Consider the following 128,578-nt stretch of genomic DNA (forward strand, 5'->3'; position numbering starts at 1 on the left):
AAGTCGAGGTCTTCTCATTTAGGTGAGTCTGGCTTCCACCTCCCACTTGTTGATAAAGGATGGTTGTAGGGGGTTTCTCCTGATATGTCTTTGCCTCGGCGGAGGCATGGTTATAAGCCTGCGCCATCACCTCAGAGTAAGTCTTCCAAGTATTGGCATTGATCACGTATTTAAAGAAACAATCACGTAGGCCTGCCGTGAAGGCTTTGAGGGCAGTCTTGTCGTCTGCCTCGGCACACCGGGAGTATTCATGGCTGAAGCGGCCAGCATACATACGTAATGACTCGTCTGGCTTCTGGCGGATAGTGTACAAGTCATCTGCAGAGTGCAAGCGATCGGTTTGGAAAATGTGTTGGGAAACAAATAGTTTCCTCAATTCCTCAAATGAGTCTACCGTCTCAGGTGTAAGACGACAATACCAATTTAGAGCTCCACCAGAGAGGGTGGAGGGGAAGAGAAGACATCGCTCTTCGTCGGTGTGCATCCGGTATGCCATGGTGGACTCAAAGAGGTTAAGGTGCTCAATCAGGTCCTCTTTTCCAGTATAAAGTTGCAAGCCAAGCTTTTGCTTTGTCTTTGCTTGAAGGGGGGTGTTGAGGATCCTCCTTGTAAGAGGGCCAGGCCTGGGTTGGTTCCAGTCAGGTATTTCAGCCTGACGTTCAGCCTTCAACTTGTTTACTTCCTCAAGAAGTTGTAGGACAAGGGGGTCCTGAGCGGAGTTATGTGTCACTGGAGCTTTCTTTCGTAAATCTCCATCTCCTCTTGGAATTAGGAAGGTTTGATCAAGGGCATGTGATTTTTCCCTGGACTCGCTGTACTGGCTTCCAGGGTATGTCTGTCAGAACACCTCTGAGTCCCCTGTACCCTCATGTCTCTCTAGGACTTGTTGCCTCTTCCCCAAATTGGTGGCCGGCTTGGGCCGTGGCAGGGGACCGAGTCTCTCAGAAATCCTTGGGTCATTAATCTTTGAGCTTATATGGATGGAATTCTCTCGACGTTGCTTCAGGAAATCCCGACAATCGCGAAAGACGGCTTTCGATCCTTCTGCCCCTTCAGCAAAGAGGTGTCTCCCTCCACTTCTCATGGTTCGGGTCGAAGCAACTGGGTTAAGAGAAGCCTCATGTTGATTATCAAGTCGAGGGGTAATCTGTTCCCTATCAGGGATATCTATGTCGAATGCATGTGACCCTCCATGTTGGAGGGCACCCAGTTGATGGTTGACTTCCACGGGGGCAACAAGCTCGCGTGTCTGAGCTTGCCTAGCTTCGTGGAGTGTCTCGAAGAGCTTCTCATATTGCTCCTGGAGGACCTCATTCCTCATTGCTATCTTGTTGTTCTGAGCTTCCAACTCATCGACTTTAGCTTGAAGAAGAACTCGTTTTCCTTCATTCTTTCGTTGTTTCGCACTATGTGCAAGGGGGGTGTCATTCTGTGTGCTGTGGCTTCCTTCGCTTCCCATGTTGGAGAGGGATGCCTGATCAAAAGAAAGTGTACGAATGATAGAAACCAGCTTGACACAGCTAAAGAGAGTAGGAATAAGTGTCGTTTCCCACAGACGGCGCCAAATGTTGATGCACAAAATCAGCGAAGACTTTGGTACAACAGAAAGTGTCAGGTTTTATGACCTTCGCTTGGTTGCTTCGGTCACTAGTGAGGATAAGTACGTAAATGAATAGAGACATAGAAGCAAACACAGGATGTACGTGGTTCACCCAGATTGGCTACGTCCACGGAGTAGAGGAGTTCTTATTAGTAGTGAAGGGCTTACACAAGTACAAAGGATCAAGCTCTCAATTTAGTGAGTTCTTGTGAATGATTTAACACAAATGGCATTTGGCAATATTGTGGGGGAATGACCCCTATTTATAGAAAAACTTGTAGCTTTGTCACATTGACATGTGTCATGTTATGATTGGTTCTTGATGTCGACACGTGCTGCGCTCTGATTGGCTTCTAATCTTGACACGTGTCGAGTAGTGATTGGCCTCCTGGTCGGAGGGGAACTCTTCTGGGTCCTTGACAGTATAGCGTTGGCCGGTGCTCGGTAGTTTCGGGATTGGTCAAGTATGGTACAAACAAAATTCAAACATTTTGATTGAATAAATGGATAAAAACTATGTAAAAATAAGAAATAATAAATGGCAAAAGAATGTATCCATAGTGTTATAAAAATTGGTACATTTCACATATAACAAAGTGGTACATTAATAAAGAAGAATGGGTACATTATAAATAAATTATGGTACAGATAAAAGATTAAAAAACTATGAGTACAAATGAATTTTTAAAAAATATAGGCGCTAAAAGAAATTAATACATGGGTACAAAATAAAATACTACAAATTTAAAAAAAATGTTGCACATGGGTACAAACACAAAAAAAAACTTTAAAAAAATATGGGCACAAAAAGAAACTAATATATGGGTACAAATTAAAAATAGGTACAAACTAAAAATAAAAATATATGATAAAACATTTAGCCATAAATATAAATATACTAATTGTAACATTTTTAACCCTAAAGGAATATATTTAAAAATAAAAATATTTTATTATTAAATAATTAATGATGTTATTAATACCAAAGGACCTTAATAAAAAATTGAAAATGAATAGGATTTTAATTAATGGAGTAGCAAAAAAGAAGGATGTGAACCTAATTTCTTTTTTTTTTTAATAATCTTTGTTTTTTTTTAATTTTTACCAATAGAATATTCTTAGCCGTTGATTTTCAAAATTATAATCGTTAGAAAGTCAGGATTCTCTCACGTGGTAAACAAAAGGATAACCTTCTTTCCCGTTGGAAAACCAATGGTCCAGATGAAATGACCTTTAGAAATCCAATGATGGTGTCTTCCCCATAAAAGAGCTGTTTGGATTTAGGGTGCATCACGTGGGGAGAGAGAGCATGTTTATCTTAGCAACGCTCATGAGCTTTTTAACCAGACACACAAATGCTCAAATTTGGCTCGAATATTTAACGAGCCAAACATTGAATCTAACCAGTTGCAACCTCGAAGTATTTCGAGCCAATTTACAGCCCTACCTCACTACCACCCCTAAATTTCCTCTTCTTTGTTTTTGTCAAAACCATCCCTAAAATTCTTACCATTATTCAACGATAATTATCCCTAAAGTCAAACATTAATATGATTATATATCGTTAGGTGAAGGTGACCCACATAAAACCCCCCCGCTCCATTTTGAAAGGTTGGAACCTCCCTCGACCAATAAGCGACCAAATACGAATAAGACACCGTGTCGTTGTAAGCCCCTCCATCCTCCTGCCAATGATATCGCACCACCTCAGCATTGGACCCTAGAGCCACACTAGGATACGTTACTGTCGACGGTTCAACTTTCTTGTCGTGGTCCCCATCGAATGGCAAAAACGCACTAACCTCCTCGTCGTTTTCCTTTTCCCATCAAATAAAGACGATACACTTCGCACCCCACTCTCCCTCAGCACACAGCTTTACCGAAGCTCCGACATCGGCGCGTCTCGGCCGATACGATGGCTGATTACTCGCCGCTGCTAACCGCATACGACGGTCCCGGGACCGCCAGTCCGAAGCCTCCACGCGTCGCCTCTCTTGATGTGTTCCGCGGCCTCTGCGTCTTCGTAAGCTCTCTTCTACTTCTGATTTTTTAGCTTCAGGTTCTGAAAATTTAATCTTTTAATTAAACGCGTTGACTTTTTTTTACCATAAACTGTTTGGTTGCCTAGAAAATGCGGGAAAACGAGTAGTGCAGAGAGTGATACTCCTTAACTCTTACTAATCACATGTTTATTCTTTCGTTTTTTTTTTTCGTAAATTTTGATCGGAAACATATTATCTCAACTCTGCTGAGCTACTGAAAGTTTTCGATTTCAATTTTTTTTTTCTGGTCAATTTTCTTTCTGGAATAATCTCAGGAACCAACACTTGATTGAAGTTAGTTTCTTTTGGTTACGAATTTTGAATTTATACTACATTGCTTGAATTTCAGCTGATGATGCTAGTTGATTACGGCGGCTCAATTCTTCCGATTATCGCTCACTCCCCATGGAACGGGCTCCATTTGGCTGACTTTGTTATGCCTTTCTTTTTATTCATCGCCGGCGTTTCTCTTGCTCTTGTATACAAGGTACTTATAGAGTTAATGGAGGTTTAGTTTTTTCTACATTGGAATCGCCAACTTCTTTTTTTGAATTTCAAGTTTAGATTGTGAATGGAATAGAAAGTTTAGATTATGAATTTATAGAATTTGAAAGGTTTACTTTTGATTGGCAATAACAGAGAGTGACAAACAGAGTAGAAGCTACATGGAAGGCGGTGTTTAAGGCTGTAAAACTTTTTCTTCTAGGCGTCCTGCTTCAAGGTAATGTTTTCTATAAATCCGTTTAAGCTCTGCTATGAGCATGCCGTGCATAACCGAAGATATGCTCTATGAAAATGATGGGGTTTAGCATAACTGGAAACACTTTGGAGCATCATCTACCCAATTACATAACTTTTAACCGAGATAAACTGTTTTCATTTCCCAAATTTCTTATATTGAGTTTTATCTCCTACGTCATTTTTCATCCTGCAGTTGGAGTTCTTTGTGGTATTCTTGGTCTTAGTGGTCATGTAAAATTTAGTGCTACTGGAATAACAAGCGTGCATGGTCCATGTCATTTCAGGTGGTTATTTCCATGGAGTAGCATCTTTGACTTATGGAGTTGACATTGAAAGAATACGGTGGTTTGGCATTTTGCAGGTGCATAAGTTTTTCATTCCAATATGTTTGAACTACTTTTCATGTTAGAATTAGAATAATTGGGGATATATACATCACCAAGTGAAAAGTGTTAAGGATGTGAGTCGTGTAATTGGGTGGCCAATTCCCATATGTAATACATTGGAAAAATCTGTATTTAACATTTCATAAAGTAATGATTCATAGTCTTCTCAAAATAAAAAATAAAAATAAATAAAGTAATGATTCATATGTCTACTGCTCTCCTTAACTTTCCATTTGATGATTGAGTCAATTACACAGGGTGATCACATTAGATAGCTGCCTCCTTTAGTAGTATGAATTTAGTAATTATTATAGTTGAAATTCTAACCGGATATATTTTTTACTCCTAATTATTAACTATATTGTAGTTAACTTTCAGTTCTATTTTGACTTTTATCCAGAGGATAGCTATTGGATATATTGCAGCAGCTTTATGCGAGATCTGGCTTTCACGCCAGACATTGGGGGAGGTGGGATTTTTCAGGACTTATTACTGGCACTGGTAGGTTTCAACAAAAGGAATGAGTAACTGTGCATATAATATGTATTTTCTGTAAGATTTTTACCTAAGAAAACCCCAAGTGTTTTCTCCAAGAAATTTGGGGAACATGAAGGTCGATGGTTGTGTGAATGTATGTCTGTGAGCATTATCTGATTTCCTTGGTTGTTCATCTGTAAACACTTCAAGTAGATGATTTACATTCTTGCATGCTATAGGTTTACCATAGAGCTTTATTTGGAGTCATCAGCATCATCACCATGATCACTAGGACATCATCAACATGAAATCACTAGGACATCCATTGTGATTTATGGTGTGGTTTATAATAACATAGATGGTCAGTGATGTTATACCTGTTCCCCAATTACATACTCCAAAAAGTTAAATGTTCAACTTAGCTTTGCACTACTGTCTTATCTAAAATGAAAAGCAACTGCAGTAATGTCCAAGAAATATTTGGATCATGTAATCTTCTTCTCATACATTTCTTTTTCTTTGTAAACTTTATTCTCATCTAATGTAGTGTCAATTTATGTTTTCTACTTTTTAGGTGTGTCATCTTTTCATTATCAGCAATATATGCTGGGTTACTGTATGGTTTGTATGTTCCAGATTGGGAATTCAAAGCATCAACACCATCCTCTTTGCCTCCCTCTAATGCTACTACTACTTATGTGGTGAGAGACCATGCTTAGAACTTCTTTCCTTCTTTTTAATGTGTTATTTCTTGCTATGACTGATAACTTTCTTTCTCTTCTATTAATCAATAACCTTTTTTTTAGAGAGGTTAATAAATAACTTTAAAGTGGTAAATTAATCAATGCTTAGAGTATGGAAATGAGCTAATGTTTACATCATGGAATCTTCATCACTTTGATTCTTCCTAAACTTTTTTCCCCTGTTGCCTTCTGCTGATTTCTCTATTTGATTATGAACTATGGAGCGGAGAAGGCGTTTAACTATAGAATCTTCAAAACTGCTTTCTTCCTATAACCCTTTATTGCCCTGCTGTCTTTCAAGGATTTTTCTGGCTGATCTCATGCTTAAAGCACAGAAATAACAGTATGGTTACATTTCCACACTTGCATGCACATGTATTTATGCATAGGGAGAACATATACAACATGTTATTTTTCTCAGAAGTTATTATCTCCATACCAAGATACCCATATTCCAGTTGAATGTTTTCATTGTCAAGTTGAGATTGGTATAGATTTTATGGTAAAAGTCATAGTAAGGGATCCATATCCACCTTGTTCCAGTAAACATTTCTTTAGTTGAAAAGCATGACTTACTTTAGTCCAATCATTCCATTCTAATTACGTTAATGTAGGTGAAATGTTCTGTAAGAGGAGATCTTGGACCTGCCTGTAACTCTGCTAGGATGATTGATCGTTATATTCTGGGTTTTGATCATCTATATTTGAAACCTGTTTACAGGAACCTGAAGGTAGCTTAGCCTTGCGCACTTATTATTTACTCTTCATGTGAGTGACTAGTGCCTTATGAGAAATTATGATTTACAGGAATGCAATGTCTCTGCTGATGGTCGGGTTCCAGAGAGTTCACCTTCATGGTGTCATACTCCTTTTGATCCTGAAGGTATTTTAAGGTGGCCTATCTAACTCTATTCTACCATATTCACAGTTTTATTTAGTGATTAGTGCTAACTTCAGAACAATTCAAAGCGAAGCTTTTGTAAAGCCAAGGAAAATTATCCAATTCATCGTGTACACATAAGTAGTGGGTCATGACTAAATGATCAGTATATATATCAGCCTTCAGGGACATCGTGAACATTTAGTCAATAGAATGACTTGGCTGTGTAACCAATATACTTAGATAAGGTAGCATCACCAATATGTTCAGCTGGGATGATGTTTTTGAATTTATGCAAGTAATAAAATTATACAGTTGTCATATAGTGTTTTAGACCACTTACATTAACTTTCATATTCTCTTCTAATCATTGCTTTCTATTTTGATTGAACCTGCAGTTGGTGCTACCTCCAAATTCTTAAAAACCCTTTGATATATTGTAACCTATAGCTTCACTCGTCCATGTCAACATCTTGTTTCGTTTACGGCCACTCCATATACTATTGGATAGAGTCCATGACAATAGTTCTCAATTCATATCAAAAGCATAACTGCAAATCTTCTTAAAAGATTGAAATAACAAAGACAATGGTAGATGTGGGAAGTGTGTCCCAATTATTGGCTCAACCTATAAAAACATCATCTTCAGCCTACTTTGTGACTTGTAGGCAGTCACTGTCATCCATTGCTCATTCGGCTCCTCTTCTTTGATATTGATATTTTTTCGTGCTGCAGTATTTCATCTCAGCTAAATAACAAATAGGTTCTGTTGACATTCTTACCATGTTCTCACAGCTCCCTAACAGCTGCAGTGACATGCATAATTGGACTTCAATATGGTCACATACTTGCACACATACAGGTATACCCCTGTTCACATATTGAATAAATTTCATTATTCACCTAAGAAAAATAGGAACTTTCTTATGTTGACACAATATGAATAAAAACCTTAGAACGGTCTTAAAATTGTGTTGAACTCCATTCTGTGGTATTTGTAACATATGAGAAGTACTGATTCACGATTTCCACGCTATCTTGTCTACATCTCTAAACTCCATGCAAGCTTTTATTGTTTTGGCCATTTACTTGGCAGTTCTGTTTGACATTGTCAGGACCACAAAGAGCGCCTGAACATTTGGTTCTTCTCTTCAGTTTTAATGTTTGTTCTTGGTTTGTTTCTTGCATTCATAGGTATGTAGTCTAACTATTATTCTTTCCTTGAACTCTACTGGTGCTACAATTAAATTGTTCTGCTAAGATGATTTCAGAAAAAACATACATTTCAGAGCTGAATTTCAGCCTTTTAGTATGTGGTTTTGATTTGAGGTAGCTCTGATGCGCTCTAGCACTAACTTTTCTGCACTTCTTTCATTTCTGATTTTCAGGCATTCCTGTAAATAAATCTCTGTATACTATCAGTTATATGCTAATTACTTCTGCATCTGCGGGAATCACATTTTGCACTCTGTATCTGCTGGTCAGTATTCAAAGAGTTTGTAATGCTTCTTGCTTTAAATTGCCGTCTTTGGTTAGTAAACTTGAATATAATGCTCACCTTCCCTAACTGAGATTTGGTATTTCCTTTTTAAATTTCCGGTTATAATACTAAATGTAGCAAATTTACATAAAAGTAAATAATTTAAGCTTGGACTCCTAGTTAAACAGTATAAATTTTGGGTGTTGTTATTGGCACTCCAAAAATCTAATTGTGCACTCATAAGTGTATTTTTCTTTCTAGATATAAAAAGTTTGCGGTGCACAATGAGATTTTTGGAGTGCCAAAAATAGCACCCTTAATTTTTATACAGATAATTCTTGGAGGATGGTAAGAGCTTAAAACAAATTTCATGGTGGGCAACCTTGTTTTGTTCTTGCATAGCTTAGAATGAATTTCAGATTTTAATTTCTCACACAATATTCAAATGCCCATGATTCTTATAAATGAATCTTGGCACCAAACTAGTTATTTTTTCTCATCTTTCTTCACTGTTCAATTAAGGTATAACAAGTTCCATCATTCCAAATTTTTAGCTAAGAGCGTTCATTAATAACAACCTGATTGATAAGCATACTACTACCTGCTTTCTCTTGCAGGTAGATGTTTACGGTTATAGATGCATGACATATGTGTTGGAATGGATGGGAATACATTCTTTGACTATTTTTGTTGTGGTAACTTCCAACCTAGCTGTTATTGCGATTCAAGGATTCTACTTGGCCGATCCTCAAAATAACATTGTAAGTATCCATAGGTAGCTTATTTCGCTGAAATGCACATTATACACAACCACACCATTAATTTATGCTTACACTTTTCTTGTTTGAACAGGTTCATTGGATCATAACACGGTTTGTGCACAATTGAAACGGTTATTTGGCACCATCCATGCATAAAAACCTTCCTGATCCTTGTCCTCGATTTGAAAACTTGATTGGGTATCTACATTGTAGTTGTTCTTCACATTATCTTCATGCATGGTTTGCTCAGGATGTGGACACCGGACTCTAACTTAATACTGTTTCGAGAATGGAGCAGATTCTGTTTCATGGTTAGAGAGTTACGTTTTTCGCAGCCACATTCATTGCAGGCGTTGTTGCTGTATACTTCACAACCGAGATTGATGCTTGACATATCCCCTGCCCGGCTAAAGTTCACGCAGTCGCTTAACCGCACAAGAACTATTGCTCCATATCGTGTGCTGCTTAACATATGCAGGAAATTTTGGAACAACTAAATCAAGTTAAGTAATGTCTTCTGTGTGTTATCTAAATCTTACACAAGAAATTTTGGAGTTGGTTGGGTTAAACCTTTTTTGGGCGGCCAAACTTTTTAGATATGATTCTAGGTTACTGTATCTGAAATTCTGAATGTTATCCAATCTTGTAGATTATAGGGGTGTGCTATCCACACCCCTTTTTACTTCTCACACATCTCTTGTTAATTTATGTCTGTTGATCTTCTTCAATTCATCCGATCTGACGGCCGAAAACCAAAAAGGTGTGGGAGAAGTAAAAAGGGGTGTGTGGATATCACACCCCTAGATTATATGGTAATATACTTATGGATCATATTATATATTGATTTGCTTTATGCGGAAGTTGTTTTCACACAACATTTTTAGCTTCTCACGCACCCTTTTTTATTTATGGCCATTGGATTGAAAAGTTTAAACGCAACCAACAGTAAGAATTAAATGGAATGTGTTCGAAGCTTAAAATGGGTGTGAAAATCACGTCCCGTTTTATATTGGGGTTTGTATCTAGAAGGATGTCTGCGATGAGTCTGCCGTGTGTTCTAAGCATCATGATTAAAGGGTCCACATATGTCTAATTATCCAACTTCTATTTATTAATCGACATCTGTATGTTAATCAAACAGAAGGGTGTGGATGGGAATATCCGATTCCTTCATAGATTATCCTACCCTAAATTAAAATCAAACTGTTAGCAATGATCATTATTCATGAAGCCTCTTGTATCAAACCAAGAGACGTTAAAGTGCTAATATCTCAACTCAATTATTTGATATTCAATACGTAATTTAAATTTATGTCGACACATAATGTTCTGTTTCATATAAGTGTACCTGCACGATGAAGGAGAAAGAAGAGGTAAATGTAACTTTGTGCCTTAACCTTGAGTAACTAAAACCAAAATCCTCAACTTAGATTTGGGCAGTTTTGTGTTACCTGTTGGTTGGCACAATCTCCGATTTTTGTTTCCTCCCTCTTACAAGCTTCCACCAAGATCAGATCAAAACAATGGGGGGGGGGGGGCCTGAACCTGTAATTTTCCTAATGCCAACAAAATGTCCCTATATAAATTCATGATTTGACAACATTTCAAGTTGGGTGTCCCTTTCTCAAAACTTCGCTACATATATTCAAATCGTCTGTTCAGATTCCATCAAATTAAGGAATGTACGTACCTAGTCAAGAGCCACTGGAGTTTGGTGTGTTCAAATTTTAAGTGGCTTTTTATAAAAACTTAGTTACACTACATCAACAAGCTCAGTTTGAGAAGAGTGATTTAAGTGAAACGATTCATAATTATTGTAGCGTTCCGGTTTAATAAAACAATAATATTTTTAAATCTCTAATACATGTCATTCTATTATCGAAATCAAACATTATTTGATGATGAATTTTTTGCATGTAGATTGTTCTCCGGCTTTTGACTTTTTTTCGCATGAAGCACTTGTACACGATGCAAGAAAACAACAGAGTGCTGCATGCTGTGATGTACTGTGTTGGTGTTTTTATTTATTTGCTAATTTCGTATAAGCAGCTGCACTTACAGAGTGATGCTAATTTCCTACAGCCACACGATGCCATCTTTTAACCTTTTTACTTTAATCGATTTATTCCTTTTCATCATCAGAAAAGCTGAAAAAACATGCTCTCCTATATGCATTACCTTTGGACTTTCCTTAGATATTTTATCGTGCTGATTGTAATTTTACACTTTGTTTAGCCAAATTAAATTGTTTAATGAAGTTGCTTGGGTGCCGTGCAGTTGCATAAGTGAACCCATTCCTCCTCGTTTGAGTGTCTCTTTGCCGACGAAGTATCTGTAAATTGGTGTTTTTTCAAAGGCAGTATTATACTATAGTTCTGCACTTGTGCTTGTGTTGTTTGTCTGACATGCCATGTTTAACTTAATTATTTTATCATTATTTTACGAGTATAAACTGTGGAATGTACATGCTTGTGATTTTATCTGCTCATTATTAAATGTATGCACAGTGTCACCCTTAGTTGTACTGTCCGATGAAGGACCAGCTTTACATGTATGTTCACATACACCATTTACGCCCATTTCGGATCCAGAGTAAGTGCAAACATGTCCCTAGTTTTCATTAGGCTATTAGGACTCATATGTGAACGTGTAGCATGTCCTACTAGAACGTAAATTAGCGAGTTCTTGAATTAGGACCCCTCCCCACACCACGTCCTCTTACTATAGTTACTTTAGGTTTTAATTTATTCATATTTTTTCCACATCATCTTACTTTATGGCTTTGTCACCTTTCAGGTGTCTGCCAAAATAGTTCGATTCAGGTATCCAAGTGTGCATTCCGGATTGGGGTGTTTCATGAACGAGTTAAAAAAAATAAAGATAAAATCTGGCTACATGATCCACAACAACGACCAAGCTTTATGGAAATCGTTTAAAAACCGCACAAACTCTAGTTGCATGGGATCTACAAATAAGAAAGTGTGACATCAATTATAAGAAGCTAAATCTGAGTTAAGTATGAATAATTGCACTTTTCCCTTTTTTTTCGTTTTTCTTTTTGGCTCTAAGGTAATATGATTATTTAACCATTTAAAACTATAATCTAGTATTATTATTCTTTACTTGTAAGAAAGAAGTTTTAAGTTCATTTCTTGTTAAAGAAGAATTTAAACTACATTATTACTAACTCATTGTGAAACATAACTTACTTTTTATTTTAATGTAGATAATATCGTTTATTAATAAATTTATAATCAATGAAATAATCGAACATTTGGGAAATTAGCAAGGGAGTTGGACATTTTCGTAAAACGGAAGGAAGAATGATGATCAAAGCATCGAAACGAGACACAGCTTCCTCTCTCTGTCAATCACTCAATCTCATCTCTTCGGAAAATAGCAGGAACCTTTGTAAAGGGCGTGGGTCCTAACCTCTACGGGGCCCACAGATTCACTGGCAGCCACCAACACTGAAAAATCTGACCGGTTTGCGTTCCGTTCCCCATGTAACGGTTGAGTAAAGAATGCTCTGGAGGTGTCTAGCCGTTATAGTTACAAACCACGTGGCATTTTGTCCACCGGTGTTTTTTTTGTAGTTTTAAATTATTTTCTCGTTAAAAACAAAATTAAATCATATTATTCTTAATTTGGTGAGATTTAACTTACTTTCCATCATTTTAGTGTTGAACTATTTTCTTGGTTAAATCTGATGTAAGCGAACGAAAACAATTCCACTAACTCTATCATAACCACCCCCCCCCCCTATCTTACTAGTGACCATGGGAGCATGAAGAATAAGGATATAATTTCTTTTTGTTTTTTCTTTTCTTTTTGAGAACATTGATATTTTACATTAAGGAGAGAAATAGTTCGGTTAAGCCACATAATAGGTAGTGTAATTTGATATCGAATTCGTCATCTGTGAGATTCGAACTTAAGACCTCTCACTTTCAAGTAAGAAGGAATACCACCAGATCATAGTATTGAGTGGCTGATATAATTTTTTTTTTTTAACAAAACTGTATTTTTACTCACCATTTTAAGGTGATAATAATGTTCGCCACTCTCAAACAATGAGAATGCTCACCTCTCTATTTTTGTTAGATGAGTGAAATTTTTAAAATTTATGTATATACATTACACAAATTTCAAAATATGAATTTATTTAATAATAAATAAAATAATGAGCGTCACCATTCTTTAAGAGGGTGAGCAAACGTATTCTCTTAGAACAAACTGTAGCAAAACAACAATCTAAGTGACACATGACCATGGCACGAACAACTGAAAATACCCACAATTGAACCACAGTTCCATTTAAAGAAATATTTCCTTGTTAAATAATCATAGCAGATAAATTTATTGAACTATATGTTATTTCGAAAATTAGGCAAAGAATATCTTGAAACACTCGTATGGTTTTCATTTAGAAAATTTTAACGAAAAGTTATCGATACTGTTCATTTTAATGAAAAATCATATTTTTACACTAAAAAATAAATTTTGATACTATTCACTTTATCCTTTATTTTGTCCTTATCGTTAAAACTCAAAGTTTTCAAGCCTTTTTCATTAGCTACTAAGCTCTTTTCATTAGTTTTCCTTTTCATTTATACATGCATAAAGTCTCTGAAGGGAGGGATTCTAATTTTTTTTTATAAATAAAGATTGGTTGTGGGCTCACATTACGTTGAACTTCAACGATTCTTTTCGTTTGTTTTAAAGTTGCACGTCATAGATCGTTCTTGCAAAATATTTGTCAACTCAGAAATATTTGAGATATCTAATTGAATTTAAAAAAATTGACGAACACCATATTGTAAGAAACATTAAAATTTCATCATAACAATTAAATAGACCAAGGTTTCAGATTGAATTGAATTTTTACAAGAATGACCTATGAATCATTACTTATAAAATAGAATATTCGAATCATTAAAGTTCGATGTAAAGTGGAACCTCCAACTAATTCTCATTTTAGTCAAAAAATTAAGATCCCTTCTCTTAAAAAGCTTGTATATATGCAAATCAAACTATCTTCTCTTTCTTGTTACACTAAAATTTACAAGAGAAAAAATAATGATCACTGCAGTTTTGTGGGAACGACTTTTAAACAATTACAAGATGGCTGGGAAGATTGTTCACATCTCAAAATAATGTTCATTTTATTATAACTCATAAAGGGTACTTTGGGTATAAAAAAAGAGGGCCATGCATGTTCCACGATGTAATGATCAAGTACCTTCCAAACAGACATCATCGACGATGCTCGTGAGTGCACCAAATCACTACCTGCAACTTAAATGGATGGGATGACATGACCGATGAAGGCCAGGCTACACGACATCTCGATCCTTGCACATGAATTCTTATCAAATAAAAGAAAATTATACTTTCTTTTGTTTTTCTGCATAAGGTCCACAACATTTCAACTCAAGTCCTCGTCGGCCAAAAAATAATTAATTCAAAAGAGAATGCATGTCCAGCTCAAATCTTCTGTGTTGATTAAACACATGTTCCATGGGAGACACATGTTCCGTGGTGAACCCACATGAACTTAATCTCACTTGTGAATGTTCTTCTGATCCACTCAAATTAGGTCTTAAATATTCTTCCAACTAATTTAAGCAAACTCAATCCGATGTTTAATAAATGTTCAATGCGCAAGACAATAGCTAACTAGTTTTGCATGTCCTCGATTTGGATATATTTTCCTTGTACGTCCACCACGAAAAAAGATCAAGAAAGGAGTTATACACTCGTGAAATGAAAGTTCTTCTCGTCTTGTTTAGTCGACGGGCCTACGAAGCTTGATGCACTGCAAGCAAAAATAATCCTAAAATTTTCACGCATTTATCATATTTTTAGTCATCATTTGGATGTGTTCTTAATCTCAAGTAACCAAAATAAAGTATGTATTGGACCCATAAACATGGTTCAATATTTAGTTAGCTAATTCAAGTTTTAGCCATTGAATTGAAGCATTGAAACCAATATAAGTAAAAACATAAACCACATTCTCTTGAGCTGAATGATTGGTTCAAGGAAGAATGCTGCATGCCTGCTCCCAACTCTTAAAGCAAACCCTAAACCCACCAGTATAAAAAAAAAAAAAAAAAAAAGTAATGTTAGGAAGATTAAATTTTCAGACAAAGTTTTGAAAACTAAAAAATATAAAAATTGATGATTGATTTCTTATTTATACGTTAATAAATGTACTTATTCTTACTGATGATATGTTGTTTAATTTATAAATCTAATTTTCAAATTTAATTTGCTTATCATTACCCATACAAAAATGGTCCCATCCCAAACCAAATGCTCTCTTCCTCCATCAGATAAATTAAGAAAACCCCACAACCTTTTAGAGAGAGAAAGAGAAATGGGAGAGAGTGGGCAACATATGACCGTTGTAGGGCGTGACCTAGTTGGATGCCAGGCTGACTTCTTTCTTTGGCCCTACCCAATACCCACCCATCAGCGTAACCTCCCCAAACCCCTTCCCTCCGTCACTCCCCCACACAGTCACATGGTCTTGCTGTACCCCCTGGGTCCCACCTTCCCCTTCACACTTTCTCTCTCCAAAAACCCTAGACCTTATCCATTAATGTACCGTTTCCCTCCCCTGCTCTTTAAAAGACACCCCCAAGCACCTCGCTCTCCCAAAACCTCCAGAGCTTTCTTCTCTCCGTCAAAAACCCCAAGCGCTTTCTGAGTTCTCCACCTCTCTGTGAAAATGTCCAAGGAAGTGAGCGAGGAGGGACGAGCCCACCACCATGGGAAGGACTACACCGACCCACCGCCAGCTCCCCTCATCGACTTCGACGAGCTCAGGCGGTGGTCCTTCTACAGGGCCCTCATCGCCGAGTTCGTCGCCACCCTACTCTTCCTCTACATCACCGTAGCCACCGTCATCGGCCACAAGAACTCACTCGGGGACTGCGGCGGCGTTGGCCTTCTTGGCATCGCCTGGGCCTTCGGCGGCATGATCTTCGTACTTGTCTACTGCACCGCCGGAATCTCTGGTAAACTTACCAACAACCCACCTGCTTTTCAGCTTAATCTTCAAAACCCATGGCGATTTTTGTCCTTTTGGTGCTTGATTCCTGATGGGGTTTGCCGTTTTGGTGTTTTCCAGGTGGTCATATTAACCCAGCTGTGACTTTTGGCCTTTTCTTGGCCCGCAAGGTCTCGCTCATCAGAGCCGTGGCTTACATGGTGGCCCAGTGCTTGGGAGCTATCGTCGGCGTTGGGCTGGTCAAGGCCTTCCAGAAGCACAAGTACAACTCCGTCGGCGGCGGCGCCAACTCTGTGGCTAGTGGCTACAGCAAGGGCACGGCTCTGGGAGCTGAGATCATCGGCACCTTCGTCCTCGTCTACACCGTCTTCTCGGCCACCGACCCCAAGAGGAGCGCACGCGACTCCCACGTGCCTGTAAGTCTCTCAGCAACCTCCATATATTTATGGTTTCTGGTTTTTGGGCCTTAGAGATTTAGCTGATGTATGGTCGGTTTGTGCTGGGTTTGCAGGTTTTGGCTCCACTGCCCATTGGGTTTGCTGTGTTTATTGTGCACCTCGCAACAATCCCCATTACTGGAACTGGAATCAACCCAGCAAGGAGTTTCGGCGCTGCTGTGATCTACAACAACGATAAAATCTGGGATGACCACGTAAGAATAAAAACTTAACGCCGTTTTTGAGGTGTTTCTGATGATATTTTGAGTTTTCAACTGATTTGAGTTTTTATTTTTTTTACTTTTTATTTTTGCGTGTAGTGGATCTTCTGGGTCGGACCATTTGTGGGAGCACTGGCTGCGGCGGCGTACCACCAGTACATTCTGAGGGCGGCGGCGCTCAAGGCGTTGGGATCCTTCCGCAGCAACCCAACCAACTAAAACAAAGATTGAAGAAAAGAAAGCTACATTAATGTTCTGTTGATATTTTGTTCTCTGTTTGTTAGTGTGTGTATTGAGAGGATGGATGATGATCTTTCAATCTTTCTGGGTTCTCTATTTATAATCTAATTACTTAACTTTAATTATGTTCATTAATTTTTGTTCATGAGTAGTGGTGTTTTCTTTTTATGATTACAATGTCTTCTCTCCTCTCTCTACCTTAAATCTACCTTTTTACGCTATCTATTTAGTGTTCCTCGCAAGTAAATTATTACTCAAAACTCCATTTCATAGTTAAAAAACACTCGCAAACTACCGATTCAAAGGGAACATAAACCCTCGTTTTGTTAGTATGAGAAATGCTAAAAAGATTATCTCAAGGTGAAATTCTCTATTAGTTCTATCACTTTACATATTAATATCAATTTTTGTTTCTCATCTCGTTTGATTGATATAAAAATTATCGTTAAATTGTTGAGTGACGGTTTTCAAAGTCTCATTTTGAAAGAGAGACTTAGCATTTTTCTTGTTAGGGTATACAAACCCTCATTTTGTTTTCTTAGTATAAAAACACTAAAGAGTAAATAAAAGAGTAAATTGTAGTTATGATTTTTTAATTTTACTTAATTAGAGCAATAGTTTTTCAATTAAAAATTTATTATTATTGATTTTTTAACTCATCAAAACGTGCAGATTACCATTGATCCTCAATTTTAATTCAATTGGATAAATTGTTTCTTAATTTTAATTCAATTGTAGCAATGATCCTTCCAACATAACTCGTTTTGACAAAAATTTTGATATAGTTGACAAAAATGATAATAATTACACACTTTGATGAGTTGAGGACTCTAATTATATAAATGGGTATTCTAACATAACTTATTTTGATAAAATTTTGACGAAATTAATGAAAAAAGATTATAGTTACACATTTTAATAAGTTGAGGGATCAATAATAATGGATTTTTAGCTGAAGGGTTATTGCTTTAATTTGATTAAGGTTGAGGAACTATTGCTACAATTTACTTAAACGTTAACAACACTTGAAACCCTAACCAGGCTTCTTTCTCTAAACGCTTATTGTCGTTATAGGGGGACTAAGATACTTAATTAAGTAATCTAATTAGGTCTTGGAATCACTAAAAGTAGAAAAAGCAAGGACTTTGTTTACTTAATGACAAAACCAAATGGGTGCGCTGTTCCCACTAAGCCAAAAGTTTAGTCCAAATTGCTCTCATTAGGCAAGCCTAAAAAATTGAGAAGACTAGCTTAGTAGCCCTCTAATCTCTCTTTTATATCTCTACAAGGTTCCCCCTTTGTGAGCGTGGGATTCTTGTGTTGCTGGCCTTGGATTCCAGTGAGTTAGTGCCACGTGTCCCTTTCAGGAACAGTGCCCCGAAACCGAAGGGTATGCAGGGTTCCAGTTAGTGGGAAATTTTTTAATTGTGATGGGAACATGGATGGTACACCACGTATGTAAGTGGTGGAAATTTAAAAATTTTAAGTTATTAAACTTTTAACACACACAATTCACCATTTATATAGGGATACGTATTGTATCATTTCATGTGACGGGAACATTGAAAAATCTCGTTTGGTACTGAGGTGATTCTGAAAAAAGTGGGTATAAAAAAAGTTGGGAGTTTTTTTGTGTTTCGTAAATATTTAGCTTCGGCCTTTTTTTCACAGTTTTGGGTGAAAAAAGCCAAAACACAAAGCTGCAAAATCCAACTTTGAAAAATCGGCTTTTTCACATCTGTTTTACATAAAAATGTATCAAACACTATAATTTTTTTTCAAAGCACAGCAATACCAAATCAACTCTTATTGAGGGGGCCGCTGCTCTACCCGGTGGTTTCTTTCATTTTAGCTTTGTGCCTCTCTGGAAAAGTCTGACACGCAAGTGTTGGTCCCAATTTTGGGAGCAGGGTCCAACCAGTAGGACTAATCCAACGCAAAGTTGGAAAGCGAAAGCAGCATGGGATAATTTTCCAGGGAAAGAGATATTCTTCGAATATTTTCCATCAAAGTCATTTGATCAAGTAATCTAAATTTTTTAAATTTCATTCAACGGTAAAAAATTATTACAGTTTTTAAGAAGTTAAAATAGACGAGTCATTAGATGAAATTTAAAAAATTCGAATCATTTAATCCAATGATCTTGACGAAAGAAATACAGAGAAGATCTCTTTTCATTTTTCAGAACCACAGACTCCGGACTGGACTGAATAGGACGAGACTATTACGAGTGATGCCGTATGGGACTTGCATGAGAAGCCATGTCATAATCCGCTATGTCTCAAATCAATTTGAGGTATATCAACTAAACAATCTCTTAACAAAATTCTTTTCCTCAATCAAAAAGATATTGAATATATCAAATTAACCCTATCAACAAAATAAAATAAAATAAATAAACAAAATAAAAATTATGAACAGTATAATAAATTAAGCACAAAATAATTTTACTGTTTTTCTTCACCAAGTTTGACAATCAAGTACGCATATCAATTGCTCCTACTTTCCCTTTAACATTTCTCTTCCAAATAAAATACATTTTTAGTGACAAAATAATTATTCAGAAACAATCACTAAAGATATGAATAACTTCTTTAGCACGAAAAATTGTTTAAAGGTCATCACCAAAAAGTTTTAGTGACCATTTTATGTTTTCTCTTAATACTTATTTTAAAATTTTAATAAGCACATGCATAGCATAGCATGTGTACAATTGCTAGTATTACTTATGAGAATTAAGAGATATTTTTTCTTTTTTTCTAGTTAAGAATACAAATGAATGGGGCGCTTAGTATTATGGTGTAGTGGTATTCCTCTTTATTTGTAAGTAAGAAGTATTAGGTTCGAATTTCGCCAAAGGCGAATTTGAACCATATTATTCCTAGTCCATTATGATGTTAAGCCCACCCCTCTCTCCCTTAGTGAGATAATATTGTTTGTTAAGAAAAAAAAAACGAATGAATGGTACAAATTTTAAGATATCTAATATGACACACCCCGACCCGGGATGTCCATTAGGACTCCGAATCGAGTTGTGCTGGCCGACACCTGGAAGGTGACGAAGCCATAAAGTGTGATAATGTATAAAATGTGAATAAATTAAAACATAAAAGTCTCTAAGTACACGAGTGCGCGGTGAGCGGATCTGGACTCATTTCACGCGTGATACAGAGCATAGGTATAATGCAGTAAGGTGAGACAATGATCATACCATCACAAGAAAACATATGTACCGAAAAGTGCCACGAATCCTCGTAGATACGGAACTCTGCTGCTAGAACCTAAAGGGGTACAAAAATAGAAAATGTGCATGAGTGAAACAAAACTTTTCAAACCAATTCCAACTACTAAAAGCAGTAGCCCTCACCATAATATCTGTATAATTTCCCGGAAAATAACAGGCGTGACTATAAATCAATACCATAACCAAAATAATAGTCTCACAATTATACCGTGTCAAATATCTCAATAAGAACAAGTACTCAGGTGAAACAAATCAATATGAAATGACATATTAGCCGGATCCACCTATAGTGCCCTGTACAGTTGAATTAATAGCTCGTCAATATGCTAGCCAAAGTCACCTCACGTGACCTATACGACTTATCCATATCTCATCAATCAAGGCTAGCTTATAAGTCGGAGTCACCTCTAGTGACCTGTATGACTTATTCATATCTCATCCATCACATATGCTAGCTCATCACATATCTCATCATATATGCTAGCTCATCACATATCTTATCAAATATGCTAGCTTATAAGTCGGAGTCACCTTTAGTGACCTGTACGAATTATCCATAGCTCAATAAGTATACCTGCACACGAGTTGGAACCACCTAAAGTGGTTTGTACGACAAGATTGGGTGTAAATAAATACGCTCAAATGTTACGATCATGTGAAAACTGTGCGAATAATTACGGGTCACCTATGAGTTGGAACCACCTAAAGTGGTATGTACGACAGGACTGTGCACCTACCTTGGATCCAAGGTGAGCGTAAGGTGCGGGAGGTGAACATCACGTGAAGCACTGTGTCCTGGCCACGGACGGGAGCACTAACACCGGGGTGCAAGTTTATGAGCTCTAACTGTATCTATTGTCACATATACGATTCGTGGGCAACCTGTATGATAGTGTCGGAGTTGCCTAAACATACATGTAGTCATACCATAATCCCCATCATTTCAACTAATACTATAAACTCACCTGAACTTACCTGGGTGTCCTGTGTTCACCTTTGCACTTCAAAGCGTTCATAATAATTGTGTGCAGGTAATATACATATAGATAACCCACGATGAAATCTGATACTCAACCACGTTATAACATTTCCAATTATATACATACATATATATATATATATATATATATATATATATAATGTGGCATAAAAATACATAAACTATAACGCCCTACTCTCGAATTATTTATTTTCGAGAATAATTATCGGTGACAAGCCCAACTAGACACTAGTTTGATTAATTATCATTACTTACGCTTCCTTACTTCAAATTCTGTTGCATGAATGTATACATTCGTCTCTTTTACAACTTGATGCCCTCACAATTAAATCTTATGGCATGTTTACATATGGGGAAATGATATGGCGGAATGGGAATCATACCCCATTCCTGATTATTCCTCCGTTTACCAAAAATGAACAGTTTTGCAGGCCTTTGATTATTTACACATTGATTTATGACCAACATTTAACCGCCAAATTATAAGATTAAATCTCATATTTTCTATCAATGTCTTTCACACTGCTTAATTCCCTATTCTGACCACGTCCAACATGAAATGAACTTACAATCATGAAATTTGACTCGAGTCACTCGACCATCAGATTATAGATCATAATATCAATTGTTGTGTTACATGACAAAATGCTTATTTCATATAACAAATAATTTTATGTTTAGCAATTCATTATTTCACCTTGGATTATTCAATTCAAAAACAAACAAAAAAAAGTGCACAAGAGCATCTCCAAAGGAATGGTCAAATTCATAACATCACATTTAAATTTCATGGCTGACTTGACAATTTGACATATTATCAATATTTTCCTTCCACCCAATATGCCAAAATTTATTGCTTCATTTAATTTTTTTTTTAAACAAAAATAATAAAAGTTGAGTTATTGGTTTAAAAATAATCAAATAATACTTAAATATACTAGCATTTAAGATAAGACAAATGAAATGCCTTTGGAAATAGCAAAAAATCAAATTTGACATCTCTTTGTCCATATCAAGTTAGCCTTCTTTTCCATGTGACATTTGACATCTCGATTGGAGTAAATAGTACGTTATTTGTTACCGTTATATGTCTTTGTGACATTTTTTACATCTCTTTTGGAGGAGAAAAGGAAATTGCGAATGCGAAACCATTACTAGACGTATAGTTCCACATGGATTTTACCCTTGAGGTGAACCCAAAAGAAGTCTTTCACATGTCGTAGCTACAATTCAACCACCCAAGATCAAATTTTGGTGGTTTCACAATGCGACCGGGTGGTACCAATTTCAACTACCCTCTATATTGCTTTTGTTAATTTCTTTTTCCTTAAAAACAAGCAAAAGAGAAAAAGAAAAGTAAAGGTAAAAGCCTTATCCTTGTAATCAATCAAAGGGAAAACACGTCTGAGAGAAAATAATGATAATTTCCTTTTCACTTTCTCGGTGAAGGAAAGAAAAGGGCCAATAATCTGAGACGCCCAACAAAATAAAAGCACTGCAGAATCATGAAAACATGTAGCTAGAACATGTGAGAGTTTAAGGGGTTCCATCACAGAAAATTCCTGGGTGTTCCAGAATATACGGTACTCCGGGTGTTTTAATTGTTGAATTTTGATTTTTTTTGTATTTTTGAACAAAAATCTAACGGTTAAAACACATAAAGTACCAAGTACTCCGGAGCACCCAAGAAAGTCCCGGTCCATTATATTCACCTTATGGAAAGGGTAGTGTTATTTACTCCCTTTACCTCCCACACACACTCATTAAGTTTTATCCATGGATCGTTTTCAATTCATTCGATCCAACAGCCAAAAATTAAAATAAATGTGTGAGGTAAAATAGATGTGTAGATAGTACCGTCCTTTGGAAAATGCTAATTATTCATGAATTTTAAAGCCTTTTTAAACAGGACTCAATAAAGAAAGTTTTAGTTACCCATCACATGGAACCAATCTCCCTCAGGTCTCCAACTGATATGACTTGTTTAATTCAAGCGCTTAAGAGTTAAGATAATGCTGATAACAGCAATTCCGTATATTCTAAAACTTTCCATGGAACTGTCTAAATTCCAACCACAATCAGACGGACACGAATTGACAGTCAACTCCAACTCCAATGCAGATGAGTAGATAAGAAAAATCTGTTTCCACATGAAAACTTGGTATGCCACTTCAACTAGAACAAAATCTGAATATCACAAACCATTTCACCTTTGTTCCAACATGTATTCTATTATTACAATTCATCGGCACTGAAGCTGCCGCAGCACTAAGCCGAGGGAATCATAAGTTCCTGTCAGCCAGTTGACTTTCACAATTAGACAAACATCAAAAGGCAGTGCATTTTGCTACGTTTACCTTAGTCGGGCAATGCAGTTCCGCGCTCAAGATTGTTTTTGATTTCCAACGTGTATTTACCAAAGGCTCGCTCAATCTTCTTGTTGAAATGCTCATTGCGGTCATTGATCGAGTCAATATCTTTCTCATCGTGGAACCTCCTCCTCCTGCTGAAGGAAGCCTTCTTCTCTTCCCGATCCTTGAGTTCCTTCACCATCTTGTCAAGTTTATCCTCTGATATCTTTGGAGCCTGCACCATAAAAAATAAATTTTAGGGGTTTGAGTCCAATTTCAGCCGGAGTACGAGGAACCATCAGATTTCCTCAAAAGAAAAATACCTTCCCATATTGGAGGCTGGAAGCTTCACGATAGAACTCCGGATCAGCTTCTTTCATCCTATTGTATTCTTCCAAGTCAATATCAATGTTCTTTGTCCGCTTTTTGTATGCATTGTACAGAGTTTTCTGATTGAAAACTGTTCAAACAACATGTCAGCTCACATTTTGGATTTACATATCTATAAAACTACAAGAGCAAAATTGGATATCAAGTTCATCTTTCTATCTACAATGTTTAGTCTTAATGCACCACAACTGGGCAATAGAGAATTGTGATGTGCGTGCAAGCGTGCATAAAAGTGAACAGTTGACAATACAATATGTACATACCCCAATTAGTATTCAGTCAAGTTGCATACCCGAAACTTTTGGAGGGGAAGTATACATACCCTAATTAACTAGAGCATATGTATAGCATAGAATCGAACAAATAGTTAATAAATTTAGGCTTCTCTAGCTCTTGCTCTTGCTTAACCCTTGGTTGCGCAGGTATTTCCTTTCCCCATACACCCTAAATATTCTTATCTATTGCTCATTAATGTTAACCTAAGCCATTCCAGGTTCCATCAACAAACTTTCTCTAAAATCCTATGACATCAAAAGCAGATTGAACTTGATAAAATACACCTAGAAGTATGTTTTGTAACAAAGGAACATGAAGAGCACATGTATTAACAAGAAACTGAGGAGAAAAGCCAAAATTTTAACCAAAAAACAAAGAACAATAAATTACTGAGCAGAAATTGTAGAGCATACCATCCCAGCCAGCTGGGGCAGGATCCTTTTCCCATTTCTTATATTTTTCCTCTGCCATCTCTTGCGTATCTAGCATGTATGCACTTTTCATATCCAAACCATTGGCATCTAGAAGTTTGCCAATTCTTTTCTTCCTCTCTTCAACCCATTTTTGTTTCGAAATACCCCTGGATTCTTGTCGGGGTTCCAGTCTTTTCTTTTCGGCCGTAATCTCCGTTTGATTGTGCTTCTTTGCCTCACCCTATGTAAAGTTAGAGTTAAATAAATAGACGAAAGAATGGAACAGCTTTCTATTTAAATATCTGATCAACTTTGCGACAATGCCATCTACTTTATAAAGTTTCAGAAAACCTTACCAATTTCTTCCTCAATTCCGCCAATTTTCTCTTCCTCCCTGTTAAGTTTTGGAAGTCTCCTTCCATATTCTCCTCGAGAGGATGGGCATCATCATCATCAGCATGTTCTTGAGGATAGGCATCGCCATCATCAGCAAGTTCTTCAGGATCTGATTGGATTTGAGGCATTCGAGCCTTGGCTTCGGCGATAACTGTAAAGCAATACTCGCTGCATTCATGGTATGGATTGGATGCATTTCTGCAATCCGGGTGAACTCTTTGCTCATCAGACATATTTTCCGCCTTTCGAACCTTCTATATCTTTGCAGCTACCTGAAATCAATACTCCACCAATTAAACCTAGCTCCTGAAGTTCCTTTCTAGTACCCAACAAAATCCCAAAAATCCGGTGCTTTGTGCAAGACCGACAAACACAAAATCAGAAAATCGTAACCATCACTATGTTCGGCAGCCGAGAAAATTGAAAAGGATACAAGAACGAATAAATACTACAAGTTCTAGAAAACTAAGATACAATCAACAAAAAGTAAAAGGACTAGATGGAATTACAAAATTAAGCTTACTAATTTACTTAATTCGAAAAGAAAAAAAAAAACGAAAAAATTTGAACAATTTTAATGTCATTGTTTTATTTTGCTTAAACATTCATCGGATTATCGGCAACCAAACCAAATCTGACTCAACCCAACAACATACAGAACAATGGAAAATCGAATCTGAAAGAAATTGCGAAGATAAAGGGACGAACCTGCGCGACGAATTGATTCGATTGGCGAGCTCACTGCTTCTAGGTTTAGGTTTTGATTGGGGAAAGAGGATGAAGAACAAAGGGCTTAGGACTAACGCGCGAATTGGACGAATGCGATTCGAAGAAAAAGAAAACTCCTTTTTGCTTTTTTATATATTTGGACGGCGGTGCGGTTGTTTTTATGAGTGGCCCAACAAGAAGAAAATAGAAAGGCTTTGATTACTAGCCCAATCAGCCCATACTCCAGCAGCATGAGAAATTTTTAGGTACGGCTGCTCGTGCCACGCCGCACGTCTAAAATGAGAAATTCTGTCATCCGATAATTGGACCACGTGTTCGTGCGGACCCAGACAAAAAATAACCTAACCGCCCCCTAATTTGTCCTACTCCCTCTAACAATCTCTAATCCGGCATTCGTGGAGAAGGTCTTCTGCTTTAAGTCACACAAGGAGGCTACGCATTTTGATCGACCAAAATGGGTCAATTCGGAATCTGAATGTAGGAATTTCTCTTTGTGTATGTCAGCAATTGACATAAAATGAGTGTCTGCATGTAAGAATCTTTCCATCGGTGCACAAATTTTCTACCAAAAATTTATCAAAATTTCAATTCAACGTCCTAAAATCAAATCTCACCTATAATAAATTTGACAATATTGCTACAAGTATGATCTGATCAGATTTCTCCCCCAAAATTTCATCAGACCCCCCTCCAACGGCCTAAAATCCCACGGGATGAAAATGCTACAAGTATGGTCTTCAGTTGACAAATATGGCACAAACAAGAACCCTACGAGTTTATAGGGCATTATGCTAACAACGGCTCCTTTCTATTTGTACAACTATTTAAAGCGGTTGAAGTGGTTGAGACCATTTAACTCTCATTGGAAATCCTGTATTCGTTTATCTCTCCTCCCAGTATTATCCACATAAAAAGACAGGTGAAGTTTAAGACTATCTCTAAATAATAAGTCAAATTTTAAAAATAAAAATTTATTTTAAAGGCTTATGTGGCACTTTGACTTTTAAAAAAAAATTATTTTCCACTCAATATGTTAAACGTAAACTATTATTTATTACATTATTTATTTTTCATAATTGTAATAAGTATTTTTAAAATAAAAAATCACAATACAAATAATGAAAAGCACATTAATTACTAAAAATAGATTTGAAATTGCTGTCAAATTTTACACCAACAACCTTTGCTGTCAATCCACATCATGCCACATAGGATTGGCATTTCGGTTGAAAAACACTAATGATGTCTTCTTTTACTGTTATTGCTGATGTGGATTGTTTGACTCCTCCTTTGGAGATGTTCTAATCAAGACGATATAACCGGTAAACATCATGCACAAGGACAAGAACTACGTAAACTTTAAATCATTTATTTTTCAACTACTTCCTTCTAGCTTTCTTGTGTTCATATATATGAAGCAGAAAAAAATATATAAAATATATAAAAGTGACATGATTCTCAAATCACCAAGTCAGTAGGGTTCTACAGTCCCAGAATCCTCAAATAATTTTTAGTATAAGTACCAGATAGCGAAACCGACACGATACATCCTACATTTACTTCATAGCTACAAATATAGAAAGGATGTACCAGACTATAGTTTCAACCTTCAGAACATTTTATATATGACCTACATATTACAGGTCTTACAGTGTTTGCAGTTGCTTGCTTCACAAGACTTTGTCCAACAACGGTTTACTAGGAAGATTTTCGACCTTGGACTTCATGTTACTAACACTGTCGCTCAAGACGGAAGATTTAAGCTCGAGCTCCCGCAGGTGGGCTTTCATTTCAGCAACTTGCTTCTTGGCATTGGCAACCTCCTTTTCTTTCAGAACCAGAGCCTCAATTTGCGGTTCAAGTTCTTTCCTTGTGGATTCTAAATCACGGTCGCAGTTTTCCTTTGCTACTTCGAATGCTCGATGCTGAGTGACGAGTTCAATGGATTCTTCATATTTGTTGATCAGACAGCGGAGCCAACCAACATCCATTCCCGAAGATTCTACATCCTTAAGCATAGATAACATTTGTTTGACTCTAGGCTTTGTCAGCTCCTTAATCGAAGTTCGCTTCAACTCTTGGACTATATAACATACACACTCGAGATAATAAGAGCGCATGGCAACTGATTCCAATTGACAGCTTGCGGCTATATCACCATATTTTTCCATGATTGACTGGAGAATGGAAGAGAAACTTCCTTTCACACGGTATTTTCCCACAGAGACACTGGCATCAGAAATAACAGATCGTGTATCGTCATCATCACTATCTTCAAAAGCATGGACAGTACCTGAGAAACTAAATCTTGAGTCGAAAGCTGATCCAGTAGAGCCTTCTCCTACATTGCTGACGGTATGATTTGAATCAACTCCAGGTGAATGATTAATATTTTCCTTGTCTTCCCCATTACTGGGTGGTTCACTAGCGATGTAAGTAGCACCATTCTCTCGAGGGTGTTTGGGATTTTCAGGCTGTCAGAGGGAGAGATAGCATAAGAAAGGAGTCAAAGCGATACACAAAAAAGAGAAAAAAAAACACAGAATTAGTAAAGAAATTGTGTGAGAGAGGGGGTGGAGAAAGAGCACACCATTGTGATAATTCCAGATGGTGGCACTAACAGAGAAGACGGAACTGGATCCTTGTTGAATGAAGCATCTTTTACTTCAGCAGACGGTGGAGAATAAGATTTATGCTCACCATTCCCTATTTTAACCTCTTCCTTAATTTCACCGGATGCATTGTCAAGCTCTTCAGGGCGCATTGGTCTGGAACCAGGCCTTTGTCTGCCAAATATAGGATCATCAAGCACGGAGCCTGCAATTAAAGCGGACCAGATGTTATGAAATAATAGCATGAATACGTCACCATCCATGTGTACGTGTACATGGGAGGTGGAAGAGGACTGAATAAATAAATCCATAATCTCAGGTAGAAGAAGATTTATGCTCACCATTTTCTACTTGCACTATTTCTTCAGATCGAGAATCAGAGGGATAAATTACACCTCGACCAGTTGCATTCTTAAACTCTTCAGAGGGCTTTGGCTGAGTTCCCTGCTTCCTTCTGCCGAATATAGGATCATCAAGGACAGAGCCTGCAGTTAAAACGCACCATAAATTAGGAAAAAGAAGTGTGATTACATCTGCACCCATGGGCAGGGGAAAGAGGATATGAATAAACACATTCACTATCGGTCAGGTGAAGGGAGATTTACGCTTACCGTTCTCTAATTTCACATTTTCCTTAGATGGAGATGACTGAGCATCTAAATGAGAAATCACACTTCGGACAACCTCCTGAGGGGTCCTTGGTCGGGATCCCTCCCTTTGTTTGCCCAATATAGGAATATCAACTATTGAACCTGCCATTCAAACAGACCATTAAAAAGGTGAACCGGGATTACAGTCCATGAGTATCATGTGCATGGCCAGTGCAAGGGGAATGAATAAATTCACATTCCGGTTATCCGCTGCACAACCACAAAAGAGCTTCTCTTGCCCAGGATCTCATAGAAACTCAAATGAAACATTTGTATTCCAGTGCAGAACCTCGGGCATTCTTAAGGCAAGCGTGAAAGCAAATTATGCTTATAGCATTGCGGATTGGCTATGAATTGATGGCATTCCTAGGACAGGGGAATGAAATGCTGTCGGTTTTCCGTACCATTAAGAATGGCAATGCCATGAAAGGATAAATAAAGCGATGGTGAAACAAAAATATGTTACTTGGGAAGAGCATCTAATTGTTGTCAAATGGAAAACATTGGTTTGACAGATGGAATCATTTGCAGCTTGCTACTCTATCTAGCTTTTCTATTGTTGCAGTTCAGAAAAGGGAAAATGTACATATAACTTAACACGGTCTATTGAGAAGTCACCACACGAAAGCAGGGAAAAACCTGATTCTTTTTTGCCCCCACGAGGTTCGGCACCAACGGCTCTTTGGCGGAAGAATTCAGGGTCGTGGTAAGGATTGGATGCTCTTTTCTCTTCAGCCCCCCTTTTTTTGTACTCACCACCTTTAAAACTGCTGCCAATATCTTTGGAAAAGAAACAAAATGAGAAAAAAATCTAAAATTTCCAACTTGTACTCAGAAAATGCTCAAAAGAAAAGATCCTTGAAGAAGAAACTTCTCAGAACCATTAATCCAAGGCAAGAAAACAATCTCGAACCAATAATTCACTACACCTCGTAAGGCCATGCTATTTTCTAATCAATCAAGACAGTAAGACACATCTTCACGGATAGATTTTGAAAGAGAGCCGCAAGCAATTCAAATTTAATAGAATTATATGACTGAACAATTGCCAATCACTTAACACAAAACACAGACCAGATAATCCAAGCGGTAAAGATATGAGCAATAAGCAATAACATGAAATGCGTGCGAAAACACGGGCGTTCACATTTGGCAACAAACCAGTCAGAATTCATATTGAAAACAAATGCTTTGATTTTTTAAAGTACGAAAGCATTTTTTAATTGCGGTTAAATAAAAGTAAAACTAAAGTGCTCAAATAATTCCTGAACCAGATTAGCAATCAGTTTGGTGATGTTTTTTGGGCAGGGGACTAAGAGAATACATGTTGTTTAAGAACAGAACAATAACACAAACCTGATTTCTTTTTCGTAACCTTTCGGCCTTTCCCTTCAGCAATCTTTCTCAGGCAAATTTCAGTGCATTCATGGTAGGGATTGACTACATTAACACATTCGGGGTGTATTTTTCCGATCAGAGACATCTCTCTATTGAGATCACCTACAACCCTGCAAATCATAACTCCATTAAACAATTTTGAATTTTTAATAACCAGAGACATAGAAGGTTCTGAAATTTATTTTTTTTTCAAATTAACAAACTTTCCTCAAGAACTGGGAATAATCAGCTGAGCATAAAACTGATATCCAATAATTCAAACCAATAAAAAAAGTTTTTTTTTTTTTTTTAATAAAACCATGAAAATGAACTCTCAGAAACTCTTGCAACTTCAATAAATTTTCATTTCGTTGATGATAAAACATAGAAAAAGAAAACTAAAAAGCTGAACCTTTCACAATCCGGCAAATAGCAAATAAAGCAAACAAGAATATCAACGTGCACCATGCAATTCAGTTCAATTCAATTCAACCAGTTAGCTAAGCTGCAATGGTAATCTTTTCACATGATAAGAAAACCCAAAAAACTGAAATCACAGCAGAAACTCAATCCCACTGGACTTTCCCACCTTTTCTCAGCAACCAAACAGAGTATGAAAAGCAGTCTTCAAAAAACAAGAACATGCACGCATCATTTCCCAAACTTTCTCATCACCAACCATAACATCATTCATAAGCATAAAAATTTCAACCTTTTTAACAGACTCCCATGAACACAAACATCAAAAAACCACCAAAACCAACAAAAACAACAAACAAAATTTTAAGGGCCAGATTGAGAGAAAGACCTTGAATTCAATTGGGTTTTCTGGGTTTTCTGCTTTTGACCCTCTGGCGATTCAACAAGATAAAAGGAGGCGATTTATGTGTGAAGCGCAGAAAAAAGGACTAAAGTTGGGGGAAGAGCTCTCTTGTTTTGACCATGGCGACGACTAATAAGCTTTTTTTTTTCTTGAAAGCAAAAAAATAAATAAATAGTCGAAAAAAATTCACAGCTCTCCCAATGTCAAAACGTTTGGGATTTCCACGTTGATTAGTAGGCAGTCGTCACGAGACAAACGCATGTGCCACCTTTTCTTTCACAAAGGCACTTTTGGTGACGATCTGGCTGACGATCTTGTGGATCCTATTACTATAATTAATTAATTATAGCCCACCATTTTTGTTGAGGAAAATGAGGATTTTAGATTTAGGTTTATGTAAAGGGTTGTGACATCTACATACTATTTTTTATTTGTCACATATTTTTTTAATTTTCAACCGTCAGATCAGATAAATTGAAAAATATTAAACGATAGAAATTAATAAGGAATGTATAAGAAGTAAGGGTATGCTTATGTAAAATCAATGACCAAAATACGGGCCTTAAAAGGATTTTCCTTTTTAAGCCTTGGTAGGCAATGCTTTTTTTTTTATATTTACATTTTAGGTAATTTTCTAAATAACTAAAAATTAAATTTTAATCGCCAAACGAATAAGACACTCACTCGTCATATCACATTAATAGACACATGTACATAGTTGTAAACCCGCATTTTTCTTAGGTCGAATAGTTCAGCACTTAGATGTTGTAAAATTATTAAAACAATCAATTATCCTTATTTCTTTGGAAATACTTTTGTAATGTATCAATATAATTTTATAAGTTATACATCCACATCGTATATACAAATTTTTGTATTACAATTTTTTAATTTTGTTTTGGAACTTTTTCAATTCACCAAAGTGTTTAAAATGTATATATGTGCAACACATAATGAGTTTGATAAAATTTATAATGATCAGAGGCAATACGTACAAACTGAATTTGGGTCATAAAATTTTAATTTGAGTAAGGTATTTGTTTCCATCCCTAATAATTCAGGTAAAGTTTGTGTAGAGTCCCATTAGATTTATTTTATTTTATTTTATTAAGATACTATTAGATTTTGGTTCTCTAATTCAAATACCAAAATGACACTCCAAAAGAAAAATTCAAAGACAATTAAATATTTCAAGTACGGTATTTTTTATTTTTTTATTTTTTTTGTATTTGTATATTTTGGCATACTTGTCAGGTTCTCATGTTTCACATCACATGTGCAACTTTGTTCTAGATATTTTGGTCAATATAGAAGTTTTGTTATTTACCAACTGTTTAAAACATGTATACGCTTGTATTATATTTTTTTTTCATTTTTTAATGTTCGATGACTTCGTTTCTTAAAAAAAGTCGTGCAGTGGAAATTTTAAAATTGAGTCTTTCTACAACAAAAAATTCTCCTAAACGCAGGTAGAAGTGGTTTCAAGTTATCTTAAGTTTTTCATTAATAAAAAACGAATACGCCTAGAAGCATCGGCTTAGATCATATCAATTCGATTTGACGGAGTCATCAACATCAACGCACATTAACATAAGCCCCTGTATTTTATTTTCAGACCTTTTACGTAAAGGGATCTTATTTTATGGTAAAGTTGGAGAACAGTTGTGAGCTCAATTTACATCGAATTTTAATAATTTGAACCGTTTAATTTTTAAGTTGTATTTTATAGATAATTCTTGTAAAATATTAGTCAAATAAAAAATATTTGAGACATCTAATTGAGTTTAAAGAGATTGACGAACACTATAATTTAAGAAACATTGGAATTTTACCGTGATAATCAAATGAGTAAATGGTTTCAGATTGAATTGATTTTTTGTAAAGTTGATCCATGCATGAAGATTTAAAAAAAGAAAATTCAGATCGTTAAATTTTGATGTACAATGAACCCTGTAACTAGTCCCTTTTTTTTATCGAAAAAATGGAAATCCCTTTATAGCTCTGTCATTCTAAAATTGATACAAGGTCAAGTTGCGTATGTCGTCCTCTGGTCATTAGAATTCAATTTCGTTTAATTACGACATAAATTAGAGTACACAAACTAGTTCTAGAAGCTCAATTTAGTTGGTTGTATTTTGTACACAATACACCTCGCCTCTAGAAGCTCAATTTTGTCAACGTTGTTCTACATCATCTAATCTACCTCTCGCTCAATTAATTTGCAGTAAAGTCATCATTTTACCAACCCTTTTTTCTTAGCTCCACAGAAATGGTAGGAATACGTGGTTAATTATAAAAACTTCTAACTTATTTTTCTTGCATTTTAATGTCGAGAAGTAGAATATTGGACCGCTATACTTAGGTGAGGAAATAAATAATAAGGTCCCAATTGATTTTGCCAACACTGTTACATGATCGCGCCTCTGCCAATAAACAGAAGAACAGAAAATTAATGTCACGGTCAATAATTCAGTTTCTCCCCGGAACATCTCCAATTTAAGGATTCAAATCTTATATTTGAGTTCAAATAGAAAATAAAACATCTCTAATGCACGTGAGACTTAAAACTCAAAGACAAAGTAAGACCCATATTTGGGTTTCAGTATGAGATTTGAGTTCAAGGTGGGGTCTATGTCAACAAAAAAAAAAAATTATGTTAGGGAGATTAAATTTGTAGACTAAATTTGCAAACTAAATGATGTGTTACCAATAAGAAATGAACATGTTTATTAACGTTTAAGTAATAATCTAATTATCAACTTTCATGTTATTTAGTTTATAAAATTTAATCTATCTAGCATTACTAAAAAAAATGTTATTCAACCAAGAAAAATGATATTTGAGAGTTGTCCAATGTACATAACCAAAATATTAAACCTCAAAAATGAATTTTGAGTCTTTGTTTTCTTTTTCAAACTCGAATCTTAAGACTCTAAATGAGCCCTATTAAATCGTCTCAACAAACTATGTGCCTTGAATTCCTTTATTACTTTCTTGTTTTGCTTTTCAGTGCCACGAAGAGGCTTGAGTGAAAGAGGATTGTGGTTTACCACTGTTGGATATGATGTCAACCGACAGAGTATGTGTTAGCGTGAGTTCAAAGTATCATTAAGAGATTGCTAATACTAACAACCGACACTCAGGCTATCATTAAGAGCTTGCTAATACTAACAACCGACAGGGTATGTGTGCCACTGTTGGGTATGCTGTTCAATTTTTACTTCACGTACATAATGTAAGGTATACAAACTATTTTATCTCACACACATTCTAACATATTGTTAAACAATTAAAATAGTACGTAAGAGGTAAAATGGGTTGTGTAAAAATTATCATCCAGGTCGATAGAAGATACGAAAACAAATTTCTATTCACTTTGGGAAAAAAAATCCACTTAAAGAGTAAGTAGTTAAAGTATCAATAAGAGCTTGCTAATACTAACAAAACTGGTGACATCCTAGTGTGATTTCAACATACATCTATATCCCATGAAATAAAGGGCATGTACCGTGCATAATTATATAGTTATCAAATTAATGATGCAGTATACCTTTTAAGTAACTTTCGTTTAATTTTTTTAATAATCTATATGTGATGGGCTGTTAGCCGGATATTTCATCTAAACGGGTGACAAGTCACGAGCCCTAATCTTACACCAGATGGCACTTCCTTGTGATATTGCTTGTTTCTGTTTTCAGTTGAAACTTCCAAGTAAAAGTAGTTGAAACACGAAACAATATGCTGAAACCAAACGAATAAAAGACTAGGTGAGGTAGTTAGGGTTCTAAACGCCAAATCAGGTCATGCGATTTGCCTTTCCCATCATTTCCAACTCAAATATAATATTTTTAGATATTTTCTTCTTTTCCTATCTAAAATATCTCACTACGTCATTTTATTATAAAAGAACTCGTTTGAGATTTCTTTTGAAAGATTAAAATGCTTATAAAAAGGGATAAAAAAAGTTCACAAAAAAAGTTTTAAAATATTTCTAAATTATAATTAAACAATTTTTAGTGCTTTGTGAATAAGCACCTTCAAGTAAATTTCTAGAAAACGCTTAAATTTTCTGTAAAATCACTTATATACATCTTTCCAAGCGACTCCAATATTAGGTAAATTAGAATTTTTAAAGAAATTAGTTATTTTACTACATTTTGAAACAAATGATACTTGTGTGTGTGTGTGTGTGTATTAGTACCGATTGATCATGATCATTTATATAAAATGAACTCACTTGTATCATAATACGGTTTTATTTATGCAATTGAGAAATGTGGTCTCTGTAGCATTGTTGAATTAAAATATATATTTTCTTGATTGGCAATAAGGAAATAAAAACAATTTTCTCTCCTTCATGCATGGGCTGCAGTTCACCAACCAAGGTAGCTAGCCAAGCCCTAAACACGTATATATAAAAAGAAACATTTGTGAGATGGGGAGGGTTCAACTGTTTTTGAATTCTTGGTTCTCTCTCACTGGAACGCAAATAGAATATATATTGACAATTTTGTTTCTTCTCAGCTTGTTGATATGGATATCTTTCTGGGATACTGAGGTGGATGCTGTACTGTCTGAGCTTAATTTTTGTATGACGAGTGTGAGAAGTTGTTAACGATTGCTATCGAGTAGTAAATTTTGCATGGACCCTTCTAGCTACCTTTTTACCTTTTCTGATTAATATATTTTCTTTCCTGTTTATTCTTCTTTTAGTAATTTTCTTCCTTTTCCCAGTGAAAACAGTCGGCCGCTGCAATAGTCTTGGAAGCAAGAAGCACTAATTGTCATCTGACAGGTAGGGTTTGCATGTTCTTCTGTTGGGTGCATGTTAGTGGACTAAACTTGTTGCATAATAATACACGAAAAAGTTTAGAGCATTGTGAAGAATTCCCAAATTATGACAAATTTTAGCTGGTTCTGCAAAATTAATTCCCTGTTTGAACAATTTGAAATTAATTCCATGTTTCGATTATTGGCTAACGGAAGACTTGATGCAAAACCAAGCGCAATGACATTACATGATTCATACAGTTGACCACACTTAGTAGCATAAATTTTTGTTGTTGTTGCTGTTGTTTCGATTATTGGCTTTCCACAGTTAATCATATTATTTTGCAGGTGGCATGAAAATCATTATGCAAAATCTGATTGATAGGCTTAGACCCCTTGTGGGTTTGAAAGGCTGGGATTATTGTGTTCTATGGAAATTGAGTGAAGACCAAAGGTTAATTAAGAGAGGAACTACTTATTGTTCTGTTGCTAATTGAAATTAACTAAATATTACCCTCCTTATCTCTTCTTTGTGTGACAAATTTAAAGATTTTTTATATTTTTATTAGGTTTATTGAATGGATGGACTGTTGTTGTTCTGGGACTGATGGAAACACTCAGACAAATGGAGGACAAGAGCTTCTTTTTCCAGTTTATCCTGTCCTTCCATGCCGGGATATAATGCACCACTCACGAACTAATTCTTGTGATCTTCTTGCCCAGCTTCCTTCTTCCCTGCCCTTAGAATCTGGGTACCTATAAATATTATTTAGCTTTCATTTTTTGTATTTTTTAATCATTCAATTATAATTAGTACTAAAAGTAAAAACTAAATTGTGTTTGCACAGGATTTATGCACAGGCATTAATTTCAAACCAGATCATTTGGTTGAACTCTACCAATAGAGATTTAAGTCATATGGTATAGTCGTTGTCCAATTCTTTTAGATATTTTTAAGAGAAAAAAAAATACCCTCTTTGTTGAGCATATAATTAAATCTAACTCTATACTCATCATCACTTATTTTGCAGGAAAGAGATGAGACCAGGGTTTTGGTTCCAAGTGGTGGAGGGCTGATTGAGCTGTTTGTCTCTAGAGATGTATGATATATATGATGCTTCACTTTTAAACAGCTTCCTTTCAATTTGTTATTTTAGATCTTTCATGTGGAGAAATTCTTACAAACGCACATGCATATGTGCCACCTCTCACACAAAAGTTGAGCCTAAGCTAGACCCAAATACAAAGGCTCACCTTTTGTATGAGAGTTGCCGCACGCAAACGTCTATATGCTAGTAGTTCTCGTGTACATGATATGAACCAACTATTTGAAACATTTGTGTCCTACATAAATTTTGTGAGAGATGGGGTATGTAAGGGTCACAATTTATAGTTTTGCCTGCAACTAACAAATTCACACATTACAATTTTTAAGTATTTGCATTTTTTTCCACTTTGACAGGTCTCTGAAGACCAACAAGTGATTGACTTTATCACTGCCCAATGCAACATTTCACATGAGCAAGATATCCTGCTTAGTGCAAGCTGCAATGCAAGCTTCACCGTGGATATAAACAACATGAGCAATGACATACGACCAAAGGCATTTCTTGTAGATGATAATGGGGGAAATGATCATCTAAACAACAATCATAGTTTCCAGCAGCAACCTGTTTTACCGGCAATGGCATTGGATCACAATTCGAATTTGCCATGCGATATCTCAGTTGACCAAATCCGCCTATGCAGCACTTCCCCAATGAATTTCCTCCAAAATAGTAACAATAATAATGTCTATAATTTTGATCAGGGTTCACATGAGTCTTTGGGAGAGATGGGGCTTCAAGCTGATACTAATGCACAAAACTTGCATAATAATATTCAAGTTAATGAGGGAATAGAAAACATTGAGCAGCAGGTTGTGGATGATCAAGACTCAATTAAACACGAGGGTGGAAGAACTGCTGATCATTCAGCTTCAGATTGCAGTGATCAGTTTGATGATGATGGTGGCACGAATTATAGGAGAAGAACAGGAAAAAAGCCTCAGTCAAAAAACCTTGTGGCGGAGAGGAAGAGAAGGAAGAAACTTAATGAGAGGCTCTATCACCTCCGCTCATTGGTTCCCAACATTTCTAAGGTGATGACCATGGCATTATTATTATTTTTTCAATTGTACTAGATGGACTTTACACTTTCCTATGTGATAGTTGATAATTAATTAACAGTTGACAGTAGTAACTAGTGTGACAAGTATGTTGTCACATCATGTGGTCGGGCTAATGTTATATAAAATACGTGACATCTTTAGCAGAATCTAATGCCTACTCATTTTGATTCACAGATGGACAAGGCTTCCATACTCGGGGACGCGATTGAGTTCGTGAAGGAGTTGCAGAGGCAAGAAAAAGAACTCCAAGAGGAGCTTGAACAGCATTCAGATGATGGAGGATCTAAGAAAAGGAAATCCAATAATATCTGTGGAAACCACACCAATTTCCAGCCAGAAACTCTGAGTCAAAACGGAAATACCACTGCAAATAAACAAGAAAATGATGAGCTTCCAAATGGGTTTCGTGTGGGAACAGCAGGAGACATTGGCAATATCTCTAAACAAAAAAACCAAGACTCAGATATTACTAAGGACAGGGGACAAGAGATGGAGGTATAACTTAATCTTATATATGTTTTTTAAATTTGAAATTTCAGATAACAAAAGATTAATGGAATAATATGGTTGCAGCCACAAGTAGGGGTTACTCAGTTGGATGGAAATGAATTCTTTGTGACTGTATTCTGTGAGCACAAGCCAGGAGGGTTTGTGAGATTGATGGAGGCATTGGATTCTTTAGGCTTGGAAGTGACCAATGCAAATGTGACTAGCTTCAGAAGCCTTGTCTCTAACGTCTTCAAAGTAGAGGTAACCAATTATCTCCTAATTCTTACCTAATTATGTAGCTCATGACAACTGTTAATGTTAATGTTAGTGAGAAATATTTCAAGAATCTTACTATAAAAGACAAAATTCCTCATTTATAAACTAAGTGTCAGATAAACTAATTGACAGGTCCAAGAACAGTTGGATCAATGAGTTTTTATTTTCTTTCTTTTTCTTCAAACCGGTGCTTTGAGTGTTTTTGACATAACCAAGAGTTTTTATTTGTGAAAAGCACTTAATTTTTTATTATATGTTAATTACGCAGAAAAAGGACACTGAAATAGTTCAAGCTGATCATGTGAGGGACTCATTGCTCGAGATAACAAGGAATCCATCATCAAAAGGGTGGCCTGAGATGATTGCTAAAGCATCAGGGAATGTCAGTCCATTGGATCATTTTCAGCATGATCATCACCAACAACACCAGCTCCACGATTACCATGCTTCTTCATACCACCTACAACACCTTTATAGTTAATTTAGCATAATCTACTAATTAATTATGTATTAAGCATTCTGATGAGAACAACTAGCGAGACAGATTATGGACATGCTCGACATTCGTTATGCGGTGATTTATGGTCTTTTGGGCCAAATACATGTTTGCTAGATCAAAACTACGTTTGAAGAGTTGAGATAATTTTTGTAATTTCCTGTTTCTCTTTGTTTCGAAGCTACGATTTGGTAAGAGTTTTTAAACACCCAAACAAGTTGTATTCAGACTATCATGTCATATTATCAAATATAATTTGATAGAGTTTGTTAATGTTGAGAGGGAGAGATCGAGAGAGAAGATCAGAATTTCAAGAACTAGAGAGAGAAAGGTTTTAGAGAGAGAAACTGCAGAACTGTTATATTGGTTTTGTTAACCTTCAAGCTATTATTAACTAACTAAGGCTTACAATCTTGTGACAAGTGGCACAATCCTAGCCACTATCTATATCTTTACAAAGTTCTCATATCAAAAATACTTAAAATATCGTTTTTAATATAGTTAAAACACTATTTTGAAGAAAAAAAACATTATTTCTAGAAATTTTAAGTATTTTCAAAACGGTGTTTTGAGGAGTTTTTTGTTTTTTTCTTTTCCCCTAGAAACATCGTTCCTAGAAAATTCTTGTTTCTAGGACTTAACCCTAGATTAACCCTGTGCTCTTTTCTTTTGTTATTATTTATTATAAGGAAAACTAATGAAAAGGACTTGAAAACCTTGAGTTTTAATGATAAGGACAAAATAAAGGGTAAAGTAAATAGTACCAGGATTGACTTTTTAGTGTAAAAATGTGGTTTTTCGTTAAAGTGAACAGTACCGGGTGCTTTTCGTTAAAGTTCCCTTTATTATATCCTCCTTTTTCACCCAATAACTAAGAGCCTGTAGACTATTCAATATGATGCAACTTCATTATGCTTGTATATGTACTTGGAAATTGGCTTATAATGATTGGGCCATGGGTTACTCTTGGAAATTCGCTACATATATGTGAGGGAGCATTTAAGAGTTTGAATTCCTTGTTTATGAAAGAAAAGACTTTGCATATACTTGTAAGGAATTTTGAATTACTCTCCATATTGCTTATTGATGCTAAAAAACCTCAACTTCCTTCACACAAAACATGATTAATTTTAAGAGCTGAGAGGCTTCTTGGAAGATCTTACACATGCCTAGCACCATCCACATTTAACTTAAAGGTCATAGATGGAGTGAAAGTGGAGGATTAATTAAAGATTGACATGGTAACTGGATCATTGGTTTTATTGCTAAAAAAGGAGTTGGGGAAGTTCTCCATGCTGAGCTTTGGGCTTTGTTTTATGAGTTGAAGATAGCTAAAGCTAGAAATTTCTCTCATCTTATTGTGGAGGTTGATTCTGCTCTGGTGGTCTCATTTGTTATTCGCCTAGCCTTAATCATCATCTCTATGGTCTTATCTCGGAATGGAGAAGTTTGATAATAGATAACTGGAGCTGTAATTTGCAGAATGTTCATAGAAAGCGTAGTTTTGCAGCTGAAGGGTTAGCCAAATTAGGTTTAAATAGCAAGATGGATTTTCAAGAGCTTCCTCAGTCTCCTCCTTGTTTAGTTCAAACTCTTTCCGATGACTGCTCTGGAGTTGCTAGTTAAAATAGTTGTTCTTTAGGTGTTTCATTTTTTTCTTCTTCCATGTTACCCCAAAAAAGAAAAGAAAAAAAAGATCTTACACATGAGAATATATCACAATTAATAGAATACATAAGACAGGAGCCTAACTAATCACTAGCTAATCTGAAGTAAACAATAATAGTTTTACAGGAAGATGACGTGTGATTAACAAACTTCAGTAACAATTTTACAAGTACATGGCATGTGATAACAAACTTTTGACTAAGAGGTGACTTGATGAGATTATTGTGTTTTGGCAATGAGTTGGCATCTAATGTGTGGAAGATACCATACCTCTATCCTTTCTTATTGCCTGTGCGATATAGGTTTGAACACAACCAAATCCAAAAGTAGGCAATTTGTGTTCACGGGTTGCCATTTCAGTTTTTTTAGCCAATTGCCCCTTCGGTTTAGGTTTCTTAGCCAATTGTCCATTCAATTTAGATTTTTTTAGTCAATTGCCGCTTCGGTTTAGTTTTTTTAGCTTTATGGAGTAGTTGAAACATGAGCAAATGCATATACCAAACCTAAGTGAATGAAAAACTTTAGAAAAGTTTCAGCTCATTCATGCAATATGCTCTCATATTTACCAAGCCATCCTCTTTAATTACCGACAGAGAAGGGAACAAAAAAACACAAAAAGAAATTAATTAGTTTGTGTAGTTTTTTATTAAGTTCTCTCTCACGCTACACTCATGCATGGACTTCAGTTCACCTACCAAACTCTCTCCATAAAAAAGGAAACACTTTTGTCAAATGCAAGAGTCCCCAATTGTTTTACTTGATTTGATCAATTGACTGAAGTTATGGATCTCTACCTTTGCTTTATCTGCTTCCTCGTTTCTTCTTTCGCCCTCGTCGCGTTTTTCTTACCGACATGTGCAGGCAAAAGAGGTAGCTATATATTTTTCTTCTCTCAGTTCTTGTTATGTACTCAACTAATTCGGTGAGGTTTAGGAATCTGAAATTAATGTTTTATCAATCGTTTACAGGTGGCATGAACATGATGATGACCCTGCCAAGCCTCAGACAGATGCGTGGATCTCTAGTGCGTTTGAAAAGTTGGAAACCGAGTGAAGACCAAAGGTTATAATTAGCTAGCTACTCTCCATTTCTTCCTTTTCCCAGTGACTTTTTCAGTTTTTTTTAACGTTTACTGATGAACTGATTGTTGCTGTAGGAATGAAAAAGTACCTCAATCAAACTTTGAAGCTGAAATGAAGAGAAGGAATAAGATTAACGACATATACCATATCCTTCGCACTTTGCTTCCCAACAATACTGGGGTGATGATCAATTGCATTAAGAGTTTATTTTTATTTTCAGATTAGTATTATCAGCGTTTTCAGTTAGACATATACAGAATAATGGGAAAGTGCGCTGACAGTTGATATGTTAATGAACAATTGATGTGATTAGTACGCTGTCACGTCTTGTATTCAGCTAATGTGATTACAATCTTTAGGAGAAGCTCTAATATATATAATGCCTAATCATCTTGATTCTTAGATGGACAGAGCTTCCGTCATCGGGGACACAATTGCATACGTGTCGAAGTTGCAGAGGCAAGTAAAAGAACTTCAAAAAGAGCTTGAATGTAACTCAAATGGTGGAGGAAAGGAAACTAGTTATATTTGTGGAAACAATGGCAATTTACAATCAGAGTTTCTCCGTCAAATTGAAACTATCATTGCAAACACACCAGAAAATGAAAAGATGGAGGTATAGACTAAACTAAAATCTTATACTTTTTAAATTTGGATGTATATTTGGAGTTCTATCTCTTTAGGTGATCAAAAGAATGTGAAACTAATTGCAGCCACAAGTGGAAGTAACTGAGTTGGATGTTAATGAATTCTCTGTGACTGTATTATGTGAGCACAAGCCAGGAGGGTTTGTAAGACTGATGGAGGCATTGGATACTTTAGGCTTGGAAGTAACCTATGCAAATGCGACTAGCTTCAAAACCCTGATCTTTAATGTCTTTAAAGTACAGGTAATTAACGTTATCTAAATTATCTTTAATACCCCAAGGCATTTTATTATATTTTATTAATATTAACTGAGAACCATTATGTTTGGTTGTGCAGAAAAATGACAGTACCAGTAAAATAGTTCAAGCTGATCATGTTAAGGACTCTTTGCTGGAGATAACTCAGAAACTGTCAATGGAATCCATCATAAGGGTGGCCTGAGAATCTGAGATGATGGCTAAAGCATTATATATATGGAATGGCAGATCAGTGGATCATCACTTTTATCATGATCATTACCAATAACACCATCTCTACAGTTATTTCGTCATGCCACTTACAACATCTTTATCATTGGTTGATCATAATCTACTCAGTTCATGTATGAGTTAAGTAGGAGCATTCGGTTTCTTTCACTTCATGTCGCACGAACTTAGTTATAATGGTTATTTTAAATATACTTCATGTTTTTTCTTTTATTGGTGGAGGTGGGTTTTGAACATACGAGCATCAATGAGTTCAGAACTTCTTTAAAATAATACGAAAATATGTTTTGTGATTTTGAACTTCGCAAGACGCACGCATATAAAGAGCTCATAGTTTAGTATAAAATGAATATTTTTAATTTTTGTAATACTCCATTAAATTTAAAAAATGATGTTATTTATCTCTCTAAATATTTTTCCTTAAGTAGCCGTTACCACCTATCACTACAATTACTAATCTTACATCACCATCATCATCACCACCACCATCGTTGCCACCGTTGCTGCCCCCACGATTGTCACTGTAAAAAGTGACTTTCCTCGTATAGCATAGAACAATTGTACACATATTTTGACAAGCTATGGAGTTAGTGTGTTCTACAGTTACAACGGGAAAGAATACAACATAAATATAGAGTTAGAGCCTAATAACAACATAACGAAAATACATAGAGTTACAGCCTGATAACAACATCGGAAAGATCCCTTTATACGACCATAGTACTCCCTAAATAATGTTGAATTAATGCTTATAACTCCCTTAAGACTCGGCCACAAACTTGACTCGGAGTAGGAGACAAGTTTGGAAACGAGAAGCTCAAAACAGTCTGTATCTAAGCCTTTTGTAAAGACATCGGCAAGTTGATGTGTGGGGGGAATGGACTAAACGCGGTGACTGCCTAATGCAACTCTCTCACAAAGTGATAATCAATGGCTATATGTTTGGTCCAGGCATGAAAAACTGCATTGGCAGCTAAATATGTTGCTGAGAGATTATCACAGTTGATAAGAACCGGACGAGTGAGTGGACAACGAAGCTCTTGCAAGAGACCTTGGATCCATATTGTATCCACAAAAGCATAAGCAAGAGCTTGATACTCTGCTTCCGCAAGAGAGCGGTAGCAACAAAGGTGTGGTAATAGTAATGGTGGTGTAAGGTTAGTGTTTGTCCTCTAAAACTCAAATTTCTTCACTTTACATCCCGAAACTCTATTTTCGATTCACGATGATTTTTCGTCAACTCTGTCAATAAAATTGATAATACTCAACGTGGCATACTCCGTCAATAAAACTAAAAATACTCAACGTGGCATGAGTGAGACCCACTTACCTACTAATATAATTGTTTAAGAAAGTTGAGGTTTCACCATAAAACCAATTGGCAATATTGAGAGTAGTCAACTATTTATAAGCACATGCAAGGTCACTCCTCTCATCAATGTGGGATTCGTTCTCAACACTCCCCTCACGTGTGATGAATTTTCAAGCCTAACACGTGAACAACACAATATCAGTGACATGTGACGTGGAGCACGTGTGGTCGTTGGGCTTCACACGTGGGACGACAACCTACTATGATACCAAGAAGAAAGTTGAGGTTCCACCATAAAACTAATTGGCAATATGGGGAGTAGTCCAACTACTTATAAATACGTGCAACATTTCTCCTCTTATCAATATGAAATTCATTCACAATAACTTCCACATCACAATTTTCTAACATAAAAAATTCGACCAAACCCAGACGGGAACCTACTAGTCCCTCTCTCTCCCCACGGTACATGGATTTTTATCATGTAGTAAGATTGAGCAAATTTCCTACATGGATTCAAATTTTGGTCACCTTCTTATCTAATAGTCATGGATATTTTTCCAAACTTGATAAACAAATATCAAATTTTGCATAAGATGAATGCATAGAAGTTGGAGTTATAAACAATTGTCAAATGAGAAATGATAAGCACACATTTTTTTAGCTTCTTATACATTCTTATGTAATTCTGGTTGGTGGTTCTGTTTGACCTATTCAAGGATAGTTGGGAGTGCTGTGATTTTTTTTTTCAAAACTGCTTATGCTTTTTTTGTGAAAATAAACAGCTGTAAAAAAAAAAAAAAAGGTAAGTGTTTGGTAAACTGTAGTGCTAAAAGTGCTTTGAGCAACCACTTAGATACTACGGTTTAGTGGTATTCCTCTTCACTTGTAAGTGAGAGGTCTTGGGTTTGATTTTTGCCAAAAGCGAATTTGAACCACGTTATTGCCACCACCTCCCCGTAGAAAATATCGTTTGTTATAAAAATAAAATAAAAACAACAACGCATTAGGTTTAGGGGAAAGAGTCAATGGTTGTCAATATGAAAGTTGCATTAAGTCGGGGGTAGGATTGTCAATATGAAAGTTGCATCAATGGTAGGATTGTCAATATGAAAGTTGCATTAATTGGTATTGTTCACCCACCTAGGTTTAGGAGAAAGAATCGGACGTGGAATTGTCAATACACCCAAGTCCAAACCCAAGGTTCAAGCCCAATTTTGTTCTCCAATGTCCATCTCTTCAATCACTTTGAGAGAGAGAGAGAGACAAATTCTTACAAAGTGTGAGAAACTTTTGGTGGTTATCAATGTGAGACAATGAGATTTCTAAAAAAAAACTACAACAAAATAAAGTAAAACCACTAGCAAGGCCCTTCAAGAGCTAGAACATTTCTGGAATGTCCCGGATGATTTTTTTTTTTTTATAAACTTATATTGCGGAAAAATAACATGAAATAAGTCTTATGATGATTTTGTATAAAAATTTATTGAACTTTGCAAATATGATTATAAACCGCGAGTTATAGCTCATAGTTTTTGTGAGGCCACTATAGGGGGTGCATGAAGGGCTTTTAATCCTTAATTAGGTTGAACTGCGTAGCTTTGCTGACTGTTGGGCATTTCATCTAAAAGGCGGACAATCATCCGAGCTAGCTTGCATTTCCTTCACCAACTGTTTGAATGGAATGCTCACGTATATATGGTTTCCGTTTTTGGTTTAAAGCATTTGGAGAATTGTAGTAGTTGAAACATGAGCAAATACATATACCAAACCAAAATGAATGAAAAACTTTAACAATGTCAGTTACCACTTTGCACGCTATATTAGCTCATGCATTATGCTCCTCCCATCATTACCCAGCCATCCTCCTTAGTTATCCAAAAAAAAAAAGGAGAAAAAAGAAACACAAAAAATAATTAAACTTATTAATTGAGCTCTCTCTCTCTCTCTCTCTCTCTCATGCATGGACTGCAGTTTACCTACCAAGTTCTTGCCATATAAAAAGTGTTTTCTTCTTGATTTTATTGAAAGCTACAAAATTCTTCTGAGTTTGCTGAGGTTTTAAATATGATGATGGTGCAGTTAACTATTGCTGCCAACTGAACTGATACTCTTAAGATTCTGTGTTGGAATTCGAAATCAGTTTACTCTGCGTTTTCCCCGTATTTTCAATCGTTATAGGCGGCAATGATGATCATGCCATACCTCATCCATAGGCTTAGATCTCTTGTGGGTTTGAAAGGCTGGGACTGTTGTGTTCTCTGGAAACTAAGTGAAGACCAAAGGTTATCAAACCATAACTACATTATCAATCTTTCAATTTCTTCATGTCCCAATATATATGTATATGTGCGCGTGCGTGTATGTGACTTTCTTGTGGTTTATTTTTAGGTTTATTGAGTTGATTGATTGTTGCTGTGCTGGGACTGAGATCACCCAAACTGATGCTGGACAAAATCTTCCTTTCCCTCCTCCAGTGCTTGCATGTAGGGATACAATCTTACAGCATCCAAGAACCACATCTTGTGATCTTCTAGCCCAAATACCTTCTTCCATGCCCCTACACTCCGGGTATAACCTATTTATTTGTTTATCAGTTTTCTCCTTCATCCCTCCATTTTTTTTTTCCCGTATAAACAAAGTGTTCTCCTTCAAGGCGGCCTGACACGTTATGATGTGCGATCCAAATTGACGACATAGAAAAATGAAAGAGTGTATCACACTTTCTTTTGTGTACTTTGATTAATTTGTTAACCATTTGGCCTGGCCTCATTTAAATGTGTGATTATTGACAGGATTTATGCAGAGACCTTGATTTCAAACCAAACCAGTTGGTTAAACTTCTCTAACAACACATTTTTAAGTACATTAGAGGTATGTACCACTAGCTCCCTTTCTCCTATTTCCAGAAGGCACAGCCCCTTTGATATCGAGCTCATACTTTTCTTGATTACACTTGCAGGAAACTATTGGGACCAGGGTTGTGATTCCAATACCAGGAGGAATAATCGAGCTTCTTGTTACCAAACAAGTAATGTTTCCAGTATCTTTAACTTTTATTTGTATATTTAACGGCATTCATGCACATTTCGTATGAGCCATAAAGTAAACCGTTTTCCTTCACTATCCGGAAAAAAATGATCTTTAGCATGGCAGTTTTTTTATTCTTCTGTTTTCTGTGACTGCAGGTATTTGAAGATCAGCATGTTATTGATTTTGTCACAGCCCAATACAACCTCTCACTAGAGGAGGAGGCCCTGACTAGCATAACTGGTACGCGCAAAATGAGTGAAGTCGGATCAAAGCGATTTTTAGACCATCTTTCATTCAGAACTTCTTTAGAGAATTTGAATCTGCATCCATATGATGTATCCATGGAGAGAACAAGCAATTCTCCAATGAACTTCTCGCAGCAATTTACTAATTACAACTCGGGAAACCTAACCAAGAATAATATTGATATTTCTTCAGCAGAAAATGGGTTTCAAGAGATGGAGGCGATGCAGATGTCTATCACTAGTGAGAGACAACGGCACATGGATATGCAACAATATATGGAGGCATTAGTACCAAACATTGATCAGCAAGAGGGTAACGAGAAGCGGGACTCAAATACACATGAGGCAGAGGGACAAGCTGGGGATTTTATGTCGGATTGCAGCGATCAGATTGATGAGGAGGCGGATACAAAATATCAAAGGAGGACAGGGAAACGGCCTCAAGCCAAAAACCTTATAGCTGAGAGAAAGAGAAGGAAGAAGCTTAATGACAGACTTTATGCTCTTAGGTCTTTGGTTCCCATTATTTCTAAGGTACCCATCGCATTTCATCATCTTGCATCTTTTCTTTTGAAACCTCATTTGATTTGTGTCATGTCTTGCTTCGTTAATGTGTTGAATCAATTCAGGCTTTATAAACGATATGAAAAGAAAGAACTCACTAGTAACCTCACATAATAGGCTCATAAGAAGACCTATTCATAGTCAAGTTAGCTAGGGCAATGTATCCACCTCTCTTCTACACCCAAGTTCGAATCTCCCTCCCTGCAGTTTAGATTAAATTCGAATATCGCTCGACTATAAAAGAAATTGGCTCATTGAAAATGCTATCTTTTATCTAATTCCAACTCCCTTTTAATTCACAGTTGGACAGGGCCTCCATTCTTGGGGATGCAATTGAATATGTGAAGCAGCTGCAGAAGCAAGCTAAACAGCTTCAAGATGAGCTTGATGATCATGCAGAGGATGATGCTGCTAAGAACAATGTCAAATCAGAAATTCAGAGCCGAAGTGGAGTTGATCACATTAGGCCTAAAACTGATGATCATCAAGATGATCATAAAGCTTCAAATGGAATTCATTTTGGAACACCGGGAGACTGCAGCGTCTTCAAACAAAGCCGAGATTATTCATATGATGTCCATGATCACAAGACAGAACAGATGGAGGTACATATCTTGTGTTCTTCTCTTCTTGAAGTTTTTCTTTTTTCGGGAACTTCACCTACATTCCTTCCTCTTTTTAGCCATTGGATTGAATAAAGGGAGTTTCAATGAAAAGTCCGCGGTACTATTCACTTTAACGAAAAACCACATTTTTACACTAAAAAGTCAAACCTGGTACTATTCATTTTACTCTTTATCTTGTCCTTATCGTTAAAGCTCAAAAGTTTTCAAGTCATTTTCATTTGTTTTCCTTTGAATAAATCCATGTAAAAACAATGGGAGGAAAGCATAAGGAGAAAACGGGATTGTGAAAACGACTACCCTTCTCTATTTGGGATTAATTATTTCTTAGGTATTAATCAAAGAAATGGAAAATGTTGCAGCCCCAAGTGGAAGTGGCTCAATTGGACGGAAACCAGTTCTTTGTGAAAGTGTTCTGTGAGCAAAAGCCTGGTGGATTTGAGAGGTTGATGGAGGCTTTGAGTTCACTGTGCCTGGAAGTTACTAATGCAAATGTGACTACCTTCAGATGCCTTGTGTCCAATGTTTTCATTGTAGAGGTTAGTTGCTTTTCTAGCTCAAAACTCTAAATTTTTTCCAACTGTTGCACATAGTTAGGACATTTTTTCGGTATACAAGGAGTGTACACAATCCCTCGTCTCACAACTATTTGGCACATAATCAGTATGTGAGGGTGGTTTTTTGTGAGTGCAACATTGTGTGTACTTGTTGTATGGAAGGAATTTTCCTTAGTAAGATGAGGCAAGCTCGTGTACACCTTCGCCTTATCTGTGTGAGAGAGTTGAGAAAACATATTGGGAGAAAAGTTAGAGGGTTGTAACATCTACCGTACAATTTAAAGCAGCATTAATCTTACATTAAGTGATTTTGTTCATTTTTTTTTGTTCCCAGAAAAAGAATACTGATATGGTTGAAGCTGATGATGTGAGAGAAAACATATTGGGAGAAAAGTTAGAGGGTTGTAACATCTATTGTACAATTTAAAGTAGCATTAATCTTACATTAAGTGATTTTGTTCATTTTTTTTCGTTGCCAGAAAAAGGATACTGATATGGTTGAAGCTGATGATGTGAGAGACTCCTTGCTAGAGCTAATAAGGAACCCGTTAAGACCGCGCAACGAGACAGCTAAAACGGAGGAAAATGGCGTTGGCTTGGACAACCATCATGACCACCACCACCACCAACACCTCCACAATCACCATTTTAGTCCCCTCCACTTGCACCATCTTCCTAATGAAGCATAAAGCAGCAGTGTTCCAAATGGGAAAAGCACTTTTCAGTACTTTAATTTTTGGTTAATTTTCACCTTGATACAAGTTTTTGCACAATCTCAAAGGACAGATTCTACATATCTTAAACTAACAGAAACATTGCTCTCTTTATATATGTCAACCCTAAATCACTATGACTATCCAATTAATTGCTTAGTCTTTGATATATTATTATTCACCCATTTTCGCCAATTGTCGAAAATTTACATTATAATGATATATGTATGTCCGACATTGGGATTTCACACATAGAAAGCGTGAGTGTCGCCATGAACAATGAATCTCACACTCTTTCCATTGATGTGAAATCTATCAAGTTTTTTTAGAGTCGCTTGATAACTTTGTTTTCAGTTTTTTTATTTTTTATTTTAGCAAAAAGTTCTTTTTTTTAAAATAAAAATACAAATTGAAAACTGAAAACCAAAAGGTTAAATCTTTTTTTTTTTTTTTTGAGGGAGCCATTAGAAAACCAATTTATTTGCAGTTTTTGTTTTCACGTTTTTTGAAAATTAAAAACTCATTTGATAAATACTTTTAGTTTTTAGTCTCCCTTGTTACACCTAACATTTGTAAACCAGAAGCTTAATTAAGTCGGCTAGAACGATGTACTTTTGTCTTTACACCCAAATTCAATTTTTTTTATAATTTAGATTAGATCAACTATATCCCTCGAATAATAAAAACCAAATTTACTAAGGATGGGTTATTAAGTAAGTTACGGCCCAAAAAACAAAAGGACCAAGGGACATTACCAATTGGGCCAACGAAGGCAGAGTGAGGCCCATAACCAACACTTGGCAGCTCCAATATCGAGACTTTCCCCATCACCAAGTAATCCCACGAAACCCAGTAACACAGTCTACGTGCAAAAGTCCACAAGAACCCTAGACTCGACTCGACCCTCCCTCTCCAAAAACCTCACTGACATCCCAAAAAAAATCCCATCTTTTTTGGTCCATCAATGGCCTCCGTCGCCACCGGCGGTCGATTCAAAGAGCTCCTGAAGAAGTACGGCAAGGTCGCACTGGGCGTCCATTTCTCAGTCTCAGCTGCCTCGATCACAGGCCTCTATGTCGCCATCAAGAACAACGTCGACGTCGAATCGCTGCTCGCCAAGCTTCACATGGGGAGTGTGTCCTCCAAAGACGAAACCCCCCAAAACCCACCTGTAATCTCCGATGGATCGGTGTTTCGGGACGGACCCACATCGGGAAACGGGCAATCGACGGCTGTGGTTGTGGAGAAGGAGAGGAATCGGACGGCTGAGCTCGCGGCTTCGACTGGTGGGGCTCTGGCATTGGCTTTGCTCTGCAACAAGGCTCTGTTTCCGATTCGGGTTCCGATCACTCTGGCGCTTACTCCTCCTGTGTCTAGGTTTTTGGCGCGAAGAAGGTTCATCAAGACCGGCGGTCTATGAAACATCTTTGCCTGGTACTTGTTTACCCTTGCTTTTTATATATCTTTTCTTTTTAAATTCTAATGTTGGGTTGGGTTTCTTGATGTTTATTGAGATGAAGGTGAACATAAAAATGGCAATTGAATGTTGAATTTTTTATTTAGCAATGGGATGTATGACTGGTAGTGTTTGGGTGAGAATTGAAGTTGAACAACTGATTTCTGGGTGCCCTAATTGGAATGGAAAAAAGGCGGTATTTTGAAAAGGCAAGAGCTTGATCGAATAGTGGTGTGATTCTGGAATGTTGAAGCCTTGAACTATAAATTTTGTTGCCGGAAAAATTCGGATATTAGATGAACAATTTGAAGTTTAAGACGGAGTATTAGATTTTAAGTAGCTGTGAATGATGATGATGATAGTGATGATACTTTCTGATTAATTGAAGTTTAACTTCTCGTAGATCGAAATGAGTTGAGTGACATGAAATTGTTAATATTGAACTGCGTAGTGTTCAAGAGCGATTATTCCATTAGAGGATCAACTGGTGTAGCATCTTATTGTTAAGTAATTCGTATCTGTTGTAAACTTGTAATTGCCGGAGATCTTTAAATGCCTGAACTTCTAACTCAAATTTATATAATCCGTAATTCTCAGTCACTTAATTCTAGGACACATTCCACATTATATGGCACGGTATAAATTGGGAAGAAGCTGCATTTCCCGCTGTGAATTTTCATTTGTTTCAGTGATTTGACGTTCCGGCAAGCTATTGTCTTCGGATAAGCCTTCATGGTTTTAAAATGTGAAACCACAAAGCCTAACCTTGTAATTAGCTAGCATAGCAATGTAGATCATCTTTCCTGCCGGGGAACTCACGTATCTTTCTTGTGGCATATCAGGGGAAGGAGCAAAGGAGCTATAATAATCGTGGAAGTTATAGTAATTACCAACAACAGTATCACTTGGAATCCTAAAGTTTGCACAAAGTAGTGAAAGTGGATTCGGTTTAAGCATTGCAGGAGAGCGGTGATCGCTCCCGTAGCAAATCGGTGAGAGGAGAATTTTAGTAGTGTTACTGTTATTTTTATCAATCAGATGGGTTCTCCAATCCCCCTCCTCTATTCAGATCTGGATCTGTGATCTTATACTTTTCTTTTTCTTACTAATAATGTAAGTGTTGCATTGATGGATTTTATGCAAATCTCATCATTTAAGTTATTTTGATTAGCTTGAACAGGATTGTTCGGTTCATTCGGATCTCAATTATTTATGTTACAGAAATTTATGATTTCGTTTGGACATAATCCTTGTGTTTTTAACAGATTGGTGAATGACCAGCTCGATGTTTACTCGAAAATGATAGGGTTTAGAGGAGTTCTGTAGAAATCAAATCAACATAACGTTCATTACATTATGTTTGGATGAAGAAATTTAAGATTACTAAAGAATTTTAAAATGGCGGGACTTTATTTTCTAGAATTTGTGAATTTTCTTGTTTGGTTAACTTAAAAGAACATTGGAATTGAATACAGAATTTGTTATTTTTAAACTCTCAATCATAGAAATTGAAAAATGACATTTATTTACATTGAATTTAAACTTAGGAAATTGAGGTTTCAAATTCCAAGTTTTCTTTCACTCAGAAATTCTAAATTTGTATGTTTATGAATCCAAACAAGAGAATTAATACATATCAATTTATAAATTCTAACTTTTACCCAAATTTCAAATTCCAGGTTTGGTTTTCCATTCTATTTTTGCAATGGGGTGTGCTATCCACACACCCCTTGTTGATTTATGTTCCTTGATCTTCCTCAATTTATTCAATCCGACAGTCGAAAATTATAAGGGTGTGCGAGAAGTAAGAAAGGGTGTGTAAATGTCACACCCCTTTCGCAATATGGAAGCAGTCCATGGTAAAAGATGCATCTCAATGGATCAAATTGACCGAAAACAAAATAGCTAAATCGAACGGATACCCAGCCATCAGCATTCTAAAAACTGAAAAAAAATTGTTTAAAAATCTTGGATTTCGAATTAAATCTTGATTACAATGCTGTAAGTGTATAGAACAAATGAGGCAAGAATTGAGTGAATTGTGAGAAGCCAATCCACACAGTAAATCCGAAGAGGGAGCAACCGAAAAGTGAATGCAAATCTATGGTTGCTTTTGCAGCTGCAGAAAGCACCTGCCAAAAGCTACCAGAAGATATGTCAACATAAGCTAGCAACCAGATGCCGAAAGTCACTCCCAATCAGGGGAGTGCCAGCAACTTTGCTTCGACAAACCCCCAGTATGCCAAAAACGGGAGATAGTATGCCTAATGACAAGGTGTATACGCCTGGGGATAGCCTGAAGTCTCAACTAAAATGGGTCAGGCTTTCAATTTTCTATTGAGTTTGAAAAAATGAATTCAAATCGAATGTGAAAACCCTTTGACAAGTATCCGAAATCTTCAGAAAATAACAACGAAACAAAACAGATTGACCTTTTTGGCTTGATGGATCCGAGATCTTGACAAATAGAATCTTCAAACCTATGCTACGATTGTTGCAGATGCTTAAATTCTTGACAATTAGCTCCAACCTCACTCAGGGCCGAGAAAAGCTTTGGCACAATCTTAGCTAACATCAACTTGAAACCAACCGAAGTTGAATTTACATCACTCTTATCACTAAGAGAGGCATCTTTAGTGAGAGAACCAATCGAATAGCCTTTCATGTATGCATCGCAGGCCTTCAAGATATAAAAACCACGCCTCCGGAAATGGTCATTGACGAGCTCTTCAAAGTCCTAGACATGCCAACAATACTATTACTAAACTTTATTGAGTCAAAGATAAAAACAACATATAGGACTTTCTTTGTAAAATTACCAGACAACATAAAACGTGAAGAGCATTCCCCAAGTATTTAGCAAATGTAAACAAAACATCAAGTAGATTCAATATTTTCATGGTGCCATGTAATGCATACAGTTCACTTTTTTATCCTACCATGTACGGATATTGCTCATATACTTCAAGGGGTACACCCAACTCAAACGGAAAAGATTATATGAACAGATTGAGTAATATCCAACTAATATAGAACCCCTATCACCAAAATTTTTTTTTTTAATGAGTCATAGATATGAGGAAACGATCATTTATGATGCACACAATGAAATAGAATCTTATAACGGAACAAGATAAAAATTGAATATTCGATATCTGATACATCACCTTTGGTGGCCTCCGAATAAGATACATCATTGTCTTGCAGTTCAGTAAGAAAGTATTCTCATTGTAGGACAATGAATTTTTCTCTCCTTCAGCCGTCCCAACCTGCTTATCGTAGCCCGCTTCATTAAAATATGGCTTAGAATTTAGCACCAACCCTTGGAGCGAAACAAGAACTTGAAGGATGCTAGAAGACTTTGGATCCCATACTTCATTCCCTCTGCCAGTCCAAGTATTCAAAAGACTAAGACACACTTTGCCTTCTTCATATAGATTTGGATTTATCCGCCAGCCACCAGAATGATAGTATGCTGTCTGTAACACAGAAATCCATTCAGAAAACAACAGATAAAGGCTCTCTTTTTTTTCTCTTTTTTTTTTTGCATCAAATCCAAAAAACATATGTTGTGAAAAAAAAATGATAATATAGCCAAAGATTAATAAATAATAAAAAGTAGTTCTAACCAGAGGAACATCAGGGTACTCTGGAGGGAGGTGAAAATCAAAAAAGAAGAGGCCATCTTGGTAAGGTGTCCCATAAGCCCCAACTATAACTGCCCTCAAGAGATCCATTCGATCTTCATAAACTCGTACACAAATCCCATCTGTTTAAAGATTTAGTGTTAAAATCAAGTGTTTCTAAAATGGGACAGATAGTGATCGTCAAAATAAGAAACTGAACCCTTACCAGGAAGGTTATTTTGAAGGATGTTCCAATCTTGCTGAACCTTCTTAAACCACTTTCTTCCACTGGTATTCTGTAAGTATCATTTAATGTGAAAAACAGGTTAGAAGTATGAGGACAGTTGACCTATTAATAAGGCCAGAATAGAATGACAGGCTTTAGTCGTCGCGGCAAACCAATTTTAGAAAATTAATATAAAGCCCATTGCAAGAAAAATAATTATTCAAATACTCTTAGACAACTTCTTTATCATTAAGGGCACCTCTTTTATTATTAAGGACATTTGTTTAATTCAAAACCCTCATGAAGTGTGACTCCTTTTTTGTTTTTTGTCCTTAAATAATAAGAAAAATGGTCTTAAGTGTTTTTTGATTAAAAAAAAAAAGTTTTGTGAGACTTTTTATTAGTTCTCCGTAACAATTTCCAGTTCATTAGTCCTCATATGTCAAACAAAATATAAAGCAGGAACAGAAACTGGAAAATCAAATAGACAAATATATCTAACCACTTTATTTTCATTTCTTCTTTCTCGTCTTTAAAGGAAAAATATGTATCCTTGACTAGCCTATTATACCTAATCTATAAAAGGTCCATGCTACAGAACGAGGATCTTCAAGAATACAAAGCAATATTGGGGTTGAAACTAATATAGAAACAATACCTGCCCGGCTGCACAAAGGAAATGATGGTCCAAAGGATCTTTGGCAATATCAAAGCGTTTGAAACTGCAAGCGTCATCCTTACTGCATTCTATAGAATCTGATTCTTCAGTCTTTAAGTTGCATAGAATTTCTGCTGCATCTAACATTTCTGTAGCCTGTGGGGTAACATGTTTCTCTTCTTCCTTATTTATTTCTAGACCATAAGGATCCACCACATTAGATTTCTGAGAGCTGGAATCTTCACCATGATCTCTTCCCTGAGCAATTTCCACTTCCCGAGGCTCAACTTCACCTTCGCCCTCACCTTCAGTATCCAAAGAATTTGAATCCAAATTCCTTTGTCCTCTTGAGAATATACCATGTGCCAGTCTGGTAACGAACTTAAGTGCAGCCAAGGGAACAGCCAATGCCGGGTTCCTCCCAGAATTATTCTCTCCACTCTCTTCAGCTTCAAAATTCATCCCAATGGCATTTTGTAGCTGAACTTCCTGAACATCAACAACTTTCTCATCTTATTCAACAATAAGAATCAAACCAAATAAAGTATATTTAAGGTCTTCTCTATACAAATATACTCTAAGAAAAGAATAAATTCATCTTAAAGAAGAATCAGTTTCCCAATATGATGAATTCAAGTAACCAGAATCGGTTTCCCAATACAAGTACCCAGTCTGTCACTTTAATATTACTTTAAAAGCCAATAAACTCAAAAACTCATGTCCTTAAAGAGGGAGGATTACAATTAGGCCTAGTGGCCCAAAGCTCCTCTTTTCCAGATGAAATAACCATGTAATTATTTTTTGGGTAGGTATATGATTGTACATATGGTTAAACATACAGCTATTTCAAACAGAAACAAACCTCTTCTGTACTCGCAGGGGCAAATAGTGCAGGCATCTCATCATCATTAACCGTTTCCCAACTAGCAGCATCACTAACATCACTTCCAGCACCGATGGAGTCATCATCATCAGCTCGGCCAACAACATAAATTGCTTGAGGTCCAACCTAATAACAAATCAAAGAAACGAGAAATACATTGGAACACTTCCATAAAATTTGACGTACGATTGTATTTTGAAAAACAAGCACAAATTTAGTTGTCTTTATGCCAGAGCAAGGTAAAACAACCAAGAACAAAAAATATCTTGTGATCAAACAATAATCCAAACTAATATCTTCGAAAAAGATCCCAATTTTGTTTTACACCCACCATTCTCCGAGCAGCTGCTTACCATAAGAAGCTTCCCATAAGTTTCTACTCTTTTCTCTCATACTCTATTGAATCGAAGATTTATATGACATGGTTTACATCCCTCCCTTTGACTAGATTCTTTCATCCTAATCAATATAACTAACAATTCCACTACAAGATAAACCACTCTTAAAGTCTTTTTTGATTTCATTTCTGAGGCGCAGAATGGGCTGGATGCCCATCAGGAGTGGAGCCCTCGGGTAAAAGGACTTCCGAGAACTAGAATTTTTAAGTGGACTTCAAAAAGTAAACCGAACCATTTTATGGGGAGGAGAGGTTAGAACTAAGAAGTAATAGTGATGATGTTATCAATTTAATAATTCTAAGTTATTGATACAAAGTTTTATGTTGATTGACAGCCAAAGCGTGAACAAGAAAACAAGAGTGACAATATGAAATTAGGCAAATGAACATACCGTAGAAACCATCCCGTCAGCCCATGTAACTTCAATATCCCCATTCTTAAGACCAGTTATATTTCCAACCCAAGAAAGATCAGAGAAGTCCAAACAAGCTTCATCACTGGATAGATCTTCCTTTTTTGTAGAAGTGGAACTAAGATCACTTGGTCCGTTTTGTTGCTTTGGTTCCTCATCTAAGTCTGTCCCTGAAGCAGTTTGTGCAGAGACAAAAACTGGCAACAATCTGACAACAACATCCCCATAACAGTAATCATAATCCGGATGCCCCTCAAGCTCATAGACACTCACAACTTCCTCCTTCTCAAACTCTCTAGGATCTTCCGGTCTGGAAACTGGCTTTAACCACCTCACACAAGCTGTTCTCTCCTTGGCATTGACACTTTTCACAAGCCCAACACGCCTAGCTTCATAAGCATCATCACCATCATCAGACGCCTTCTCCACCACATACTGTTCAGCAACAAATTCGTGATCACCCGGACTATCAAGCGGAATTAAATCTTTTGAGTCCAGTTTCAGTTCTGTTGTACCATCCTGCCATGCCACATCAACTGTCGTCTTGGTATTGACAATCAAAAAGGATCTTTCAAAATTTTCTTCCTTCCGTGCCTTCTTGTCTCTCCTAACCACAACTTTGCGGATCTTTTTGCGATGAAGAGGCCAGGTTTCATGAACAGGCTCCTTTGAAACAGACAATAAACTATTACACAAACTAGATTCAACAGATGTATTCCTTCCAGTATTTCCATTGTTTCCATCTAATACAGATACTGGATCGATATCCATGGATTCGTGATTGCCATTTGGTTCATCTAGCGCACTCTCTTCTGAATCACACTTACTACCCATTTGAGTAGGTTCTAAGTCACTGCTTACAGAATCATGAAGTTCTAAATTTGATGATCCCTTGTCTAACGGAATGGAAGATGATGACACTGATGAGGGAAGAAGACACCAATCACCCAATTGCCAAGTTGCATGTGTAAAACAAGACAATAATTTCAAGTTCTTGGGAATCTGCTCTTTAGCAGGTGCAGTAGAAGAATCTGGCCCACAGCCAGCAGAAGCTATCCAATAAATTAATACTGAAGCAACTGTAACCTTAGTAACAGTACCTTCCACACGATTAGGTTTCCACAAGCCAGATAGCCACCTAGCATTCTTGAAAACTGACGATCTTGCCTTCACACGCTGCCCTGGGTAGTAAGGGAAATGCACATCCTCAAGGATATTCTTGGCAACAGGTTTCAGATCCATTGGCTCTGCTTTCATGATTTTACACACAGAACCATCATCAAACAAAACTGTCACATTATCATAAACATCATCAATCCTACCTAGCCAGGGACCAAGGACCACATAATCACCCACGGTGAACTCCCTCACACGTTTTAATTCGTTGGATGAAAGGTCTTTTATGACTGACCCGTCAGGAGCTAATAGATCAACAGAGATATTGACATCCACCACAACACCAACTTGCCCGGTTGGGTCAGAAGCAGCAGCAACAAAATCCCCATGTAAGAACCCTCGATCAACAACTGTTAAATCATTAATGTTTTGGGTTGACTCAGTCTCATCCGTCCAAAGTACTCGAACCTGGTCAGCCGGAAGGGGACCAGTCTTATCATTACTACCATTTTTGTTCTTGTCACCATTCCCATGAGTGGTATTATTGTTATTACCACCTTCTTCCTCATTCTCATCATCGTCGTAGTCATCATCTTCATCGTCATCCTCGTCATCAGTGATGCTACTATCAGAATCTGAATCACCAGCTACCTCAGTCACAATCCCAGTCATACCACTCTTGCTCCTGACGACATCTTGTCTATAAATATATGGGGTATTGTTAATGTTACTGACAGTCTCACTTAACTTTTTAACTTCATTACTTTCAGTATTTACATTTGAATCGCAAAGAACTGTGCTTGTTGAAGAATCAACCCGGCTCAACGAAATATTATCGTGGTCAATAGCAGTAGGCTCGTCATCTTTAAAAACAGTGTCATGCTCCTTGGTTCCCATCCAAAATCTGACAACAGGCGATAAATGTGGTACCTAACGTCAAGCTGAAATCATATACAACCCAAACGAATAGCAAAATTTTGAGATTTATCATCTTCTTAAGAGAAAGGAAACACATTTTTATCATTGATAATTTATCAACTTAATCATAAAGCTAGACTCATATGTTTCAACCTTTAAAACAGCTTCTGGGCAACCATAGAGTTCTACGTATTACTACTTTTTTAACCAAAAAAGTGAGTTACTTAAAAAAGTTCCTGTTATAAAAAGAGTCTAATAACATCAGATTAACACATAATCCATGTGACTACCTACTTCTCAGATGGAAAACCAATACTAAACTACAAGTCTACACCGAAAAGTTTCAACCCGGAAAAACTAGTTCAACAAGAAGACACATGTCCAAATACATGATATTCATCCAACATAAGAAACTTAATAATTAACATCAGAATCCAATCACAACAAGCTAAGAAATATTCACAAGCACAAACCAAGGCGCGAATCCGATAATAACGTGGAACCCAATATTCCAATCGGATTCAACAACATAGAGGATGATTTGGGTGCACAAAAAAACCAATTTTATCAATGAAATTGCAGCTTAGAAAGCCGAGAGCAGCTCACATTTAGCAGACAAACCCAACAATCAAACAATACAAATGGCAAAAGCATAATAGAAAAAACCAATATAAAATATCATCTCTATTAGATTGTGTGTTTAATCATGGATTTCAATCCAACCCATTTGAAATCGGAAGTAAATGAGAAAAACGATGAAAATTAATCAAAATAATAATTTTAAAATGGAGCTTGGAGCTACATGTAATTAGATGATTGCAGGAGGGGTTATGTGAGAATATACCTGAAGAAATCTGGGTGCTCGATGAGAGAGAGAGAGAGAGAGAGAGAGACTCTGATGGAGGAGGAAGACGACGGAGAGAGAGAATGGGAAGAGCCTTTAGATTTTTTGAACGGAGGGTATAAAGCTGTGAGCTGGAAGGGAAGCAGCATAAGGGGTATTCTCGTAATTCGGATGATGTTGATTTGAGAGAGGCTTCTATTTAAGAAAAAGATAATAATGACATTTTAAATTCTGTTTCACCTCCAGATTTTGGACAAGGATTGTCTGAACTTCCACTTCCTCTTCTGTACTCTCCTGTTTGTGTGGTTACAGTTAAACCACGTCAACATTTTCTATTACTTTTTATTTTTGTCTTATTATCTTTATAAAAATATATATATAAAATGTTAACGTGGCTTAACCGTGACCACATAAAACAGGAGAGCACGGGAGGGCACCAGAAGTGGGAAGGCAGACAATCCTTGTCCCCAGATTTTTTTTCCCCTCTTAATTAATTGGGGAGGTGAACCTGTTATTTTCTATTTTTATTAATTTGTAACCAGAAAAACTTCACAACTCACCCTAGAATAAACAAAAATATATATTTTTTTAAGAAACTAAGAGTATATGACGTTTTACTGCAGTGACGGAAAACTATAATATTTATGCACTTTGGTTTAGGTACGATTTCCATCGATCCATCTACCCTTAACATTTAACAATTTAATCTACTAACCTTATCGTTTGTCAAAAAAAGAGTTAAGATGGAAATAAAAAATTCAATTACGATTGTTGTTCACCCATATATACGGTCAACGTAATAAGAGAAGACAAGAAAGAGAAAGAAATACCATTTCTAGATTTTTAAAACCAAATACTTGGTCAAGCAATGGTAAGGGAAATAGAACATAAGACATCAAATGCACGATAGATGTTTTAATCTACAAGTTAAGAAGTTATATACTTAAATTGGGTGTTAGGGTTTGTAAATTATAATATACAAATATACTTTCAAGGCTTCACCCCCTATCATCATATATCAACTGAGAAAACTCTCATTTACTAGTTTGATGTGAAAATGTCATCTTGTATTCAAATTACAATTTATGCCATTTATTATGTATTTTTTATTGCATATTTTCTTTATAAAATTACAACAAAACTAAGATCCAAGAATGTGATGACCAAGGTTACCAAAAATTGTATTGAAAATGGGGGTATAGATGGTATATGCCTTTTGAGAAAAGACCATTAAATTAATTTCAATTTTTTTTGTTGGAAAATTAATCAAATATTAATTATGATTTGAATACTTGAAGACTTGAAGCAAAGAAAATTGATTATGCTTTGTTTGGACAATGGGAGAATAGTGAGGGATTGAAGGACAAGGCAAGGTAGCCTTTTCTTGCAAGGGAGGATTGATTCAAGGTCTACAAATCATCCTTTAGGACAAGCAAATTACCATTCTATTTTTTATAAATGTTTAAGCCTATTGAATTTTTTTTTTCTCTTCTAACAATTATGGTTTATAAAACTTGAACTTAAAGTTTTTCTTAGAAAAGTGATAACGGATAACCCTGTAAATCAAATGATCATATTTTCGTAAGAAATTAATCATAGATTAAAATCTTCATTTTTCACCACTATTAAACACAACATTTGCTAGAAAAAGAGGTTTATTGCCAATTATGTGATAACCTCAAGGCAATGGACAACCCTAATACGGTCATAGTTTTATTTTTTTTCATTCCAGTATCGTACTTAAAATCTTCAGCTTTATTTTTCTTTCTAAACTTTCTGTATGGGCCTGAGGCCCAAAACAATGCGCTGTAAATGTAGTTAAACCCGGGGAGATGTAGACGGTCTAGATCCACCAACCCGTATATAGCAAACGACGTCGTAGCTAACTCCCGGGACCGTGGAAACGCGGCATCATATCGCTCTCATCTCACCACTGAAGCAAAACAAACGGGGAAGCCGAGCCGGAGAAGATGATCGTCTGCGTTGCCGTCGTCGGCCACCAGAACAACCCACTTTACATTCAAAGCTTCACCGACGCCGATGACGCCCTCAAGCTCCACCACATCGTCCACTGCTCCCTCGACGTCGTCGACGAGCGAGGTAAACAAAATTCAAGATTCGGATATGGGTCTGGGTCTACGTTACTTTTGAAATTCTTACTTCTGGGTTCTGCTAAATAGTTTTGATTTTGCTGTTCGATCGAATTAGAAATGCACTAAACACTGAAATCATTTTTGGGTCTGCTTTATTTAGCTGAAAAATTAGACCTTTGAATGTTGGGTTTGTGTATTTTAGTTAGAATTTATGTAAAGTTTGTGTATTTTTGTGTGATTTTGTAGTGAACAATCCGAAAAAGTCCGGGCCAACATTGAATGAGACATTCTTGGGTCTGCTGTATCCAACTGAGAATTACAAAGTGTGAGTACTTTTGTTGTGTATGTTTAGCATGAATGTATTGATCTTTGGTGTTCTTATATGGTGATATTGTTTGCAGGTACGGCTATTTGACTAATACAAAAGTGAAGTTTATCTTGGTAACTACTGATCTTGATGTCAAAGATGCCGACGTTAGAAATGTGAGTATTGCTCTGAGTGTTGCATCTTTCTGAATTACTCATTTTCTGAAAAATTAAACATGATGCAGCATTCACTCAGAAATTTTCATCAATGCTACGATGTTTTCCAACGTAAATTAGTTGCTATGTTTATATGCATACTTCTGAAACAAGGTTTCCTTCTTTTTTTTTTGGGAAAGGACAAGTGTATAGGAAGAAATGGAACTCCCGATCATATTTAGGGCACTGGAACTTCGGAGGACTGTGTAGATTTAAGCGGAATTAGACTGATGAGAGTTGTGTTTTGTGTTTACTGTTTTTGTTTTGTCATGGAAGACAAATGCAAGATTTCTTTTGTCATCTGAGTGGCAAATGGATGTTAAAGATTCCACTTTGCAAAACTTGCTTCTTGTAGGTGTATAGCCACTTAGCCAGTGGAATGCAAATTGATTTCTCAGTTTTTGCTTCCTCCAGTGAGAGAATGTTCATAAAGCAGTCATGACTTCGTGCTTATGTACATAAAATTGATTAAAATTTGGTTCTCACCAAAGATTGATTGAAGTCATATGGTTTTCAGAGATTGAAAACCCTCTTAATCCACCTTAGTTCATGTATAGTTTGGAAATGAGATGCGAGAATAAGTGATATAAAATATTGCGACAGTAGTTCCCTTGACAAGAAATGCAGATGTGACAAATTTACCCGAACGTTTTAACATGTTTATTTCCCGCCATCATGTACTTCTTAAACAACTGTAGGCAGACGTTATGTTTCTTGAGAATATGAATTCTTGAATTATTTGGATGGGATTTTCTATGGTGCTCTGGAGTATGGGTTACGCCGATTGTTTAATTGGTTATGATTCACTATTCTTCCATTTTGATAGTGTGGGTGGCCGCTAGTTTTCGTAAGTGCTAAATATGTTCCATGGTATGCTATCTTTAGTGAGTATTGTCTATATATGCAACAAGGTTTGGATAATCCCCCTAATTGGTTTATTTGTGTTATAGTTTTTCAGGAGATTCCATGCCGCTTATGTGGATGCAATTTCAAACCCGTTTCATGAGCCAGGTAAAAAGATAACCTCGAAAACCTTTGCAGAAAGGGTGAGCACAATCGTCAAGTCGTTTGGCATGAGTTCAACCGGGTGAATGATCTCAACAGGATCGTAACCGAACATTCTGAGTCTTTCTTTATTGAACGGGTGGAGTTCATTCGCTTTTCTCACCTACGAACTGGAGTTAGATAAGATCACATGTTTTGTATCCCAAACTTCAGTTCTACTAGAGATGAAACAATTTGTGATTCTTCTTTTCCAATATAACGTTGTAAAATTTGTAGCATTTGGCTTCACCGGATATGGCTTTCATCTTCCCTGTTCTTCGTTTGCAACGTCTTTTCGTTTTTTTCTTTGAACATTGGCACACAAATGAAAACAATTCCATCTCCATATGCACGTATGAAAACGATAATAACGTAAAAGTGATATAAATAACCATCCAACCTAAACAAGTCAATACCGATTACCGAGTAGCCGGACAAGAAGAAAAAAGACTTCACAGGCATCATGTGTTGAACCAAAATTACATAGTTTACGACACAACTTTCTCAACCATAAGCGTAAAAAAGACCGCTGGCAATATGCCACTTGAACAATTGTCATATTACAGGGAACATAAGAAAGAAAGACAGCATGCAAGAGAGAACTACTTTGGTAACCTGATAAAACATGTTCAATGAATGGTGAAATGTAAAATATTCGATGTTCGTATCATATTCAACGGAAAGAGGAGGTCGCTCAGGTCAGGCTCAACACGATAAATCTGTAACATAAACGGAAACAGGCGCTATCCGAGTCAATCAGACAAGGAACTCAAAACATTCTTGATACATTTTCAGAAAAGAAAGTGGATGGCCGGCTTTCTCAGTATATAACCTCTTCAAAACTCATCATCATCTTCCTCGGCTATGTGCTTTGCAAGCTCTTGCTCCTGTTGTTGCCTCTCCCTCCTCTTCTCAGCACTTTCTTTCTCCTTGTGGGAATTTGGTGGGAACCTAAGTGCTCGCACTGCATCGTTGTGCAAATTGAGGCAAAATGCAATTCTTGTGTCAAATGCAGCTTGGGGCTCGTTAGTAGAGTAGATATCCCCAGTTTCCTTTGACACCATCCATCCATTTGCATGATCCAGAGTGGCATCAATTGCATCGTCTCGGATTGCCTTCGCCACAATGCTTTCAGCATCAGCAACCGGGTTTGGAGAGTCCAATCGCAACTTTTTAGCAACATCAACCAGAGAAATACGGGAATAAGAGATGCTAATGTTACGCAACCCAGTTCTTATGACATTATGTCGCAGCCTAACAATCAAATTGTGGGTTCGGTCTGCATTGAATACATTCGAGAACTTTTCTGCAATATTTTTGAAAAGCTCCAAGTCACCAATTCTCACAGCCTGAAAAATAAATCGTCTCAATCAAAACCAGCAGTAGAAAAAGCTCATGGCCTATTCAGGGAGTTGATTCCAAGTAGACCCTCCCAGCCTCATATACTGCATTACTACTATTCAACAACAATAACAACAAAGCCTTTTCCCACTAAGTGGGGTCGACATTACTACTATTCAACAGAAAAAACAAAATTCTTCTCAAACTTGACGAGAGTAAAGTTTGGAATTCAGAGTTCAAGGTTTTTGAGAAATGCAGACTTACATTTGTTAGTTCGAAGTATGGCCTCAAAGCCTTCTCCATGCCTTTTTGCATAAAAACGGTTCTCTCAGGGATTTCTCCAAGCAACAAGCGTACAATGATTGCCCACTTGTTGCACTGAATCCGAAAACCAAGGGCTGCTATAGGGGCTTTCCTAGCAGCTTGCAGGAGGGACTCCTTTGCATCAGTGTACTCCAACTGAATTGTTCTGATCTTTCCTAGGTAAAAGAGATACCGACAGAACTGCAACAAAACATTGGCATATCAGAATACGCATCTTACAATTCATATAAAGAGAACCACTGAGGTAATACACGCTCTGGTTCTGATGTGTACATTCACTACCACAATGTTTTGAACCAAGCTAGTACAAATTTGACTCTATGAAAACAGTCCCGTGGTAAATCCACATACTTCCCAAGGACCCTCCTTGTTTCCCTTAAAGTCGTAAGCAAACAAGAGAAGCAAAATAAAATGTATGTTGCAAGGAAGAGTAATATTTATTCACAAACTGCATGGTAACAGAGCGCGGGAGGAGGGATGTGATAGTAAGCAATGATTGACAGTGGAAGAAGGCAAAACCACAAGATAGACCAGCACGTTATAAAAATATGATTTTTGTTAATGAAAAAACCAAAGAGGTTGTAGCTATGTGATCCATTGATAATAAGCATGAGAATAACAGTTGAAGAATGAAAAACACAAGAAAGACCATATGTCATCACAAAACATCTTTTTTTTTTTTTTTTTTTTCTCTAATAAGAAATGGAAAATGTTAATATAAAACATAATAGAAGATCTAAATTACAAATGAGATGAAGAAGCAGTGCACCAAATACAAATGATCCCAAATAGAAACTAAAGAAAGAAACCATTTTCAAGGAAACAACACCGTTCTCAATGAACACAATGTCACCCGAAAACATCTAATGGTACCTATGTTACATCACATTTGTTTTACAACTGAATATGCATAAGGTTAGAAGTTGATTATAAAATTATAATAAGACTGAACCATACATTTACATTCACACACAAGGGTGATCCTAGACACATAGTTTAAAGATATAGATTCAAATAATTGAGCATTACCTGCTGGTTGGAGTGAGCCTCAAATCGAGGTGCCTTGGACCTCAGTTTCTCTGCCTGATCATACAGGTTATAGTGGAGATAATTGCGAAGCAGAAGGTTTAGAAGTGTTTCCTGCATCACATTGTTATCCACAAGTTAGAAACCAGTGGGACAGGCACAGTAGCTTACAATATAAAAAAATTACCTGACCCAGCTCATCATGGCGCAAAGTTGCAATCCGGTGAAGATTCAAGAGATTTCTGTGAATGAATGAGTGAAAAGATTAGTCGTAATAGGAATAAGTTAAATACTGAAACTCAGAAACATTGCAGACCTTGTCCTTAATACAAAGACATTAGTAAATCAAAAAACAAGCAAAAGGAATCTTTAAATAGCAATAACATACAACTCACCCTCTAATTTCTGCAAGATCACCAGTGAGTTCATAGCTAAGGGAGTAATAGAAGTACAGCCTGGATGCCAGAACATCAATGGTTCTCCTATTCAAGTTCTTAATACGAGCAATGCTTGCCGAGGCACAAGCTTTAGCCTAAAAGACAGCAAGTTCAATGTTATCACAAATATAAGAGCCTAAACTTTTAAAAAGTAAACAATCCAGAGCCATATGTAATAACATGTTATAAGTATATTGCTTCACCTCATTGTACTTCTTCTGATCAATCAGAAAAATGAGCACAAGCAAGTAGGAGTACATCTCTAGCTCTGGCAAGGCATGTTTTGCGGGAACTTGAGTAGCAGATGTTGCGGTATCAACGTCCATATCCTGTTCATCGTCCTGTACAACCAAAAATTCACTTTCACAGTGCTCGAAACAAAACAAGAACATCGTATACACCAGCTCAAATCCAAAATTCAACACGGTAAATCCAAAATCACCTTGGGAAGAAAGGACGATAAACGGCTATGAACCTCAGATCCCGGTGTAAGGGCAAAACTGAGGAATGCTGAAATCACAGAAACCTTCAGCTTCCGCCTCAACACCATCGTTAGCCTAACGGCACGCACAATCCGCCTAACCTCCCGGGTATAAGCAGCAGTCTCAAGGAGTGAAGCAATCTCCTTCAAATCTAACAAAACCAGTAAAAATTGAAAATCTCAAGTCAAATCCCACATACCCAGTTCGATAAATACCAATAACTTACTTCAACCCACAAAAAAAATGCGGGAAAATTAGTGTTTTGCAGATACATATACATATACATATACATATACATATATATATATATATGGATGCGGATGGTGAACTTACTGTGTAAAATTGACGGAGAAGTCGAAGAAACTGAGTTGGAAGGCGCCAGGACCTCCTTCATCTCCACGTCTTGAGTCATCTTGAAGAGACTGTATCCAGATTACACAGAACGTGGATTTAACGAACGACGAACGAAGATAAAACCGAAAAATTCGAAATTTGCATTGTAATTAAGGCAAAGTTACCTTGAATCTGGCGGCGGCTCGCGCTGATCGGAATCGATTTGGCGACTGATGAACCAGGGTTTTGCTACGGTTTCCTCCTCTGCAAGTTTATGCGAGACAGAAGAGAGAGAACGAGGAACAGTGAGAGAGACAAGTGAAGGCCGATGTTATACGGCGTCGCTTCTTTCATTTCTTATTTTTCTTTTGGATTTTCTTCTTTTTCTAAAAGAAAAATCTGAGACAATGTTTTTTTTTTTTTGAAAAGGACGGCATATATTTCATAAAGCCAGTAAGGCTAATTGGTACAAGGTAAAGAAACATTCTACACAAGAAGATCACTAATTATAAAAGGAGGTTGAGTTATAAATAAAATAAAATAAAATTATAAAAGGAGGTTTATCTAACCAAGTACAGTCATCCTAGATGGAGGGCAAAACGGGCCAAACAATGGGCTAACAAGTTTGCTTAACAGCAGATATGGGCAACCAAAGCTTCAACGACCGAAGACAGCAAGAATTTGGTATCTTCGATGATGGGTTCCATGGGAAACAAGTTCATCGAAGACTCCAAAATTGCTGAAACGATCTGAAGCGCATCACTCTCAATATTAATCTTAATTAAACCATGTTCAACCACCAATTCAAGACCAACTTGCATGACAAATGCTTCCACCTAGACAGGGGAAAACACTTCCAAGAAAACACGGTTAGCCGCACCCACAAAGTTTCCTTCAGCATTTCTGATTATGATCCCCACTCCACCTAAGCACTGTTCCTTATCCCAGACCTCATCTACATTAAGTTTCAGTCTACCAGTTGGAGGACAATACCATCAAGGAGGGACACCATGGCTAACTGGTTGAGAATGAGAGCAAGTCACACGCAAGAAATCCTACCACCAATCCACAACACGACCCGTGACCACCATAGGATTCGGATTAGGAACCTCACCCCAAATTTTAGCATTCTTGGACGTTTAAATCGCCTAAAATAACATAAGGATACAATTGAAGTCCAACTTCACTAGATTTTACGCTATAAGTAGAGCTTATTCCTTCAAGGAGCATCTATTCCAGTGAGAAAGGTGGAACGCTAAGGGTGAGGCTCGCCAGATACTAACTGTGAGTGGGCACTCAAGCATAAGGTGATGCGTCGATTCTGTGGCCGATTCATAGAGCACACATAACAGATCAATGAGGACTCTCCCAAGACTGAGGTTTCCAACCGTAGGGACAATATTTGAGATAATTTCCATGTCGCCATCTTAACTTTGGGAAGAACACTAGCTTGCCATAATCTATCCCACAAAGTAGAAAAATGGATGTAAAGGGATGAAGACGATGAAGATAGAGATGGAAGGAAAATCCATTACCGAGCCACATGATAGGCACTTTTAATAGTGAATTTGTCTTTTTTATCATAATGCCAAATCAGCTTGTCATCCATTGACCACATACTCAGCGGAAGAGTTCGAATAAGACCAACCTCTTCAAAAGGCAGTATAAAGTTGAGTAAGTTCACATTCCATTTGGCATCATCAATGATCATATCTCGAACAACAGAGATGGTAGAGTATGCATGCTTAGTAGAGAAAGATTGAAAGGTTAAGGGTTGAGGAATCCAGTGATCTCCCCACACTTTGACAGTACTTCCATCACCAATCTACCACCTAGATCTCCGTTTAATTACCTCTCTAGCAGCACATATGCTTCTCCACACAAAAGATGCATTAGGCCAAACCACATCATCCATGAAAGAAGAATCAGGCAAAATACTTAGCCTTTAGACTTCGTGCAACTAAGGATGAAGATTCAAAAATGATTTGCCACTCTTGTTTTGCAAGAAGGGTTGGATTAAAGGTATAGAAAATGCGAGAATCCACCCTCAGATTTTGGGAGGCAAAGCTTATTCCAAGTCATCCAATGAATTTTCCTCTCATTATCCGATTCATTCCACCAATAAAAGGCCACTAATTGGTTTAACTCATCACAAAAGTACTTTGGAAGTAGGAAGCAATGCATGGTATACAATGGAATGGTTTTAGCCACAACCTTCACTAGTAACTCTTTCCCTATGGCACTAAGTGTTTTGCCTTTCCAGCCCTGAAATTTTTTTCATAGCCTCTCTTTAATATTGTTAAAGCAGGCCCCGCGATTTCTCCTGACCAATACTTGAAGTTTTTTTCATAGCCTCTCTTTAATATAGTTGAAGCAGGCCCTGCGATTTCTCCCGACCAATACTTGAACCAACTCAAACCCTTATACCCAAATTCAAATATTTAGACCCACTAAGATCATCTTCAAAGAAAATGTTGAATTATAAGTGTCAAATTATAATTAATGGTTGATGTGGCAATCTAAAGTCGAATGTCAAATTTTGAACTTCTCCAACTAAATTGTCAAATATTATTTTATTATTTAAATAGAATTTTAAATGGTTACAATTAATAAAAAAATGTTGAAACAAAATTTTTATTAGTTGAAATGTTACTAGAATAAGGGACACACCATTAGAATGAATTAAAAATAAATTTGACATTGATGTCAAATTTGACTCCTAATCACAAAACATTCAAATCCAGTCAACAAATAACACTTTGATTGAATAGACTTTTGATGTCAGCTATGCACAGTGGCATTCCATCTAGGATTTTGACATCTCCTTTGAAAATGCTCTAAAAGATAAAATTTACGTTGGTGAAAAGTGAAAGTCACACAACCCTCGAGACCTAAATTTTAAGGCATAAAATGTATTAATGTGTAGTGGAATGGGTTTAATCCTGATTTTTTTTTTCGACAAATTTTTTTTTTTTTTGTAACTTTAAATTATGTGATTTTAATTTAATTTTACAAATTTTTTAACCTAAAAAAATTAAATTCTAACAAAATTTTCAAAATGGAACAAATCATAACACAAATGAACAAATAAATGAGTATATATAGAGTTTGGAATAATTTTTAAGTGGACATGTTTTAAAATATTTATTTATTCTTTTGACCTTGGTATTTAAATTTCAATCGTTCGATTAAAAAAAACATATATGAACCGTTAGATCAAAAGATTGCAAAAATAAAAAGCCATTTAATTTGAAATGTTGGTTATGGCTGCTTTTGAACTCAATTGAACTGTTGGTAACAGTACTAGAATAGTGTCTCACATTAAGATATGATGAGTTTCCCACAATCAAAATTAGCCTTCTTCAAAAGCAATAAAGTGAGGGTTGGAGCTAGAAATTTGTTCAACAATGTCATAATTTTTCCTCCACTCCCCTGCATAAAACCAACCACATAACTTGTGACAATAAGATCAAACCCTCTCCATCTCCTTTCATTGGCATACTTTTTCAAACCCATCTCAATCCTCTTAGGGGGTGTTTGTTTGCCCTTCTTAGCCTTTACTGGATTGGATTGGATTGGATTAAGTATTAATGTAGTCTTGTGTTTGGTGGCTTGCGAGACTAACACTAAGGGCACGTTTGTTTGACAGGATTCGCTGGGATTGGACTGGACTAGACTATAGTCCAGTGTTTGGTGGGTACCGGGATTAGCTTTAATGAGCTTAGGTGGGATTCGCTAGGACTAAGGGGGGGCTTAGCCGTTCTTCACGAGGGATCCCAAATTCGGGCGGACTCGTAAGCCAGAGAAACCGCGTCTTCCCACATCTCACATCCCACATCGTCCTCATCTCTGCGTCTGCCCTCGTCGTCGTCCTTGCCGTGCTCCCACATCGTCCTCACGCTCATCGTCGTCCTTGCATCTGGTCGCTGTCATCTGCCTCTAGTCGGTAAGCTTCGAATCTTCGATTTTTTTTCGTCGATTTGTGTGGATTTGTTTGTGATATTAACTGAGGTTTATTTGATTTTGTTGTTTTGGGTTTGAGAAATTCATAATATACAAGTGGATTTGCAATTGAACAAATTAGGGTTTTGTTATTTAGGTGAAATTGAGATTAGAATTTGGGGTTTTCATAAGATGAAATTGAGATTAGTCTCAGGTGTGTGCTCTCTGTGTGTGTGTTTGTGTGTGTGTGTGTATGTAATCTGTGTAACCTGTGTAATATCTGTGTGTGTGTGAGTTGTGTGTGTAAAATGTGTGTGTAATCTATTCGTGTGTGTGTGTGTAACCTGTGTTATTTGCAGTGTGTGTGTGTGAGTTATGTGTGTAAAATGTGTGTGTAATATGTCCGTGTGTGTGTGTGTAATCTGTTTTTGTGTGTATGTGTGTGAGTTGTGTGTGTAAAATGTGTGTGTGAGTTGTGTGTGTAAAATGTGTGTGTGAGTGTGAGTGTGAGTGTAAGTGTTTGTGTGTGTGTGTGTGTGTTTGTGTGTGAGTGTGAGTGTAAGTGTGAGTGTGCGTGTAAGTGTGAGTGTGAGTGTGTGTGAGTGTGAGTGTGTGTGCAGTGTGTGTGTGTATGCAGTGTGTGTGTGTGTGCAGTGTGTGTGTGAGTGTGTATGCAGTTTGTGTGTGTGTGTGTGCAGTGTGTGTGTGAGTGTGTATGCAGTGTGTGTGTGTCTATGCAGTATGTGCAGTGTGTGTGTGTCTATGTAGTGTGTGCAGTGTGTGTGTGTGGGCGCAGTGTGTGTGTGTGTGTGTATGTATGCAGTATGTATGCAGTGTGTGTGTGTGTGTGCAGTGTGTGTGTATGCAAGTATGTATGCAGTGTGTGTGTGTGAGTATAAAAACAGAGTGTGTGTGTGAGGGTAAGAGTGTGTTGCACTCTGTCCCCGTGTGTGTGTGTGTGTCACTGTGTTCAGTGTGTGAGTGTGAGTGTGTGTGAGTGTGAGTGTGTGTGCAGTGTGTGTGTGTATGTAGTGTGTGTGTGTGTGTGTGCAGTTTGTGTGTGTGTGCAGTTTGTGTGTGTATGCAGTGTGTGTGTGTGCAGTTTGTGTGTGTGTGCAATTTGTGTGTGTATGCAGTGTGTGTGTGCAGTTTGTGTGTGTGTGTATGTGTGTGTCCAGTGTGTGTGTGTGTGTGACTGTGTTCAGTGTGTGAGTGTGAGTGTGTGTGCAGTGTGTGTGTGTGTATGCAGTGTGTGTGTGTGTGCAGTTTGTGTGTGTGTGTGTATGTATGTAGTATGTATGCAGTGTGTGTGTGTATGTATGCAGTATGTATGCAGTGTGTGTGTAAGTGTGAGTGTGAGTGTGAGTGTGAGTGTGAGTGTGAGTGTAAGTGTGCAGTGTGTGTGTGTGTGTGTTTGTGTGTGAGTGTGAGTGTAAGTGTGAGTGTGAGTGTGTGTGAGTGTGAGTGTGTGTGCAGTGTGTGTGTGTATGCAGTGTGTGTGTATGTGTGTGTGTGCAGTGTGTGTGTGAGTGTGTATGCAGTTTGTGTGTGTGTGTGCAGTGTGTGTGTGAGTGTGTATGCAGTGTGTGTGTGTCTATGCAGTGTGTGCAGTGTGTGTGTGTGCGCGCAGTGTGTGTGTGTGTATGTATGCAGTATGTATGCAGTGTGTGTGTGTGTGTGTGCAGTGTGTGTGTGTGTGCAGTGTGTGTGTGTGTGTGCAGTGTGTGTGTGAGTGTGTATGCAGTTTGTGTGTGTGTGTGCAGTGTGTGTGTGAGTGTGTATGCAGTGTGTGTGTGTCTATGCAGTGTGTGCAGTGTGTGTGTGTCTATGCAGTGTGCAGTGTGTGTGTGTGTGCGCAGTGTGTGTGTGTGTGTATGTATGCAGTATGTATGCAGTGTGTGTGTGTGTGTGCAGTGTGTGTGTGTGTGCAGTGTGTGTGTATGCAAGTATGTATGCAATGTGTGTGTGTGAGTATAAAAACAGAGTGTGTGTGTGAGGGTAAGAGTGTGTTGCACTCTGTCCCCGTGTGTGTGTGTGTGTCACTGTGTTCAGTGTGTGAGTGTGAGTGTGTGTGAGTGTGAGTGTGTGTGCAGTGTGTGTGTGTATGTAGTGTGTGTGTGTGTGCAGTTTGTGTGTGTGTGCAGTTTGTGTGTGTATGCAGTGTGTGTATGTGCAGTTTGTGTGTGTGTGCAATTTGTGTGTGTATGCAGTGTGTGTATGTGTGTGTCCAGTGTGTGTGTGTGTGTGACTGTGTTCAGTGTGTGAGTGTGAGTGTGAGTGTGTGTGCAGTGTGTGTGTGTGTATGCAGTGTGTGTGTGTGTGTGCAGTGTGTGTGTGAGTGTGTATGCAGTTTGTGTGTGTGTGTGCAGTGTGTATGCAGGGTGTGTGTGTAGTGTATGCAGTGTGTGTGTAAGTGTAGTGTATGTAGTGTGTGTGTGTGTGTGCAGTGTGTGAGTGTGAGTGTGTGTGTGTGCAGTGTGTATGCAGGGTGTGTGTGTAGTGTATGCAGTGTGTGTGTAAGTGTAGTGTATGTAGTGTGTGTGTGTTTGTGTACTGTGTGTGCAATGTGTATACAGTGTGTGTGTTTGTGTACTGTGTATGCAGTGTGTATGTATGCAGGGTGTATGCAGTGTGTGTATGTATGTATGCACTGTGTGTGTACTTGCAGGGTGTGTGTGTAGTGTATGCAGTGTGTGTGTGTAGTGTATGTAGTGTGTGTGTAGTGTATGCAGTGTATGTAGTGTGTGTATGTATGTACTGTGTTTGCAGTGTGTATGTATGCAGTGTGTGTGTAGTGTATGCAGTGTATGTATGTACTGTGTTTGCAGTGTGTATGTATGTACTGTGTATACAATGTGAATGTTTTGTATTGTGTGGGGTTGATGCTGAATTGCAATTTGTTGTGGTTGTTGGTTGCAGAGAAGATGAGCATAAACGGAAGGCTAAGGCTAAGGCTACTGCATTACAGGTGTCCTTTAATTTCCCTTTTCACATGCAATGCCTAGCAATGATAGCAATCCTCATACTAGTGTTCTTAGACACATGTTTATAGATGTATAAGAGTAGAACATTTTGAATATGATGCTTCGGGTTAATGAAAACTTTTTTTTTTCAACGCCATATGTATATTTGTTGCCTCGGGTTAATGATTTAGTTAATTTGTTTTTTGTTTTTTTTTTTGTTTGGATAGATATGGATCGAAGGAAGCTTTTATTGATCTTATTGTTAGAGATGTCTTATTTGGAAACAATTTGTATTTGTACGATTCTTGTGGTGATGATGCTACGTGGCAAACAGAGACATGTTGAACGACCCACATTGACTAACCGTTCACTTATTAGACGAGAGATTAGTTTGTGTTATCTGAATGGTATAATAGGGAATACTGATACTGAATGTGTTAACGAATTGAGAATGGATAGAAGGACTTTTGGCATATTATGCGACTTACTTCGTCAAGATGGGAGGGTAAAAACTGATGGTTTGGTGTCTGTAGAGGAACAGGTGTGTATGACTTTACAAATATTAGCACATCATACTAAGAATCGTAGTGTTGGCGGTAGATTTTATAGGTCGGGAGAGACTATAAGTAGGTATTTCAATAGCGTATTGCAAGGAATTTTGCGATTACAAGGTTTCCTACTAAAAGTCCCACAGCCTGTGCCTATTGATTCTACAGATGCTAGGTGGCGATGTTTTAAGGTATGATGAGAAATATTTTTCATTTTCCTTAAGCTTTAACTCTTCATTCCCTTTGTATAAATTAACAAAAAGTTTTTTATTTTTTATTTTTAAGAATTGCTTGGGAGCATTGGATGGAACACACATTGATGTGCATGTACCTGAAATTGACAAACCAAGATACCGAACAAGAAAGGGTCGAGTCGCAACTAATGTGTTAGGTGTGTGTTCAGGAGATATGCAGTTCATATATGTGTTTCCGGGGTGGGAGGGTTCCGCATCAGACTCTAGAGTGCTACATGATGCAATTAGTAGGCCTAATGGTTTTAAGGTACCAGCGGGTAAGACTATTACTTAGTCTCAACTTTCTAAGTTAGGTTTAGTTCTGTTTGTCAACTACAAAACACTAATAAGGTTTGTTTTTTTTTTTCATTAGGTTGTTATTACCTTGTAGATGGTGGTTATACAAATGGTGAAGGATTCCTTGCACCCTATAGAGGAATACCTTATCATTTATCTGAATGGGAGGGACGAACACCTTCTAATAAGGAAGAATATTTTAACATGAAGCATTCTAAGGCAAGGAATGTAATTGAACGCTGTTTTGGCTTGCTAAAAGGAAGGTGGTCGATACTAAGGAGTCCATCTTTCTATCCGATAAGGACACAAGGTCGAATAATTACCGCTTGTTGCCTACTACACAATCTTATTAGGCAAGAGATGTCAGTAGATCCAATGGAGAATTTGCCAATAATAGAAGATGGACAAAATACAGAAGAAGGTGAATATGTTGGTAGTGTTCAATCATCGGACCAGTGGACTGCAATGAGGAATGATATGGCTGAGGAAATGTATAATGAGTGGAGAGCAATTAGGAACCAGCAACCGAACTAGCTATATGTTTTAATGATAACATTTTATTTTAGTATTCCTTTTTATCATGCATTTGTTAGATATTAGCACAATGATTGGATGGTATGCAAATTAATTGGATATTATGCAAGTTGATTGGATATTATGCAAGTTGATTGGATATTATGCAAATTGATTATTTGTATGGTATTTTCCTTCATTAAAATATTTTTTGTTTAGGTATGGATAACGAAAATATTTTGAATGCTACTCAAGAGCCAAAAGGAAGAAGGCGTAAATGGGAAGCATTTGAGGAAGAAGTATTACTAGGAGTTCTTGAGGATTTTGTTGCTCGGAAGCAACGGTGTGACACCGGTGCTTTCAAACAAGGTACTTTGGTTGAAATAGCAAAAGCTGTCAATGTTTTATGTCCTCATTCAAATATAAAGGCAAATCCACATATTGAGTCCAAGTTGAAGAAATGGAAAAAAACATATAGTATGGTCGTTGACATGATAAACACAAGTGGATTTGCATGGAATGATGTCAAAAAGTGCGTTGAAGTTGACAGTGATGACGCATGGCAAACTTATGTGCAGGTTCATATCCTATTTTATTTATGCATTAGTTATATTCTTGCTCCTATATTTGTTACGCATGCTAAATTTTAGTTTTGCTATGTTGATATAATCTTAGAGAAATAAAGAAGCCGATGGATGGAGAAGCAAACCTTTTCCACTGTTTGATAGATTTGCATATATATTTGGAAAAGATCGGGCTACGGGTAATGTAGCCGAAACCCCTGCTCAAATGGTGGAGGAACAAAGTCATGATCATGTTGGTGAAAGTGATATTGGAGGTGATAATTTTGTTTCTTCAATGAACCAACAAAGCCAACAAAGCACCCCATCTGAAAATAGCCAAAGAAAGAGGAAAAGAGCTGTGGGAAGTTCAAGTGATGGAACCGAGGCAATTATCAGTGGACTGAAAGATTTTTATGTTGAAAGTGGGAAGATGATGCAAATGGTAACTGAAGCTTTAGTTCAAGGTACTGCAGATCATACTGACATAGCTAATGAACTTGAAGCAATGGGTCTCTCTCCTATGGATCAAATTGATGCATTGTCTCTTATTTTGGATAAACCAAAAAATGTGGGAGTGTTCAGGGCAATCAAACCGGAACTCAAGAAAGTGTTCGTCCAAAGACTTTTAAGAGACAACGCAAGCGGATGAGGATTTTGGCTAATGTTAACATGGATGTATTTTATTAACGTTAACATGGATGTATTTTATTAATCATACAGTCTTATGTTATGACTTATAACTTAGCTTTGCACTAGTATTTTGGCTTATGTTAACTAGCCATTTTGTAAATTATGGAGATCTATTTTGGCTAATGTTAACTAATGTTAACTAGGATTTTCTAAATTATGGAGATCTTATGTACTTGTATTTGTTGAAGTTGCATGTATTGGCCACTATTATTTTTCTCCTGTTGGGTGATAGAGTTTAAATCAAGCTACATTTGCAAATTAAACCCAATTCTATTAGCAGGTAATAGAAACAAAACAATTGTCAATTTTTTTTAAGATTCATAATATACATGGCAAAAATATGCTCCAATTAACCCATATCATGAGATTTGTAGCATTACTCTATTACACAATGACAAAAATTTGTAGTCCTAGTCTAAGCAAACACAAATCTGGTGAACAGTACTGTTTTTCTTATCCTGCTTCTTAGTCCGAGACTGCACCAAACGCTTCACTAAGTTAGTCCAGCTTAGTCCAGTCTAAGCCAGTCCAGCTTAGTCCCGGCAGCTAGTCCAGTCCGAGACAGTCCGGCGCAACAAACGCACCCTAATGGCACTAGGTGGGACCCACTTTCACAAACGGCTTCACTAGCCGGTCTTAGCGAGAGACCCCGAAACCCACGGGACTAGCTAAGACCTTCCATCATCCTCTCTTGCCTTCGTCCACTCTTGCTACATCCTTTCTCACCTTTGTCTGCTTTGCTGCCTTGGGTTCATCAACCTTGATTTTCGACGGCATGGGCTTCAATGAAAGCTAGAACTTAGAAGATAGAAAAAATTTTACGGATAGGTTCATCTATCTCTGTCTCAAATTTTTTACGGCATCGACCTCGACCTCGATTTTTTACGACTAGGTTCATCCATCTCTGTCTCCAATTTTCGATGGCATCGACCTCGACCTTGATTTTCGACGGCTGGGTTCATCCATCTCTATCTCCAATTTTCAATTTCTTAAATCTAATTCGCAATTTATCCCAAATTTTCATTAGGAAAATAGAAATTTTGGATATGCATTTCTTGTCAAGTTTTAAAATTTTTTGGTCAAGCATCAAGAGTGAACTTGAATTTGGGGATTAGATTAGAGAGAAAATTGCGATTTTCTCACAAGAAGAAGCAGATTATGTAGGAAATTTGTTTGGGATTGTGGGAAGAAAATTGCAATTGGTTGTTGCTGCTTGTAATTTCCAACGAGGAAGAAGAAAAAGTTCCTGCTTGTAATTTCCAGCGAAGAAGAAGAAGAAAGAGTTCTTGTTTGGACCCAAATTGAGTCGTTTGTGCTAATTTGATGTCAAATTTGTGAATTGCATGTTGAAAATTTTCTATCATACTTCTTAGTCCGACACTGCACCAAACGTTTTAATAAGTTAATCCAGCTTAGTCCTTGAAGTTAGTCCAGTCCAAGATAGCCCGGTGCAACAAACACATCCTTATAATATTCCTCCACTCCTTCACCTCCATCTTTTATTTCTCGCCTTGAGTGTTTCAACAAGGCCTCTCCAAGACACCTTGCTAACACAACGCCGTCTTCTAACGCAGCGCAACCGCCTTGGCCTATGTCTGGTGTCATAAGGTGGAGAACGTCCCCGGAAACACAAACATTGCCTTTGCTAATGTTTCCTCAAAAAATCTCCCAAGGATGTCTATATCTCAGTGGAGATGATATAAAAGCATCCAAGTTAATGCTTTCTATTACTTCTCTTACTTTCTCATGTGCCTTTCCAAGGTTGCTTAGAATATATTGCTTCAGTTGAGCTGGGCTTTCTTCTAGCTCTCGCTATGTTGGATGGTTATTCAATAAGTTGGATTACAGTACAAGATCAACGGAAGGTGGGATTTGACGATTCCAAAGGAAAGTAGAGAGATTGATGGTGTCTGAAACTCTACTTTTGCAAACATCTGTGTGTTTTTTAAGAGAACCAGATAGAAAATAAAGAAATCTTAAATTATTTTGTAGGATTAATCTCAGTTTACTATCCTGAAGTTTCTTGGTTTTCAACATTTAATACATGAAGTGTTTTTCATCTCAGAGTGGTACATAAAGTCATAATTTTGAAACACTTTCATACATCTATTAAGTTTGATGTTAAATCAGTCATTAACTGATGACGTGGCGCTTACGTGGACAGTGGCTAAGAGCCACATGTCTAGGGGCCCACATAAATATTAAAAAATTTAAAAAAAAATTTTAAAAATTAAAAAAAGGTTTATGGGTTGTCCTCTACCTTAACCCTCAACCCCCTCCCTCCCTTCTCTCCTCTGCACACCTACCCTCAATTCCCTCTCCTAAACCCTTAATTCCATCTCCCATATTTTCTTTCTTTCATTCTTCTTTTTCTCCTTCTATTTTGTCCCTTTTTCTTGCTTTTTTTTTTCAAACCCTAAAAATTTACATAACCCAATTTTCAGGCAGAGCTTCAGCGGCATGGGATGGGGTTGGTGTGTAGCCAATCGTAGTCATCCATCTCTGTCTCCACAAGCAGATTCTCACCCCCTTCTCCAATCCCACCCCACTTCTACCTTGTCTTCCATCTTCAGCCCCAGAACGTCGCAGCCCAAGTGTTCATCGAGCGCAAATCGCAGAAAAATGTCATCGCAATTGAGCCTTCACCTCGTCAAATCACCGTCGTGAGTGTCCAATCAGCCGGACCCACATTTCCTCATTGCCAACGATCGCAGATCTATGGTCACATTTAAAGGCAAGCTTAGTGACGGCGTCGAAGCGGGAGAAAAGGGAAGGGATGTTGGGTTTTGGCCGTGCGGTAGAGGTGGGTCTAATTGGGAGATAGATTTTGGTCAGCGATCGAAATGGAGCCCGGCATGGATCTGTATGGGTCTGCCAAAAAGGCCCGGTTGAAGATGGAGGAGTTGAAGGGTGAACTGCAGTTGATGAGGTAGTTGTCTGAGGGAGTGAATGAGGTTGTGAAATGGAGGAGAAAAAGGAGGGTTTGAGAGAGAAAATAGAGATTAATGATGTTGAGGGTTTAGGAGAGGGAATTGAGGGTGAGTGTGCAAAGAGGGTGTGCAGATGAGAGAAATGAGGGAGGGGGTTAGGGGTTGAGGTATGGGACAACCCAGAAACTTTTTTTATTTTTTTATTTTTTAATATTTATGTGGGCCCCTATGACACGTGATGCCTAGTCATTGTCCACGTGAGCGCCACGTCACTAGTTAACGGCTAGTTTAACAGCAAACTTAACATATGTATGAAAGTTTCTCAAAACTATGACTTTATGTACCACTCTGGGATGAAAAAAACTTCATGTATTAAATGTTGAAAGTCAAGAAACTTCAGGGTAATAAACTGAGATTAACCCTATTTTTAATTAACTTTGTGTACGTGGAAGTGACAAGGCTAACACAGATGCTCCGCTTTGCCATATCAGATAGTTTAACGTGATTTTTTTTTTTTTACGTAAGAATGAGGAACAATGAGACGCAAAATTGACATTTAGGGGGTTAAGCGAGACATTTTGAGATTTAGATGCAAAGTGAGATTAGAGTTGAGTTTTAGGGTTCAATGTCATAATTTAGGATTCCACTTTCATGCAACGTAACATTAATTACTATGAGTATTGAATGATATGGATTCACGAGATACAATCAAAATAAGCGTAATGCTAAGAGCATCTCCAAATAAGATGTCAAATTTAAAACATCAAAATGAAATTTGATGGCCTATATGGCAGTTTGACATTTTGTATAATTTTTTGCTAAACTCGATATATTAAATAGTATGTCATTCTATAATTTTTTTTATCCTTTTGTGGGGTCTAATTATTGAGATAGCCAATCAAATTCTTGGAATACAAATTACATTTATTATATATTGCTTCACAATTATTAAAAAAATTATTAAATGAATTCGACACTTGATGGCCTTGCCTTTAAATAACTCAGCGCCACGTAGGAAACTGAAGTTTCGATTGAAAAAAGTTTGTTGTCATTTTTACTGTTGTATCTATGTGACAGTTTTGACATCTTATTTGGAGATGCTTTAAGAAGACTAACTATTTAGATCAAATTGTGTAAACCATATGACATGATTATTCAAGATTGAATTATGACCTAAGTGTCGATTAATGTATTTATTTCATGTGGTGATCATGATTTTCAAATTTGGTCTAAAAATTGATTTGCCTAACATTCCTCTGAAAATAATAATCAAATCCAATCCAAATCATCCAATATTCATAAAATTTAATATTAGAATTCCTAATGTGCATGTTGTGGAATTCTCTACTGGGGATGGCATAGCCTTAAATAAAGTTAAGGGCGGGGTTCAAACAAGAAAAGATTTACGGTAGATACCTAGGCACCCAAAGACGAGGAATGGCGTAGTAAGCGACGAAATGCTTTGGGGAGTTGATTTACGCAACATTTTAACGCTAAAATTTATGTAGCATGGAATAATTTTCCCGTAATTTATGGCGGCAATTGGACATGTCATTGTGGGATGATGACGAATGGGATTACGATTGGGATGACATACTAAGGACAAGTGACACTAACAACAACCAACTTTCAACCTTATTGCCCTTTTAGATTTTGTGCAAGGGGCTTGTAGATAATGATTAAGAAAACTCCATCTTGCTGTTTTGCCCTCGAAATTCCGACATGTACATACTGAATATATCTACGCTTCTTGAATTTAAGCTTGTTATCAAAATTGACTAAAAATATGATTGTGGAAAAGGTTTATAGGGCAACTATGAAGGATAATTTTGTCATAATGGGATATTGGGATTACTTTTCGAATAAATTGTAGCTATGATCCCTTAACTTTAACTCAATTGGAGCAATGGTCCCTCAACTAAAAATCCATTATCATTGGTCCCTCAACTTTAATTCAATTGGAGAAATGATCCCTTAACTTTAACCCAATTGTAGCAATGGTCCTTCCAACATAACTCGTTTTGACAAAAAATTTGACGTAGTTAACAAAAATGACCATAATTACACACTTTGATGAGTTGAGAGACCCTAATTATATAAATGGTTATTATTTTGACGAAATTGATGAAAAAACTTATAGCTACACATTTTGATAAGTTGATGGACCAATGGTAATGAATTTTTAGTTGAGAGACCATTGCTTCAATTTGATTAAAGTTGAGGGACCATTGCTACAATTTACTCTTACTTTTCTTTGGTGGAAGCCATAAGCCATAGTGGCATTACAATTTGGAGGAGATAGGCGGCAATCAAATTGCAATAATTCCACAAAATGCTTTATGTTATTAGCAGTTGAGCACTAGGATAATTAATATTCTCGGTTTAAACTCAGTCTGGCGGTATTCCTCTTCTTAATGTTGAAAAAGTCTCAAGTTCGAATTTTCTTTGCGGTTGAAGTTGAAAACGAAAAATTAAACTAAACTTAGTCACAAATGTCTAATATAATTGTGATATAATATGATTAAAACTCTTTTTCATACTAGTGACAAAATTACAAGTAGGGTAAGAAAGGTCTTTTACTAATATAATTGCAATATAAGCAAGATTACTTGGAAGTCAAATGAAAATTAATATACAGAAGAACTGCATTGTTTTAAGAGATGCTGAGCTTCCCACAATCAAAATCAGACTTCTTCAACAGCAACCCAGCAAGAATTGGAGCCAGATATTTGTCCCTCAAAAAGTTCATGATTTTCCCATCACTCTCTTGAAAAAAACCAACCACTAAAGCTGTGCTGATCAGATCAAAGCTTCTCCATCTCCTCTCAGTAGCATACTTCTTCAACCCCGTCTCAATCCTCTCATATTCTTCCTTTCCTTCTTCACCCGCCTTATCTTTTGTTTCGTGCCGTGAGCTCTTCAACAAGGCCTCACCGAGACACCTTGCCAACACAACACCGTCTTCCAATGCAGCGCACCCGCCTTGGCCAATGTCCGGGGTCATGGGGTGGAGCGCGTCTCCTGCAACGCAAACATTGCCTTTGCTGATGTTTCCCCATAGAATCTCCCAAGGATGTCTATATCTCAATGGAGAGGATACAAAAGCATCCAGTTCGGTGTTTTCTACTACAGCCTTTACTTTATCGGGTATCTTTCCGAGCTTGCTTAACATGTATTGCTTCAGTTGACCTGGGTTCTCTTCTAGCTCTTTCTCTACAAGACATGAAGAATTAGCAAAAAAAACGTGACACACACATTGATAGTTTCTGAATTGCAACGAGAATGTGACACACATTTGACATTTTTTCTAGTTCTCTCTACAAGACATGAAAAATAAATAAATAAAAGTGACACACATTTGACATCTTTTCTTAACAAGTGATATTATTCTTTAAAATAGTCTAAACAACGGGGAGAAAATTTGAACTCGGGTGCAGAAAGGGAACGCATTCGCTCTACATAGTAGCAGAAAATACAGTTTGAATTGAGAACAAAAATACTTACTTTCAAGGATGATTGAGAGCCAAAACTTTTGGCTTAAATAATAGGAAGTAAGCAAAAAAGTCTGAAAATTGGTGTGAGATGCTTACCTTGGCTGGTAGGAGCCCAAGTGTAGTACCAATGAACAGTTTTATCATCACAAGGGATTACACCATATCTAATACCATTTCCAAAGAACTTCATAAATATGGGATCAAAACCATGGCTGCTCTTGAAGTTGGCAAGGCCTCGGATGGCAGATCTCCCTGTAAACGCCGGCTGCTTGAACCCTAGCCATTTAGCAACCACGGAGTTCACTCCATCACACCCAACTAAGACCTATTCAATCACGGCATTGATGTATAAGCAGTTAGATCAAAAGATACCTATACATAGAGTTCAAAAAACTAGAGCGTGGAACCTAAAACTAATTGATAGCGATGAAGAGGAAACACAGTAAGGCAAGGCTCTACATTCCCTATGTGGGATATGCTCTCAACAATACCTTGGCCTTGAGGATGGTTCCATCAGCAAGATGCACCAGCTTCAAGTAGCCTGATTCGTCAATGGAAACCACCTTGGATGAAAACCTAATGGTGCCACTAGGGAGTTCATCTGCAAGGGCTTCCAAAAGCAATCTCCTTTTCACGCGACGAACTTCATGATCTCCGCTGCACATCATGGTAAAATCTCAATTATATCTGAGCATGCTTGCATCAAGAAGCTGGAGAACGATGTTGGGGGGCTGAAAAGCATGCGAAAAAGGAGATGCAGCAACTGGAGGAATGTAAGCTATTGAGGGGATTAAGTATATATTTGGAAAACTTACTTCTTTCCCTTGGCCTTAAATGACATCTCAAACACAGGAAGCCCAGAAATTGTTGAGGAAGTCACATTCCTGCATTCACAGCACCGTTCAGTTCCGTGCCAAAAAAAGCATCACACGGAATCATTTCTACACTGCCTGCTGAAATAATTTTACTTATTCATCAAACAAAAGGGTATATAATTTATGTCACTTATTCATTTTTGATACTATATATCGAAATTAATTCGCACATGAACAAAATAGTTCAAAAGGAGATGGATCGAATATAAGGCCGGAGGCAGAGACTGCGTTCTGTTGTATATGTATGTGTGATCTCAAGGTGTCAAGGCACGCACCAAAACAGGCGTTCATGAGGGTTTAGATTGATTGACCATTGGATAACATAACATATCAAAACTGTCCACAACAAGTAGTTATAAGAAAGAGATGAGGTAGGGTCGGAATATAATTACCCACGAAGTGCCCCATGTTGTTGGCGAAGAGTATCACCAGTGCCAAGGGCATCCAAGGCCTTCCATGCATTTGTCCATGTTGTTAAAGTAAACCCGGTCGTCCTCAAACTATCCGACGATTCTAAAACTAAGCTCCGAATCCCCAGCCTGCAGCAAAAACAAAATTAATTTTGCTTATTGCTTGCAGTCTGAGTGAACATATTTGCAATTAATCATATTAACAAGTTTTGGTACATAGTAGTAATTAAAACATATTATTATCCAGATCAATCTGAAAACTTGAAGAGAGAGAGAGAGAACCTGTGAAGCCCCAAGGCTGCAGAAAGACCAGCAATTCCAGCTCCAACAATTACAACACTTTCTTCTACTACTTCCATGAGTGATGATATTATTGACGCCGTTTCGGAGTTGCTCTGTTGGATGGTTATTCAATAAGTTGGATTACAGTACAAGATCAACGGAAGGTGGGATTTGACGATTCCAAGGGGAAGTAGAGAGATTGATGGTGTCTGAAACTCTACTTTCGCAAACATCTGTGTGTTTTCGAAGAGAACAAGATAGAAAATAAAGAAATCTTAAATTATTTTGTGGGATGAATCTCAGTTATTACCTCAACTTTTTTAGTTTTCAACATTTAATTCATAAAGTTTTTTTCATTTCAGAATAATACATAAAATCATAATTTTGGAACACTTTCATACATCCCTTAAGTAAATAGTATCAGAATAGTATCAGGTTCAAAGGAGAAAAGGTTTACAGTAGATACCATGGCATCCAGCCACGAGGAATGGCATAGTAAGTGACGAAATGCTTTGGGAAGTTTATTTACGCATCATTTTAATGCTAAAATTTATGTAGCATGGAAGAATTTTTCCATAATTTGCGGCGGCAATTGGATATGTCATTGTGGGATGATGACGAATGGGATTACGATTGGGATGAACACTAAGGACAAGTGACACTGACAACAACGAACTTTCAACCTTACTACCCTTTTAGATTTTGTGAAAAGGGCTTGTAGATAATGATTAAGAAAAAAGAAACTAATGAAAATGGTTTTAAAACTTTGAGTTTTAACGGTAAGGACAAAATAAAGGATAAAGTGAATAGTATCAGGTTTGACTTTTTAGTGTAAAAATGTGGTTTTTCATTAAAATGAACCGTACCTCGGGCTTTTCGTTAAAACTCCCTTAAGAAAACTCCATCTTGCTGTTTTGCCCTCGAAATTCCGAGTTCATATACATATTGAATATGTCTACGCTTCTTGAATTTAAGCTTGTTATCAAAATTGACTATGATAAATGAAAAATATGATTGTGGAAAAGGTTTATAGGGCAACTATGAAGGATAATTTTGTCATAATGGGATATTGGGATTACTTTTCTTTGGTGGAAGCCATAAGCCACAATTTGGAGGAGATAGGTGGCAATCAAACTGCAATAATTCCACAAAATGCTTTATGTTATTAGCAGTTGAGCACTAGGATAATTAATATTCTCGGTTTAAACTCAGTCCGGCGGTATTCCTCTTCTTAATGTTGAAAAAGTCTCAAGTTCGAATTTTCTTTGCGGTTGAAGTTGAAAACGAAAAATTAAACTAAACTTAGTCACAAATCTCTAATATAATTGTGATATAATATGATTAAAACTCTTTTTCATAGTAGTGACAAAATTACAAGTAGGGTAAGAAAGGTCTTTTACTAATATAATTCCAATATAAGTAAGATTACTTGGAAGTCAAATGAAAATTAATATACAGAAGAACTACATTGTTTTAAGAGATGCTGAGCTTCCCACAATCAAAATCAGACTTCTTCAACAGCAACCCAGCAAGAATTGGAGCCAGATATTTGTCCCTCAAAAAGTTCATGATTTTCCCATCACTCTCTTGAAAAAAACCAACCACTAAAGCTGTGCTGATCAGATCAAAGCTTCTCCATCTCCTCTCAGTGGCATACTTCTTCAACCCCGTCTCAATCCTCTCATATTCTTCCTTTCCTTCTTCACCCGCCTTATCTTTTGTTTCGTGCCGTGAGCTCTTCAACAAGGCCTCACCGAGACACCTTGCCAACACAACACCGTCTTCCAATGCAGCGCACCCGCCTTGGCCAATGTCCGGGGTCATGGGGTGGAGCGCGTCTCCTGCAACGCAAACATTGCCTTTGCTGATGTTTCCCCATAGAATGTCCCAAGGATGTCTATATCTCAATGGAACGGATACAAAAGCATCCAGTTCGGTGTTTTCTACTACAGCCTTTACTTTATCGGGTATCTTTCCGAGCTTGCTTAACATGTATTGCTTCAGTTGGCCTGGGTTCTCTTCTAGCTCTTTCTCTACAAGACATGAAGAATTAGCGAAAAATGTGACACACATTGATACAGTTTCTGAATTGCAACGAGAATGTTGTCTGAGATGCTAAGTCATGGTATGAAACATTGTCACGTTTGTCTTATTCGTAGTTTTTGTAGTGAGATTGAAAGCTGAAAACAATTTCTGAAGCACATTCTCTACATTAATGTGGTAGAAACGATGCAAAACCTACAAATCCGCTCTAACTTTGAGCCTTCAAGGTATTGAAAGGAAGCACGGAAGCAAATAAGTCTCGAGATTTTGTGAAAGGTTAATTACCTTGGCTGGAGGGAGACCAAGTAATGAACCAATAAACATTTTTATCATCGCAGGGGATGGCGCCCGATCTAATACCACTTCCAAAGTACAGCATAAACAAAGGATCAAACCCGTGACTGCTCTTGAAGTTGGCATAACCTCTAACAGCAGATCTTCCCGTAAAGGCAGGCTGCTTGAAGCCAAGCCATTTTGCCACCAGAGAGTTCACTCCATCACACCCTACCAAGACCTATATATTCATTTCAATCAAAGCATTGATATCACATGCAATTAGAGTTAGGTTGTCAGCACAATGCAAACTAGTCATGGTTTGTCTTTACGAAGAGGAAAAAGTAGCGATAAAAAGGCGAGAGAAGTCTACCTACCTTGGCTTTAAGGACGGTGCCATCAGCGAGATGCACCAGCTTAAATAAGCCTGATTCATCAATGGAAACCACCTTGGACGAGAACCTGATGGTGCCATTTGGGAGTTCATTTGCTAGGGCTTCCAACAACAAGTTCCTTTTCACGCAACGAACTTCATGGTCTCCGCTGCGTGTCATTTACAATCTCAATCATATGGAATACTTGAATTGCATGTTACAAGTAGGGAACTAGCAATACAAATAAAATAAATATACACGTGATATTCCATTGGGGTTCAAAGCAAAGAACAACATCTGGGGGTTGAAATGAATGCAGAAGGAAAAGTACGGTTACAGAGGAGACAGCTACATATGTAAACTTACTGTTTTCCTTTGGCATCAAATGACATCTGAAACGTTTGAAGCCCTGTAATTCTCGAGGATGTTACATTCCTGCGTTCGAAACTCTGCAATCAGTTTCATGCATATATCTCGATGTAAAACAGCAAGTACTAAAAAATTCTGACTAGGAGTCATTGTCTACCGTCTGAGCAAGATTGGTAAAAAAATACTAGCTAGCTAGCTAGACTATCAAAGGCAAGTGTTGATCAACTTTTGGACATGGCCACTCAAACGAAACAATGCTTATAAAGAGTCGAACTTTAAAAGGAGCAATGTTCTCTTGCTAGACGGATTGATATGTTACGTTGTTACACAGTGAACAATGCGTTTAAACAAGCATATGTTTGATCGATAATCGAAAAACATAACATGTTAAACTGTATGTCAAAGAATGTTGTGAAAACACAATTACCCATCAAGCGTGACATGTTGTTGGCGAAGTGAATCGCCAATACCAAGGGCATCCAAGGCTTTCCAGGCGTTTGTCCATGTTGTGAGTGCAAACCCTGTTGTCCTCAAACTATCAGATGACTCCAGCACTAAGCTTCTAATGCCCAGCCTGTGCACCAAAAATTTCAATTTTCCTTATAAATCATAGCCAAGCAAACAGTCCACAGAGGAGCAAATTAAGCCAATATGATACCCAAATTGTTTTTCGGATACCATGCATTTGTCTTGTGTGTGCGAGCGAGAGAGAGAGAGAGAGAGAGAGAGAGAGAGAGAAACCTGTGAAGTCCTAAGGAAGTGGCGAGGCCAGAAAGTCCAGCTCCCACAATGACAACGTCTTCTGCTATTTCCATTCAGCTTTTTGCTTTCACTTCTACTCTCTATTTTTGATGTATGTGTGTGTGTGTATATATATATATGTATGTATGTATGTATATGTGTGCAAAAAAAAGAAGAATGAAATTATGAGATGGATGGATGGATGGATGGATGGATGGATGGATGTATGTGTGGCTATATTTGATAGGCATGATCGAGTTGACGAAAGGGCTGACGTCAATAGTAGTGTTTGGCTTCACTTTCCCCTTCTTGTATTATTGATTGCCTTTCTCACACGAAAGAGAAAATCAGGAGGCGGAGGCAAAATCAGATTAAATGATCATTTTTTTAAAAGTAATGATTTATTAGGAGCGCTTTTATTAGAATCATTTTTTAAAAAGTAATGATTTTAGGAACCGGACCCTCTGTGGACCCAAATGAACTTTGCCTTGAGATCAAATGATCCGAGCCATTGAAATCTGATCCAACTGCTACAAACAAGGAGCCCCTAAAAGTTATAATAATTGTAACCGTTGGATCAAATTTCAATGTTCCGAATCATTTTGATCATTGGACTCAATTCCTTTGGGTTTAGAGGGGATCCGGTTCCATGATTTAAACTAAATTTACAAACAAATGATGCGTCAACAATAGAAAATAAGCACGTTAATCAATGTTTAAGTAATAATCAAATCATCAACAATCACATCATTTGATTTAAAAATTTTGATCACCAAAACATTATCATTTCTGAAAATGTATTTGAAAGTGCGTTGTGAAGTAGTTCTTTTGATTGTCGTAAAGTGTTTTTAGCTTTTCCAAAAGCTGTACAGGAGGCACTATAAAACCCCTAATAAAATAAGAAAATTGTTGTTGGCACTCAAAAAATTTCATTTTACACTCCAAACATTTTATAATTAGAAAGACAAATACACTTATGAAAAGTAATAAAAATTTTAGAGCACTAATCACAGTTGTCTTAAATAATCGCTACCAAATACTTTGTAGTAATTTGAGGGATTAGCAGCCATTTCCGAGTAGCCGAACAGAAAAGTCCTCATCCGCAGACATTTTCGCCACGACTCTAATTACGTTTTGGCAGAAACTAGTGTCAAACGGGAACCCTTGTTCTTTTAGTCAGGTGAACAAAAATCAGAGTTACACCATTTCAGCTACAAGCCTACAAGCCCCATTTCTCTGACCCAAAAACTACATTTCGATGTCCAATTTTCTTCAGCTTGTCAAGTGTGAAACTTTCATAACGACAGAATATTTGAAATCCTTCTTTACTAGCAAATACAGGACCTCAGCCATGAGGCAATTTACTGAACAAATCTAGTTACAGCACCCCATCCATTAACCAAGACCAAAACAAAAACGCAAACTGGAAAATTCAACAAATGAGAACGTCAATCGTTCTACAAACCCGTATTCTGTAAACTGACACTGGCTGTAAACATTTCCAAGTTACCTAATGACATCCCTTCTTCTTTCGGACAGCCCTTGCGATAACAATTCATTAAAACGCTCGCACGAAAATTGGACCAAAATTTAAAGGTTACCGCCAAGGCATACACACACCGGCTACTTTTTCTACATTTGCTACCTTATCCTATCTGCTTTCCGGGAATTTAGCCTCGTAGGTCTGGGGCAACTGCACGAATAAACAGACATTCTCATAAAACAGAATACGAAGCAAAATCAATGACATATGTGGTCACCAAAAATATGAATTACCATGAACGTTGCCTCGATCATCTTTCCAGCAAACCACCTTCCATGGAGAACATGCCGAGCACTAATAGCAGCTTGTGTATTTTCAAATCGCAAGTACACATGTCCAGCAGTATTCCTGCTTATTGACAAGAATGTGAGTTAGATGTATACAATAGAGCGGAAGGGCCATACAAATAATGCAAATAAATCTTACTTGTCCACATATATATGCTTCAAAGTACCGTATTTCGAACACTCATCCTGAACATCATCTTTAATGTCCAAGTCAAAGTTTGGTTCCGACTGCTCAAAAACCAAGACAAGAAGTTAAATAAACGGTATAGAAGAAAATTTGAAAAAGAATCAGAAAAATCTATATTTATCAAAGGAATCCACCACCAACCTCAGCTGTGGGATCAAACATATTTTTCAACAGTAAACATTCGCTTGGAACACCAATTGTGTCTACAGAAGGAAGAGTAGCTGTCGGAATTTGAAGCCCTGCAACACCAAGTCCGGCAAAACCAGGAATAGAGGCAATGGGAGGAACAAGAGAAGAAACCACCGGTGCAGCTCCCAGGATTGGTGCCATCGGTAAGGAAACGCCTGCGCTATTGACAACAGGTGTGCCTAAGGGACCAGCAATACTGCAAGCAAAGCCAATGTAAGACTAATGAAAACAAATCAAAATACACTAACGTGCTCAGAGAAGACAAACCTTGGTGCAGTTCCACTACGGTCCAATTTCTGCATGAGCATGGCTCGAGAGCGCGCATTCAATGACTGTTAAGATTATCAAAACATGTCAAGTACCTTCAATTAGGTCAAGCAAAAAATTATGCAGTACAGATACTCTTTAGTAATCTCATTCTATTCCAAACTGCCCATTCTTTGTAGTGCTGATGTCAACAATGGCTTGCAAGGCAATGTACAAATTTCTAGTTAAAGCAACAAGAAGGGAAAAAAAACACCGAAACCAGTAAACATTAACATAATTCATGAATGGTGTGTTATTTTGAATTATCAAGCACAAGCCATCTGAAATAAGCGATATTACTAACCAAGCCACCGCCTTCATCATCATCAAAATCACCAGCATTTGCTCCAAGATCTTGCATTCCAGCTTGGTCTGTAACAGCTGACACCTAAATAAATAAATAAATGAGGTAAATAAGCAACAGTCTAAGTGCCCCTCTGATCCATCCAGTTAAAATCAAAATGATAGCAGTTAACTGACACATCACCACAAAACATTCAAATATTTTGAATCACAAAAGCAAAAAGGCTTTTGCACTAATTTAAGACAATAGTCACAATACTAATGGTATCATCAATTAGTGCTGGTAGTTATCTAAATAATTACGTGCACCATTAATGTGAACATACCACATCATTTATGTGCTACTCAATGTGCATATTAAGAAAACCTGAGCAAATACGCTATCACATAGTATAAGCATCACTAATTGACCAGCTGAGATGAACAAACATACCAAGCACCACTCATGCCACTATAAGCATCAAACTACCACACGGCCTAATTAATGAAATTGGAAAGAGTACACAACGCAAGCATATCTTTTGGAGAAAGAAGTACAATAACAATATGATAAAGTGCCATTACCTTAATTACTCGACCTGCAATCTCCAATTGTCCATTCAAACTCAGAGAATTTCTAGCATCTTCAAGACGTGCAAACTGCATGCAAGTAACTGATTCAATGAATTTGATTTATCCAATAAACTTGCACATAAAGCATCTGATAAGGACAACTGGAAAGGAATTGGTGTGATATGCTGCAATAAATAAAAGAGAAAGGGAGAGAGAGAGATGGGGGGGGGGGGTGCAAATAGACTTTTTTTTTTTTGGGTGGGGATGGGGTGGGATTTTAAAGCCAATTCTAATCTCCAACTGAAGCTATAATGAACCGCCATACAGACAGATATGCTTATTTTATATCCACAGTTGGTTAAGATGCAAGTTCTAGTAAAACAGACCTGCACAAATCCAAAACCTTTGCAGTTATTAGTTTCATCAAGAGGCAACTGAACCAGTTCTACAGGACCAAATGCTCCAAAAACCTGTATACATATCAAATATTAAAGGTTCAAATAATCAAGCGAGCCAAACTGCAAAAAACAGCAATACTTCCAAAAAAAAAAAAAAAAAGAACTGTGAACAAAAGTGCTCAAAAAAATTATCACCAAGAGCAAGCTCGATTATGTAACATAATGAGACTCCAACATGAGAATCAAGTCACAAAAGTACTCACCTGGCGGAGATCATCTTCTTTTATATTGCTATGGAGATTTCCAACATACAGCCTTCTAGCTCCACCAGAATATGGGCCTATCATCCCACCTGGTCCAGTGACAACAGATGTTGTTGACTGAACTAGATTCTTCTCAGCCTCTGATGGCTTCACCATCACTGGTTGACCAAGAAGAGGCTGACCAGAGAGTGCGATCGCCATAGGTACTGACATCGCATCATAAAACTCAATATACCTGCAAACTAGACAACATTAGATTCTTGAATGATTTAAACCTAACTGCCCATACAGATACATGTTAGCTAGATTTTACTGCAAGTTCCAAACATAGTTTACATAAGAGGAGAGAAAAATGTCCTTTTTATGATCATTTGACCAGCTGGAATAACTACACTATATGCATTGCATTTAGACAAAGCAGATCTGTATCATTGTAAATTTCCCATGATGATGGTGCAAAATTCTAACATTGTGTATGATCTAATGAAGCCACGTACTGTACAATAAAATGTAAATAAGGAATGTAAGCCCCTTGAGAAGGAAGAACTGGCAGCCATTCCAAAACCAAATTCCAACAGTGATCAATCGACTTTGAACAGGATAGTCTTATTTGCACATAAATGCATCCATAGCTTCTTGTCAACAAAACCAAATGACTTTAAACTTTCACACCATCTTAAACCCTATAATTTAACTCAATTTCTCTTAATGACCACAGCTTTTGCCACCAAGATAGACAAAAACCTACCCAACTCCCTTTGAACGTCTTGAATTGCGGTCCATAATAAGACGTACATCGCGGACCTGAAACACAAATCAGAGCTATTATATAAACAGTGACAGAAATACACTTACAACTACAGCCACAGAAACGCTTAATTAGAATATCAAATCATTATGGGTTTCCAGGTTATCAGTTTAGTTAAAGCAAGGACTGAATCAACAGCAAATTTAAACTGTCTAGAATATGGTAAAAGATACAGTTCCTCAGTACATCTTTCTAGCATGTATGTTTATATGTTAGATGCTAAGCTGTTTTTGTTACAAATATTGCAATTACATAATTAATATAAGGTACAAAATATAATGCATTCAAACCAAGAAGTCCCTTTAGCTAAAAGGTGTAGAATCTTTACCGTCTATGATTTGTTAAATGAACATGATATGGATAAATGTGAAATGTACAAACCTTCCCAGCCCTTGAGAAGAACTCATATACATCTCTTTCATCTGCCTTCAGACAAATCTGTCAAATTTGTTCACCAAAAGTTGTTGTTAAGACATAAGAATCTGGAAGATAGAACTTTTACCATAACACAACAGAATGCATATACCAACGTATTTGCTATACCTGATACGCAAATACTGTCCTCTGATCTCTTTCAGGATCAGCCTCAGGTTCTGTCCCTTCTTCCTTTTTGTCTTTATGTCTTCTGCAACACAAAAATGAGAAATTGACAAACAATTGTATTGTTATTGACAAAACATTAATGTCTGGAAAATACGTCCAGGAAGAACATGTAAAGATCAAACATAAAGCATCCTCGGATCCTGAAATTGATCAAAATAAAATCGCTTAATTTGGTAAAGAAAACAACCTGAATGATACATAGAAAGGATTCTGTTATCAAATATATAATAAAAACCAACCTGGAGTACAACATGTCAATTGAGTGAAATTAGAATATTGACGCTAATTACTAAGAAGGTAATGCATGCAATCCAACTTCAAAAAATGGATTAACAGATTGGTACCTTCTATGCACAATATAATGTTAAATGAAACAGCACCATCAAGTTGTATGGATGGCGGTACCAAAGGACCTAGTTGCAATTATTTGGAACCTGTTAGAAGCACTTGTCCCAGAAAAAGAATCACAAACACACAAAGCAAAGTGATAACCCTATAAACTGAAAACACATACTATATCTACTTGCAGTCACACCCAAACGTCACTTTAAAATGACGCAATTTTTTTAACCGTGACTCTCATAAAGAGCCTGAAAAATACCAATTTCCAAAGTGAGACCTGTAAGATGAGCAATCTGCATAAATTTCTAATATCAGGGAATAAAAGCTTGTATGTGAGTATAAATTTTTGTACATATACACAGACACATTGGGTAAAATAATAGCAGGTATCTAAGCTTGCAAAAAGGTCACAAAAGTCCTCTCCAGCACCAATGATCACAAAAGAAGAAGAAAAATATCTTCCAAAGGTCGCAAAGGTCAGCCTAACCCTAAAGGCAAGCAATCAAACACGTGAAAATAACAGTACATATATACACTAAGAAAATAACAGCCAATAGTAACCACTGTAAACTGAATTTCCCACAAGAATCAGAAGATGAGGTGCTTCTCTAAGCAAAGCCCATCTCTCCCCCCACCAGCATTTCTGCAACAGAATAAATATAATTAAGCAACGGAGTTCAGAGGGTGACGATAACGAAAAGCATTACATGACATCACCACCGTGGTCAAATTCTCGAACATTGAACCCTCAATCTTGCTTTGCAAGCTTCTAAATAGAGTCCACAAAGTTTAGAAGAAACATTTAAGACCCATGACCTGAGCTGTGCCTGGCCCAATTGCCAGAAAGACCATCTGATGATTGCTCTAGCATATCTGCGAGTTCCCAGAATCTAGTGTTCAATATTCAGAATTTCTAATGGTGTTAAATACAAGTAACTTATGAAGCTAAGTATGACTAACTGAGAATATTCATTTATACAATAGCATGAACCCACTTATCCAAGCTGGAAAACACTTGGGAGGAAAGAAATAACAATCTATGGCACAGAAAAGGTGACTATATGTTCAAGATGGATACAGTTCCACATCCAGCACAGAACCCATGTGAAACTAGGCTGAATAAAAACAAAAGGCAAGCAACTTATCAAACTGTTGAGCAATCAGAGACTACAAATAAGTACACAACTGGTTCACTGTTAAGCAATTTTTAAAAGTCGAAGGCGAGCCAAGGCGTTTCATGAATACCCTCGCCTAGGCGATAGCCTCACAGTACCTAAAATTATTATAGTACTTAATATATGTAATTATAAAATATAATAATTTGTAAAACAATCAAGCATGGATGTCAAGCAATCAAATATTTGACCATTATTATTATTTCTCAAATTCACACCATAAAGTCATAATAAACTAATAGAAACTAAGTTGGAAACATTAAATTAGCATGAATTTTATAAAAACCCTGCCCAAAACAACGTTGTTTTGGGTTTGGGTTTTTTACAAAAAAAAAAATTCGAAGGCCCAGGTCGCCTAGGCGCTAGCTTAGGCATTTAGGCTAGTCTATAGTCCACTCCTGCTGGGCAGAGGCGTTTTCTTCATAGCCCCACCCCAGAAAAACTAGTTTTTTGAAACACTGCTGTCAAGTGAGTTGACCACATCGCAAAAAGAAAGAAAGTTAGTTACCAAAACGTAGCTGGACATATGCAATTTTTTTTTCTGCAGACAGAGTCTCCATTAACTTAAAATGTTAATATAATGAACAGGATTCTCTTTTTGGCGGATAAATTTCTCCCCAAGGTTCTTACCAACACTATAAATGCAAAGCAGCTCACCAGCTCTCCAGTTTCAGAAACATCAAAAACAAAAAACTTAAATGAACTTCAATCTAGAAAATTGTATTAGCAATTTGGATCAGTTTAGCCTGAAACCCTAATCCTAATTCATGGGTTTGTGATGACATTGGGACACCACAGAGCAAATATAGCATATAATACACAAACACAACCATCCTAACCATCAGCCCTTTCCCAAAATTGTCATATTGATACTTAAGTGCACCGAGCAACACAACTACATTACCCAAACAACCAAAAATGCTGCCATTATAAATGGCACGTACAAGTGAGAGAAAGGGGTGGAGGAAAATACAGATGCCTGTCACAGGTCCAACACCTATGTAATCCACAACAATGTCACTCATGGAAAACAGCCCATTGAACTTGTTGCATACAAATATGCATACATACAAATGACGAAAAATAAAAAGAGCAAAACTAGAAGATGTTGACGCCACAAAAAGGTTTGGTAGGCACTAGTAACAAAAATTGCACCAACAAAATTCTGACTAAGGATTCTCAGTAAATGTCTTCGGCCTCGATAACAGATTTACACAAATTGTTCTTCCACCATAACTTTTTGAAGAGTGCTTGGTCCATGAATCATAATTTCAACAAATTGGGAACAGTGGCTGCTCACATTGTTCCAAGACATTTCAGAGGTCCAAAATTTAACATCAACCATACTTAGAGGTGCATTATTCTTTGAAGTATGTTATATTCTTTTGATCCTCAATTAAAAGCATAATACACTCCTGAACTGGTAAAACTAACATCCTTTAGATCCCTGATTTCATAAAATAGAAAGGCACTAGCATTATTCCAAAAGCAATCCCCTTGAAATGCATATCTAAAAAAAGGGCTGCGATGGTGTCTCATAAGAACTATTGTCTAAATCAACTGGGAACAGGAGAAGAGCTCCACCCAACATTTTATAAATAGGTACATGCATCCACTTCCAAAATAAGGCACGTTATTATGAGAAACAATAACATTTCCTCAAGTTTAATTAGTGCAATCCAATCCAAGTTTAGAGGGTAGAAAAACAAGTCAAAGATGCCTAAGTTGATACGTCTTCACCCAAGTAGCATATGAACTTTCTATAAAATGGAGTTCAGTATCTAAATTATGTTAAACTGCAAATAATTTAAGGTTCACTTATGCGGTTAATATGCACTAATAGTAATAAGCTCATGCAATGACTTTCCATCAGTAATCTCCACTGTGCTACAAAGGATGGTGGTTATCCATAAATAAACTATATAGCCTAACAAAGAATTTAACGGCTAAACTATATGAATCGAAAGAATACCTATTTTCTTTTTCCCGCTCCCTCAAATCCTTCTCCTTGTCTCTTTCTTTATGCTCCACCTCCCGGCTCCTTTCTCTTTCATCCCGATCACTTCGATGCCTTTCTGAATGGCTCCTGCTTCGACGTGACCGCTCTTTATCCTTCTCCCGGTCCCTGTCACCCTCGCGGTCACGTTCTCTCCTGTCTCTATCACGACCAGGATCCCGCTCTTTGTCTCTGTCCCTATCTCTCTCCTTACCATTTCTTTCCTCCCTTTCTCTGTCTTCCCTACCTCTATGATCCCGGCTACTTCTGTGGCGATCCTTTTCTCTGTCTCTTGACTGTGAGCGGTGACGAGAAGATCCCCTCTCTCTGTGTCGATCATTATCACGTTCACGTGACTCGTCTCCAGATTTTGAGCGCTTTGAGTGACGTTCCTCATCGTGACCTTTCTCGTCACCCTTGTGCTTTGAACTTCGGCTGCGACCTTTCTCTCCAGATTTCAATGTTTCCTCACCACCATTTGCAGGTTCCTTTGATTTCGGTGGTTCAGGATTTTCAACTGTTTTCTCTAAATAATCATACTCGTCAAAATCCATCAGACCTTTCTTCTAACCAGACAACGTAGCACGAATAACCTCACGGGTAAACCTCAGTTCTGGCGATATCTGCAACAATTCGGAAAAAATCAATGAACAAAACAATTAGTTTCTAAGCACTAGACCAGTAAGCCTGCAGTTATCCGAAAGTAACCAAATTTATACATTTTAAACTCTATAGTTTCTATATTTTGCACAAACCCAATGAACCCAATATAGAACCAAATTTTCAAAACATAATTCTCCAATAAACTGAGTTCTCATGAAACTATAGTTTCTCAAATTTCCAGATTTGTAACACCTCTAACAATTGAAGTAACCAAAACCTTCAATTTTACCCCATTTTAAACGAATTACCAATCCCAAAACCCTAAAAGCAGAGTTAAACAAAACTAAAGCAACTAAACCGTGCCCTAATTCGTAATTCCAGCCTAAATCATCTGGCGTTTGAGTTTCATCAGTTCCAAAACCGCAGCAAAACCTACAACAGTCCACGCTTCCCTTATACCATCTCCCAAACCCGTACCCTAAATTCATTAATAAACAAACATGGTGCTAGGGTTTTACGGCGAGCTCGAAATCTGTACCTCCAGTGGAGCTACAAGCAGAAGAAACGGCAAGAAGAAGGAGAAGGAGGAGGACGAAGAAGAATTGCAGTTGCAGAGACGCAGACGCAGACGAAGGAAGAGCTGACTGAGACTCTGTGTGGGTTTGAATTGAGAGCGGAGAGGATATGGTCCGAGCTTGAATTTGAGAGGGTGTGTCTCTCGCGCTCGCGCTAGGGCTAACTGTGTGTGCACTGGAAAAGGACGACAATTTGGGCGCCACGTGCTATATATACGACTTGGGGACCCGGTGTCATTTGGTTGCTTTGTTTTCACCGGGTTCGGAGCCTTGAATAACATATGGGTTTGGATCCACTTTAGCATAAGGGCCCCATTTCCAATTATGTCCCTTTGTTTTTCTTTGATTTATTAACAGAATTTTTTTTTTTTAACAAACGATGTTATTTACCCTTAGAGGCGGAAGAGTGGAATAATCCTCACAATAATATGATTCAAATTCGTCTTTGGCGATAATCGAACCTAAAACCCCTCATTTATAGTTAATTTCATCTTATGGCTACAAAAGTTTTACTCTGCTATAATGTATTCTCAACATAATTTTGGGTCATCAAATTTTAGCGTTCAATCTTTAACCAAGAATCTAACGGCTCAAACCCTTACTACAACATACTTTGGAGCATACTAAAAAACCCCAATCACCGACCACTTTCGGTCCAACAGAAAAGCTTATTTGATTCAGTCGACTTCAACAGTAGCCGGGAATGGTGAAAATGTTTTATCAAATACGTGTGCAAGTGCTTGACAAAACTGAATTTAGAAGGGGAAGACAATTCTCTGGTCATCTCAAAATAATGGGTTCATACAATGACTAATTATTTTTACCACCATTCAGTAATAATATATTCCTGAAATAATCATCACTTCATCACATTTAAATATTATGCCTGCATCCTAGTTTGTCTTAGGTATCCGGTTTGGGCTCTCACTTGAGCTCTCTACTGAAGATCCCGAATCCTCGTTGTCCAACCTTATCCGTGCTTGTGCTGGTGCCTGGTCTTTGGCTGCTATCAGGTCTTGAACCAGGCGAGTTTGAATCTGATGGGATCCTTTCTGATACACCTTGTCTAGCAGGAGCATCACCTTTCGGATTGCTAAATATCCCGAAACCAATTCCTGGAGTACGGGGAGCGCTAGGACTTGAGGGTTCTTGCTTGGGGATATCATTAGGAGGAGGATTCGAGTTTCTAAATACAGGTGCATTCGTCTGAGCTTGCCTGGGTTCTCCCACTGGTGAGAAGGGTGGCGTCGGGGTTCCTGTTCTTTGATATGGAGTATGGGGCTCTCTCATTCCCGGTCCCCTATTATCCATTCCTCTTGTTGGTGAGAAGGGCAAGTCAGTTGGTGTTCCTGTTCTTTGATATGAAGTGTGGGGTTCTCTCATTCCCGCCCCCCTATTATCCATTCCTCTTGTTGGAGAATAAGGATTCCTCGACTCATTATTTCCGTGCCTATTTTGAGTCCCATAAAAGGATTCTTGCAAGGGCAGTGGAGCTGTGCACGCTCTTGTAGGTGTGACATGCAACTTGTCTGGATCACTAATATCTGACTGAGAGGAGGCTCTTTGTGGCACAGTCGGATTATGAACCTGTGAGGTAACGCCACTTGCATCCTCACTACCCTTCTTTTGAGCCTCAGGGCTAGTTTTTTCAACAGTTTTTTTTGCACCGCCCTTCTTTGATGGGCCAAACTTCACATGCCTGACAATTATAAATGCCTCTTTTCCTTTTCCTAGCGTTGGCTCACATTCGATGAGAGCTACATCTTCTATCTGCAAATGGTCGTCTAACTCAGAGTGGGAGAAAAGGAAGACAAACGGTAATGAATACAAAACAATGACAAAAAGAGCATCTGGCAATACCAACACAGTGAGACGAGAAAACAATTCTCCTAAGTCCTTATCCTCAGCATCCGAGGCAGTACACTGTTTCAGATCCATACAACACAATCAGGTAAATATAAGTTAATTCTTGTAACTTTAACTGAAGGATGCTGTGATAGATCCATGCAACAGACATATTTAGCAAAAACAACACAATGTATCCCATGATTCTACAAGGTGTTCGCTTAGACAAGCATACATATGAACAAGTTGCAGTAATAAATAAAATAAGTAGAGAAATGCATCTGTCTTTTAATGGAATAAGCAAAATATAGGGAAATCGATGTATCAAGAATTAACAAATAACAGTACTATGTTCTAGGTCGGCTTTTTTTTTTTTTTTTTGGGTCAACTTCTAGGTTGACTTATGATGCAACTTTTGGCATTTTTTAAAAGGGCCAAATTTTTATCAAAGTTCCTATAAACTCTTTCAAAAGCTCGTTGTGTAAAAATATCTAGATTTTAAACCAAATAAACCCCCTCCTGCATTCAAGTTCACTATTTTAAGAGTCATTTGTAAATAAACAAACTCTGTAGTTATCAATTCCCACAACGCATTTTTTGAGGAAAACATGAATAAGCCAATAGGCTATAGCTACCATAGCAAACATGAAATCCAGAAAAACATTGGAATATTTATCTCCCCCATTGCCAAAGTCTCACTTGAACTCCTCCATTAAAGAGAGTGGTGCATACGGAATCATCATGACATTGTTTTTCTTTATAACCCTGAACTCAGAGATTTCGTTTGAACTGGAGCATTGAGAAAATTATGCAATTTCAGTTTTAATTACATAAATCTAACAGATCACAGGTGTTCGCCGACAAGTCCAGACAAGTCAGACAAAATCTTAAGAAGATTGCAATTTCAGGTTAAGTTACCGAAAGTTGTGACATATAATTATTTGGATTTGAACTTTGAAGTGATGCAATGTTTCGGAGATTGTGTAAATGGTCTGTCATCTTGATTATTTTTTGGTGATCATATGAAGGCTTTGAGATATTTTATTAGAATTGTCAAATAGGATTTTTCTTATGCAAAAGGGAACTTAAGGCGTTTGTAGTGTTTACAAGGATAGGAAAAGGAATAAGTACCTTCACCCGGTAACCTTTCTCCATAAATCTCTTCACCATATCAGCTTTCATCTTTAGGTCCTTGGCTTCCTGAAATCAGTAGCAGTACGTATTTTGTAACATCAGAACTTGCAATGTGTTTCAAATCATAACATCGCTACATTGATACTCAAAATGTAATCACCATATTCATCAAGAGATGAAAATAAAAACAGAAATGGTCCAGCCAGCGAGGTGACTTGCTTACCCAATGTATACTATATATCCCAGTATAGCAACAAACACCAAGACATATAAAGTATTATAAAGACAAATTTTTATCTCTTAGTTTAAATCTAATTATAAGATTAAAAAAGATACTATGATAAAAATTCTTTATTTTGAGTTCAATTTTCCTGTTATCTCCAAGCAACCCATACAGAAGCAACATATTTTCTGTTAATCTGAAAAAGTGACATTTGCTCAAAGATGTATAAATTGATGGTGGAAGGAAACACAGAGCACTTGAAAAAATAACTTACAGTTTTTGGAGAAAACTTCACTTCCTTAGAATCTGCTCGCAAAGTCTTGTCCGACTGCATAGATTACAAATCTTATTAAAACACTATAAGCACATCACCAAAATAAAAACTCTAGCACGACATCATAGGAAAGGCTGCAAAAAACCAAAAACAAAAACAGGGGGGAGAAAGAAGTAACTTAAAACTAATATGGGTTTTCAATAGAATTAACTTAAAACTACAGTCCACTATGGACAATTTGACATCTAGTAGATCTGACGAATAATGCTCATTTGACTCTACAGAGTGTAATGAATGGAGGTATCACTATATTAATGTTACCATACCTGTTACCTGTTTTTAGCATCATCGTGGCCATTAAAAGATCAGTGGTGCAAATTTTTACATCGTTGAGAATATGGGGTGTGTTTCCCCTCTCCCAACCCAAAACACTTGAGCACAAAAAGCATAAAATTAAGGAAGCAATGAAGTCCACAATGTTTTCAAAAACACTTCCATCCCAAATCCATACCCAGACAAAAAGGTTTCGATTGATTCTGAAGTTAGAGGGGGGGGAGAGAGGGAGAGAGAGAGAGAGAGAGAGAGAGAGAGAGAGAGAGAGATCTTATCATTTACTTTTTCACTTTAACATCAAAGGACAAGGCATAAATATACACCATAACCTACCTTAATTTTAAGCTTCTTTTTCTCCCTTAATTCCTTTTTGTACTTCTCTTTGTGGAAATCCATGATTTTACAAACAGGAGGATCAGCCCTGGCTTCGACCTGTGCAAAATACAACAAAAGTTATTGGTAATCACTAATCAATAAGAGAACTAATTCATTGTCAGAGTAGATCAAACAAAATCTGCAACTAAATAAAAATGTGTTTTAAGTTAACCATTCAGATAAGGATCAAAGAATTAAATATCATAGCTCAAATGACGGAGAAAGTAACATGAAAAACCCCTCTCAGTCTTGTATTGTAATAAGAAACAAGAAAAGATAATTGATTTGGAGAAAGTTAGGCATCGTTACATGATTAAAAAAATTACCTCAACTAAATCAAGGTCGAGTGTCCTTGCCCGTTCCAGAGCTTCACGCCTTGAGACAATAAAATGCTCTGCATATATAAATAAATTAGAATGGCATATGATAGAGGTCCACTACACTCCTACTCTACCTCCAGCTCATAATTTCATTGAAACCACCCTCTTTTAATACAGAGAGAACTCTTCCATTCCCTTCTCCTATTGACACTCTCATAACTCTCAATACTCAATTCACTCCCTTTGAGTATTTAGTTTAGAACCGCCAATTCACAAGACAGGCTGTCATTCACTGGAAGATGATTTCCAATAAAAACTGTTAGTTTTTGCTTCTCAGTTCTCCGCCATCAACAGTCAGAAACTGTTTGATGAACCATTTCATTCTCTTACCTTCTTTCCTTTTCTTCACAAGTAAATTCATACACCCTATAAGTATCAACCCAAAATTTCAGCAAGACACCCCTTGGCCTGAATGCCATTTGCTTCCTCCTATCAGTTCCTTAACAAGACAGCATTTGCATCCAAAATACAACGTTTTTACACTGTTACCATCATTTTCTCAAAAACCCAATATAGTGTTTGTACCATTACGTCCTAATATTAATTTCAAAGTGAACACACAAAACAAAGTTGATATACATAAACTCATAAATCTTTAATCACTTATAAAAAGACAGTACCTTCATCCAACACAAGCCTAACGAACTCAGCAGTAATCTTCTCATTCAATCGCGGACCGCTTGTGCTCTGCTCTACCTTCTTTGTATTTGTTTGAAACTGAACAATATATGAATTAAAACCACACATCATTCAACATTACCAAAATCATGAATACCCACATATCTCACAAGTCACCCCCAAACATAAAAGCCAAATGTAATATGCCACCTAAACTGCTCACCTCAAAACACAAAACACAAAAAACAAAATAACCACTCAGCACTCCGGTCCAGTGGTAAACCACAACCTTCGACGCCCATAGATGGAAAGTTCAATACCAAATGTAACATTCTACCTAAACTGCTCACCTCAGAAAACTAAACCCAGAAAAAGGAAAGGAAAAAAAAAAACACGTTCCCAATATCTATCTACAAATAAAGTGCAAAGTCATCCCAGTTTAATCAAATATGACTTACTACGGATTTCTCAATATCATCATATTTTCCAAATTACCCACAAAATACAATAAACATATAAAACATTCAAACCCCACAGAATTGGATAAAAATTTAGATTACCCAGATGATCAGATGGCCATGCGGGAATAATTACCTGGACGGGAGCAGCAAAGAACCTGACTTTACTGCCGAAATCCGTTGGTCTACCGTGAGGGATCAAATGTGGGATTTCTGAGACGCATGCTTTCGAATGTGTAGCAGTCGGGTTGATCAAAGAGGCGTAATGGATAGTCTTGGACTGGTAGGACAATTGCCGCAGCTTCGACTGCCCGATTCTACTCCAAAACGCCATATTTTTTTTTCTGGTTTCACATATCGGACTGCGGCATTGAGATTACAGAGAGAGAGAGAGAGAGAGCAAGCGAGAGAGGGGATTCGGGGCGAGTGTCTTCGCAGGGAAAGAAAAACGGGTCGGGTGTTCTAAACCTGGGCCAGGTTATTAAATGGTCGGGTTAGATTAGAATGTGGGCTTAGGTGTAGGCCCATTTCCTATGGATTCAAAGCTTCCCCTGCCCTATTGATTTGTTTTTCTTTCTTGGGTCCAAACGCCCAAGTACGAATGTTTTTCGAGCGGATTCGATTGGAATTTTTCATTTCAAAAGTTTTGAATCAAATAAAAAAATTTCAATTCGGGATTTTCAGATTACTCAAAATTTTTGGAATTAGATACGAGTTTGTGAATATTCTTGAACTTTTTTATATATACAAGTTATTGTTCTTTGTTAGTACTTCGAAATAAGTTTGGAAACTCAAAATTCTTGAGACCTCTATATACAATATCAATTTTCATCCAATCTTTTTGAAAATGTTCAGATTCAAGAATCATAATCGAAAATTCAACGGCAGAAATGAAAATTTCAGTCAGAATTCCACCCCTAACCTTATCGATTTGTTTATTCTCCTCATTGTTTGCATAGCATTGACTTTTCGTTTTACGTTATAGGTTGTTTTTGTTGGCTTAGACTAAAAATTAGGTTTGGTTTTAGTCATTTTGATTATTTTGTTCCACTGTTGAGTTGACAGTCAAAGTTGCCAAAGCAAAAGATGAGAAAAAAGGACTTGACGATTTGATGGTTTCATCGTATCCGCTTCTGATGAGTCAAATTTGAACACCCATTTGACCTTTTACCTCTTCTGCGATCAAACCGTAAAGCCTCACGTTAATGTCTCAGCATCGTTAGTGTTCATGAGACGTGCGTGTCCTGGTTCTAGAAGAATTATCGAGGAACCAAAAGTAAGCATCGAGACAGTTTTTTCTTCCGATCATCTCTAGACTTCTGCTGTTTTTGATAATGCATAAATATCATAAAATATGAGCTGATTAGTCTATAAAATTTTAATTAATCTCACTTAGAAGTCGGTTTGAAGCATATTCAAAGGAGATGTCAAAATATTCAAATCAGCAATAACGGTAACAAAAGACAACATTAATGTTTTTCAACTAAGAAGCCAAATCTGATGTGGCATGACATGAATTGACATCTCTCCCCTTTGCTGCCAAATTTGACCGCACCTTCACATTTTTTTAATTAATTATTAAATACTTTTTATTAATTTTTTTATTAGTTTAAAGCATTATCCTTTTGTTTCTTTTCATTCCCAGTGCAAAGAAAATACATATGAATTATTATTTTATGTTTAAAATTTGACATATCGGTTGGAGAGCAAAAGTTTAAAAGATGTCAAAGTGTCACGTAAGTCTTTAAATTTAAATTTTAGGTTTAAAATTTAACATCTTCTTCGAAGATGATCTTAGCATGCAATATCATCCAACGTAAGACACGTGGGGTGGACCAAGTTTATGGGCCAACTTAAGAGAATAATTAAGATTAAGAAATACCCTAAGTCTATTTTTTGAGCTGCTTTTTTCAAATATCCGACACTTTTCTTTTATAGAGAAGGAGAAAGAGAAAGAGGGAGGGGAAAAGATGAACAAGGAACATGAGTCACAATTATTCACAACGAGGAAGGTGATTTGAGTTTTCTTATCTTTTTTAATAGGGATCTTTTTGACACACCCCGACCCAGAGGATCAAGGCGTGCTGGCCGTCACGTGAGCGTGACGTAACCATAAGTGCGACAAGGAAGCAAGATATAACAGAACATAAAGGAATTCAAACCAATCTCTAGTAGAACCACCTACTAGAATAAAAGGATGAGTTATAAGGTAAACACATAAATTCAGAGCATAGGTTTAAGTGCAGTCAAGTAGGACTCAAATAAAATACATCACCCGCAGGTGAGTCCTACATGCAGAACGTCTGTCAGAATGCCGAAAAAGACCCGGAGAGCCACCAACCGCTAACTAGAACCTGGAGGGGCACAAAACAAAGATGAGTGGGTCAGTAAAACCAAAGATTTTCCAAAACATTTCATTTAAAACATTTCTAACCCCTCACCGTAAAACCTGTATACTTTCCCAGAAAAATAGTATATAAACATATATATACACATATCATCAAAACTCAGCTCATATCCATCAACATAACATCTTAGAAATAATATGCCACGCCATGCCAAATATAATCAGAAATGCATCAATATCAATCAGGTGAAATAATAAATCAACCGGAGACCCTACAATAGTCATGTACGGCTGATTCTAAAGCTCAACATCCCACTCAGCCGGAGTCACCACAGTGACCTATATGGCCCTGCCGGAGTCACCAACTATGACCTGTACGGCACAACACTGCACATCACTCGGAACTACGTAAAGTAGTATGTACGATGAAATGTGTATAAATACGCTCTAGTGCTTCTCTCATCAATCATCAGCGCGCATAACTAAGGTCACCCACTAGTCGGAACCACATCTAGTGATCTATACGACTAGCATGTCGGAACCCTCCCATGGTCTGTACGACATCCACCTACTTGGATCCAAGACGAGCGTGCGGTGTGGTGAATAATAATATAAGCACTAACACCTAGGGTGCAGGTTATGAGCTTCCAATGCAATTCTCATAAAATAACTCATCTGAATAATATAAAAACTCACATGTGCGTCCACCGCGTCAATTAACATATATAGGCATCAATTATCAAACTAATTATCTCAACAATTGCATGCATGGCAAATTAATTCATAATTTTCATATAAAACGCATTTTCTGGGAAAAACAGTTGTATATAGGTAATACGAAAACAAAATTGCCCACTCACTGATAAGTCGATGGGTCGTAACCCCCGTGACGTCCCTGGATGCGCTCGTCCTCGGGATAAATGTCACCTATATGCGAAACAACTATAAAAACGTTAATTTAAACACATAACCAATAATTCGAAATAACTTCTCATACGATGCTCAATTTGGGTATATGAATATACCACATCGACCTACTCGACGTCACGGACGTCGAGTAATTTTTAGAAAAAATTTTGGAGGCCGCACGCGCCAGGACAGGCACGGGGACATGCGCCCCCACGCGCACCATCTTCAACCTCGGCTCGCCGGACTGAACTTTCCGGCGGCCGGTTTCCAGCCAAACTTTGAACGTCTCGTTCTCTTTCGTTTCTTAACCATTTTCTTCGTATTTTATACCAAAATGAAGCACTCAACATGTAGTTTCACGTTATACTACTTTAAAGCTCTAAAAACTACGAAATCTCACCGGAAAAATTCCACAAGAACCGGCCAACTTTGAACGTGGTGATCCCAACGTCCAAAACTTCCAAACGAACGTCCCCGAGCTTCCTTAGGACCTCACTAAGCTCACTACAAGCTTGGATTGTCCTAAAAATCAACCAACATAAAGTTCATGAATAGTGCCAAATTCGGACCTCGAGATTTCAACGTGAAAACGAAGGATTCCTTACCTAAAAATGGTGCCCTTGAGTTCGTAGAGCCTTCACGAGCACAATGGTGCCCTTGGCACCTTCGATCCGTGAAGTTTCAGGGTTTGGGGGTGTTGGTCCGTACAGTTTGAGAGTGAGGGAGAGTGAGAGACTGAGAGAGAGAGTCGTGAGGGAGGAGAAAGAGTGAGCACGGGGGAAGGAGAGAATGAGAGGTCCTGCGTGTGTGGCCCAACCAAAACCATACACCAATCTTAATCCCTAACCACAAAATACAAATAACCTTATTTAATCAACTTATCTTATTTATTTTCTTCCAAAACATATCTAAGATTAGACCAAATAATATCACACACCCACGTACCTTAATGCCCGTGAAGGGCAATTCCGTCATTTCACGTCCTGAATAAGAAAATCTCGGGACGGGCTATGACAATCTCCCCTCCTTATAGAATTTCGTCCCCGAAATTCCCATAACCAATTAAACCACTTAATACCCATAGAATAATCTTGGGTACATCTCTCTCAAACGATCTTCTGTCTCCCAGGTAGCTTCTTCTACGGAATGGTTCCTCCACAACACCTTCACCAAACTCACCGTCTTGTTTCTTAAAACCTTATCTTTCCAATCCAAGATAGTGACTGGTTCCTCATCATATGTCAAATCCGGATTATTCTCTAGCGGTTGAGGAGGGATCACATGAGAAGGATCAGAAATATAATGTTGAAGCATAGAGACATGGAACACATTATGGACCTTAGATAACTCCGGGGGCAACTCCAACCGGTAGGCAACTTCACCAATTCTTTCAATGATCACATAAGGTCCAATGTATCTCGGACTTAGCTTCCCTCTTTTTCCAAATCGTACCACACCTCTCCAAGGTGACAATTTCAAAAATACCCAATCGCCCACATTATACACTCGATCAGTGGCATGTCGATCAACTAAACTCTTCTGTCGATCTTGGGCTGCTTTCAGGTTAGACTTAATTACCTGAACATTTTGAGTTGTCTCATCCACAATTTCTGGGCCTTCTAACACCCTTTCACCAACCTCAGACCAACACAATGGTGTACGACACGCCTTACCATAAAGTGCCTCAAATGGTGACATATCAATGCTCGAGTGAAAACTATTATTGTAGGCAAATTCCATCAAGTCCAGACGATCATGCCAGGAATCACCAAATTGTAACACCGAAGATCTCAACATATCCTCCAACGTCTGAATCGTCCTCTCTGATTGCCCATCAGTTTGAGGATGATAAGCAGTGCTGTACAGCAATTGCGTACCAAGAGCTTCCTGAAAAGCTACCCAAAATTTAAAAGTAAATCTTGGGTCTCGGTCAGAAATAATATTCACTGGAACTCCATGGTACTTCACAATCTTCGTAATGAACAACCTAGCCAATTTATTCAGAGGATACTTCTCCCTCACTGGAATGAAATGCGCTGACTTGGTAAGTCGATCCACAATCACCCAAATACCATCAAATCCGTTTCGTGTACGAGGAAGTTTATACACGAAGTCCATGGTTATATTTTCCCATTTCCACTGAGGAACGGGAAGCGGCTGCATTCGCCCAAATGGCTTCTTTCTTTCTGCTTTAACTTGCTGGCAAATAATACATTTGCTCACATACTCAGCAATTTCCCTTTTCATACCCGGCCAATAATAAAATGGTCGAATGGTATGATACATTTTAGTGCCTCCCGGGTGCATCGCATAAGCTGAACAATGCGTTTCATCCAATATTTCCTTCTTTAATTCCTCATTATTCGGGACATACATTCTATTTTCCTGCATAAGCATACCATCTGATTCCCGAATCCGGAGGTCTTTCTTTTTCCCTTCACTTCTTAACTGAACCATTTCTTGAATTTCCTCATCCACCATATGAGCTTCGAGTATACGATCAACCAAAACTGGCCTGACTTGAAAACTAGCAAGAAAGGCTCCACTTCGATCTTCCAACTCCAACTTTACTCCAGTTGCCCTCAGTTCAGTAAGAAGAGGAACACGACTAGCATATAAGGCATTGAGTCTACCTTGAGGTTTCCTACTTAGTGCATCAGCCACCACATTAGCACGACCCGGATGATACTCAATTGTGCAGTCATAATCACTTAACAATTCCATCCACCTTCGCTGACGAAGATTAAGATCATGCTGAGTAAACAGATACTGAAGACTCTTGTGATCAGTGAAGATCTTACATTTCTCACCATATAAATAATGCCTCCAAATCTTCAAAGCAAAGACGATAGCTGCCAATTCAAGATCGTGAGTGGGATAGTTCCTTTCATGATTTTTCAGCTGCCGAGAAGCATAGGCAATCACTCTATTATGCTGCATCAAAACACATCCCAAACCATTCAAGGAAGCATCACTATAAATCTCAAAATTACCGCTATCATCAGGAAGTACCAATACTGGAGCATGAGTGAGGCAACATTTCAATTGCTGGAAACTCCGCTCACAATTCTCATCCCACTCGAATTTAACATCCTTCCTGGTCAACTTCGTTAACGGCAAAGCAATCATAGAAAAATCCTGAACAAACCGTCGATAATAACCTGCTAAACCAAGAAAACTTCGTACCTCAGTGACGGTTCGAGGTTGCTCCCAATTCTCCACTGCCGCTATCTTTTGAGTATTAACTTGAATTCCTTGAGCCGATACAACATGCCCCAAAAATGCCACTTCAGTCAACCAAAACTGACATTTACTGAACTTAGCATATAACCGATGCTCCATCAATTTCTTTAACACCAAGTTAAGATGTCAGATATGATCTGCTTTAGATTTAGAGTATACCAGAATATCATCAATAAAAACAATAACAAATTTATCAAGATATTGCTGGAATACCTCATTCATCAACCTCATGAAAGTTGCAGGTGCATTAGTTAACCCAAATGGCATAACCCGAAATTCATAATGTCCGTAACGGGTTCGGAAAGCTGTCTTAGGTACATCTTCCTCTTTAATTTTCAACTGATAATAACCGGATCTCAAATCAATTTTAGAGAATACACACGCACCTTTCAGCTGATCAAACAAATCATCGATGCGAGGCAATGGATAACGGTTTTTAATCGTTACCTGGTTCAATTGCCTATAGTCAATGCATAATCTCAGAGTTCCATCTTTCTTCCTCACAAATAATACTGGAGCACCCCAAGGTGACGAACTAGGCTGAATGAAACCCTTATCAAGTAATTCTTGCAACTGAATTTTCAATTCTCTCAACTCAGCAGGAGCCATTCTATAAGGAGTTAGAGATATAGGGTCAGTACCTGGAAGCAAATCAATAGAGAATTCCACCTCTCTGTCTGGCGGCAGCCCCGGCAAATCATCAGGAAATACATCAGGATAATGTCTGACCACACCAACTTCTTCTATACTAGGAGAAACAACATCATTTAACACCACATGTGCTAAATATCCTTGGCAACCCTTCGATAATAATTTCCTTGCTCTTATGGCAGAAATAACGCCATGTCTCACCGCACTTCTTTCGCCCACAAAAGTAACCTCGGGTAGTCCAGGACGATAAAAAGTAACTGATTTACCATAACAATCAATATGGGCACGATTATAATGCAACCAATCAGCTCCTAGAATCACATCAAAATCCACAATGTCTAACGGAATAAGATCAGCTGGCATAACTATGCCCTCTACCATCACTGGACACCCAAGATACACACTATCAACATAACATTTATCTCCTCTAGGCATGGCAAACTCTAAATCAAATCCTAGAGGTGAAGGGTGAGGTTGAGTCATTTGAGCAAACGTATGAGAAATCACAAAGTGTGTAGCACCACAATCAATCAAAACCTTAGCAAAATGACCAAGAACATTTAACGTACCCATGATCAAGTCCGGATGGTTCTGAGCCTCTTGCAGTGAGATGTGATTAACACGCCCCTGAGCTTGCTGTCGTCCACCACGACCTCTACTGCCTTGATTACCTCACCCCTGGAGACCATGTACAATTTGAAACTGGATCGTTTTATGGGTAATGAAGGTCACGAGGGGGCAGAGAAATGGCTAGATCATATTGAAAAGACATTTCAGGTAATGCAAAGTCAGGGGAACTTTCCGGCTGATAGGTGGGTTGAGACCACTACCTGGTTTTTGGGTCGAGAGCCGGCAGGTTGGTGGAGGAATCAGACGCAGTTTATGTCCCCAGCTATGGCATCTGATTGGGAAGTATTTAAAGATAATTTCAAGAAAAGATTTGTCCCCCCAGAGTATATTGATCGCAAGAAACAGGAATTCACTCGATTGAAACAGAAGAATATGACAGCTCATGAGTACTACAGAAAGTTTACTGATTTGTCTCGTTATGACCCTGATACAGCTGGTAATCAGGGAGAGATGCTTCGACGTTTCAAGTTGGGATCTAAGAAAAAGTGGCGGACTTTTGCCAATGCACTTCCCTGCGCCGATTATCATGAGTTTTTCGAGATTTTGGTTAGGATGGAGGACTCTGATAATCTTCCCAGTGAGAGTGAGGATGACGAGGACAAGAATGATGGTCAGAAGAAGGATGATAAAGGTAAGGGTATCTCTATTCCAGGACCTCGCAAAACGCAGAATTTTAAGAAGAGTGGAGCCAGTTCGAGTTCTTCTAGTGGTGGATATAGTATTACCGGCCCGATGAGAGGTGGTGGTAGATTTTCTGGTGGGCCTAGATTTCAGAGGCAGAGGGATTCTGGTGGTGCTGGTGGTTCTGGCGCTCCGTGGTGCCGCCGTTGTAATTTTCGTCATCATGGTGAGTGTAGGAGAGGTAGTGGTGCTTGTTTTACTTGTGGGAAAATGGGACATCCGACCCAGAGGATCAAGGCGTGCTGGCCGTCACGTGAGTGTGACGTAACCATTTACACAGTTCGGAAGCTTTAAAAAAAATACAATTACCAAGATGAAACACCCGAGGGTGAGTCCTACTTTTGTGAATTCTGTCAGAACACCGCTGGATTCCTCGTGGCCACCAAAGCTCTGCTAACTAGAACCTGGAGGGGCGCAAAACAAAATTGAGTGGGTCAGTAAAACAAAGTTTTTCCAAAACATTTCATTTAAAACATTTCTAACCCCTCACCGTAAAACCTGTATACTTTCCCAGAAAAATAGTATATAAACATATATATACACATATCATCAAAACTCAGCTCATATCCATCAACATAACATCTCAGAAATAATATGCCACGCCATGCCAAATATAATCAGAAATGCATCAATATCAATCAGGTGAAATAATGAATCAGCCGTTTTTCTTTGTATTTTATACCAAAATGAAGCCCTCAACATGTAGTTTCACGCTATACTACTTTAAAGCTCTAAAAACTACGAAATCTCACCGGAAAAATTCCACAAGAACCGGCCAACTTTGAACGTGGTGATCCCGACGTCCAAAACTTCCAAACGAACGTCCCCGAGCTTCCTTAGGACCTCACTAAGCTCACTACAAGCTTGGATTGTCCTAAAAATCAACCAACATAAAGTTCATGAATAGTGCCAAATTCGGACCTCGAGATTTCAACGTGAAAACGAAGGATTCCTTACCTAAAAATGGTGCCCTTGAGTTCGTAGAGCCTTCACGAGCACAATGGTGCCCTTGGCACCTTCGATCCGTGAAGTTTCAGGGTTTGGGGGTGTTGGTCCGTACAGTTTGAGAGTGAGGGAGAGTGAGAGACTGAGAGAGAGAGTCGTGAGGGAGGAGAGAGAGTGAGCACGGAGGAAGGAGAGAGGGAGAGGTCCTGCGTGTGTGGCCCAACCAAAACCATACACCAATCTTAATCCCTAACCACAAAATACAAATAACCTTATTTAATCAACTTATCTTATTTATTTTCTTCCAAAACATATCTAAGATTAGACCAAATAATGTCACACACCCACATACCTTAATGCCCGTTAAGGGCAATTCCGTCATTTCACGTCCTGAATAAGAAAATCTCAGGACGGGCTGTGACACTTTTGATATAGGTGTCTCAGTTTTAAATTTTTTAGATCAAACATTCATGCCTTTTAGTGATTTGATTAAACTTTTTTTTGTCATAATTTTGGTGCTATATGCACATTATATTGTAACAAATTTCCTATAATCTAGCATTTTGATTACATTCTTCTCTATTAGAGATAATTGTAAAAAAAAGTTGGCTAGACTCAATTTATTTTCACAATAATGCTACAATTTAGCAATAATTATCTACGATTGAAAATATTTTCTTTCCAAAATAGTTTAAAATATTTTTAAATCCCCCAAAATCAAACGTATCGAAATGAGTTTTTCTTTTAGTACGTTAAGATAAAATAGGATTGAGAATAATATAAATGTACCAATACACAATGTGTACAAAATAAAAATAATGTACTCATATTAACAATATGTATCAAATCAAACGTACCAAAATTGCAAATAAATGTATCAATTAATGATTTTTGTAAATTCGAATGTACCCGCAGATAATATATGCGTAATATATTGTACCTAATAATAATTCGTCAACAACTATACTTAAAAAAACAGCAAAAAAAATATAATTTCACAAAAAAAAATTGAAAAAATTACACAGGGCTTTTATGTTGATCACCAACTATTTGAAAAAAGAAAAACCATTTGGAAAAAGAAATAATATTAAATGTTTGCATAACAAAAAAAAATATATTGTGATCGAAAAAACATATTTGGAAGAAGAGAAAATATAGTTTAATTACTAATATCTCCACTAAATAAGGAAAAATGCATCCTGCAGATAAAATGATAAATTCAAAAATTATTTTAATTTTAAAAAATAGAGGTGGTTATTGGTAAAAGCACTTTAATCAAATGTTAAAAAAGCACAAATGTTTAATCTAAATGATATAGAAAAATTGTAGGAGATTCTAATTTTCCCTTCATATTACTGCATCATTATACTTAACTATTCTACCAAAGAAAATATGAAAAACCATCAACCAAAGAGCAAACCATTAATAAGCCACTCGAGCTAGTCCACTAGTGAGGTTGGTTGAGACTATATTACGTTTAAAATTCGAAACTCTTCAATATAACAAACGAGAAAAATGCATTTATTTAGGGTATGATTATTGATTACGTTCATTGTATGGGGATGAGAATAAATGATTATGAGATAAACAACTCTCCAATTTGAACGAGATGCCTTCATTTCAGATATGTCATACCCAAAACCTATACGACCCACTTTCTTTTTAATTCACTTAAATGTTAATTGGTTTATGAGTAAGAATGATACTTATTCATTCCCAATCCATTCCTTGTCATTAAACATGCACGCATGCCCTTAGAGTCACAATCCAAATTTATAATATATCCGAACTCCTAACACTTCTTCAGATTCGTTTGATGTTTAGAATTTGATTGAATTCGATCATTTTTTTTTTTAATTACAAATGATATGACTACTTTAATTTATATTAGGGATGAGGAGAGTTGAACACGGAAGATTTTCAGGTATGTCATACTCAAAATCTATAGGACCCACTTACTTTTCATTCATTTAAATGTTAATTAGTTCTTGAGTAGGAATGATCCTTATTCATTTCCAGTCCATCTTATTCATTTCCACTCCATTCCTTATAAATAAACATGCACCATGCCCTTATAGTCACAATCCAAAATTATAATATCCAAACTCTTAACACTTCTCCAAAACTCATTGATGTTTAGAATTTGATTGGATTTGATTGGATTTGATAATTTTTTTAGTACAAAGCGATATGACTATTTTAATTTATATCAGGGAATGAAGAAGGTTGAACATGGAATGCAATGGGTTGAAGAATAATACCCTACTTACTAGACTAAATGGACTTGAATGAAGAAATTAATTAATATCAACTTTTAAATTCTAGTTGAAAGTAAAAGATGGATGAGAAATGCTAAGAAAACTCAGTTAAAGAAGGATTCTCTATAAACTCTTTGACATTTCACAATTTAAAATAAATTTTCGTGTCAATTTTATAAATTATTTTGCCAAAAGTATGAGTCGTCGAATCCAAATCAATTTAACTCTAGATACCAAACGATGCATTATATTTATATGTCTTAATACTAAAAAAAAAAAAAAACTCCCATAATCAAAATATTGACAAAAAAACAACAAAAATTAAAATTGATATAAAAGTGGAGGAATAATTTAACTATGATAGCCCGTCCTGAAATATTTTTCTCGGAGATGTGAAAAGACGAAATTGCCCTTAACGTTTGGTGGTGGTGTGTATGTATTGGGCTAAGGATATTAACTAATATGAATTTCTCCTAAGTTTGGGGACCCTATGGGAAGTAAGCTTTGGTTTGTTGTGATTGGTAGCCCAAACTAAGACTACACTCTCTCTCTCCCACTCTCTCTCTCTCTCCCGTGTACTCTCTCTCTCTCCTCCCTCTTGGATTTTCTTCATATCCGTACAATCGTACAGATGATCTCCAAACCAACCCATTTCTTCACCGATCGAGCTTGTAGACACCATCATCATCTTCATCTCATCGTCACGAACTCATCTATACCATTTTTGGACGTGGAAGCTTCGAAAAACCCGAGAAACCATAACCTCCGGTTTGAGCACTGTTCATGCAGCCGTAAATGCGTGATTTTTAGAGGATTTCAAGCTTATAGGGAGCTTAGGGACCTCTCCATGAAGCTTGGAGAAGAAAAATGACATGATTTGGACGTCGAAAAGTCGAGATCGATGCATTTGAAGATTGGCCGGATTATCGAAGGTCCTCTCGGAAAATTTTCGTGGATTTTAGGTCTCAAAATAGGTATAGTTGTGTTCTACTTGTCCTAAGCTTCAAATTGGTGCAAGTTTTACTGATTTTGGTTAAGAATTGGACGAGATATGAAGGTTTTTGTATTTTTCCAGTTCCCGGCGGACGGCGACCAGCTAGGCTAACCGGATAAGAAGATAGAATATTCCATCAAAGTTGACAGAATATTCTGACACCGTCAGGTAGACTTAACGGTTTATGTTGCTTTTTAATGGAATATTCCTAACGGCAGTTAGGATTCCGTCAAGGTTACCCGCGCATGGGGGCGCATGGGTGGTCGAAATTTTTTTCTAAAAATATGGGGATGTTCGTGGGGTTGTGTAGATCACGTTGGTATATTCAAACATTCCATTTGAGCAATGTATGAGAAGTTATTAACTAGTTTTGTCTATGTGCTTTAAATAATGTTTATTCAGTTATTTCGCATATATGTGAGACCTATCCAAAGGACGAGCGCAGTCAAGGGCAACTCGGAGGCTATGACCATTCGATATACCAGTGAGTGGGCTTTTGGTTTTCAGTATATATTTATATACTTGATATTTTCCCAGAAAATGTGTTTAAATGAAAGTATGCTTTGAAAATGCCATGCCTATTGAATTATTTTTAAACCATGAGTTAGAATTGTATGTATAAATGTGATTTGGTGTTGTGGAAGCTCAGGTAAGTTCCAGGTAAGTTTATGAATTGTGAATGTGAATTGAATGGTTGAAATTAATTGAGAAACTTCGAGCTCATAAACCTGCACCTTGGTGATTGTGATTTAGTCAGAGATAAGGTACATGCATGTTTATTATGTCACCTCCCGCACCCTATGCTCACATTGGATCCAATTTAGGTGCATAGTTTTGTCGTACAGACTATTATAAATGGTTCCGACTCGTAGGTGACTAACGATTTATCGCACAGATATAATAAGAACGTAGTAATGAGCATAATTATATTACACCCAGTCCTATCGTACAGACCATTGCAGTGGTTCCGACTCGTGTGTAGTGTAGTGCCGTATAGGTCACTTGCGGTGACTCCGGCTAGATTGACTAATGAGATATGAATTTAGCCGTACAAACTTCTGCAGAGGTTATGGCTAATATGTTATTTTTCCATGAATTTATTTTTCATCTGAGTTACTTACTTTGTTTTATATCTTGGCATGGCATACTTATGAACATTGATATGTGAAGCATGATTTGAATATATATATATATTCTATTTATGGGAAAATTATACATGTTTTATGGTGAGGGGTTAAAGCTTTTGATAATGAAATGGTTTTGAAAAGATTTATTTTTGCCCACTCACACTTTTTGTTTTACGTCCCTCCAGGTTTTAAATAAGCTTGCTCGTTGGTGGCTCACGAGGATTAGTGGAGGTTCTGACAAATTATCACAAATGTAGGGCATCTTTGGGTGTCGTTTAATTAGTATTTGTCTTCTGGACTGAACTTAGGCTACTTACACTCTAATTGTGTGTTCACACATATTCTAGCACTTGTCTTAACTAGTACTCTTATGAGTTGGTTTTCATTTATTCGTATTCTCTTTTGTCATTATTGTTTTTACACTATGCACATGGCTACATCACCCTCACGTAACAACTAGCATGCCCTGATTCGGGTCGTGCTGTGTCATTAACACTAAAACACTGCTAATTGTAGATATAGATGGATGCCGGCCGTCAAACTCTAGACAAATAAAGAACAATATGTATGGAGGAATTAATAAACCCCAATTATTTCTCAATAGAATTAGCCTCAGATCTCACCTTTCCAAGTATAGATATAGGTTTTGAATTGACAATAGGAAGCTTCCAATTAGTCTAGGGTGACATCTGATGTAAAGTTTACCTAAATTTAAATTCAAAGAGTCAGTCACACACCATCATCAGAGCATCTCAAATGAGATACGAAAAACGTCTTAAAATTGGTATTTTATATATTTTTATTGGCTGGAAAGCTCTTTAGACCATCTCCAACCCTTGGGCTAAAAGTCAAATTTTTTAGCCCGGAAAATTTAGCTTTTAGCCCAGAAACATCTTTTCTGCTCCAACCCTTCTACCCTAAAATTTTAGCCCGGAATTATTAAAGAATGAAATTAGCCTAAATTTTTTTCTTAAATCAATTTAAAAAAATAAATAAATATGTAGATTATTGTAAATTAATTTTATAAACATTTTAATCTAAAAAAATTTAAATTCCGATAAACATTTCGCATTTAGCCCGGGGGAAAGCTGGGGGGTATTTGGCCCAGAAATAGCATTTGGCATTTAGCCTAAAATTTTAGCATGGGTTGGAGAGTGTTTGGGGGGGTAATTTGGAGGGAAATTTGGCTTTTAGCCCAGGGTTGGAGATGGTCTTAGTGAGAAAGATGTAAAGCACTCATTTTAGCAGGAATATATAAATAAAAATAAAAATTTACTTTTTTTTTATATCTTTTGGAGGTGGGCCTAGCCAACTAAAAAGGCAAAAATAAATGAGATCTCAAATTTGCATCTCTTTCATTGGAGAAAAATGATACATATTTTGGAAATATAAATGAGATATAAAATGTGGGTTTTACATCTCAAATTTGCATATTTCATTTGAAAATGCCCTTACAACACATGATCATATTTCTATTGTTTTTAAATTGTATATGGATTTCAAATTTTCAGTATTCAATGAAAACATCATTTCCAGCATATATATTGATTCTTGCAAAGTCCCGACCACTGACCTCAAGGTTTTTTTCTTCTACTTGGAAAATGACTTAATTTTTTCCCCTATGCAAACGTGAAGTTAGAAAATGACTTGCACCTTACACTTTTAAGTGGTTTACTATTGTTGTCAACAAATAACTGTTAACTGTTCTTTATTTGTGAATAAAGTGATAGGTTGGTATCGATTGACAATTTATAATACATGATTTATTGTTAATATTAGGCTATATGATGTAAGACAAGATATGAGTTAATTTCGATAAAGAAAGAAAGATAAAATAAAATGTTTTAAATTCTGGAAAATAAGAATTAAAGTTAGAAAAATGTTGGATTCATTTGATATGACGACAAAAAAGGCATCAAGAAATATTCTGGTGTTAGAATTAGACGTCTAATATGTCGATTTTGAAGAGAATTGCGAGCAAAACAAGTCATTGATGTTATCATTGTAACTCATTTGTCGTCCAAAACTTCGTTTTAAATTAAAAGCCGGAATTTTCGTTTGTTGTCTAATTAATGTCATTTTAATTTCCTAAGCTTCTGAGTTGCCCAACGGAGTTGTAAGTGATTTATTTAAGTCGATGATGTTATCATTGTAACTCATCAATTCAAGACTTAATAAAAAAAACTTTTGAGAATTTCTCTCTAAACGGGTGGATTTTAGAATTTTGTTCTTCTAGAATTGACGCTTGTAATCCTTTAGCTTCTTGCTACATCAGGGGATTAGCTACGATATACTTACAATCACCATCTAACGGTTGGATATAATTTATGTGAATATATTATAATATACCAAATTTTGATCAAATATCAATAGAGCATCAAACAAATATTGACAATGTTTCAACTCATGGATTGGTACTCAGACTTCTTCTGTATTCGTTCACGGAAATTTTTTATTCCCAGGCTCCGTCCATAAAATTAAAGGTTAGACCATGCGAAAAAGAAAAAAAAAGTTTAAAAGACATCGATTTGGTGCCGACGGAGGAGCTAAGCTTGAGATATATGAGAGACAAGATCTTCTTATGTAGCCTAGTCAGACACTGCATTTTTTAGACGCCTTTCCAATTTCCAAATGGAAGACGTTTTAGTCAACATGTTCTGCCGTTCATAGAGGGGGAAAAGGGAGAAGAAGAAGAAGATACTAAAATGATTCTGAATTATTTTTTCTCTTTTTCCTGTTCAAAATCGCTACCAGAGACTCGATTTTAGTACGTATTTTTTGTTTGACGGTCTATTCTTTCATATTGTCACCCTTTGACAACCGTATCTGCAGATACTACCTTCCTACAATATCAGCAGTGATGATATTAAAGATTCTTTGTTGACCTTCAACACCAACAAAACAATTAAAATTTGATTTCAAATTTCTACTACTTTTGGATTCATCCCATCTTTTGCCACCCGTGCGTACGTCCTTCTCAGATATGCGAATATATCCCATTTTTGCAGGCATATACATATATATACATAAATATATATAACATTCATTATGCATGTAATCTTGACCATTCTAAGTATCTTACCTTATTGTATGATATTTTATTATCCATTTTACAAATGTAAAACAATTAATATTTCCAAATATTATGCATGTATGTCACAGCATACATCATCCATTCTTGTAAAATAAGAAATTGAATGATGGCTTTACACATGCTGTGAGTTCAAAACTAAGCTTTCATTATTCCAAGGCAGTTCGGGAGTTTAGAGAAACATTCCAAGTCAGTGGTCAATCTGATGTAACAGAAGATAATAAGTGCTGGTTTGGTACTGAGGTGATTTTGAACAAAGTGGCTAGGAGTTTTTTTATGTTTGGTAAACATTCAGCTTCAGTTTTTTTTCATAGTTTTAGATGAAAAAAAAGCAAAAAACACAAAGCTGCAAAACCCAACTTTGAAAAACCAGCTTTTTTTTACATCTGTTTTACATAAAAATTTATCAAACACTATAATACTTTTTTTTTTTTGAAAAGCACTTTTACAAAAAAATTTACCAAACACTCTGCTGCTTTATTTCACAGTTGCTTATTCTCACAACACAACAGAATCAGTTTTTTTTTCAAAGCACAATAATACCAAACCAGCCCTAAGTTAACTAGTCACCCCAATCAAACTGGTCCGGGTGAAAGATGGGTAAGGGGGTCTTAATTAAGGTTAAAAAAAAGTAGAAAAATGCTTAGGGTCGCTTGAGTTTTAACTACACTTTATGTTATTTTCGAATAAATTCTTGTTCAATAAACTAGCAAGGAAGAATAATGCAAAAACAATAAATTATTTTTAACCAAATGGAAATTATCGAAATATATATTTTTAACCAAATGGAAATTATCGAAATATATATATGGACGGTCCACTTCATTAATGGTTGAGAACCTAGGCTTCTCTTAGGTTCATTGTTTCCATTTGAGACATGACAGTCTATAGAGTTGAATCGAAGATTGGAAGAACATATCCAAATTGCTCAGATCTGGTGGTTGGGATACTGGATAAGGCCACAGCAGACTTCATGGCTGATAGGTCATTATATTTTTGCTGTCATTGAATGGGTTTTCTTTCTTTGATTGATGAAAAACCTTAACAACCATCTTTGCAACTTGTAATTAGTGATGTTTTTAGGATTGACAGGTCAGATTTGACATGATGACATGCATTAACAAACATTTTATACTACAAACTTGTTACTCAGGAGCATTTCGTTTCATTATTCATAAAAAAGAAAAATCAATTTTGAGATAACTAAAAGTGATTTTAGTAACTTTCACACTACCTTTAATCCTTTAAGATTATAGAAACACTTTCCACTGCCTTGCTAAAAGTACATTCGCTACCAAAGATATCTTTGGTAGTGAATATATTTTTAGCAAAACCGCTTATGAAGAATGGTGATTCATAGGTAAGCATTTTGGTTTATCAAATTTTATGATTTACCCATCAACCTGGATGTTTGAATTTACAAATTTATGGCAAAAGGAAAAAAAAAAATAACAAAACAGATGTGTTGGATAAATAGTAATACTGTACGTTCGTTTCAAAGAGGTATGGATATCTAGGGTAGGACCATGTTTGAAGTAAGTCCCAAATAATTTGCAATCGGTTCTTCGTGTTTATTGTGAAGGGTTGCGATACAGAGAGAGAGAGAGAGAGGAGGGTAGGACGTCCTATTCTTATTCACATGGCACCCTTGAAGCTTCCAGAATGTCAAGTTTGATTTGTCCCCATGTTGTACGGTCTATCTGTAGCGCGCATGCATCAATCCTCATATGTCTTCCTCTTGAGTTTCTGTACAGATTTCAACTGGTAAATTACAAGGCCCTGGATCTTCGGCAGATTTTAATGAGAGGGGAATTATTTCAGTGATTCTTAATCATAGAGTTTGGACTCCTGTCCCTGCCCATTTCTGGCACATTGAATTTAAGTGTTAGGTAAAGGGACACATCTCTCTTTGCTTTTTATCTAACTTTATCTGTTTAATTAGGGTTTAATTCCATGGAGATGCATGCCTCCTATCACAAAAATATTATAAAAAAATTGCAGAGATTTGATTGAATAATTGTACAAATACACATTCAGGGGAAGGCTTGTTCCCGGGAACAATCAACTGGTATTTGCATTGAGACGAAGATTAATTAAAACACAAATCAGGCAGTGATTGATTCTAGTCAATGATGGAAGGCCATTATTTCCTTTTATAATTTAGCAATATTATAATTTCAAATGAATTACAGAAAGAAAATTCAAACTACGGTGCAAAAAGATACACACATTATTATAACTAATTTAGTTACACACAAGTCTGCATGTATTATATGTACAAAAGTTCATCGTTCCCCCTTACTAAAACATGAAATCATATAAAAGAGGGTAAAAATTTGTGTGGGTGGGGGGAATCTGACATACAGTGTGAAACAAGCATTATTGAGGTGTATCAAATAACAGTAATGCTGTGGGATTCTGGCATTCCATTTCTGTTGATGTCTGCAGAAGGCAGCATATGCTATATAATAAGAGAAAGTCTTTTGTGTTTTGTGTCTTTAGCACAAGCAGATCTATACATAGGACAGTAGATTTTGTGTTTCTAACCTTTCTTATTTAGCACTGCAGTAACCATTGAATTACCATTTACTCCTCCGTCCATATTCGTAAAACTTGTTACTGTGACAGAAATGTGGTGAACTTTTAACCATAGAAGCTAAACTTGATGTACAAGCAATATGCCATCACGTGATCAAGTTACGAGATTATATATCTTCTTGTAGGACAGATTATCTCCAAGAGAAAGGCAAAGCAAAGTCATGTACAATTTGAAACAAACACAATTAAGGAGCCCCCACAATGACTGTTGTACATTATGATTGGTGCATGAACGTGCCACATCTGTGGTTTTTTTTAGTGCACAACTCCTACGGATATGGTTATTTATATGGCAAACTTATCAAATAGTTGCTTTATATGATAGTGGAATGAATAGTTTTAATGATAGTTAGGTCTTGTAGTTGTAGCAAATCGTTTTTTAGCAGCCTATAGAGGCTGCTGCTGCTGCAATTGCATAAACTAGTGCCTCATGTATATCCCCTTGTGCCTAAGTAATGGTTGGTCCTCATAGAAACCCTTAATACATAAAGGCAGATTGGAAAAGAAGCATACCTCATTTAATAGAAAGAAACAGGAAATTGTTAATTAGCGGAGAAGAAAGCAGTTCAAACTTCATAAAAGTGGCCAATTGATTAACTGGTTGTTAAGTTCGAATCGAAGGTGTTTTCGTCCCTAGCTAATTTCAATCCTCTTATTCTTAGTTGAAACGTTTTATTGTCAGACTATTTAACAACACAATTAAGATGTTTATATTTATGTTTGAATATTGATCAAATTGACTGTTGCCTAAATATTGACTAAAAGTGTTATTCAAATTCACAGTATGATAAATGACAACAAAAGTTTGACCAAAAAATAGTACTCACCCTTTCAAACCAGTTCTCACTTTCACGCGACCATTAATATTTTACCACTGTTGCTTTTTTCCCTTATATCTTCTTCATGGGTAAATAATAAAATAGTTTCATTTCCTAATCTTTCATACTCACAAAGAAGAAGACTAGCTAGGTCAGTCGATCGAGCAGTTTTTTCACTTTTCGCACTTTACACTCAAGTTAAATCTTCTTTCTCTTGCGTTACAGTAATTTAAAATATATATCGTCTTGTAAAAATACGCACGGAGACAAACAAATGCATGAATTAATGAGATTATGTGAAGAGATGGACCAACACTGAGTAGAATGGGACAAGTCATGTGAAATACATAGATACAATATAAGTTCTATACAATAAAAATATTCTGGTAACTTTCTGCAATGGAGGATCAGCCAAAATGACCTCTAAAAAATGGACCCAGTCTTTCTGGAAACCAAACATTATTTAGTTCGTGGATCATGCCATCTTGTCCATTTACCTGAAAATGACAAACCTCTAGTTTATTATCTAGTGCTATGTGCGTACGTTAGCAAGCACTCAACTCTCCTTTTCCATCTTTCTCCATAAACATTTCTTCATTCTAATGAAAATGAACTTGTATCATTTATTGTCTATTTCGTTACTTGACGGAAGGATGGTTAATGTTTTTTTATTAGACTTATTCTCGTTAAGTACATGCTCATGTTGTAGCTCAATAAATATGGAGGCATTCATTCATATAAGAATAAAATAAATCCTTAACTCAAACTTATAGTCTTACTTACGGCATCAAACAAACTTTAATACAAGAACTTTTCACATCAAGAGCTTCATTAAGAATTTCAAAAGGAAACTACAAGGAAAAATAAAAAGATCTAAATGTCCTACGAGGGAAGAGTAATTATATACGTGTGTGCGAAAAGGGAGGAGAAAAACTATATGTACCTGAAAGGTCATGATAGCAGCAAACGAAGGAGGGTTGTCTAATGTTGAAAACTTCAACCCTAAAATAGCTTCTATGTGAAGTAAGTGGGTAGGGCAATGTGTATGGGGTCCAAGAAAAGATGGCCAATTGTCCATGAACACCAAAGTTGAAGTGTACCCCAGCAGGAATCCAAGACTCAGTAGACACTGTCCAATATGTGTAGGACAGTGCCCTAAAAATTAGGCTTTGAAATAACCACGTCCACACAAATGTTACATAAAGCTAGCCTCGATTTAATAGGACTGCAAAGAATTCACCAATAGCTTACAACTGCACTTACCTCCATAGTCGAAAGAGAAAGTAACGAGTACCCATCTCAATTAAAAAAAAAAAACCTTAACGAAAAGCTCTTGATACTGTTCAATTTAACGAAAAACCACATTTTTACACCAAAAAGTCAATTCTATATTATTCATTTTACCCTTTATTTTGTCCTTATCGTTAACACTTAAAGTTTTCAAACTCATTTCAGTAGTTTTTCTTGAAAAAAAAGAAACGGTATTAAGGGTTTGTACCACGTATCACATACAAACACTTTCTGACCGTTACTGCTAATCAAATGAACGTATATCATACGTGTCCATATAGCCTGAATTTCTCTGCATTTAAACCGTGGTAAGCATGATACACAAGAATTTATGTATTATTACAAGGATGACGGCAAGGTGGACAAAAATGTATAAGAGGTTTGTGCAATGTGCATTATCAGTGGGGAAGTGTTTATGAGAGAATGATATGACCCAAAAGTTGCATGGAAAAATAGGTTTTTTTAGCCAAAATTATTTATGAGATTGACATAACTTTTTACTTTGATCATTGACATTGAAAACAGATAGAATGGATCTTAATTTGTATACTGTCAATTATTTTGATCATTCCGTGAAAATTTTCGTTAAATGGAAAAGCAAAGTGAAGGGGTTGATTGGACAAAAACACTCTCAATTTAATGAAAATTTTTCACGTAAGGATCAAAATGATTGATGGTAGACAAACTCAGAGATCACTCCATTTAATTTTTAGTGTCACATACCAAAATAAGAGGATATGTCAATTTTAGAACTATTTTTAATAAAAGGCCTAAGAAAATACTTCTTATATTTGATACCTGCTACATCTATACTATTATACTATTATTAAGATAACCCTCCTTCTCAACTTTTTGCCCTTTTTTTCCTATTTTGCCCTCACTTTTGATACATAAATACTTGCATAATGATGGCAAAATAGTAATTTTGTATCTTTTGAGAAAATGACAATCATATCCTTATTTTTCTTATTTTACCCTCACTTTTGATACACAATATTTACATAAGGAGGATAAAATAGTCATTATGTAATATTAAGATAAAATATGTACTTATTATGAGAAATTATCATACCATCATTTTTCTTTTAAAATTTTTAAAAACTAATCACACTCCTTGATAAAAAAACAA

The 128,578-nt window shown here is 37.0% G+C and overlaps 17 protein-coding genes across 32 annotated transcripts; 9 read left to right on the plus strand and 8 right to left on the minus strand.

The window, feature by feature from the left end:
• The first annotated feature begins 3,421 nt into the window (after positions 1 to 3,421).
• Positions 3,422 to 9,970, plus strand: LOC103440802 (uncharacterized). Of its 5 annotated transcripts, none has more exons than XR_011580543.1 (13): positions 3,422 to 3,623; positions 3,992 to 4,129; positions 4,282 to 4,363; positions 4,668 to 4,744; positions 5,170 to 5,270; positions 5,821 to 5,947; positions 6,604 to 6,720; positions 6,797 to 6,882; positions 7,665 to 7,731; positions 7,966 to 8,063; positions 8,258 to 8,349; positions 8,967 to 9,110; positions 9,202 to 9,970. XR_011580543.1 is itself a non-coding variant. In XM_008379511.4 (13 exons), exons 1-13 carry the CDS (start codon positions 3,516 to 3,518, stop codon positions 9,235 to 9,237), a joined length of 1,233 nt encoding a protein of 410 aa, XP_008377733.1. In that variant the 5' UTR covers positions 3,424 to 3,515; the 3' UTR covers positions 9,238 to 9,970. The 5 variants fall into 5 exon arrangements, 4 of the variants coding, with proteins under 4 accessions (XP_070677080.1, XP_008377733.1, XP_017189509.1 ...); XM_008379511.4 differs by having other exon boundaries at positions 3,424 to 3,623; positions 6,797 to 6,872; positions 7,676 to 7,731; positions 7,985 to 8,063; XM_008379510.4 differs by having other exon boundaries at positions 3,425 to 3,623; positions 7,985 to 8,063.
• A 5,630-nt stretch (positions 9,971 to 15,600) lies between these two features.
• Positions 15,601 to 17,157, plus strand: LOC103440799 (probable aquaporin PIP2-8). The gene is made up of 4 exons (XM_008379507.4): positions 15,601 to 16,135; positions 16,249 to 16,544; positions 16,640 to 16,780; positions 16,886 to 17,157. Exons 1-4 carry the CDS (start codon positions 15,847 to 15,849, stop codon positions 17,003 to 17,005), a joined length of 846 nt encoding a protein of 281 aa, XP_008377729.1. The 5' UTR covers positions 15,601 to 15,846; the 3' UTR covers positions 17,006 to 17,157.
• A 6,256-nt stretch (positions 17,158 to 23,413) lies between these two features.
• On the minus strand, positions 23,414 to 26,001 carry LOC103440800 (uncharacterized). 2 transcript variants are annotated; one of them, XM_008379508.4, is made up of 5 exons: positions 25,805 to 26,001; positions 25,057 to 25,368; positions 24,701 to 24,941; positions 23,945 to 24,081; positions 23,414 to 23,856 (listed from the first exon to the last, which is right to left on the minus strand). In XM_008379508.4, the coding sequence occupies exons 2-5, from the start codon at positions 25,327 to 25,329 to the stop codon at positions 23,629 to 23,631; spliced, it is 879 nt and encodes a 292-aa protein (XP_008377730.3). In that variant the 5' UTR covers positions 25,330 to 25,368; positions 25,805 to 26,001; the 3' UTR covers positions 23,414 to 23,628. The 2 variants fall into 2 exon arrangements, with proteins under 2 accessions (XP_008377730.3, XP_070677082.1); XM_070820981.1 differs by having other exon boundaries at positions 25,057 to 25,364; positions 25,801 to 25,942.
• A 1,271-nt stretch (positions 26,002 to 27,272) lies between these two features.
• Positions 27,273 to 31,533, minus strand: LOC103410604 (uncharacterized). The gene is made up of 7 exons (XM_008349291.4): positions 31,273 to 31,533; positions 30,444 to 30,595; positions 29,727 to 29,867; positions 29,049 to 29,189; positions 28,779 to 28,922; positions 28,416 to 28,642; positions 27,273 to 28,299 (listed from the first exon to the last, which is right to left on the minus strand). The coding sequence occupies exons 2-7, from the start codon at positions 30,568 to 30,570 to the stop codon at positions 27,496 to 27,498; spliced, it is 1,584 nt and encodes a 527-aa protein (XP_008347513.3). The 5' UTR covers positions 30,571 to 30,595; positions 31,273 to 31,533; the 3' UTR covers positions 27,273 to 27,495.
• Positions 31,534 to 35,739: 4,206 nt separating this feature from the next.
• On the plus strand, positions 35,740 to 39,761 carry LOC103410633 (transcription factor ABORTED MICROSPORES-like). 4 transcript variants are annotated; one of them, XM_070822420.1, is made up of 10 exons: positions 35,740 to 35,887; positions 36,022 to 36,082; positions 36,406 to 36,511; positions 36,627 to 36,809; positions 36,906 to 36,978; positions 37,089 to 37,157; positions 37,520 to 38,197; positions 38,402 to 38,722; positions 38,801 to 38,977; positions 39,261 to 39,761. In XM_070822420.1, the coding sequence occupies exons 3-10, from the start codon at positions 36,411 to 36,413 to the stop codon at positions 39,471 to 39,473; spliced, it is 1,815 nt and encodes a 604-aa protein (XP_070678521.1). In that variant the 5' UTR covers positions 35,740 to 35,887; positions 36,022 to 36,082; positions 36,406 to 36,410; the 3' UTR covers positions 39,474 to 39,761. The 4 variants fall into 4 exon arrangements, with proteins under 4 accessions (XP_070678521.1, XP_017181087.3, XP_017181085.3 ...); XM_017325598.3 differs by having other exon boundaries at positions 35,740 to 35,876; XM_017325596.3 differs by having other exon boundaries at positions 35,750 to 35,918.
• Positions 39,762 to 41,847: 2,086 nt separating this feature from the next.
• Positions 41,848 to 43,664, plus strand: LOC108173847 (transcription factor ABORTED MICROSPORES-like). The gene is made up of 6 exons (XM_017333712.3): positions 41,848 to 42,026; positions 42,125 to 42,218; positions 42,313 to 42,418; positions 42,642 to 42,854; positions 42,952 to 43,128; positions 43,223 to 43,664. The coding sequence occupies exons 1-6, from the start codon at positions 41,939 to 41,941 to the stop codon at positions 43,325 to 43,327; spliced, it is 783 nt and encodes a 260-aa protein (XP_017189201.3). The 5' UTR covers positions 41,848 to 41,938; the 3' UTR covers positions 43,328 to 43,664.
• A 3,066-nt stretch (positions 43,665 to 46,730) lies between these two features.
• LOC103440877 (transcription factor ABORTED MICROSPORES) lies at positions 46,731 to 50,635 on the plus strand. The gene is made up of 9 exons (XM_029103649.2): positions 46,731 to 46,968; positions 47,075 to 47,254; positions 47,479 to 47,557; positions 47,646 to 47,714; positions 47,872 to 47,956; positions 48,155 to 48,495; positions 48,828 to 49,130; positions 49,511 to 49,687; positions 50,185 to 50,635. The coding sequence occupies exons 1-9, from the start codon at positions 46,871 to 46,873 to the stop codon at positions 50,392 to 50,394; spliced, it is 1,542 nt and encodes a 513-aa protein (XP_028959482.2). The 5' UTR covers positions 46,731 to 46,870; the 3' UTR covers positions 50,395 to 50,635.
• Positions 50,636 to 51,225: 590 nt separating this feature from the next.
• Positions 51,226 to 53,121, plus strand: LOC103440798 (uncharacterized). The gene is made up of 2 exons (XM_008379506.4): positions 51,226 to 51,852; positions 52,717 to 53,121. The coding sequence occupies exon 1, from the start codon at positions 51,383 to 51,385 to the stop codon at positions 51,836 to 51,838; it is 456 nt and encodes a 151-aa protein (XP_008377728.1). The 5' UTR covers positions 51,226 to 51,382; the 3' UTR covers positions 51,839 to 51,852; positions 52,717 to 53,121.
• A 708-nt stretch (positions 53,122 to 53,829) lies between these two features.
• On the minus strand, positions 53,830 to 61,134 carry LOC103440797 (probable ubiquitin-conjugating enzyme E2 23). Of its 3 annotated transcripts, none has more exons than XM_070820982.1 (8): positions 60,956 to 61,134; positions 58,057 to 60,134; positions 57,247 to 57,393; positions 56,385 to 56,873; positions 55,727 to 55,796; positions 55,504 to 55,643; positions 55,042 to 55,353; positions 53,830 to 54,611 (listed from the first exon to the last, which is right to left on the minus strand). In XM_070820982.1, the coding sequence occupies exons 2-8, from the start codon at positions 60,088 to 60,090 to the stop codon at positions 54,360 to 54,362; spliced, it is 3,444 nt and encodes a 1,147-aa protein (XP_070677083.1). In that variant the 5' UTR covers positions 60,091 to 60,134; positions 60,956 to 61,134; the 3' UTR covers positions 53,830 to 54,359. The 3 variants fall into 3 exon arrangements, with proteins under 3 accessions (XP_070677083.1, XP_028958037.2, XP_070677084.1); XM_029102204.2 differs by having other exon boundaries at positions 58,057 to 60,097; positions 60,956 to 61,122; XM_070820983.1 differs by having other exon boundaries at positions 58,057 to 60,123; positions 60,956 to 61,048.
• A 1,635-nt stretch (positions 61,135 to 62,769) lies between these two features.
• LOC103440795 (uncharacterized) lies at positions 62,770 to 64,890 on the plus strand. The gene is made up of 4 exons (XM_008379503.4): positions 62,770 to 63,055; positions 63,295 to 63,373; positions 63,450 to 63,531; positions 64,521 to 64,890. Exons 1-4 carry the CDS (start codon positions 62,926 to 62,928, stop codon positions 64,659 to 64,661), a joined length of 432 nt encoding a protein of 143 aa, XP_008377725.1. The 5' UTR covers positions 62,770 to 62,925; the 3' UTR covers positions 64,662 to 64,890.
• Positions 64,891 to 65,217: 327 nt separating this feature from the next.
• On the minus strand, positions 65,218 to 69,012 carry LOC103440794 (probable 26S proteasome non-ATPase regulatory subunit 3). The gene is made up of 9 exons (XM_008379502.4): positions 68,743 to 69,012; positions 68,558 to 68,646; positions 68,185 to 68,375; positions 67,946 to 68,083; positions 67,701 to 67,837; positions 67,493 to 67,547; positions 67,309 to 67,419; positions 66,220 to 66,459; positions 65,218 to 65,963 (listed from the first exon to the last, which is right to left on the minus strand). Exons 2-9 carry the CDS (start codon positions 68,634 to 68,636, stop codon positions 65,451 to 65,453), a joined length of 1,464 nt encoding a protein of 487 aa, XP_008377724.3. The 5' UTR covers positions 68,637 to 68,646; positions 68,743 to 69,012; the 3' UTR covers positions 65,218 to 65,450.
• A 6,413-nt stretch (positions 69,013 to 75,425) lies between these two features.
• Positions 75,426 to 78,478, plus strand: LOC139196458 (uncharacterized). Of its 4 annotated transcripts, none has more exons than XM_070822422.1 (5): positions 75,426 to 75,467; positions 75,690 to 76,201; positions 76,296 to 76,521; positions 76,617 to 77,631; positions 77,729 to 78,478. In XM_070822422.1, exons 4-5 carry the CDS (start codon positions 77,275 to 77,277, stop codon positions 78,263 to 78,265), a joined length of 894 nt encoding a protein of 297 aa, XP_070678523.1. In that variant the 5' UTR covers positions 75,426 to 75,467; positions 75,690 to 76,201; positions 76,296 to 76,521; positions 76,617 to 77,274; the 3' UTR covers positions 78,266 to 78,478. The 4 variants fall into 3 exon arrangements, 2 of the variants coding, with proteins under 2 accessions (XP_070678523.1, XP_070678524.1); XR_011581380.1 differs by having other exon boundaries at positions 76,617 to 77,422; XM_070822423.1 differs by lacking the exons at positions 75,690 to 76,201; positions 76,296 to 76,521 and having other exon boundaries at positions 75,429 to 75,467; positions 77,273 to 77,631.
• A 5,251-nt stretch (positions 78,479 to 83,729) lies between these two features.
• LOC103440793 (monooxygenase 2-like) lies at positions 83,730 to 86,875 on the minus strand. Of its 2 annotated transcripts, XM_070822424.1 has the most exons (7): positions 86,764 to 86,875; positions 86,298 to 86,530; positions 85,998 to 86,144; positions 85,546 to 85,614; positions 85,222 to 85,387; positions 84,827 to 85,055; positions 83,730 to 84,449 (listed from the first exon to the last, which is right to left on the minus strand). In XM_070822424.1, exons 2-7 carry the CDS (start codon positions 86,372 to 86,374, stop codon positions 83,890 to 83,892), a joined length of 1,248 nt encoding a protein of 415 aa, XP_070678525.1. In that variant the 5' UTR covers positions 86,375 to 86,530; positions 86,764 to 86,875; the 3' UTR covers positions 83,730 to 83,889. The 2 variants fall into 2 exon arrangements, with proteins under 2 accessions (XP_070678525.1, XP_008377723.3); XM_008379501.4 differs by lacking the exon at positions 86,764 to 86,875 and having other exon boundaries at positions 86,298 to 86,672.
• Positions 86,876 to 87,635: 760 nt separating this feature from the next.
• On the minus strand, positions 87,636 to 90,292 carry LOC103440876 (monooxygenase 2-like). Of its 2 annotated transcripts, none has more exons than XM_029102205.2 (6): positions 90,098 to 90,292; positions 89,784 to 89,930; positions 89,354 to 89,422; positions 88,991 to 89,156; positions 88,626 to 88,854; positions 87,636 to 88,330 (listed from the first exon to the last, which is right to left on the minus strand). In XM_029102205.2, the coding sequence occupies exons 1-6, from the start codon at positions 90,169 to 90,171 to the stop codon at positions 87,771 to 87,773; spliced, it is 1,245 nt and encodes a 414-aa protein (XP_028958038.2). In that variant the 5' UTR covers positions 90,172 to 90,292; the 3' UTR covers positions 87,636 to 87,770. The 2 variants fall into 2 exon arrangements, with proteins under 2 accessions (XP_028958038.2, XP_070678526.1); XM_070822425.1 differs by having other exon boundaries at positions 90,015 to 90,105.
• A 1,114-nt stretch (positions 90,293 to 91,406) lies between these two features.
• On the minus strand, positions 91,407 to 100,430 carry LOC103440796 (uncharacterized). The gene is made up of 14 exons (XM_029102206.2): positions 100,191 to 100,430; positions 99,026 to 99,672; positions 95,477 to 95,558; positions 95,315 to 95,371; positions 94,874 to 94,929; positions 94,126 to 94,360; positions 93,851 to 93,934; positions 93,477 to 93,551; positions 92,914 to 92,997; positions 92,571 to 92,635; positions 92,256 to 92,499; positions 92,067 to 92,155; positions 91,874 to 91,988; positions 91,407 to 91,790 (listed from the first exon to the last, which is right to left on the minus strand). Exons 2-14 carry the CDS (start codon positions 99,601 to 99,603, stop codon positions 91,749 to 91,751), a joined length of 1,806 nt encoding a protein of 601 aa, XP_028958039.1. The 5' UTR covers positions 99,604 to 99,672; positions 100,191 to 100,430; the 3' UTR covers positions 91,407 to 91,748.
• A 551-nt stretch (positions 100,431 to 100,981) lies between these two features.
• LOC103440792 (translation initiation factor IF3-1, mitochondrial) lies at positions 100,982 to 106,318 on the minus strand. The gene is made up of 8 exons (XM_008379500.4): positions 106,004 to 106,318; positions 105,412 to 105,508; positions 104,738 to 104,805; positions 104,370 to 104,468; positions 103,704 to 103,757; positions 103,204 to 103,272; positions 102,088 to 102,150; positions 100,982 to 101,997 (listed from the first exon to the last, which is right to left on the minus strand). The coding sequence occupies exons 1-8, from the start codon at positions 106,199 to 106,201 to the stop codon at positions 101,152 to 101,154; spliced, it is 1,494 nt and encodes a 497-aa protein (XP_008377722.3). The 5' UTR covers positions 106,202 to 106,318; the 3' UTR covers positions 100,982 to 101,151.
• Positions 106,319 to 113,704: 7,386 nt separating this feature from the next.
• LOC139196159 (uncharacterized) lies at positions 113,705 to 114,622 on the plus strand. Its single transcript, XM_070821818.1, has one exon. The coding sequence runs from the start codon at positions 113,705 to 113,707 to the stop codon at positions 114,620 to 114,622; it is 918 nt and encodes a 305-aa protein (XP_070677919.1).
• Positions 114,623 to 128,578: the final 13,956 nt, after the last annotated feature.

Source organism: Malus domestica, chromosome 05, assembly GCF_042453785.1.
Source record: "Malus domestica chromosome 05, GDT2T_hap1".
NCBI lineage: Eukaryota > Viridiplantae > Streptophyta > Magnoliopsida > Rosales > Rosaceae > Malus > Malus domestica.

Bases quoted from the DNA above. Each gene is read 5' to 3' on its own strand.
- LOC103440877 (XM_029103649.2), top strand. From the start codon at position 46,871: ATGATGATCATGCCATACCTCATCCATAGGCTTAGATCTCTTGTGGGT. The intron at 46,969-47,074 runs GTTATCAAACCA...GTTTATTTTTAG, and splicing joins AAACTAAGTGAAGACCAAAG to GTTTATTGAGTTGATTGATT. The intron at 47,957-48,154 runs GTACGCGCAAAA...ATATTTCTTCAG, and splicing joins GGCCCTGACTAGCATAACTG to CAGAAAATGGGTTTCAAGAG.
- LOC103440800 (XM_008379508.4), bottom strand. From the start codon at position 25,329: ATGTCTGATGAGCAAAGAGTTCACCCGGATTGCAGAAATGCATCCAAT. The intron at 24,942-25,056 runs GTAAGGTTTTCT...AACTTTACATAG, and splicing joins CGGAATTGAGGAAGAAATTG to GGTGAGGCAAAGAAGCACAA. The intron at 23,857-23,944 runs GTATTTTTCTTT...TTTATGGTGCAG, and splicing joins CCAGCCTCCAATATGGGAAG to GCTCCAAAGATATCAGAGGA.
- LOC103410633 (XM_070822420.1), top strand. From the start codon at position 36,411: ATGAAAATCATTATGCAAAATCTGATTGATAGGCTTAGACCCCTTGTG. The intron at 36,512-36,626 runs GTTAATTAAGAG...TATTTTTATTAG, and splicing joins AAATTGAGTGAAGACCAAAG to GTTTATTGAATGGATGGACT. The intron at 38,198-38,401 runs GTGATGACCATG...TTTGATTCACAG, and splicing joins TGGTTCCCAACATTTCTAAG to ATGGACAAGGCTTCCATACT.
- LOC139196458 (XM_070822422.1), top strand. From the start codon at position 77,275: ATGGATAACGAAAATATTTTGAATGCTACTCAAGAGCCAAAAGGAAGA. The intron at 77,632-77,728 runs GTTCATATCCTA...ATATAATCTTAG, and splicing joins CATGGCAAACTTATGTGCAG to AGAAATAAAGAAGCCGATGG.
- LOC108173847 (XM_017333712.3), top strand. From the start codon at position 41,939: ATGGATCTCTACCTTTGCTTTATCTGCTTCCTCGTTTCTTCTTTCGCC. The intron at 42,219-42,312 runs GTTATAATTAGC...TTGTTGCTGTAG, and splicing joins AAACCGAGTGAAGACCAAAG to GAATGAAAAAGTACCTCAAT. The intron at 42,419-42,641 runs GTGATGATCAAT...CTTGATTCTTAG, and splicing joins TGCTTCCCAACAATACTGGG to ATGGACAGAGCTTCCGTCAT.
- LOC103440797 (XM_029102204.2), bottom strand. From the start codon at position 61,104: ATGCTGCTTCCCTTCCAGCTCACAGCTTTATACCCTCCGTTCAAAAAA. The intron at 55,354-55,503 runs GTTAGAACTACT...TCTGTGTTACAG, and splicing joins AGTACCCTGATGTTCCTCTG to ACAGCATACTATCATTCTGG. The intron at 54,612-55,041 runs GTGATGTATCAG...TGGCATGTCTAG, and splicing joins TTATTCGGAGGCCACCAAAG to GACTTTGAAGAGCTCGTCAA.
- LOC103440793 (XM_070822424.1), bottom strand. From the start codon at position 86,374: ATGGAAGTAGTAGAAGAAAGTGTTGTAATTGTTGGAGCTGGAATTGCT. The intron at 85,056-85,221 runs GTATTGTTGAGA...GTGATTGAATAG, and splicing joins GAACCATCCTCAAGGCCAAG to GTCTTAGTTGGGTGTGATGG. The intron at 84,450-84,826 runs GTAAGCATCTCA...CATGTCTTGTAG, and splicing joins TTGGGCTCCTACCAGCCAAG to AGAAAGAGCTAGAAGAGAAC.
- LOC103410604 (XM_008349291.4), bottom strand. From the start codon at position 30,570: ATGTCTCTGATCGGAAAAATACACCCCGAATGTGTTAATGTAGTCAAT. The intron at 29,190-29,726 runs GTTTTTCCCTGC...TTTGAATGGCAG, and splicing joins TGGGGGCAAAAAAGAATCAG to GTTCAATAGTTGATATTCCT. The intron at 28,643-28,778 runs GTGAGCATAAAT...CTTTAATTGCAG, and splicing joins AATAGTGCAAGTAGAAAATG to GCTCCGTGCTTGATGATCCT.
- LOC103440794 (XM_008379502.4), bottom strand. From the start codon at position 68,636: ATGACTCAAGACGTGGAGATGAAGGAGGTCCTGGCGCCTTCCAACTCA. The intron at 67,420-67,492 runs GTAATTTTTTTA...AATGTGATGCAG, and splicing joins GCCATGATGAGCTGGGTCAG to GAAACACTTCTAAACCTTCT. The intron at 65,964-66,219 runs GTAAGTCTGCAT...TTTATTTTTCAG, and splicing joins CATACTTCGAACTAACAAAT to GCTGTGAGAATTGGTGACTT.
- LOC103440795 (XM_008379503.4), top strand. From the start codon at position 62,926: ATGATCGTCTGCGTTGCCGTCGTCGGCCACCAGAACAACCCACTTTAC. The intron at 63,374-63,449 runs GTGAGTACTTTT...TATTGTTTGCAG, and splicing joins CCAACTGAGAATTACAAAGT to GTACGGCTATTTGACTAATA. The intron at 63,532-64,520 runs GTGAGTATTGCT...TTTGTGTTATAG, and splicing joins AAGATGCCGACGTTAGAAAT to TTTTTCAGGAGATTCCATGC.
- LOC103440802 (XM_008379510.4), top strand. From the start codon at position 3,516: ATGGCTGATTACTCGCCGCTGCTAACCGCATACGACGGTCCCGGGACC. The intron at 8,350-8,966 runs GTCAGTATTCAA...TTTCTCTTGCAG, and splicing joins TTTGCACTCTGTATCTGCTG to GTAGATGTTTACGGTTATAG. The intron at 9,111-9,201 runs GTAAGTATCCAT...TTGTTTGAACAG, and splicing joins CCGATCCTCAAAATAACATT to GTTCATTGGATCATAACACG.
- LOC139196159 (XM_070821818.1), top strand. From the start codon at position 113,705: ATGTACAATTTGAAACTGGATCGTTTTATGGGTAATGAAGGTCACGAG.
- LOC103440876 (XM_029102205.2), bottom strand. From the start codon at position 90,171: ATGGAAATAGCAGAAGACGTTGTCATTGTGGGAGCTGGACTTTCTGGC. The intron at 89,157-89,353 runs GTAAGTTTACAT...AATGACACGCAG, and splicing joins TTTGATGCCAAAGGAAAACA to CGGAGACCATGAAGTTCGTT. The intron at 88,331-88,625 runs GTAATTAACCTT...CATGTCTTGTAG, and splicing joins TTGGTCTCCCTCCAGCCAAG to AGAAAGAGCTAGAAGAGAAC.
- LOC103440799 (XM_008379507.4), top strand. From the start codon at position 15,847: ATGTCCAAGGAAGTGAGCGAGGAGGGACGAGCCCACCACCATGGGAAG. The intron at 16,545-16,639 runs GTAAGTCTCTCA...CTGGGTTTGCAG, and splicing joins CACGCGACTCCCACGTGCCT to GTTTTGGCTCCACTGCCCAT. The intron at 16,781-16,885 runs GTAAGAATAAAA...TTTTGCGTGTAG, and splicing joins ATAAAATCTGGGATGACCAC to TGGATCTTCTGGGTCGGACC.
- LOC103440798 (XM_008379506.4), top strand. From the start codon at position 51,383: ATGGCCTCCGTCGCCACCGGCGGTCGATTCAAAGAGCTCCTGAAGAAG.
- LOC103440796 (XM_029102206.2), bottom strand. From the start codon at position 99,603: ATGGATTTTGACGAGTATGATTATTTAGAGAAAACAGTTGAAAATCCT. The intron at 93,552-93,850 runs GTCTGTTTTACT...ACTTGCATGCAG, and splicing joins AAGGTTTTGGATTTGTGCAG to TTTGCACGTCTTGAAGATGC. The intron at 92,636-92,913 runs GTTAGTAATATC...TAATCTTAACAG, and splicing joins ATGATGAAGGCGGTGGCTTG to TCATTGAATGCGCGCTCTCG.
- LOC103440792 (XM_008379500.4), bottom strand. From the start codon at position 106,201: ATGGCGTTTTGGAGTAGAATCGGGCAGTCGAAGCTGCGGCAATTGTCC. The intron at 105,509-106,003 runs GTAATTATTCCC...TATATTGTTCAG, and splicing joins TCTTTGCTGCTCCCGTCCAG to TTTCAAACAAATACAAAGAA. The intron at 101,998-102,087 runs GTATTGCCAGAT...GACCATTTGCAG, and splicing joins TTTCTCGTCTCACTGTGTTG to ATAGAAGATGTAGCTCTCAT.